This window comes from Stegodyphus dumicola, chromosome 2 (assembly GCF_044657685.1).
Source record: "Stegodyphus dumicola isolate Sdum_Otavi_A_Nest chromosome 2, ASM4465768v1".
Classification (NCBI taxonomy): Eukaryota; Metazoa; Arthropoda; class Arachnida; order Araneae; family Eresidae; genus Stegodyphus; species Stegodyphus dumicola.
Genome location: NC_140769.1, coordinates 80,051,207 through 80,195,385, shown reverse-complemented (window position 1 = coordinate 80,195,385; position 144,179 = coordinate 80,051,207). Strand labels below are relative to the sequence as shown.

Below are 144,179 nucleotides of genomic sequence, written 5' to 3'. Positions count from 1 at the left end.
AGTACCAGACTTTTTTGAATTAAGGAATCCTACTACACTGGAAAAGTTATTTGAGCTAGCAATCCAGTTTGAAAGTCGAAGAACGGCGGACATTGAAAAAAGACGCCAATATCAACAACGAAACCAATTTGGTGAGCCAAGACCACAGCAAAGTCAAGCACACGGCTACGGAAGCAAAGCGAATCAGTGGGCAAGGAAACCCGAGCATCCAAAAACAGCCGGCGAACGTCGACAGTTCAATAGCAATCCAGGAAAAAAGTTTGAAGGCCAGTGGAAAAAGAAATAAAGCATGGAAAGGAAAAAACAAGATTTAAACTAAAACGGATTTCTGCTGACGGGAGGGTGCGGAAATCCGAAGGCCAAGAAAACCCCTATTCTTTCAAGTTAAATACAGTAATGGTGAAAAATTTGACTCTTCCGAATATTGAAGTGTTGGTGAATAACATCCCAGCCACCGTACTCCTGGATACAGGCGCGCAGTGTTCTTGTGTGGCAGAAGAATTTTTTTAGGAAGTATTTTCGGAAATACCGCATATATAATTCGGATAATACGACAGTGTTAGCTGCGCAGGGAGAAAGATGTAAGTGCATAGGTAAATTACCGATATACGTTCGTATCAAGGACGAACAAGTAAAAATTATGTTTTTTATAGTAAAGAATCTGCAAGCACATATCATCTTAGGAATAGGTTTTCTTTCAGAGGCAGAAGCAACGCTGGATTTTAATGAAGCGTCCCTTAAGCTGACGATGAAACCAGTTCGAGAAGAAAAATCGGAACCGCCAATGTTAAAGCTTGATCACCTGCCTAAGGAAGAGCAACAAAGAATCCGACAAGTGGTAAGTGAATTTGCTTCGTTATTTAGTGATATTCCAGGATTTACTCAAGTTACTAACCATAGTATTGACACCGGAGATTCAATGCCAGTTCGCCACAAAGCATACCGGTATGATAAGAATAAAGAAAAAATTATAGAATGGCACATTAGCGATATGCTACGTAAAAAGATCATAACGCCCATCTCAAGTAGTTATGCTAGCCCGGTGGTTTAATGTAAGAAAAACAATGACTACCCATTAACACATCCAAAAAGGTGGCGTTTCGCGATTGACTATCGTAAATTAAACTCCATAACTAAATATCCGGTATATCCGTTACCTATTATTGAAGAAATTCTAAGGAACATAACGTCTGTCAAATATATGACGACTTTAGACTTAACGACTGGTTATTTTCAAATAGGGGTTAGACCGGAGGACGTGCCTAAGACTGCTTTTATAACCAAGTCTGGCACTTATGCATTCCTGCGTATGCCGTTTGGCCTTTCAGGGGCACCGGCAACATTTCAGCGATGTATGGACATTGTGTTAAGGCCTGTTCTTGGAAAGTCCACATTTATCTATTTAGACGATATCATTATTACTAGTGATAATCTGGACCAACATGTACAGGGTTTAAGACAGGTGTTTTCTTCATTAAATGAGGCCGGTCTAAAAGTTAATGTCGAAAAGTGCAAATTTGCAGCCCCTGAATTAAAATACTTAGGTTACAAAATATCTCAGAAAGGAATCGAGACAGACGAATCAAAAATAATCGCTGTGCAAAAGTATCCGCCGCCAAACACGGCGAAGAAGCTCTCTTCTTTCTAGGACTTTGTTCATATTATAGGTCCTTAATAAAAGATTTTGCAGCTATTGCTGAACCATTGTTAAAATTAAAAAGGAAAAAGGCAAGATTCTCGTGGACGGCCGAAGCCAATAGTGCTTTCGAAAAATTAAAGCAAGCATTAACACAAGCCCCTGTGTTGAAATTTCCTGAAAAGGATGAGAATATGGAAATTTCAGCGGATGCTTCGGATTATGCAGTAGGAGCAGTACTTTCGCAAAATCAGCAGCCCGTGGCATTTTTTAGTCGAACTTTAAATCAAACACAAAGAAATTATTCCGCGACTGAGAGAGAGGCACTTGCAGTTCTGTTAGCAGTGCAAAAGTTCCGAGTCTATTTTGGAAGAGCGCCAATAACAGTGTATTCTGATCATGCGGCGGTAACTAGATTGTACTCAGGGAAAAACTTATCCCCAAGGTTAATAAGATGGGCACTCAAGCTACAAGAATATAATCTTGTAATCAAGCATACCCCCGGAAAGGAAAATATCGTAGCAGATGCCCTATACAGAATAAAAATAGATGAAGAAGGTAATACTGTAAAGGTGGCAATGCTCACAGCATGTACAATAAATTCCCGAGAAACTGTAATAACCGAACTGGGTAAGGATCCTGAGTTTGGAAACATTTATGAGTATTTAAAGGATCCTGAAAATTTTAGCCACCAAGATATTGTGGCGATAAGAAATAGGGCGGCCCATTACGAACTATTAGATGGTCTATTATTTTATACAAAAACTACAAATTCCAACAACGAATTTCGACCTGTTATCCCAGCTAGTCTTAGATTAAATATCCTGCAGGAGTTGAAGGTATTCAAGGGTGACCGAACTGGAGGGAAAAGAAAGCTTCTAGAGGAAGGGACTGAAGAGCGAGCCCGCACAAGAAGGAGGATAAATCAAACTAGAATCTTCGCTACCTTCCAGGACTTTGCTGAGAAAAGAATGTCCGAATATCACAAAGATAAGTAAAATTTTATGTTACTTTGCAAACTTAAGTTAATCTTTCATTCTTACTGCAAGTGGCAGATTTCAGCACGTTTTACTTCATGTGAGGTCTACCTTTATCGCCAAAAAGGCGAGAAATGAGTTGTTACCTATTTTGGTATTATGTTTTTCAATTACTCGCGAGTAAATCTAAAGTTGATGTATAATAGGATTGTGTAAATACTTGAATATTGTAAAAGTTATTGTATAAATTTTATTTAAAAGATTCTGGCAAGAAAGAAGTTTTGGTCTGAAAGACTTTTGAAATGTAGTATTTCAATGTAGAAGAATTGGCACTTGCTTGGAAAAGAATAGAAGTTAACAATGTACTACTAACGTATGTTTTAAAATGCGTAAAATTAACGGCATGTTAATATGTTCTTATATACAATGTGAACTGTTATTTTAAATGTTAAGAAATACTGTGATATGGTAAAAGTGAATGTAATGCCAAAAATTTTAAACTTATTCGTGTGACTGAAAAAAAAAAAAAAAAAAAAAAAAGAGAAAAGTATTGTGAATATGTGTTAAAGGTTGAATGAATGTAGTTAGGCTCTCTGACGCTACACTTCAGAGTTAGCCACTTTCAGAATAGTACCTCAGTGTTTAGAGATGAAGATAGGGTGTGTTACGAGGTCTTGTTATGTTGAATTTTAACACGTTAGTGTTTTGATTGTAGGAGGCAGTGTTGAACACGTATACATAAACACATTCGTGTTTGGTGTTTTCTTTTACAACACATGTCAGAGAGCACGGGGAGAGATAATTAAAATAAAGTCATGAATGAAATAAGAATGTTAAGAGAAATATAAATATTCATGTTACTTGCCATTTCATTGTGTAACATTTCATTAAACTAGTTTTCCTTCCAGATCTCTGGAAGGAACCAGATTTGAACTAAAAGCTCCTGTTTAGATGCAGTACAGATGAAAAGTGGTTGTCCATGGAGCTGATAATGTAAAAACAATTTTTTTTTTTTAAATTTCTAGTTTCTAGTGAGAAATATTTGTAAAAGATTGGCCTCGCGTTAGATTCTAGAGCTAAAAGTTTTCAACAAGGTCGTTTTAGACCTCAGTTTCAAACTAATTAACTCCGGCGGGAAGTATGTAAGGATCTTAAGTTTTACTAACGTTTATTTTTATTTTAAATCTTTACTATCACTTCTTATTTTCTACTTCCGGCCAGAATTAAAAGCTTTAACTTATTTATGTAAATTTGTCTGGCGAACGCCAAGTACTTAAGTTGTGGCTTTTTGCCAAGCAAGAGAGAGGAAGGAGTTAGTCGAAGCAGGCCGCTTGCCTTAGCAGTTTTACTCGGTTGCTGGTTGCCTTCCAGGCCAGAGGTTTAATCCTCTTGATAATTTTAAACGTATTGTAGTGTTAACAGTTCTCTGTACTACATACGGCTTCCTGTTAATATACGGCCAATCTTCCACATAGGCCCTTGTTTATTATTCCAAATTTAAGTTAGAGTTTAGTTAATATTTTTATATTCTTACGTTCAGACCACAAGTAGTTGGTTTCTGTATTCCGAAGTACGGAAATTATTGTAAAGAGTGAAAAATAAAGGGTTTCGTATACCCTTCCTGTGTATCTTGTCTACTTCCCACATTTATTGGACATAGCTTTAGTAAACTCCCTGTTCCGAGTCAGGTTCTGGAATGTTCCCCAAGCAAGTAAGGCGGAACATTGAACCTGATAAAGTGTTGTGAAAGAGAAGTAAGTGTGTTCTTCAAATTATATAGATGGCGCTTATGTAGGTAAAGTTGAGTGTCAGGCTGCTTTCTTTGTTATAGTAAAAAAAAATTTTGTAAACATTAATATTAAAAATTAAATTAAATTAAATTAAAAATCCTAAAGGTAGTAATATCAATTATTTAGGGAGTTAAGTAACTGAGCCAATCAAGAGATGTAAGTTTGCTTGAAGAAAATTAAAGTGAAGTGGTATGTGAAAAAAATGTAAACTGTTTGTAATTTGAAATGTGTGTTCTGTTGAAAAATTGTGAAAATTGTTAAAAAAATTAAGTTAAGTGAAAGATATTTTGTGTGAAAATTGCAAAAAATTAAAGTAATTAAGAAAAACTGAAATGTTTTAATTTTAAATTTTTAAAGTAAAATTTCCCAATTTTTTTTTGAAATGAAGTCCTTACATACATATATATATATATATATATAAAATTACAAAACAATTTTTTGAAAACATAGTATAATCATTTTAAAATTTATCAAATTATTTTTTTCATTTATAGGATTATTTGAAATTTATTACTTATGAATTTATCAACTTATATATATACTATTAGGACTTGTGTTCCTCTTTACTTGCTTTGGAAACATGAACTGTTCTGACTCGGAACAGGGAGCTTACTGAAGCTATGTTCAATAAATTGTGAAGTAGACAATACACACAGGAAGGGTGTACGAAACCCTTTATTTTTCTATCTTTACAGCGATTTCCGGAACTTCGGAATACAGAGACCAACCACTTGTGGTCTGAACGTAAGAATATAAAAATACTAACTGAAAACTCTAACTAAAACTAACTTTGGATTAATATACAAGTGCCTAACTTCAAGATTGGCCGTTATTTAACAAAAATCCGTATGTAGTACAGAGAGCTGCTAAAACTACGATACGTTTAAAATTATCAAGAGGATTAAACCTCTGGTCTTGAAGGCAACCAGCAAACGAGTAAAACTACTATGGCCAGCGGCCTGCTTCTAATAACTCCTTCCTCTCTCTTGCTTGGCAAAAAGCCACAACTTAAGTACTTGGCGTTAGCAAGACAAATTTGCATAAATAAGTTAAAGCTTTTAATTCTGGCCGGAAGTAGAAAATAAGAAGTGATAGTAAAGATTTAAAATAAAATAAACGTTAGTAAAACTTAGGATCCTTACAGTACATGCAATTGTAATGAAACTAAACTTCGTGACAACAAAGGTTATACGTAGAAGAAAGCAGCTCCATCAGTCCTTTCCCATCAACAATATACTTATGATACTTTCTACAACTTGCAATAACAATAATGAAAATTTCAGTGTATATGCAATGTATACAAATGTGAAAGGGAAATATACATATATATAAGTATAAAAGATACATGATATTAATCTGAAATAATGTTATATAATTAATATGTTATTAAATTTTGTAACCCGCTGGAAACCACACGTGTCTATTAGAGTGTGTAGTTTGTTTTCTGAAAATCTTTGTCCAGCCAATCTTATTGTTTTTCAGTTTCTTAGTGTGTAGTCAGATTTTCACTGGGCAATTTTTGTGCACTATTCGACTTCTTTTGATGATGAGAGTTCATCTCAATTAATAGCAAATATGCTGGTTTTTAATCTGTCAGTATTATCAGTCATATATAGCTCAATCATATATAGTCAATAAGGATCAGTCATATATAGTCAATATAATAGATCAATCATATATAGTCAACAATCAGTTACATTAAAATATCCCTACTTTTGTTGTCGCATCAAAATATTGATCGTGTCTTTTCACAACTGAAAAAGATCCATCATAAAGAGGTTCTAATGTTTTTCGAACTCTATTAACGCGTGTGAAGCGATGCGTACAATTATGTAAGGACAAAAACTTTTTTAGAAGGATATCGGTGAGTTTCTAGTGGTTTAGACATTTTCCTTCGTTTCTGTAATTCATTAGCAAACGTCTCGGTATCCAAGATAATTTTTAGTTTCACAAAACATTCTCCTGGTAACCTGATAGATTGTCTGTAAACCATTTGTGCAATGATGTCATTTGTATCACCCCGCAAAGGCGACTGTAGTCCAAATAAAACAACTCTTGATAAGGTTCTTCATTTAATAGAATTGTGTACTCTGATTCTTTCTGATTCTCTGATTCTGAGTGTTTAAAGTCCGATGGGTCCTTTCAATTTTCCCATTGCATTATGGGTGATATGCCGTTGTTGCACATACTTTAAATCCACGAATAACACCAAAGTTTTAAAAATGTTCGGTTCGAAACTGATTATACCTTGATCATTACTTTACGCTACGGCATTCTAAAACACAAAATCCAGTAATAAAGTTCTGGAGCTATAATTTCAGCCGACACATTTGGTAAAGGAATAACTTCTATCCAATATATGAATCGATCAATTTAGGTGAGGCAGTAAGTTTTTCCTTCAGAAGTAGGAAAGGAGCCTATGATATCAGCATGAATAATACTGAATCTATCATCTGCTTCTTTATAAGTGGCAATTTGTGTACACGTATGTCTGTAAATTTTGTTCTTTTGATAATAGATACAAGAATTTGTGAGCTGGGTGATATCCTTTCAAATGTTTAGCCAAATAAATGGGGAAGCCATTTGTTTACTTGTAGACTTCCCACCAGAGTGAGGTAAGCTGTGATTGCTTTGAAATATGTGCTTCCGAAAATCTTGAGGCATAAATGGACGTATTTTTGTTGTTGAAATATCATACCAAAGTAGTTTAAAATGTAAAGATGGTTTCGAACGTAGCTCGTTAAGATCTTTATTATCTATTTGTGGTCGGCAATTTCATCAAAATCTATTTCAGAGATCGATTGTATCCTGAATAACGAATCTGCAACGATATTTTCTTTTACGCCAATGTGGTGAATAACTGTTGGAAACTCTGATATATATTGTTAATGACGGAACTGTCTAGGTGAGGCTTTCTCGGTTTTTTTTATGAAAAGAAAACATGGAAGGTTGTAGTCAGTGTACATTGTAAATTGTCTTCCTTATAAAATACACCTGATTGTGTCACCGAGAGATATGTGCTTAACATTTCTCTATCGTAAGTACTATATCCTTTTTGAGCATTAGTTAACTTTTTTAAAAAGAATTCTAAGGGTTTTTAGCTGCCTACTTCCAACTGTTGCAATTTACGGATCGAATAGTGTAGTCCAAAACATCACGGAAGAGCTATAATAGTGAGTCAGGATTCGGAAAACTCAACAATGTAGCATTTGCCAGATCTCTTTTGCATCTATTTAAAATTTTCTTTTGCTTTTTCAATCCATGGCATTTTACTCTTACATTTTTTTCATGGCACCTTTTAAAGACTCATGGAGTATTGCATGATTTTTGGCAATGTCCTTCATATATCGCCTACAGAAATTAATTAGACCAAGAAAAATAAAAATACGTAAATGGTTTCCAGTAAACTATAATTCATGATGGCATTTACTTTTTCAGGAAGAGGTTTCGAGGTCTTTCGGAGTAATCACATAGCCTAGAAATTCTAGTTAATTCACTCCCATAACCGACATTCGAGGAATTATACGAAGATCCTATTGTTCTGATTAAATGAAAACTACTTTTAGATGCTCTGAATATTTGTCTTCCTTTGGAGAAGCTACTAAAATCCTTTTTGAGCATTAGTTGACTTTGTTTCCTTTTTGAGTATTACTTTAGTTAAATGTCGTTTAAATATACGAAAACAAAGTCCAGTCCGAAAACCACTTCATTGATGAATCGTCGAAACGCTGATGAGGCATTCCTTAACCAGAAACTCATTCCGCTAAACTCGTATAACCCAAATGACGTTATTATTGCCACTTTCTTTTTGTCCTCTCCGCACTGGAATCTGAAAGTAAGCTTTAAAAGCCCAATTTTTGAAAATATATTTTTTTTCCATGTATGGTGAAAATTCTCTGTCCTTGGAATAGGATAACGAACGAGAATCGTTTGTGCGTTTAAACTCCTGTAACCTTCGCACGATTGCACGTTTTGAAAACTAAACGAAGTGAACTAACCCATGGAGACTTTAAAGATATAATTATGTCGTTTTCTAACATAAATTTGAATTCCTGTTTGATCAATTTTAATACATTTGCATTTAATTGTCGAGCTTTTGAAAAAATAGGAGGAACTTTAGTAGTTGTATAGTTCTTTACGTTATGTTGTGAGTTGCAAATTAACAGGCATGGTTTTGTTAAATTCAGGTTTTGTAATAACAAATTTGCAAATCAAGATTATCATAATAAATTAACAAATTTGCAAAATCAAGATTATCATAATTCAACTAAAATACTAGAAATATTACAAGAAACCTGTCTTTTTTTTTTTTTTTTTCAGAATTAAATTTTTAATTACCTTTCTACAACCTTAAAATTTTCTAATATATACATTTCTTTAAATATTAAATACACAGTACTTTAAATAGCAATTAAATAAAATAGATACAACATGAGTAGCATTAAGATTACATTTTCAGGAAGAAAAATGCAATCACACAATATTAATACTCTTAGCACTCTCATGAGAATCATGAGATACTTGTTTACCATTGTATCATTCACCAAGAAGTGCTTTGTGCGCAAACATTTCCGGAAGAAATTTGTAAAGTTATGGAATTAGTGATTACCATTATCAACTCCATTTTAGCTAAAGCTCTTAACCATCGCCAATTCAAAGAATTTTTATTTAAAATGGAGAGCGTGTACGCTGATCTTCTGTTTTATAACAAGGTACGTTGGTTATCAAGACGGAACGTTTTAAAAAGTTTCGCGTCCCTTTTTCCGGAAATTAAAGCGTTTCACCTTGAGTAGGGCGTTTACTATCCAGAACTAACAGACCATCAGTGGATCCAAAATTTTTATTTCATGGTAGACGATACATCTCATCTAAATCAGCTTAATCGTAAACTACAAAGGAAAGGAAACTTAATTTTTTCGATGTTATAAGAAGTAATAACATTCAAAAACAAATTATCCATTTTTGCACAGGATTTTGAATGGGAAACATTGTTTCACTTTCCGAGCCTGCTGAGGCATCGCCAAAAAAATAATTCCTCTATTGATAAACACTATTTTAAAACAATAATTTTAAATATGAGGGAAGCATTTCTCAACAGGTTTCAGGAATTTAAAAACAGCAGAGCAACTTTAGCATTTATCAAAACTTCTTTTACTTAGCAGTAAGCGATAACCGAGTTGAAATTTTCTCCTTTTAAAATTGACATTGGTAGCTTTGAAATATAATCGCTGGATATAAAAAACAAGGAGATATAGCGCTCTAAATTCGAACGTCTTTGTGTTGAATTGGAAATATTGGAGAAGAAAAAATGTGATCTTAGTTCACAACACAAGTGGTCTGCTTTGAATGACCAGGAGAAGGAAGACATGATCATTTTCAACGCTTGGAATAGGATTCCTGACTCTTACGATCACCTGAAAAAGCTCGCGTTTGCTGTTCTTTCCCTTTTCGGTTCTACATATATATGCGAACAATTTTTTTCAAGCATGAGCATTATCAAGAGTAAACTGAGAAATCGTCTTATTGATGAGAACTTGGAATCATGCCTAAAATTAAAAACAACAACATACAAACCTGACTTACTCAAACTTTCCAAGGAGATGCAAGCACATTGTTCGCATTAATAAATATTTAATAAGTATTAAATTTAGTTTTATTTAGTGTAATAAAAGTTTACTAAACAAATAGATTTGGCTCCCAATTTTTTTTTAAATTGTTGTAATGTTCATATTTGGCTTTTTGGCTAATAAGTTTGCCGACCACTGTACTAGAAGACCTGTAAAATGAGTTTTTGAAGGAATAATTATAGGATGCTTTTCATGAAAACTTAAAGTTGATTTTTGTAGTCTTCCTCCTACTAACAAAACTCTTTCCTCACTTAGAAAAGGATTTAGTTGATAAATGTTTGAGTTTTGTGAAATCAACTGTCCAGACTTTAAACTATTAATTTCATCAGAAAAATGTTCATATTGAACTTCTTTTATCAAATATAATTCTGTGGTAAAAAGTTCTTCTGCTATCAAGGGCCCGGTTTTCTTGTCAGTTTTATTTTTCAGATTGTGAATAAACCTAAATATCCATGTAGTCACTCTAATAGCTTTAATTAATTTACTATAATTTTCAAGATTCAACAGAGAATTAGATTTTTCTGCAATAGACGGTAGTATTGTCGTATCATTCATACACTTTTTCCGCTGTAATTCAGCATCAGAAAACTCCGTTGTCACGATAAATTTACTAGGCCAAGCACTCACTGATTCAACTAACCAGACTGGCCCAGACTGCCATGATCTTGAAGACAACAAATATTCGGCTGAACATCCTTGAGATAAAATGTCCGCTGGATTGGATTTCCCATTACAATGTCTCGAGTTATTTGGGCAAGTTAATGATTGTATTTCAGATACTCGATTTTTACAAACATTTTCCATCGTTCAGGAGCACTATGAATGCAGTGAACCACTATCATACTGTCAGTCCACAGCTAAATATTTTCTTCATGAATTGAAAACAGCTCTTTTAAATTTTTAGCAAGTCTTGCCGATGTTAATACTCCTAGCAACTCTAACTTTGGAAGTGTGAGTTTTTGTTTTATTGGTGCAATTCTAGATTTTTCGATAATGAATGCTACCTGTCCTTCTTCAACTGATATAAAATATGCAACTGAGCCATACGCTTTAATAGATGCATCACAAAATAAATGAAGTTCGATATCTTTATTTTGATTCAATTTGCCTCGGAAATATTCTGTGAAATTTCAAATTTCTTTAACTTTTCAATTTCACCGCTCCACTCGGACCACAACTGCCTACATTCAGTTGGAACTTCGTCGTCAAATTCTAAACCCAACTGCCAAAGGTTTTGCATTATCAATTTTGCATGTAATACAAATGGCGCCAAGAAACCTACTGGATCGAAAATAGTAGCATTCACCTTTAATATATTTCTTTTTGTGGTTTTTCTACAACTATTTAATGTTTCGCACAAGTTGTCTATGTTCAAGGAAATTGCATCTTTACTCGTACACCAGTTAAGCCCTAATACTTTTAAAGAACTATTTAGTTCATTTTCTGATTTAATTATTCCACAATCATCCCAAAGTTTTTTTTAGTTTCTCGGAATTTGCATTAAACTGACGCAAATTCATTCCGGCATCTTTAAGCACGCAATAGGCTCCAATACTTAACTTAAAAGCCTGTTGCACAGAATCTGCACCATAGAAAACATCCTCTACGTAGATCGAACAGTTTAACATCTCAAAAATATCTGGATTTTCTAACTCTATTTTCTTTCTATGTTTTTTATGGTGCACGCCAGAATGAAAGGGTTACATGACACACCGAAAGGAACGCGAGTCATTCTATAATGTTTCAAATTGTAATTATTATCAAAGTATAAAAACCGTAATACATCTCTATCAATTTCAGAGATTCCAATCTGGAGAAAGGCCTTTTCAATTTCTGCTGAGAACGCATGTTTGTATTGTCTGAACCGCAATATCAAGTCCAAAACAGAAGGATTCATATTTGTTCCAGGCATCAAACAACTGTTTAGAGATACCCCATTACGCTTCGAAGATGCGTCAAAGTTTACGGAACTTTAGTTTTTGATACATTTTTTCTTACAACTGGAGAATGTGGCATGTAATACATTTTACTACTATCACAACTTTCAATTTCGCACTCTTCAATTATTTCATTTTTTAACTGTTCGTTTATTATACTATCATAATTCGCCCTAAGCCATTCATCACCTTTTAGTTTATTAACCAAAGATACCAGACGTCGCTTGGCATTTTCTAAATTATTACCCAAGTTTGCATGATGTGATTTCCATAACAAACGAGCTACATATCTACCATTAGTAAAATGTAATTCTTTTTCAAATTTCTCAATGACTGATTTATCATCAGGATTCTCGTTCTCCTCTAAACTCAAATGGTCCAGAGTCCAAAACCTTCGCAAACAGTCATTAACTGAATTATTACCTTCCTTCAAGCAGTGAGAAGTACCAGTTGTAAAAATACAGGCACTAGACTGATCACCTTCTAAAGATCCAACTAAGGACCAACCAAATATAGAAGACACCACAAATAATTTATTAGTTACTCTTTTCTTTTCACCTGTTTGCACTTCCCAACATGAATCAGATCCTAACAATATTTTTATTTCAGCTGCTTCACCATTATCGGCTAATTTTAGATTTTGTGATTTTAATATTTCTAAAATTTTTGGAGGGAATTTTTATGATCGCTTCAGAAATTGTATCTGTAACAAGAGCTTCAATAGTGATTGAGTCATTAGGGAAATGCATACTTTTCAGGGTAATTTGAACAACATTATATTCTATTAGTCTACCTTGGCTATACCCAAATGAATAAATATATAACCTTTCTTTCCTTAAAGTCCTTAATTTTAGTTCTTTAGCCAAATCAGATCTAATAAATGACCTCTGTGATCCACCATCAATTAAGATTTTTACTATTTGGCTTCTAGTATTATCTGTATCTGAAACGTAAACAGTGCAAGTTTGTAAATATACACCTTTATCAGCAGTTTCGGAAACAGTCTTAGAGTTAAACGACAGGGATGCAACTACATTCTGCTTAGAATCTGATACTGTAACTACTTTCTGTTTAACATCTGAAACTGCTTCCACTTCAGGAAGAATATTTTTACAAAATAGCTTATTATGATTTAAACCATTACACAACTCACAAGGTTGAAGTTTCATTTTACATCTGGGAGATACAAGACCTCTCTTAAAACATCTGTAACAACGTCCATGGCATTTTAATATAGCTCTTTTTTGCTCATTAGTTTTCTCACATTTTCCTACATCATGTGTATTTTGATTACAATAGAAACAATACGGCTTACTCACTGTAGCTAACGCCGAAGCAGTAGGAACGCTTGCCCCTTTTAAGTAATTATTTTTATTCTGCTTAACACCGTAATTTGTGTCTCTTTTCTTTGAGTTTATTATTAAATTAGAAGCTTCCCAACTCTCAACTTCCAATCTATAGAGTTTCTTTTTCTATTAAACTCCAGATTCATATCGACTGGCAAAAGCTTTAAAATAACAGATCCTAAAAGGGTTCCGTAAGCTTCCGACACAATACCTAATGAATTTAAGCTTCTTATATTGATTTCAAAGGAATCGTATAGTGTTCTTAGTGCTTTCACATTGGACGAACTTCTAACCGGTTCAAGATTCAAGAGTTTATTCATGTGCGAAGAAGATATTACCAAATCTGTTCGTCCAAATCTTTCTTTAATTAAACTTATAGAAGCGTCATAATTTTCATTAGATAGTCCAAACGCGGATACTGCACTTAAAGCAGGTCCTGCGAGTAAGGATTTAAGATAGGTAAACTTCTCGACCTTTGTTAACTCATTATTATTACCAATAGCATTTTCAAAGGAATTATAAAATTCCAAAAATAAACTAGGATCACCATAATAATTAGGAATTGAAATTTTAGGTAACCGAATGTTAGTTTTGTTTTCGACCTTTACGGCAGCAGTATGGTTACCAGGCGATTCACTTTCAATGCTCACTGTCTGATAATTTAAATTAAGTTTCTTTTTAGCCCTAAAAATACATAAACTCATTTTTTATCATACTCTAACACAGTATTACATTCTTTCTCAATTTCAGACTCATCCCCTTTAAAACAATCCAATATTTTTTCATTAATTTCTTTCAACGCAGACCGTTTAGAAGTAAAAACACATTTTCTTCCACCATATTCTTATCCCAAATGTCTTTTTCAATTTCAGGTTCTACAACATTTATTATTTTAGAAATAGCTTGTCTCATGATTTTTCTAGTAGCTTTCAATTTAATAATATCGTCTGCCATAATAACAACAAAAGTAATTTTATTCTCTTACCTGGTGCAGGCTTCAAATGGTTAATTCCTAATTTAGTAACTCACTTTCCTGGTGAAGCACATTCACAAGTATTCTGAACGTTAATCCTGCCACGTTCAGTGCAAAGGAATAAATTTTCACTAACACCAAAAACACCGCATTCTAAATTAAAAAAAAATCGTTCGTGCGCAACTGTTGGAGGCCAAAAATATAAAATATTATATTAACTGTCAAGAATTTCAAGATATCCTGGTTCAAAAAACAGTAATTCAAATCACACATAACATCAAGGTAAATGAACATTACGAATCAGATTTCTAAAACTGCCAAGTTTATTCATGTCTAACGCACATTCAACTGGCGGTGCCAGATCCAAGAACAAGAAGTATAACATCATGAAAAGTTTGCGCCCTCTTTGACGATTAAAATATATTTCCACGTAAAATTTCTTACAAGCACTGCTGTCCACAAGAAAGCGTAAACCAGTTGTTTTATAGATTACAGATATCGCTATTTACAACAATCTTTAATTCATCTGCAATAGAACCTCCTTCGCAACTACTGCTGACTGGATTTTTCTAATGCCTGCCAGTTACATGGGCTTTCACATTTATTAGGTTAACATTTGTCGCCTTCGCGATGCATGTTGCTGAACTAAAAATCCTCTGAAGACAGGTGTGTAATATATGCATCAGTCCCAAATACCTTTAGTAGCCGAGTGATGCACTGGTACATCGCCCTTTGCATTGATGTTCAGACGGGTGGGGCATATATGCACTTTCAAACATATATGTTCTTTTAGAATTTTTTTAAATTACTAGATGACGCTCTGTGTCCGCTACCGTTAGCTTGTTTGAATATGTACATTGTTGACCTTTTGCCCGTCCGTGACGTTATTGACCTTTTGTCAGTACTTTCTGATTCTGGTGATTTGCTTAGATGTACGAGCAGATGATGTGAAACCCAGCTGACGTACAGTTGGCTTCAAGTGATATAAAAATTGAATAGTTTCTAATGCTTCAAATTTGTTTTCCTTCTAGGGGAAGATTGGGAGTGGAACTGCGGTTTTAAAATTTCCGCTTTGTATTTTCTTTTTATAGCAGACGTAAAGTTTTTTGCAACGGGTAAGAGTATTAAACTAGTAGTGCGATGTCTAAATGTAAGAAGAGTATATTCGAGTTATGAAGCCCATGAGTGTCCATCCGAACCCCTGAGTGACTATTCTGACACCTAAAATTTTACATGTAAATGAGAACAGCGATTTTGATACTGAAATTTTCTCACAGACTGAACTTGAAGATTGTCTTGCTTTAACGTTACAATCCAGCTACTTCGTCATGAACTCGATGTATTAAATAATTGTAGCCTTATGAATTTATTAGAATTGAAGAAGTAAATTTAATTCAAAGTTATGTGAATGAAATTGATTTTTTTTCACCATATTTTTTCAGTAATCTAATGAACATAATACTAGTTCAAGAAGCTAATAATTTCCATGAACAAAGGAAGAGTCAAAATCCATCTTCATCTAAATTCAACATATTCCTGTAGGTGTGCCTAAAATGACGGGATTCCTAGGTTTAATTATTCTGCTGGAATTACATTAAAAAGTTCGACCTGAAAATGTGTTTCATAACTAATGAAATGATAGCGATTATATTATCATACACTGTCTCCCTTCTGAATCATTTATACTATAATATTTAATAATATATGTAGCATGTAGTTGTATTTACGAACTATAGGAACAATCCTATTAATGATTTAAGGACATTTAATAATTTAAGGACCAAAACACGCAAATATAATTAACAATAAGGTAACACATAAAAGAAATAAGAAGAAAAAAAGGTCTGTCCATGGTATCATATAAACGGAATAACATCATATTACGCTGAATCATATCATAAAAAGAATTAAGAGTTCTTTTGGTTTTTCAAACTTTATCTTCATTCCCGTCTGGCATCTCGCTTGCCGAAATGGTCACGTGATCTTCCTTGCGAGCGCTTTGCCATTATTGCTTATAAAAAGAAGCATATCCCCATATATATTTTTTTATTTTTTACGCATGTTTAGATACAGATTTGTTAGATATAGATATAGATTTTACACATTTCATCAAGATGAGTCAAGTATTTTAATATGCATTTAGATTTTAATTAAAAGTTTTTTCAGAATCTCTTGATATTCTGTGCTTATGATTATATTACTGTTAGATACTATTACAGATAAAATGAGAATAATTGATAAAAAGTGTTTTTAGTGAATTTTTTTTTAAACACACCGTTTTACAAGATCGTACTCCTGCAACAACACACCGAAAGTTAGTTGTGCTAAGCGTAAGAGGATGAGCTGCATATAAGATACACCCGTCGTGAGGGGTTAAAATGATAGTATCACTATGATCCATTGGAATTATATTTCTTCCTCGAACGACTACAGCTGTTGGTTTAATTAAAGTCAGAATATCGATATAGAAGTCTAGAGTCTCTATAAACATTTAATTACAAAATATGTTTTCTAAGTTAGAGATTTTATCAAGCACAGTGTTCATTACAGAATTGTCTGCACCACGAGGATAAATATCTGTCGTTAAGTTCATTTCAAACATTTCGTCCACCATTATCAATAAGTAATCCAAGTTTTCGTTACTCAAAATCAACATACTTTTAACGAGTTCTGGCAATTTGCCAAGTTACGAGATTCGCAAAACTTTATGAGTCATATTTGTTGCAAGAAGTTATTTAATTTTAGACCATAATTGGCTTCGTTTCGTATAGCCAAGAAAAATTCCTGTAAGCAATTTTATGATACATTTTTCTTCGCTTTCTTCAAAAGTATTCAAACAACTTTCTTTAGCAGCTACATATTTATCATTCCGTTCACTTTGGATTATATCTCATGTATTCTTTGCTACTTTTGGTTCCAGTTATTCTAAAAGATAGTTAAAATTTAATCTGATCCTGGGTAGTATTAGCAATTGAGAACTGTGCTCAATTTGGAAGAACCAAACGTCCAGTTTTTCTTCTCAAAAAGGTAGAATTTTAACGCTTACCTTGTCTGCTGTTAATTCGGCCAGCATTCGGAACAGAACTGTCAGTGTTCATAATTTCGATGGTTAGAAGAAATTATTCAGCCGGGTCACCAGATTATTTTAGACGCTACACACAGTCAATACATGGGATAATTCAGCAAATTAAATGATAATTCCAAAATGGGTTAGGCATTAATTCACAATAATAAAATAAACGTTTAGAAGTACAAACATAAACGCAATAGCTTCTTATTTTTTTTAATATTCTTTTTGCCATTTCAGAGAAACTAAACTTCGCGACAACAAAGATACTTAAAAAGAGCTTCTACATACTGTCTATCCCCTTAGCTTCTGTATATGGTGCATTTCTGTATGTGGTGCTTCTGTATATGGTGCATTTAGCTTCTGTATATGGTGTTTTATACGTAAAAAGAGCTTCTACATACTGTCTATGCCCTTAGCTTTTGTATAAGGTGAATTTCTGGTTATTTTGACACACCGTATGCCCTTTTCTACCTTCCATTTTGCACATGATCTCTAATATACTGTATGAGTTTATTTTCAGGATTACACAGAAAGGAATATTATTATAGTCATCATATTCGTAGTCAACTTGCGAGCACTTCGCGCATGTTAAAATGTCACGGCATGAGGTTTTCAAAAGCCCAGATCTCTGATATTTAAAACACCGCATTGGAATGTGCACATATGGTATTACATGGCAAGGCATATAGCCAGCTTTGATGGCTTTTGGCATATATGAATTGCTGAAGGCAAGATTATATGTTTTGTATTGATAAATTCCCCCATCTCATTTTGTTTTTATTTATATAGCAAGGCAGACACGTTGAGTTTTTAATTCTTCAACTATTTCTTTCTCTATTACTTAAAGAAGATGAATATCCGATATTACTTCTTCGAGAAAAAACTTAAGTATTGTGAATAGAGATGCTTATTTTCGTTATTTCAAAAATTGTAACCTTCAATAGCGAGATGGACTACTGAGCGTTTATTGTTTCAATTAAGGGGTTGCCACTGAGCAGTTTCTTAATGTTTTTTGATTCTCTGATAGCAGATCGTTGCATACTCGGATTGGACTTTCTACAGAAATACAGTTTTTCCTTGGACTTTAAAAATAGCGAACTGCATCCTACCTCTGACGACACAGCCCTATTCATAATTAATGACAAAGCGAGTGAAATCTATCCACAAAATCATAGCTCAAGACGATATCACAATGCACGCAAGAACAGAAATTTTACTTCCTGGATCCATAGCCGAAAATAGAAATTTCCGCTACGGCATCATAGAATACCCCAAGAACTGTAACAGCCCGAAAGGAGTGCTAGTAGCTTCAGCACTTGTCGACTTATCGAGGACCGTTATCACGGTGAGAGTTGCCAATGTAACTGAGAAGGCGAGAGTTACTAAGAAAAGTGAAGTGGTTCCAGCATGCACTCCAGTGACCAGCGTTAAACGAAACAATAACGCTTCAGAATTCGTGTCTTCAGAGAACATTAAATCTGAGTTATTGCAGAATGCACAAATAAGCGATGAAGACAGGAATGCTGCCGAACATGTCATTCAAGAATTTCAAGATGTTTTCTACAGCTCGCCTTCTTACTTGGGTTGAACCAGTTTGACACAACATAGAATGTATACCGGCGATCATTCCCCCAATCAAGTAAATTCCAAGATGTCTACCGATTGCGAAACAGGAAGAGGTACGAATACTTTCAAAAGACATGCAAGAAAGCTATGTCATCAAGCCTTCATAAAGTCCATGGGCATCTCCCATCGTCCTCGTCAAGAAGAAAGACAGTTGAACTCGATTTTGTGTTGACTATCGCCGGTTCAACGAGGTTACGAAAACAGGCAGATACCCTCTTCCTAGAATTGATGACATTCTGGGCACTCTTTTTGGAAGCAAGTGGTTTTCGACACTTGATTTAAAACGTAAATATTGGCAGGTAGAGATACATACTGATGACTGAGAAAAGACGTCATTTACTACCGGACAAGGACTACAGGTGCATTACAAATTCCAAACGGCAGTTCAAGGGGATGCCATTTGGACTTTGTAATTCACCGGCGACATTCAAACGCCTCATGGAGACGGTTTTGAAAGATATTTCCTACGAAGCCTGTCTGATATACCAGGATGACATCATCATCGTCGGGAAGAGTCTTGAACAACATCTAGATAATCTAAGAAATATGCTTCAGAAACTGAAAGAAGCCGATTAATTAAATTATTCAGACAGGAAGTGACTTACCTCGGACATGTCATTTCTGCTGAAGATGTGTATACGGATCCTGAAAAAGTGTCATCAGTTGTGGACACTTTTTGTGTCATCAGTTGTGGACAGAAGGCTGGAAATGTCCATCATCTGAGAAGTTTCCTAGGGTTTCCTAGGAAGCACCTGCTATAGGAGATTTGTGAAGGACTTTTCTTACGTCGCAAGATCCATTCACAAACTCACAGAAAGCAAACAAATGTTCTTGTGGACAAAAGAATGTGAGGAGGCATTTAACAACTTGGAGGATGCTTTAACATCGGTTCTAATCCTGACGTATCCTCAGCTCGACATGGATGCGAGCAATGATATTATCGGTGCTATTTTGTCCTAAGAAATAAACGACCAAGAACGTGTGAATACCTTCTGCAACAAGTGCCTATCAAAACAGGAGAGGAATTACCGTTTCACCAGGAAAGAGTTGCTCGCCATAGTCAAAACCGTAGAACATTTCCATCATTATCTCTACAGCTAAAATTCCTACTCCTCACGGATTATGCTTCGTAGACCTGGTTTTCAAATTTTAAGAATCCCAAAGGTCAAACTGTCAACTGGATACAGAAATTCCAGGAATATGACATTACTATCCTATCCGTCATCGGAAGGGATTATCACCCGGAAACATCGATGCCCTGTCTAGAAGACCTTGCCCAGAAAACTGCTGACATTGTTCCCGGGTCGAAGTGAAATACGAACTACTTAATCCAGTAGTACGGAAAAGTACATCAAGACCCATGGAGTGATAAGTCAGGAAAGACGGCCACCTTAAAACCATAATTTATTTAATAGAGTCTTCAAACAGATAAACCTACCTGACCTTCATCTGCCTTGTGAGCTTTTGTTTGGTCGCCCTCCGGATGCGCCTTCTATACATCCAAGATCTCCAGGCCCGGTTTGAAGTGATGCAAAAATTTACGAAAATTTTACAAAGAAGAGCGAGTCAGCTTAGCGACGGAGAGGATGAAGACCCGATACGACACCAAAGCTACGGTCATCGATTCAACGAAGGAGACAAGAATCGGTTATGGAATCCAACTCGACGGAAACTCGTACTCTGTAAGAAACTACAGTCACCTTGGGATAGGCTGAACGACGTCGTGGTTCGGATCCGTAACTTATCGAACTCTAAGCCTAAAATCCTTTACTACGACGTGTTAGCTCCTTACTATGGTCATAGTGTAGAGTCATTAGGATTTTTTTAGAGGCAAAAGATGGAAAATAGCAAACGCCTTCGCCGGGAATCGAACCACGGACCTCTGAAATACCGGCCCAGCGTGCAGAACCACTACACCACGAAGGACGCTAGGAAAGTGGGAGAAATACCTTATAATAGTACGTAGTGTATCTAATGTAAATAATATAAGACCATCGTCCTTTTTTTTTTTTAACTTTGCATTTGTTTAACTTTGTATTTGATTTGTTTTAAGTTACTTATTGCAATTATTGTTTATGTTGTTTGTAATGTAACGTTTATTTTTGCATTTTTGCCTTAGTTGTAAGTTTGGCTTCCCGTCCAGGAGTTGTACTACCCAGGACATGCAGTCCTTGGGAAGGGGGCAGTGTTAGGAATTTTGTATTTAGTTTGCTATTTTTAGTAGAATTATTATTAAGATTCTTTTATATCACCGAACAATGCAGGCCGAGACTTATTTTAAGAGAAAGCTACGCCAAAAAACTAAAAATACAGGAGCACGCGCATTTAATATTTAATAAATAGATATCTCGTAATTCTACTCTTTTGCTTTCCAGAAACCTCGAGAAAACAGAAATTACCAGAACCTTTTCGTGCCTGATTAAAAATAGCTTTAGAAAGTCCGAGAGAAGCATCTGAGTTCAGTCCTTTAGATAACTTTTGTTTGTTGATCGCGGTGAGATCAGCTTAGATTTCTTTGCGTTTTGGATTGTGTTCTATTTAACGTTTTAGCAGTTTAAAACATACCTCTTGATTATATTGCGTGATACAGATGTAGTACTAATATCTTTGAGGAAAAATCCAGCGTTTTGTTATATTTCTTATGATAAGAATAAATTTTATTAACTTTTTAATCTGACTTGTGCATTCAATCTATTACGAACCCGTACGTGCCCAACAATATCCTACATTTTATTTGCCTATTTGGTCGAGATGTGTGGCATTCATGGTTGTCCTTCAGTTTGCAGTTATTTGGAGACAGCTAGGACATGGCATCCACTAATAGGACTAATAGCTAGGACATGGCATTCACTAATAGGACATTTACTTGCTTTTTTAACGTCACATAACATCCAGTGTCATTCCTTCACATGTTCACCCAATTTTTGCACCATTACTGGCTATTGTACACCACTATCCAAGTTGCAAACACGGTTAGAAACGGATATTTTGCTATCATTTTCCCTATTCTCGTTTGCTTTTGCAACAGATAAATCATTTGTAAGAATATTATAGAAACAGGTATAAAATTATTGGTCTAGTATTCATTACTGAAAGGGTCCACCAGCTGCCGCGTCGTTAAGACCTCTGAATTAATGCAAACTAATAATTATCGTCCATAGATTGCGTAAGCGTTAACGCTTCATTTTTTTCCAGAAGAAAGCTAATATCATATCTAACTATGCAAGAATTCTCCCTGTAAATTTGTAATTAATCGGAAAAAATATATTGTTTGTGATAATGTTCAATTTATAGGAACGATGGTCTATGAAAAGAAGAAAGAAGACATAAAACTTAGGATTTTATCCTTTTGGAATTCTAGGAATTAAATAATTTAGAAATGATTTGTTTTAAAATAAAGAAATCACTTTAACAGTAGGAAATTTAGTTTAACAGTAGAATTCTTTTGATAAAGAACTTAGTTTTAACGATAGGGGCGTAATTATTAACCATCCTTTATTTCCTGTCATAAAAAACCTATTAAGAATTCATTACCAAAAGGGGAAGTTTCCCTCTTCTTAGAAAAGATGGGCGTCATTTATACCATTCTCTCTTATTAGAGTGTGACTTTTACATCAGGAAGCTTATTTTCGCTCTCGTCATGATGTTTATAGCAGAACAGTTAACAGCTGCATATCAAACACAGTTTTTAGCAAAGCGAATTATATTTTCCTTTATATTTGTAGTTGTGGTATTGCTTCTTATTCTAGAGTTAAATTCTTTACAAGATATTTTACTGGTTGTATTTCAGATTTGTATCAGTTACTTAATTTTCGAAATAGTTTCATATATATTATTATCTAGTCGATTATGTGGAAGAATTAATCCATTCAGGAAGGCGGTGCTAATTACAGGTAATTTACAAAAGTAATTCTACATGAAGTATAAATATATGTCTTACGACGTTATATTTCATATATGTTTTTTGTTCTTGTAAAGTAGAAACGGTAATAATGTGTATATCATGTAGAAATATATTTAAAGTCATTTACTTTGCAAATCGAGTTCAGAAGGCTTATAGAATAAATTATGCTGTATAAATACAGGGTGTTTATAAAGTCCCGGACCCATTTTGATGTTTAATAACTCATAAAATAATAAAGATATAAACAAACTTATGGCATTTATTGATGCAATAACTTATATATTTTACTTTTCAGGTTTGAATGTCTTTACTTTTGTAAATATCGTCTGCGCGTGTGGTTAATTTCAGATAATTTTATTTTCCAGTCTAAATATCTGTACTTTGCTAAATATCGTCTGTCTTAATTTCTGAAGCGCATAATGTTCTCCGACGAAGCATCCTTTCATCGTTCTGGCATTGTTAATCGTTATAATGTGCGCATATGGGGATCTGAAAACCCGCATGAATACCGTGAGGCACAAAGGGATTCCCCAGAGGTTAATGTGTGGTGTGGACTAATGCATGACCGAGTCATTGGGCCTTTCTTTTTTACAGAAAAGACGGCCTTTTCAGTCGTATACTTAGACATGTTGGAAAACTTTGTATTTCCACAACTAGAAGAGCTTCAGCCACATGACGTTTTAGAACAAGATGGTGCACCACCTCATTGGGGTACCATCGTTCGTAGTTCTTTGAATGACAATTTTACAGGAAGATGGATTGGGCGAGGAGGCCTAATTCCTTGGCCACCCAGATCACCTGATATAACGCCGCTGGACTTTTTCGTTTAGGGATTTGTAAAGGACAACATTTACAGGAGGTGAGTGTCGGACATTGATGACCTAAAAGCCAGAATTACAACCGCAACAGCCTCTATGGATGCCGACATGCCTTGCCGGTACCTGGCGTGAAATTGAATATCGACTTGATATTCTCCGTGCGACGAAGGGGGGCACACGTGGAAGTTCATTGACAAGGGTCATGAAACTTTTTGAGTCTATCTAACCATTTATGTTATTAATTTTAATCCGTCTTAATTATTAATTAATCTTAATTATGAGTTATTAAACATCAAAATGGGTCCGGGACTTTATGAACACCCTGTATTTTAAAATATGTCTTGACCAGTTATTTCACGATTCAAGTGTATTAAATTCAAATAATCTTTGTTGGAAAATAACCTTAAGTGGTTAGAGGTATGAAAATGTATACATTGTTACTTAGTGGCAGGCTACCCGCTCCCCTCCTCCCCGAAAAAAAAAACAACCTCCTTTGGGAGTATTTGATTGTATGCAGCCCACCGGCCACTAGATGGCCCTAACTACTTAAAAATGTTCTGTATTAGAAACAAAACGCGCATGTTAACCGATTGTGCATAAAGTCTATAAATTAAAATTTAAAGTATGATTATTACTCAACAATTTTCTGAACGTTTTAACAGTGCATCCTTTTCTGATATGTTATGTTGCCATCTGAAATCTTCAGATTGTGATTTCTTTATTCTTTCTGTCCCCCCTTTTCCCGTTTTTCTTCTTTTTTCCCTTTTTTGTACTGCAACAAAACTTATAATGTACATAATATTGTCGCGTTTCTATGAGTTCGGGGATTTGGAGTGATTGATGACAACATTTGATGACGAATAAAAACACAATTTATTTAGCCAGTATTACTCAGGACAGTTCCAAAATCACGTTTACAGTTGTCGAAAAACTACGAAAAATACGCTGAAACTATCAGCAACACAGCTATTAGGTTATAACGGGGAAGACAGCTCCACGGCAAAGCACTACACTTCAGCTCCCCACCCGGTTCAGTCGTTCTCGGAACTCAACGTACTCTTGAGACTCTCCAGGCTGCAACTCGCGATACGCACACGAGACACCTCGATACTAGAATGCTACTCTGCATAAAGGCAGGGTTTATATAGCTTTTGGCCTGCTTTCGAGAACATCCTAAGCCAAACCAATAAGAATTCGTTCCAGAATGTTCTCCATCCGTTTACTGCATATCGTCAATTTTGTCACCAAATGGGCGATTTCGGGACAAATTTGGCAAACTAAACCTGTTTTGCTGGGAAACTATCTTAATATTTCAAATCTCAAAACAAAATGAGATTTTATTTTTAACGTGCCTTTACTTAAAAGGATAATTAAAACACGAATAATTAATTTGTTTGCCGTGCTTAAAAATATGAAAACCTTTTTCATTTTAGGATGTGACAGTGGATTTGGTTTCAGTATTGCAAAACGATTAAATAAAGCTGGTTTCCAAGTTTTTGCCGCCTGTTTGTCCCCATTGCAAGGTGGTGGAAAGGAACTGAATGATTTACCGAATTTGCATTGCTTAAAGATGGATGTCACTGAGCTAGATGACATAAATCTAGCTTATGAGTTCGTATTGGAGCATTTGGACCAAAATGGTAAGGCATTATTTCTGAAATTAAAGCTGAATGTATTAAGTACACGGTGATATTTATTAATGGAAATAAACGCAGGTAGTGTCTGTTTAAAATTCCTATGCAGGTTTTGAGACAGTTATTTTATGTTGTGGCGAAACGAATCATTTAATCAATCTGCAACACAATGCTGCCCGTAATCTATATTGACGGCCTTCCTAGTCAATCGTCATCAGGTATATGTACCTGTACAACCGCGTTCGAATATTCGCTTGTACAAACGTGTCCAAATTGTTGGGACAATTTGATTGTGGCTGCACGTGCCCCACCCTAACTCCACAACGAATTTCAGTACAATTAATTGTTTTTGCCTTCAGAAATCATAATATTTCTCGTATTTCAGCTTCAAGTTAAGCTCCCAGTTTAATGCGTTATTTTGTACTTTCGCTATGGTGCATATTATACCAATACTACAATGAAATTATTTCCTTAAGAAAGCGTAGTCATGAATTTTTTTTTTTTTTTTTGTTTTTTTGTTTTTTGTGCCTTCGCCTAACTTTTGTGAAATTTTACCACGTGATGGTTAGAGTTGTAACTTACATTAAAATACTTGTAGTAATGAACAAATCCTTACTTATTCCATGATAAAATGAACTTCCAATGCAGTTTGCAGTCTGATAGGTAACCGAGTACTTAACGCGAGTTCACTATGCTTAAAAAAATTTTAATATTTTCTTGATTCTTATATTGTCCTTTTAACTAAAAATCATTATAGAAATCATGTAATGTTGTATATTTCTAAGAACTGTGGGCTGTTATCAACAATGCTGGTATAGGAAATGCATCACCTATTGAAATCGTGACAATGTCAAGCATTGAAGAAGTTGTCAATGTTAATCTTCTGGGCATGATACGAGTAACCAAAACATTTTTGCCTCTTCTCCGGAAATCAAACGGCCGAGTCATCAACATAGCAAGTATAGCAGGTGATGTATTTTATTATATGAATTCATATATGTTTTATATAGTTACTTTTATATATATAATGTATATATAACGCACTTTTAATACATTCAAAACTAATTAAAGAAAAATTCTTTTAGCCGTTTTAAGTCCCGAGTCTTCATATTAAATTAAAATTTAAAAAATGCAATCCGAAAACTTCAAATTACAGTCTAACAACTGGAAGTTCTGTTTAATAAATTCTAATAATTCTGCGTAAAAAAGCTTGAAAATCCTAAGATTTACCTTTCTACAAATTTTTAAACATACTTTTTATTGTAAATTATTGTTTCCTCCATTTTAAACATTATCACATTGAATACTTTATTACAACTTCTATTAAAATATTCTGTTATAATCATTTTAAGGTAATCTACTACAGTTTTAAGTGTTATAAACGAAAATGAATGCTTAAAAATGCGAATTAAAATCAAGGTAGATAAAATGTTAGATTTTCTGATAAATGATGATGATGATAATAATAATAATAATAATAATAATAATAATAATAATAATAAATTGTACGAGCATCTTAAAGTTTTACGAAAAGTATTATTTACATTTTTTAATACAAAACGAGGAAAAACGATTCTCAGCTTGCATAGATAAAGAAGTTAGTTCTTTATCTTGCCCAGCATCAGAATATCACACTGAGCAATCAATAGAAATTAAAATACTCGAAGAAAAAACATAACATTAAATAAATGCTGCCAGCTAATAAAAATAAAACTTTACTAATCTCCTTAAAACTGAAATTTCTCTCAAAAAGAATTTCAGTTTTAAATTGCAGAGTTTGCTTCTGCATTTTGATTTTTAAAGTGATATGGTATAAACAGAAAAATATTAGTATATTAAATATAACTGGCATTAGGTAAAGACATTAGGAATTTTTTTGAAAGCAGGAGAGATGAAAAATGAGCAATGCGTTCACCGGGACTCGAACCACGGGCCTCTCGAATACGCGCCGAGAGTGCTGACCCCTACACTGCGAAGGCATGCTAAGAAGGCGGGAGAAATTCCTTATATACTCCCCCTTTTAAAGGTCGCCAGATCCTGGGGGCGGTGAATTATCATTCCCCACCCGTTTTAGTTCGGCAGCCACTGTAGAGTCATTAAGTTTTTTTTTTTTTTGTTTTGTTTTTTTTTTTCAAGCAGGAGACTTGAAAAATGAGAAATGTCCTCGCCGAACCACGGACTTTTCGTTTTAGCGCCGAGCGTGCTGACTACTGCACTACAAAGGCATACTAAGAAGGCTGGGGAAATACCTTATATAATTAAGAAAAATAAACTATGCTCATAAGGACACACAATTTTTTAAATAAAAAAATAATTTAAATGCAATCTTGAATTTTCAAAACTATACATGTGGCTAACTAAAACAAGTTAATAAAAATAAATTTTGTGAAATTGAGCTTTAGCTTAAAAGTTAAGAAATGAATTAGTGCAAGAAAAGGAAATGTTGAAATTAATTTGATGTAACAATTCTGAATCATTTTTAATCCACAGTCATCAGTGGGTAGAAGTTTGAAATTATTCCAATTGTTCACATCATGAAATTTGAATGCGTTTCAGTTCTTGTTGATAGTCAAAAGCCACCTTGAAATGAATTATAATTAAAGGTGTTTTTAAAAATAAAAAATATTTCCCCTATGCATGTCGAAGATCACTAAATACAAAAGTCAAGACACAAAATAAATTTACGTAACAAATTAAGTAAAGCAGAGTGCAACAAGGATCGTAATTGAAAATAGGCAATTAGAATGCCAAGCAATAATAATGTTGGAAAAACACTGAAAACAAAATAAAAATGAAAGGATACAGTTATTTATACATCTATAATTTCAAATATTTCACGTCTTAAATACAAATGTAAAATATTTACAAAAGTACTATATAGAGCAAGCCTAAAATTTAAAATTTTCAATCATTTTGCTAGTATATGTTTAAGAAAAAAATCTGATGTGTACACCACATGACTTCCTTGTACGGAATATTAAATTATACGCATTTTTTCTAGCATTTCATTTAACTTATTAGATTGAATTAAACCTACTTCGCCGACAGCGCATAAACCACAATAGAATAAATGCATTCTTTAAAATTCACTTTGTTTACCATAGCGACACTCTGGCGCTAGGTTTACTTAAGAGTATTATATTTCGTTCATATTATAACTCAGAATGCACAAAATTTATATCATTTAAAGAATTATCTAATCGTTGCCACATGTTCTATTCAAATACTATAACAAAGCTAGAACGATGTATAAAAGAAATTAAGCAAACAAAACGAAAAAGAAACAGTTTTTCACAGACGATTGAGTATTTCTCATTCCATTAATTCAGTTTTCACTTCGCGACAAGGCAAAAATACATAAAAACTCAAAATATCTGTATTAAAAATTACGAAGTAAATCTTATTAATGTTTATTTCCTCGAAAAAATTCCAGAAAGGATTAAGCATGATTTAATTCGCAATAATAAATGAAGGTGTTATATTTTGCGAAGCTTAGTGTCTCTAGATTGGCAACAAATCTACAATTCTGCTGTTTCAAATGTAAACAAATATGTCCGCCATGTTATTTAAAACTTAACCGCACTTAAACAGCTTTTAAATTGTTGATAATTGTACAAATATTGCTTCCAGAATTACGAAAGGCATAAAAACTTTAACCGGAAGATAAAACAACATAATTCAATCAGTTTTAAAGCAAAAAATGTACAATTTACAAACATATAAGAGTAAAGAAACTGAGATCACTGAGCCGGGTAACAGAGTGGATATATTTATAAATATATTTATATACGTTTTGCGAGGCCAATTGAAACCAAAATACGAGATGCACATCTGCATGTTATAGTAGTCTTATATACAAAATTTCAACGTTCTGAGGCTACTCGTTTTTGAGTTATGCGAGATACGTACGTACGCACGAACGTACGTACGTACGTACATACGTTCGTACAGACGCCACGAAAAATTCTCTTCAGAATTCATATTAAAGCAGTTTTTTAGTTTTTTTGGAGGAAAAGAGTCTTTTATTCTGTCCTTTCGTATAGATATCACGCAAAAACATCGTTAAATTGCATTCGAAAGCGGTCAAAGTGGATATTTTCGTTGAAATATGCTGCCTGAAGCTTTTCGCGATTACAATACTTCCGTTTTACTTCGTACAAGGAAGTAAAAATGTTGTAGCCTATAAAATATTTCTCCCACTTTCCTAGCGTGCCTTCGTGGTGTAGTGGTTCTGCACGCTGGGCCGGTATTACAGAGGTCCGCGGTTCAATTCCCGGCGAAGGCGGTTGCTATTTTTCATCTTTCCTGCTTCCAAAAATATACCTAATATCTCTACAAGCCTACGAGGCAGGTTTAAATCAAGATAGTCAATTTGATCTTAATTAAAGTTTATTTTATTTAGTTTGAAGCACTCCAGAACTAGAGACTGAAATTATACCAGAGTAAATATTTACATCAGTTACATGATAACAAATCCATAAATTCAAAATTTACGCATCCTCTGTTCTTTCGGTTTCAAATAGGGTGTTGATAAATAACTTCCAGTTTATAACTGGTAGTTAATGCCAAGCTTTTTAAAATAGAAGTTAATGAAATTTCTAGCAATTTATTATTATTCAGTGTGTGAGTAAGGATTAATATTTCTTCTTATAACTCTGAAACTTGTGTTTAAATATTTTTAATTCTGATAATTTGATTAATAGTGGTATTATGTACTATATTTTTATTTTTTGAAACCCTGGGCTGTCATTTGATTAATTTATTAGTGCAAAAATTAAAAAGGCTTCTTTTAACAAATAATTTAATTTGCTTATAATCAAGCAGGTTTAAATCGAGATAGTCAATTTGCTCTTAATTAAAGTTTATTTTATTTGAGGCACTCCAGGGTAAATTTTGTTAATTTCAATAATCCCAAAACTTTTGCCGTCACCGTAGCGGTCCGTTATGAGCAAAATGTTGTAATGTGGAATCAACTACTGTTTATAAAAAGATAAACAAGTGAAGGTTGCAAATTTGCTTAGAATAGTTGTTCCCCGTGGGAATACCACTAATTTGTAGGATTAATAAGGAACAAACTCAAAGTATAAAGCAGCTCTAAACCTAATACATTTGTGAGTTGATAATTACAACAATTGTTGGTAATATTGTAAAATAAAAATAAAACATTTAAATCCCTCCAATTTTCAACCCAATACAAATGATTAGAAATAATATCAAGAAGCACAGTGACTAATTGCATGAGAAGGTGCAAAAACAGTGTATACCAAAAAATAAAACAGTAAAAGAAAAAGGTTTTTTGCATCTTGCGTCACATCGTCGTTAGAGAGTTGTATGAAAATTTAATTAATTTGTAAGAAGATACTATCTTGAAACTTGATGTAGTTCTGAAACAGCATACAGAGAAGAAAATTTAATGGCACTTTAATGTCACTTTCAGTCCATTTAATGTCACTAAAAACAGTAAGCATAATAGGGAATGTTTTAGGCAGACTCAGGAGACAGTAGTATATTTCTGTATTTGGAAGTGAATTATAGAGATTTTCAAAATCATAGAGGTGGATGTTATGAATATTATTTCTTTTATGTGTGTTAAATATAAATTGGTTATTATTAGTAATCCAGCAGTAATCATGTTCCTGATTAGCCTTTGTAAAAATATGTTGACAAATTTTCGTAAACTGTTGAGTAAACACATAATCGATTCCTTTTTACACGGATTTTTATTCTATTAGCAATAAATCGAAATTTCAATGGAGCTTTTGCGAAACTTGAGAGGTGCATATGGGTTGTAGAACCTGCTGTGGTCTATAATGATTCAAAATTGTTACTTAAAAAGCTTCTTATGAATGCTTGAAGCTTGTTTAGAATGGAAATTTTATTGAACCTTTTTTTTTTATATGTAATGGGTTGATTGGGTTCATGTTCAATAAGTGTGTTGTAAAATGGTTTTTCAAATTATGCTAAATTATTGCTAGTTTTGTCAGTTTTAGTAAAGATGAATTTCTTTTTGAGCTCATTAGTTGGGTATCTTAAACTGAGCTAGTAAATTTGGCTTAAGGATCTGTGGATTTTATTAATAGTCTTTTCTGTTTGTTTTGAAACAGCATACTTCCACTCCAAAAACGTTTTACTTGAAAGACTGAATCTGAAGCTGGTTTCGAGATTAAATTTGTCTATGCTGTTAGTAAGGCAAGCTAATTTTGTAAAACTGCAAACTAGTCTAAATTTTGTATCTAGCTCCATATGTTACCTTAGAGTTAGCTATGAAGTGATTTCAAGATTACCTGTGAGGATGTGCTGGTGGTGTTTATCAACAGACTTGAAGAAATGCTGTTTATTGGCAGAAACAAATAGCATTAAGGTGGTTTGTAAGAAGATGACTTAAATTTTTTTGGTATTTGAAACAGTCCTATGTTTTCGAGTTAATGACTGCGAAAATTATTGTGTTTTTATTTCTGAATATAGGCAGAAAACAAAATCCAATGATTCTTACTGGAAGATGTCTGCGTATTTTTTTAACATGGTCAAATTTAGTGACTCATTATTATATAGAAAAATGCTGAAAAGTGTGCTGCTACGCAAAATATAGCTTCAAAAATCTAGCGCAATTAAAAAAAATAGGCTTATATTAATAATAAATATTTGCCAAATACTATACTTGTTTTTTTTTTTAATATTATGTTTGTTTTAACTATTATACTTGTTTCTTTCCTACTGTTAGAATCAAGACTAAAATAGTGAGGGCACCGCCACTACATTCAAGCTCGCAGCAAATTTTCATTTGGGAGGACATTTTGTTTCTCAGCATTATATTGCTTACTCTTTTTACTCCTGAAAACGAATTAACATTTATAAAATCACGATGACTGAATTCATTTATTAAAATTTTATCTTACAGCAGAAAATGTTATTCTAGTTTGATTAAATTCAATAATGTAGCAGACTTAAAGGTTTCGTTAAGGTTATGTACTTTCACGTAATTAATTGTCGGTCGCGAGTTTGGGCAGCCGAATAAGCTTTTCTATGGTATATACTGTTAAGCAGTTTACGACAGAATGCCGGTTTGAAATCTACAACCAGCTGTGGGTTCTGAAAACAGTCGCGACGCATTAAGTCCAAATGGTCTCTGAGCTAATGAGTGAATGCATTCATCGAAAGGAAATTTCTCATACGCAAAGTCTAGTTCCCCGCTAAATATTATTCGAATAACACTCTCAATAAATAATATTAGTAAATATTTTAGTTAGAGTTATTTATTACCTAAAATGATTTGTGACAACATAGAAAGATCATTCAATATTTTTTCGGGGAACGCCAGAAATATATTTAAAGTTGGCTAGTGACAGAAAAAATCAATTTTGAACCATTCAACATAAAACCTTGAATGCTTAACTAATATTTACTTTGAGATAATTTAAAAAAAAACTTGATCATCGAAAAAGAAGCGTCCAAATTATACTTGTATTTTTTGAATAATCTCACTACATATTGCATCAGCACTTTATTGAATTCATTGTGATTAAGCGTAATTGAAAATGATTTAAAACTGTTTTCACATATTAGGAGTAATATATTATTTTCTATATAGATTCATAAAAGTATATTTTTGCCTATTCTTTTCTAAATTTTGCTTCTTTAATAATTCTTAACGTATGTTGACGCTACATGTTGAATATTTTGCGCATCATATATCAGTACATCAGTTACTTCTACGTTGTATGGAGAATGGCATAATTGAAAATTAACAAAAGTAATTTATTAATAATAAGTAATTTTTAAGATAAATAGTAAATTTTGAGAATATTTCGCAACAGAGGATTTCCTTTTACATTAAAAAAAAAACTTGCTAGATATGAAGCATTATTTTTTATTTATTTCCAAGCAAGCAGTCAAACATAATTGAAAATTAACAAAAGTGTCGAAAGATAAATAGTAAATTTTGAGAATATTTCGCAACAGAGGATTTCCTCTTATATTAACAAAAAAAAAAAAAAAAAAAAAAAAAAAAGCTAGATATGAAGCATTATCTTGTATTCATTTCCAAGCCAAACAGTGAAGCTTTGCCAGTGGTGCCAGGGCCGTTACTAGAGGTCAAGATCTCGATTTAAGCTGATAATATACTTATTTTGATACTTTATATGCTCTACATACGCAGTCCTTTTTTTTTCCTCTTTCGTATCTACAGTGATATAAAGCGATTTAAATTCAGAAATGGGTTGTTCAAGATTTCGGCAGGTATTAAAAACATTTAGACATGGAGAGCAATTAAACATGGGAAACAATCTCAAAATTCCAATAAAAATCAGGAAAGAGTTAGGAGACTTAAATTCATGAATTTATTTGAACGGCACACCCAGAAAATCCTTTAAAACTTGTGGAATTTCTCGCACAATCAAAGTAATTTCGCTTAAGAATTCAAACAACGGCTTATAAATTCCCTTTTCAGATATTTTGTCTGCTCTACAGTGTCAGTTCTTTGACTGTTAAATAGTCAAATAATAATAAATGTCAAAGCAGTTGAAAGGTAACCATATTTACCTAAATTTCATTGATCTTTTCAACTATTTCATTTTCAAGTGCATTAATTTTATTATTATATAAAGTTCTAAACTTCTACGGCAGCGATTCTCAACCTGTGCTACGCGTATCAATGGTGATGCGCAACATCTATTTTTATATTGCGCCATTATCTTGCGCCAAAGAAGCAAAGTACCATCCAAAGATACAAAGTACTTTTAACTATTAAATTCCAAAATTAAATACCCCAACATCCTGCTTAAGTTTTTTTTTTTTTTCAACACTCGTAAGTGTATGCGATCAGAGCTTTGTTCAAGGTCAATAGCCGCTCATAGACTTTTAACAAAACACCGTTAACCGTTTTTGTTTTCACAAATATTCTTTCAGCCATAGACATAAAAAATTTGCCATAAATGATGCTTTTAAAAGCAGTAATAAAAATGAATTTTGTATTGAACAGGAAATAAAAATAAGTTCCTATCAAAATATAATAGTATCTGACTAATTCTTTTAGAGTTGATCGATTTATTAGCATGCCTACACTTTATGTCGCCACCATTTCTGTACTCATAACTTTTCTATTTTCAATTAGAATCATTTTTCACATCGATTTTCTGCCTCTCACAGCACGTATGTTGTCTTCTTGTTGCTTGCATACCTTACTTTTCTAAACGCTTTGAGAATATCTTCGTTTGTTTTTGAAGAAATCGTAATGTATTGTGCATTTAAATATTTGTGAAAAAGGAATAAAACAAATCTAGCTTTTCAAAATGAAAAAATGGCTAGGATTGACTAAGCGGAAAAGTGATGATTCACAGGTGATGTGTCCAGGACAATTTATTAGCATTAAGAATATTGAAAAGAAAAGAAAAATTGTTTAGAGAAAATTTTTAAAATTTTTCTTTGTGATTCAAAATTTGAATTGCAAAATTGTTTATTTTGTGAATTATGGTTAGCATATTTAGTTGATATTTTTCGAATGTTAAATGAATTAAATTTAAGATTACAAGGACAAAGTGTTAATTTGTTTACCGTTAGAGATAAAATAACTTGAGCTCATAATCAGAGTATTGGATAATAATATTTTAAGCTTTTCACCATTTTTAGAAAGTTTATAACTGAAAATAATTTGAAAATAAAAGAAGAACTAGTATCCGACATTAAAAATCATTGTTTTTCATTGATAAATTATTTCAACATGCATTTTCCCGAGGATTATGAAAAAGAAAATTGAATTAGAAATCCATTTCGTTCAAATTTACCTGAAATTTTATCTTGTGAAGAAAAGGAACGATTGATAGAAATTTCCTGCGCAAAAATAACACACCTGCTCGAACTGTTTGAAACTGTCTTTTTATTAACTAAACATATTTACTTTTTAAAGATTTACTTCAAAGAAAAATAATATTCTTATAAATTATCGATCTACAAAAAACTCGCATTATTCTATAACAGATGATAGTGAATTTATTTATTATTTATTTAACTTTATGTATTTATTTAGTTGTAATTTATTTTATTTAAAAGTAAAGATATATCATAAACATTATTTAATGTTAATTGTTCATTATTGCCCAATATTTTCGTTTTTAACCATAATATAAAAGCTGTTCCGTCATTTACTTGCTACACTAAGCATCTGGAAACAACTCAACATTATCAGCCAAATAAAAAGATAAATTAAAAGTCTTGTTCAATAACTGCAATTTTTAAAATTTATGGAAAAAATTCGATATTTATAAATTTCTATTTCCGTTCTTCAAATAGTTAATGAGGCAACTAGAAAGAAAAAGGCGGAAGGTTTGGAGAGTTGGTGAGTCTGTAAGCCGTTATTTACATGAAACGATAATTAAACATTTGATTTTCTTTGTCAAGATATGAGCTGCCAAACGTGCGACAATAATTTAGTTGGATTATGCCGAAGCATGCGAGAGTCTATCCACGTAAGGGAAGGTATGTCTTCGTCGAGAAGTTAGAGAAACTGGTTTGTATTCATGGTAACACATGGCCGAAACAATGAGAACTCTGTGCAGCCAGCCCGTTTGCCAGGATCTGACACATTGTAGGGCCCCAGAGAATTTTTCAGCCTAGAAAAGTATAACAGGTTTTCATGGAAAAGAGGTAAGATTTTAATAGCAATAATAAGGGAAATAAAACAAATAAGTCAACTTTAACATGCTTTTGTAAGATGATGTTGTACCATCAATAATATCCCCAAAGCCATAATTTTCAACCTCTTTTTTGATAATTCATTTTGAAAGTCTGTTCAATCACTCTGCATATAACATTGAGAGAAATAAATTTGACGCACTTTATACTACTAAAAGAATGTTCTATATTTGTTATTGACAAGATAAAAAAAATTCTTAGTTCATCTTGTAGGGTTTATATTTATTTTAACTAACATTTATTTTAAGTTTAAGCTATCTTTCCTGTCAAGCCTTTACTTTCCCCTGGAATTGCCAATGCCAGAGTATGTAAATTTTAGTAGAACGCGCAGAGTATTCAAATTTTTAGCAGAAGTAATTTGAGTTAAATAGAAGGGAAACAAGTTTGTAGGTGTGCTTTCTTGATTCACGAGCGTGGAGGTTGCTAAGTAGAAATTTAAGAACCGCGCGTTTTGGCCTGTGTGCCTACTTCGGCAGTTAGTTGAATCTTTCAACTTCTTATTCAGAAAGTTTGCTGAAATCTCAGCGGTTAAGTTAGTCACGTTTATAGAGCCTCGAACGTAGTGACTTCGTTATTTATTTCATCCTGTTATTTATTTTTAGTTGTACTTTTCTATTTTTATTTAACCGCCGGGTCGGCGTAGTTTGTGAGCGTCAATAAGTGGAATAAAAAGGGAAAAAAGTGGAATAAAATAACTTCTTAAGAGTTTGTGTAATTTCCAGTTCATAGCAGTCACTACTACTGTTGCGGACAAGTTGGGGCCACGCAACACCACAATCTAATTTTTTTTTAAGTTTTATTTATATATGTATTTTCTACGATTTTAAATATTTGTGTGAAAAATGGTTTCTCGAATCAACAAATCCATAGCTTTCAACTTGCCTTCAATAAATAAATAAAATGAAAATAAATAAATGAATAAATAATTTTAAAAATGAGCATATCTTTAAAATTTCTGATACACAGTATCGGTTGCTGGAGATACTAAAAAAAATTATTTTTCCGTACAACTGTTGTCATTGCTCGCTTTGTTGAGTTGTTAAAAATATGTTAAAGTCTGTCAATAATGTTCATATAGATGTACTGTAAATTTGAGCTATGTAATGATTTTTTTTTTTTTTTCTTTCTGTAGGAAGGCTCGTAATGCCAGGTTTTGTACCTTATTCTGTGAGTAAACACGCTCTTATAGCTTTCAGTGATGGGCTGAGGCTAGAAGTGCAGAAATTTGGAGTTTCAGTTGTTACCATCGAACCATGGGCTTACAGGTGTTTTTTTATATTTTTATTGTATATATTTTAACACATTAATATTACCATAATGAAATAATTGTCGCGTCTAGCATGATTTGAAAAATACTGTTATTGTGAAATGGTAGAGTTTTATTTCATAACAAAATAAATAAACAAATAAGTAAATAAATGCAAGCTCTTAAAACAGAAGAAATAACTTCTCTTCTTACTTTTCCTCAAAGCTTAAGAATAACCAGAACATGAACAGGTTTGTGAGCAATTTAAAAGAGATTAAATCACAAAAACTCATAAATCTATTAACTCTGGTGTCCAAATAGCTGCTTGTCTAACCTGTCTTTCGCCTCAAGAAGGTGACGTCAAATGAAGTCTGTAGCTATCGTTGAAAAGGTAGATAACCAGAGGCTGAAACTGGAGTATGCAAGGCATGGTGTCGCATAGGAGCTCGAAGCTTTAAGGGCACCTTGCGAATTCTACTGAACTAGATATATAAATTTAAATTAGAAAGAAGATAGGAAGTAATTTTATATTTTTTTTTTTCATAAAAACATGTACATTGACGCATATGAAACAAGAGAAAAATGTCAACTGAAACTAAACTGGTATACAAAACGAAAGATTCTGCATAATCCGTCTGAGATGAGCGTTTTCAAATTATTAGTGATGTCATTAGTGACAGACTGGCTATCAAGTCTTTTGTCAGAGCCGCGTTTAAAATTTGTTCAGGTGAGTGTATGAGACGATTTATAAAAATAAAGAGTAATATGTAATGAAACATTCATGTAATATTTGTTGTCATAATTTTTAAAAGCACATATGAAAATACTAGTTCAAGTCTTTCTTGCCCTCCCCAGACAAAACAGAAACCTCATGGGGCTATTGTAATGTGGTGCAAAACTTGAATTAAGCTATACAGAATTATAATCCGAAAGCCTGAATACCGAAATAATCAAAAGCGGTTCGGTTACCAATAACATAACCCTATCGGAGTAGCACGCCCCCTTATGAATAATCCTGAACCTCTCTTCTCATCTTGGGATATAATTCCACACATATATTTTACTTTGTCAATAATGCAAAACTGTTGAAGAGCGCCTCCTCAAAACCAAGGAATTCTACGTGAAAATCATTCTAAAGCAGGTATAAGTCGGTACTGAGTAAGTCATAAGGAAATGCTTAACTTCGCAACGTTCGCGTGTAAATTTAGGAAATGTTTTCATTAACCTAATTTCTCACTTATGTTTAGCTTTGCCATCAGTGGTGTGAATTCATCAGTGGTGTGAATCGAGGAATTCTGAGTGTAAATCATTCTGGATTCTAAAATATTTTCTAACTCGGTAATGTAATCTAGTAAGTGTACATGTCGTTAAGAAAAGCTTCTAACTTTGTGAATTTCGCAAGTAAAAATATGTAACTTTTTATTTAATTAATTAAATTGAATACTTATCAGTGGGAAATTTTGATGCATGGAGACCATATAAAAAGTTATATCCCGTTAATTCCAAAATTCATTAAAAAGAAGTTTTCTTCATAAAATTATTTACTTCTTTTTGAAAAACATTGCAATGGATAAATACTTCTGATATCAATAAATAAAGAAATAAGATTTTCTCCCATCTGGATGGTGGTTAGCGACGCTGACTGCCCTACCGATGGCCCTGGGTTCCAATCCCAAAGAAGGCACGAATGTTTGTAAATGTATAGTTTCTGTGCAGCATGCGGGCACTCCAAATACGCGGTGAGTCGAAGATCCTCTCGAGAGGTTAATAGTAGGGAAAGAGAGGTGGAAGACCCTCGGACCTGTCCTCCAGGGTCGCTCTCCATCAAAATTGGGGGCGGAACTGAACAAAGTCGTTCTGTCACCTGTATGGTGCTCAAGGCTCTTTGTCAACAACAGGTGCAATCTTGCACTCCTTGCCACGATGAATTTCGTGGCCTTGTTCTGCTGCTACTGTCAGACAAATGAGATAAGTCACAACAACAACAGAAATAAGTTAGAGTAGAATTTTTTGAAAGCATTGTATTATTATGTAAACAAATTAAATTTTTCTTCATTCCAAAGAGAGTAAGGAAATTGTCCAATGATTGAAAATTGGTACTTAATTTGCTTTCAGTGCTGTCAATTTCCAAAAGAAAATTTCTTGGGAATCTTTTTTTATTTTTATGTTACATACAAAGACAACAGCATCGACAGAGTCAAAGGTCCTGGATCTCGATCCAAGAAAGAACTAGAAATTTTCAGCTATTTTACTATTCAACCATTTATTGCTCCATAACTATCGGTCTGTAAATTAAATGGATTGATGCTCCATAACTACGTACGTCTGTAAATTAAATGATTGAGGCTCCATAATTACGTAGGAGTAAAAAATGTTTAATTTTTAATTTCCTGTATGCTTAATTTTGCTCAAAATTTTAGTGTGTCAGGGTGTTTTTAATCATGGTTCCCGATTTTCCTTTTTATTACCTCTAATATTAATTTATTATAAGAAAATTAGGAGAGATTGAAAGAAGAATAAGGATCGAATGAAACTAAAAAAGAGAGTAGACAGAGGGAAACATTTTAGCATACATACCTTTTATACAAGCTACGCATTCAAACAGTTCTCTTGAATAGAATATTCGCCACGGTAAATATGCTTAAAGTTTAGACAGCATATTATATATTTCATAAAAAGTTCGTATTTGTATTTTTTAAACTATTGGGAAATTCCTACTTATCAGCTAGGTAAGGTTATGATGCATTATTACCATAGTCTCTTTTTGCGTGGGTACCATAGTACGCTTTTGCTTTTTGCGTACCATAGTCTGTTGTCCTGTGCTTCGGTTTGCAGCTTAACTATTTACACTAGAATCTCACTTAACCAGCAGCAATCACTTAACCTCACCAATTCCAGATAAGAAATTTTTCAGATAAATGAATATAAATATATCCTAAAACTTACCTGTTCATAATTTGTAATGATAATTGAAATATTTGCGCTATACGATGTCCTTTGGTTGTGTTTTTTGATTTATCAGCCACAATTAAGTAATAGCATTCAACATCGATTATTTAAAATTAAAATACGATTTTATATATCCGAAAAACAAAGTTAAACATTTTAAAATTACCCATATATCTTAGCACATGAAAGTTACGAATTACGTATTGTGATGACATACAACTTCGAAATTCTGCCTACTTACAAGATTGCCGCCGGATTTCTAATCACTGTATATGCGGTGAACCGTACTCACATAGATTAAGACTGTTCGGCCGATCTTATGGAAGACTGTAATCTGTTAATTGTAAACTAATTGTTTTGTCAGTTTCCTTCTACGTAATGTTCTTGCTTTGCATGTAGTCGTTAACTTCGTCTATCCTTTCCTCCTCCTCATCTTTCTTCTTTATCATAACATGTTCAATTATTTAGTTGTCGTCTCGAGGAAGTGTGATAGGAACAAAATTGCCTACATCCATCCGAGCTTGCACCTCCTCTCCATTAACACTAACCTTCTCCGAACATGTAATTAAATCCAAAAACCTCAGACGCAGGGGCCGGACGTGCTTTGAAACCAAGACAATCTTCGTGACTTGACTCATTTTCAGCAGTGCATCTAGTGCATAATCACAGGCTACAGTTTATGTCAACAGCGAAGTAATGTTCTTTACATCTTTCTAGGCAATCCAGAAAGAAAACGTGGCGTCTTTCAATATGAATTGTTTTTGAAAATCATTGACAATCTTTAAAGTTCACATATTGTGAGGACGGTGGGAAAAGTGGTCATATTGTGGAGTAACGTGGGCATGCCAGACGGCCTTCCATAAGAAAGTGTTGCCAGAATAACATCCCTTTATACAGTTTTTTGTCTCATCATGTTCAGGAACGAACATTCTTCTCAAACGTAGACAATTTTTATAATTCTTGTACCCAGTACATAGAGCTGTGAAGAACTAGTTTTTATAAAGTTGTAAGGTTTATCCTAAGGTTTTTAACAGTTATCTTTAGGTAAAGCTACTTTCCAATTTCAGCTTACAAACTCTCTTCCAGAGTGTGTTTTTAGAATCATGGTAAATGCAAATGAAGGAAGAGCAGTGCTTAAGTCGAAGTTCCACTGACTTTGTTAGAGAGCCAGAGATTCTGACTAGCACACGTTTGCCTTTTGGCTACACTCTGTCTAAGCTATTACTTCGCTCAGCCGTATTTCAGGTCCTTGATAGCTTCGCCGTTTAGTGAGCATTTAGGGGCCAATTCCTATAGAATTTTGATAGCTTGCGCTATATCTTTTTAGTTAAACATTAATTGAGTTTGATTTTCTTAGTACTCTAGAGTTCAAGCCCAAGTGGAGGCTTTTCTGTATGTCCTGAGAAAAGGGCCATCTGTCAATCTTATTTTAAGCAATAAAGGGTAATTAATCTTCCCCGAGTTTATGTTTCTGTTTTCTGAGCTAAAGCGATTATTCACTTACCAGTTCTCAAGGTCCCACGTACATAGCTGTAAAGCCAAGGTCTAAACCCTAAAAAGTTATTAAGTTTCAGTGGATATATTTACGAATCGAAATTACATGGTCCGATTTAGAAGAGACTGCATAAGGTTTTAATAAAACTATAAAAGATTCCATAAATACTGATGACTTATTTTGATGCACTTACATTGTTCAACCAGGTAATTTGGTTGGTTGTGGTTAAATTTCTGGAAAAAGTACTGGATACTATCGAAGATAAGTGGAAAGCAATTTTTACGGTGTTTCAAAAGACTGATATTTTATGTTGTAATATTTCAAAAATGGTTGAGTTGTCGATGTCTTTGCCTGGGACCTCTGCCTCAGTTAAAAGTGTTTTTTTCAGTTATAGGAAACATTTGGCCTGCAGAGAGGGGTAGATGTTCAGTATCTACTGTTAAACTTCTGCTAAAAGTTCAAGTTAATTCAGAACTTTTTTGTTGTGAATTTTATGATGTAATTAAAACAAACAAACCATTTCTGAAAAAGGGACACATCTAGTGGAAAAGACAACTGAATTAACTAAAGTTTCGTGCTTCAGGAAACTCTTAAATCTTTTAAGAAATTTCAAATATATGTCCTGGGTTATAAAAAAAAAATATGGTAAGCCTAATCAGTTCGCTCTTATGGAGTCCTTAAGTCACAAAATTTTCTATGCTTGGATGTTTCAGACGTGGAAAACAATGCTTGTCATCATATGAAACACTCATGATTTGAGTGTGTGTATTTTTGAATCAATATGCGATATAATCATAACATTTTTAGCAGTTTTTATAGTAAATGCTCTGTTAGATACCATTTCTGAAATTAAAATTTTTATTTTTAGCATAGTTTGAAAACCCTTTCTTCAAAAACTGATAAATCTCTTGCTCTAAACTTGCTTCGATTTTTACCTTTTATAAACATACACAGCCGCCCACAAGACGGAATTTCAGAGGTTTTCATGATTAAGGAAGTGCTGCCATCTGAATTCCGTTGAATGAAATTCCAGATATTGGTCAATGCAGACATTACTTCCCTGTATAATTGCATTTATTGACCTGTATAATTGCATTTATAGAAAAGAAATCATTATTTAAAATCTTAGTAATTTTAGTGCTAATCTTTGTAATTTTAATGCAGATTTATATCATTGTACACTTGCATTTTTAATAAAGTTAGAAAGCATTCATTTAAGCAGCATTAGACATGACCTAATTTGAGGACATTAGAGTTCAGCTCATGGGCTTTTATGACCGCTGTGATTGACTTTTTGAGGGAAATTATTGAAAAACTAGACAATCACTCTATGAAACATAGAGTTTGCATGGAATTAAAAGAAATGGAATGCCCAGGTAAAAAAAACCGTCCAGGTGAAAATACTATTAGTGTTACTGACATTAATGTCATTTATAAATCAGTCAGTAAAAAATTCCGTTCTATAAAATCTAAAACTAAAAATGGCGTTGTATGACATTTACGTTTATCAAAACGTTGTTCTTATCCCTAAAGTTGATTCTGATCAAAAATGCTTACACTGATGGAGTTGTAAGATTCCATCAAGACTCACACTACTATATCTTCGAAGATTTTGTACCTTCTAACCTCTAGCATTAAAACCACAGTTAAATCAACTAACATTCTTCCAGTTCATTAGAAAAAGCCTCTAATTTCACCTTTATTTCCAGACTTTAGATTTTTCTCCTTTCCTAATTTAAAAGATTTGTCATTTTATTGTGCTTTTCGGTTTCTGTTTTAAAGCTCTTCATTAATATCGTTATCCAAATATTCATCCTTCGTTTCTTCACCGACGAGCTGAGCAAGTATTTTAGTCTTGAGTTTAACGTAGAAACACCCATTATATACACTGGAAATACATTATATCACTAGAAAAGCAAATTTAAAAATATCAGCTGTGAGAAATATACCACACTGTTGAAACACTTTGCATTTCACTATCTTGTCAGTAGATGGCTGCACCAGTCCAATACATTGTATTCCGGTGGATGTGCGGTGACGGATGGCGTACGGATGGAGTTCAACAATGTTCAACTTCTATCCGTATGTCTGCGGATGCGTTGAGGTCACGTGGTAAAAAAGGAGCAATCAGGTGCAGTCACCAAAAATTAATGGCGGCAGAAGTAGCGATGAACGGTCGCCGCTTTTTCAGATGGCCCAGACTTTCCTTTTACTAGCGATAGGCAGACCTATGTCATCGATAATGGAATGGCCGTTGTTTATCGATTGCGAAGGTTTTGATGTTTGGATTCGTGTATGAACTTTGTCAGAAGGAAAATGAATATCGCGAAACATAAAATTTTATTAATTTTATTGCCTAAGATCTAGTTGATGTTTCGAGATCCTGTCCAAGTTAAAAAAAAAAATGTTTATAGACGTTCATATTCATTAATTTTGTTGCATAACCTGTAATAGAGTTCTGTAACTGATTTTTATTTGGTTTCATTGTCAGCTATTGCATGTTTTTTTTTTTTTTTTTTTTTTTTTTTTTTTAATACCTGATGCATTACAAAACCTTCCATACTATATTAAACATTAAACAGGGTATACTGTGTTAGATTTGAAAATTTTTGTTGTTTCTTCAGAAACTCAACAATTGCCTCAATGATTACTGTATTTTTCATCCTGTCTTATTGTATAATTGCAATCTGTTGATTTAAAATATAATAATTTAACAGTCAGTGTGTAAAGAAAATTCATTCTTTTAAGTATGTTCATTCTTCAAAATAATCTTATAATTAAACACAACCAATTCAAAAAAATATTCTATTTTAAGTTAATAGTTCACCATAAAATTACATGCGTTGAAATATCAGGAAGTTATAATAATGAAGACATTGACAGTTTCGGAAAACAGAAAAGTTTTCTGAAGTTTATTTATTTCTTTAGTGATGTATAAGTCAATGCTACTTAGCTTGTATAATATTACATTACAGTCTATTTTGACTGCACCAGTAGACTAGCAGATAAGATAGCTGAACACTGGATGTTTGATCCAGGTACAAATACTGGTGAATGGGATAGCTGCATGGGAAATTCCTGTTTCTCCTCATGTATTATGTGAATACAAGTCGATTTCTCATAGAAATACCTCCTCAAAGGCATCCCTTTACCTAAGGGACATAGCTCTTACTCTACGTTACCTTGCTTTGTGTAAATTAGCATAGCCATCAACACCTTAATAATTTTAATACAAAATGACAAAAAAAAAATTTTTTTTTGCTACCATATTACCACAACAAATTTCGCAGTATGCACCAAACTGTGTCAACCATGTGTATGATCATATAAGAATTCTTCCGTTTTTAATAAGCAGCATCACCATTTTTGTATGTTTTTTTTTTCCTTTTTTTGTGTGTATTTGTCTAAGTTACAATGATTTTTTATAACTCATTTTTATTTTAATAACAAATTATTTATAAACAAATCATACTCTTTTAAATGTGAAATTAATTTTAAAATATGCACTTGTGGAATTTGTCTGCAATGGATGAAATAGTAGTATGAATAAAATTCTGAAAAAATAAATCTGTATCAAATTATAAAGTTGCAGAAGAATGGAATTTGCTATGTTAGTTGAATTTAAATTACCCAGAATCTTTCTCCCTTCGCTGTTGCTGTACCACCAAAAGAAAACCAATTATGAACAGCATCCTGACAACAAAAACTTGCTTGTAACAAGATTTATTGATTGATTGGTACAGACTTTAATGGCATATTTGTTACCAAATGAATCTAAAGCAAACCAGTATGAAGGGTAATTTGACAGGTTAACTTGTTTTCAAATTAGCAACTCTGTAAAAGGGATCATCTAGCTGTACTGACACTGCATGTTTTTTCTCATATCTAGTTATTTGGTTGTAACAGGCAATTAAGATAAAAACACTTTTAACACTGCTTAATTTTTATGTATGGTAGCCCAGTTACATGACTACAACATTTTCCCACTACTTTTTTTACACTGTAAACTTGGTTTACAAAGTTATTTACCAAGATTTTGGGATGTTGTATAGAAATATCATATGGAACAACTACAGTCAAATGTATTGTTTCAGAAGAGAGTATATCCTCTTACTGAATCTTTTCCTGCACTTATTGTTTGTTTTAATATTTCCAGTATAGTGGAATGACCATCATGAAAACGTAGCGTCGTGTGGCTCTTTCTATATAATTCCATTCAGATATTCACACTTTTATTTTTGTAAGTTAATGCAGAAGACAATACATATTTACATCTATTTCTGATACTTCCAATGTTAAGGAATAATCATGTTACATAGAAGATGCTAAGAAAATAAACAGGGAGTTTAACATTATTCACGGAACAAAGGAGCTAAGGTTTATTGCACTTTTAACAATATGTTAAAACTCATACAAGCATTTATTTCTTTTATTATAGATGTAAATCAATGACCAGTTCCTAAAGTATTGAAAGATAAAAGTCAAGGAAAATATTCTCAGTTCATAGTGCCAAAGTATTTTGTTAATAATGATAAAATTCAATTAAAAAAGATTACTCATGTTATTATGTAAAATTGATGCTAAAATTCTATATTAGAAACAAGTATCGATTGATTGTGTTAGGTAGAATTAAAGAATAAACAGTCGGGCGGAAATTTATTAAATGCATAAAACATAACAAAAGCCAGCGCTGTATTTATTCATCCTTTTAAAAAATTATGGCTTTTCTATCCAACTGTCTTCAAATATGTGAAATCAGAAAAAACTCTAAAATTGTAATTTTTTCCAGAGAAGCATTTCCATCCTCAGAAAAATAAATGTTAAAAAAGAATTGAAATACAAAATTTGTGGATTTTATGCAGAAAGGGAAAAGAAAATCATTATTTCATTATAATTTTAATCATAAAAAAACAGATTTGCTTAATATTATTTTTTGTAACAATAACAATAGAATAAAAAATATTTCTTTAAGTATGTCTAGTGATATTAAAAATAGTTTTAAATTTTGATTTTGACTTGCAGATGCTCCAGAGAAGCTGCATGAGATCTAAAATTTCTCTGAAACATAGTTTGAAAACCTTCAAACTACTTGCAAACTTTAAATTATGTGAAAAAAAGAAATGTAGATGTAAACAGCAGTGATTAAAAAGTTTTAATCACCAAAATATTTTCATTCCATCAGATTGTTTATTTTGAAGAAGAGACTGTAGAGACATTAGGATTTTTTTTTGGAAGCTGAGAGACATGAAAAACGAGCAATGCCCTCCCCGCGACTCGAACCATGGACCTCTCGAATATATGGGGAGTATGCTGATCATGTAGACATGCTACGAAGGCAAGAGAAATACCTTATAACACAATCCGATAATAAGATCACAAATAGAAGATAAGAATTTTTTTCTTCTGGAAAATTAAAAAAAAATATTCATATTGTATATATACAAGCCTATACCATAAATTGTACCATATATAAAATTCTTGGATTATCTAATGGAAAAAAAGTAATAAATGTAACTATTTCAATAAATGAATGGATAAAAAATGGCTTTAAACAACCAATAGAGAAATTAATGCCAACAAAAACATTATTATTGAAACAAATGTAAATAAACACAAATTGCTTAATGTATTTAATTTGAATATCTGTTCTGGAACGAAAGGTGTAAACAGCCTTAATGTGCTTAATAACTCAGATTTGTAATGCATATATTTTTATTTCCAATGGTAAACAAAAATATTGTAACGTCGTGGATGCTTCAGTGAAAACGGAATCAACACTGGTATTGGTGATGCATCACTTTAATTACAGAACATACCACATATACAACATTTAATTAATACATTTAGAAAACTTGAGTACATATCCGAGTTGGTGACACGATCAGAGACGTTAACGAAGATAGCACTCGTCATCACTGGACAAATTTAGTCTCCACACCTCAGCTCGCTGGCGGAGCTTCCCAAACTCCTTCTCACAGGCGTCTCAACAGAAGTCTCATCTCTTTACGCATGCGTATTCCTCAGTTAGGTCGTTGCCATTCACAGTTCTTTAAAATAGGTGTTAAAAATTAATTATAGTCCTCGTAGTGTGAGGGAGATCGCTAACGAAGTTCTCTCTAGTCGAGAGCATCATAGGTCTTTCTAGTTGAGTTCAGGAGCGTTCTTTACAATATATATATATATATATATATGTAAACATTATCAAGTACACATACACAAAAATATATCACACGCTTAATAACAAACAGAGAATAAGGAAGCCTATTTAGTACCTTCTAGTAACAGCCACAGAGATCCTGTACAAAGAGAGCTTTGCATTTCGCAGGTGGTGGAGGTTGTATCTTGGACCTTTATTACAAAGGATGATCACAGAATTTTCAAATAGAAAGGTTTCGCTGAATAATGACCGGGTAAAAGATAAGTTATTATGATGGAATTAGCCTTTGGGTATCGGTTTTTTCTACGGAAGTGGTTGTCTTAGGAAGAGGCTAATTGATGCCAATGTTATTTATGTTGTTAAATTACCACTTTTGTCGTCCTGGTACTGTTCTCTGTCTATACATTTTGAATCTGAAATAAGGCATTCAGCACGGCATGCACACTGGGTGTAAGGAAAGAGAAGCAACAGAAGAAACTGGAGAGTTTGGTTAAATGCTAAAAACCAAATCCTTAATACCACTATTGACAGAGAGAGACCAAAATGCAAATAAGAAGCAAATTTCCTTAAAAACTAACAATGAAGAGGGATTAAAATTAGACTCAATGGTTAAAACCATGGGATTTTTATTGATATAAAACATCAAATGTCAAATGAAGTGGTGTCTCCCCCCCCCAGTATAATTTTTCGATGTGTAGAAATGGTAAACATGAATTTTTTTAACTAGCAATCGTAGGCAATGCAGAATTTATGAATTTCTTTTCTTTGAACATAATTTTGTGTTTTTCAGTACAAAATTTACGACACGCATCTCTGCTGTTTGGAGGAAACTTAAAATAGAACTCTGTAAACATAATTAAAAAAAATACAGATCACTAAAATAAATAAAAATTTATATTCTTTTCTTGTGTTCTAACATATGTAATTATGGTTATTACTTCAGTAGATTCTAATATTTATTTTATAATCATGCATTATACTACTTAGGCAACAACACAGACATATATAAATTTTCACTATTTTTTACTGTCATTACATGCACAATTGCTGTTTTTTTATTAACAAGAGAACTGAACAAAGCATATCAATACTTTTGTATCAGCAATATGAGTAAGTTTTTGTTTATTAAGACTTTTAAAGTTCTCACGATGAATTAATTCGAATAATGGAAATAATTGACTGTAGCATAGTATTGCGTAGTAGCATAGTAGCATAGTATTCGTATTGCGTCCACTCTCGTATACAGCAAGAAAAAAAAATTAAATATAAATAGCGGCCCTTATCAATTCCGCAAGATTTTCCACATACAACCTTACCACAATTCCGCATAAAACGTAAACAAAGTATCGAGACTTCGTAATCGATTACAAAGCGCAAAGTTATCAGCTATTCGTCATCGATGGGGAAAGGAAAGTCTGGGCCATCCGAAAAAGCGGCGACCGCGATGAACGCTCATTTAGGGAAAAATTGTTGCTAAAAAATAGATCCAATATGGACTGGCGCTGCGATCACGAAAGCTGGAGGCAGTGTCTAAACATAGCTCCGAAATTTTTAAATAAGTGTTTCAAGAAATCTTTTCAACTCTCTTAAAAAAAGTGTAATGCATCTTTCCTATGCAATGTCTCATCCATCAAATTGAAAAAGGAAACATCGCTTCTTCGAAACTTCAAATTGTTTGCTTCGCTTGTTCGCTGTTTACTATCAACACGAGAAATCCAAAAGAAACCCTGGCACGGAATATCCAGATAAGTAACATTATGTTCTCTATACAATATCTTATTACTAAAGTGCCATTAAATTTCTTTATTTATTATTTTCATAAGATTCTAGCATTATACAATAGTTAGTAATAGTAGCAAGTGATGTGGTTCTTTTCTTCGTAACTATCCCATAGAGACGCCACATTCCTTATCAGTAGTCCGTTCTTATCAGCAATTCATACCCTCGGAGGCCCCTCCTTTCTTGCTTAGGAATTTCTTGAGAGGCAAAAAATGGGGAATCTCTTGACCATCGATGAGTATAGATTGTGATTTTTGTAACTAAGATCCTCGACTTTTTTCTTCAGGTCTCATACTTAGAATTATGAGCAAATATAAATACAGTGTGACGGAATTTGTTAAACTTGTACTATAATAAATTACAACGGTTAACTTAATAATAAATTAATTTTATATTTAACTAATATTTAAGAAAGACATACTGTGTAATTTATTTTTGCTGAAATGCTCTCACACTGTGTATGGATTTATGAATGTATCAATTACTGTTTTTCTGAAATATACATGAATTTTTTGGGAACGGTAATAGTTAATGTTATTTTAGTTAAAATATTATGTACATCTCTGTGATGATATATGTCTTTTCTTCTTAGGTCCCAAGATAAGGGCATACACATTACCATGTAGGAATTCATTTATTTACTAATTTTTGCAAACGAACTCCTTTTAACTACACTCATGGACATAATCGTATTTTAGAATATTTTCTACTTCTTTTCCTTTTCTTTTTATAGGCCCTTCCCCCCCCCGTCTATTATTTTTGAGCCATTTATTTTAAATTTTATTTTGTCCCATCTTTTCTTTCTGGCCTTTTGAACACGTACAAAATGTACGAAGTTCCTTTTTACTCTCCTCAAATACGAAATTGCCCCCCTTTCTATATACCTTTCCTTGGCACCTATGCTTGATTTTTTGCCCATTGGTGCAGAAAGACTTAGCGGGTGCAAAACAAGACATCTGTCTACTTTGTCTGTCTGTCTGTCTGTTGCTAAAAAATACGGATAAAGTTCGGAGAACAGCCTTGGTTGCGCTAACGTGGCTTCTTTAAGGATATGGGCGACATTTCATTATGCCAACGGAAGTAAATATCATGTGGGGAATAGCTGCTAAGGAGAAAAGGAAAATACACGGGGAAAAACGGGATTAAGATGTGTTTATATTTGTTTGGTATCTGATTGCTAATTTTGTTCTGTTATGTTGCTAAATTACCATTAAAAGGCGAATAATGTGCGTCTATTGCTAAAACGCAGGGCAATTACTTTTCGATCTGATTTTATATATGTATTAATAAATTCCTGTTCATATGATCTACATATGTATCAGATAACTAGCTGCTTTTGACACTTATTTCTGGATGTGTATTATTTTATAACTTTTTCTGCTTTGAAAACCCAAGTATTGAAACATTATGTGTATGCTTGTGAAAATATTATTTCAGATATTCTCGTATAACTAACTATACTATAATCTCATATTATTCAGTTCTCATATAACTACGATAGAAATATGCTTCTATTATTTACTTTAAAAATGCAGTATTTAATAGCCTTCCACATAGTAGCCATTCTAGAATTAGTTCTGTAATGTTATATAATGTTAATTGTCTTATGCATTATTTTGTCTAAATATTATTTTCATAAAGAATATATAATGAATGTAGAGAATACGAGTTCAATATATTTTAAAGACAGAGATAATAAACAAAAAAGAAAAGGGAGACTACACATGCAGCCAGATAAAACTGACCATTTTCTAAAGAAAGTTAATAAACTCAAAATGATGTGAAAGTATAGCCCATGCCACAAAATTCGCTTAAGTATTATTTCTGACTGGTAAAGCAGAAAATATATATCTGAGTGCATTTTTTATATCTAAAATACAATCTGTTATTAGTTGCTGATGAAAAAGTAAGAAAACAATTTTTATGGATAGAAATTTATGTAGCTGAGTATTGAAAGTCTGATACTTCATCGATACTGAAATAGCAATTTATATATTGTATTTTCATACAATATATAAATCGCTATTTCAGTGGGAAAAATGTTGTTTTTTAAAAACTTCAAAAATCTGAATAATTTTCAGGACATATTCTTAAAACAAATTAAGAATATACTGTTTCTTAGAAATTTTTTTTTATAATTATATGCCATATACTTTATGTACAGATCAAGCATGGCCAAACTGAGACTCGTAATTCATAATTTACTCACGTAATAAGCAACTCACGTTGTTTTGCTTTTGAAACATAATTGTCATTTGAAACAGAATTTGTGTGTCTTTTTAATAATTATTAATATAATTTTTTGAAATCACATTGTGTGTGTAATAACTTCAAACTATGCCTTATTTGCTAATCTCTGATAAGTAAAAACAAAAGTCAAACAGTGCCATATATATAATTACCATGTTGATATTACTCTTGAAATGTGTAGTGGTCATCAGCATAGCAGAAAAGATAATTTTTTTTTATCCTGGTAGCACCTGCATTCATAATGTACCTCAAATCGTAATGAATGCCCTATAAATATCTGTACTGTGATTTGCATTAGGAAATTCAAAACATATCTAATAATGCAAATTTCCAACGAATTAGTTGTTATGTGATGCACTAGTGAGGTTTGATCCCTATATTGATCCTGAAGTGGGCTGAAGGCCCACGCAATAGCAAAAAACTATACTTTTCTATAACCCCAATAGTTTGACAGCTTACAGTCTCATTCCCCTCTTTTTTTCCCATGCTTTTTACCATTACCATGAGGAGATTGTATAGATTAAGAGTCAAGTAAAAATCCATAGTTCTCTATTTTCAAATTACTGCTTTATTTTTACATTATTGTAAACAGCAGTATGTCGCTTCTTTTATTTTCAGTTTACTGCTATTAAAATCTGTTTTTAATTATAACTGAAAAAGAAAAATTGAAAATCTGAAGGAAAAGCTTTATTTATTAGCTATAAAAACTAAAGTGCAGAAAAGTTTACAATCCGTACATCCAAGGATATGCTTCCTCAGATACTGAGCAAAAGCAGTAACAGTTATTTTGGTACTGTTCTATTATCAAGGGACTGGATTCAGAAATGTATGATGCTTATATGTGTATTTATGCACACATATATTTGTACTTATGCATACAATGAACACATACATGCATACATAAACGCATACATTTCTGAACTCAATCCCGATAACAGAACAATACCGCTCTTTCTTTATTCGTGTAAGTAAGCATTATTGTTGAAATAAGAAACCCTTGGCAGTTTACTTAAAATAGCATTTCTTTTTTATTGAAAAGCTTTGCTAATTTTGAAACATGATAAACACCTAATTGTGTTTCTTGAATATTTCTGAATTATAACATGCAGTTCTTACTGACATGAAGTCTGATGACTTTGAAACAGAATTAGCTAATACAGGAATATAACTGCCTAAGCAAATATTCTTAAATCTTTGTGAAACTTGTCCAGTCTTTATGAACCAACATGTGCAAAAGATCATTAAACACCAACAGGTGGTTTCTGGAGTTGGTTGGATAGTATGATTTTTACTGTTTTCAACTCTTCTTAATTTTTAGTATCTACTCAACATTTTGTGAACTTAAAAGTTCTGTGCAATAAAACATTTGTGAATTTATTTTTCTTTTTAGTCAGCCTGGAAAAGTTGAAACTTGGAAAATGATAATGCAGTGCACAGGTTTTGAGAACATAAATGTTACAGTAGCATGACTAATCTGAGAATACAAAGGAAGTACAGTACTTTATGGCCTTCCCTTTCACAAAAAACACAAAAATACTTCCTACGTACACATTTTAGATGAATATTTATGATGGTAATCTGTTTTTAAATGAAGATTAAAAGGATATTACTTTGATTCACCAATTATAAAAGTATCTGAAAGGCATGGCTTTAATTATAATAAATACTATAACATAGATGTATTAAAAATAATAAAACAACCTATTCTGCCCCAAGCATCTCTTTCGCCATTGCTAGAAAATCCTTCCTCCCTCTCCAACTCTTGAAAAATGCATATACATTTATTTAGATTCAGACTATGTTTCAACTTGTTTTATAAATTAAACAACAAAAGTGTAGAAAATGTTGATAAGTGCCAAAACTTGAACAAAAGTAGATTTTGATATTCATGAACTAAAACTAAATACTTAACATATAAATAAAAGGCTGACCATGTTCTTCCCCCTGAAGCCCCCTTGGTTGAAAATCCCTGTTGTAGAAGATATATAAAGATAGGAGAGGAAAGAAAATTTTTTAAAAAGTAACATATTTTCCAAATCAAGTTGAATGTTTACCTCACAAAAGCATTTAAGGGATGGCTGCTATGAAATATATACCTGGCTAAAGGGTTTTTTCTAAGGATTATTAATATGTATGTATGTTAATTTTTTTCACCACTGGGAAGTGAATATTTTATCAAGTCAAGTATATTTTGAAAAATATTTTAGCTAATGGAGATCAGTTTCATAAAATATTTAGAAAGTTTCAATTAGACATTAGCAGTTGTTGCCTGTTATATACAGTGATGAAATTATATTACTGGATATTCAGTAATGATTATTAACTTGTTTAATTATGAGTACACATTCAGTTTATGTGACACCATAAATACTAGATCAAAGTATCACTAATAACACTAGTACAGTAAATTTTAACCTCTCTTGAAATAAAAAATCTATATTTGTAACATGTAATACATTGTAGCATTTAATGGTGTTAAGATTAACCAGAAGTTACAGATATGTGACAGTTTAATGCAATTAAATTGTTTATCAATTCAACAATGAAGTCTATAAATAAAATATAAAATTAAAAAACTTTTTTTTTTTCAACTGTGAAAGAAATAATTTTGTCTAATGAATCTTCCTTTGGTATTTATATATTAAAACCATCTTAAAAATTAATTTTGAATTGTTTAAGAAATAATGTTATTTTGCTTTTCATAATTTATTATATAAAAGTTTAAATGAATAAGATGGCAGTTCTTTTTATATTTTATATCTCTCTGATTAAATAGTCATCAATTAAAATTTTAAAAATTGCTTATGTAAGTAGAATATTTTAACAAAAATGGTCAGTCGAAAAAGGGACATTGATATAGTTTTGATTAGTCTTTATTCAAAAATATCACTGCCCTGAAGAGTACGAGATAAAAATACAAATTCTGATAAAAAGCTGAAATACAAATTTTGACATTTCATACCTACTTCTTGTAGTTTTTCTAAGTAGCCCACCAGCGACCAAGTGAATAAGAAAGCTGAATATTGTTAGTTTGACTCGTGTTCAAATCCCAATGAGCAGGCTGACTGCATGAGTGTTTGGATGGCTTTTCATATGAAATATAAATACAAACCAGTTTCCTGTAGAAAGTCCTCCACAAAGATATATGTCTCCTTGAGCAGATATTTTCATGTGTTTTGCTTTAATAAATTAATCTGACCTAACCCTGATTATCAGTATACCCCTATAGAGACTGAAATGTCAAGCATACCTGAATTCTGTAGATGTTTGTGTCTTCCATACTATAAACAAACATCCACCAGTGGCGAAATCCCTAAATATGGATGCTTCAAATCCATGTAAATGGGCTGGCTGCATAAGAGTTTTTGTGGTTTTGGACATTTTTAACGTAATACAAGCCAGCTCACCTTAAGAAAGTTCTCCACAAAAGTACACCCCGTTCTGCAAATAACCCTCATGTGCTGTGCAATTTAAATAATCTAACCTAATTTAGTAAAACAAATCTGTTAACAACAGTTTTGCCATATAACTGTGGCTCAAGTCTATGGTATTAATAAGGAATTATCACCTTTTTTTTTTTTTTTTTTTTTTTTTTTTTTAAGAATTAAAACTATTCTGCCTCTTTTAACTACTGTCTGTATGTGTGTCATGCCTTCAGACATAACATGAACATTTTGATTTTGTATCCTATCACATGCAGAACAACAAAGTTCTTTAATATTATCAAAATACATTAAAAATCTTGTGCCATTACCAAACTAAATTTAATGGCAGTTTTCACACAAATTGAAAATTTTTTGTGATTACCAGGTAGATTCTTTAAACAATCTCTGAAAACAATACGTTGTCACTTGTGAAATGTGGTGTTGCATAGTTTACTGCTATATGAATTTTTTTTTTTCGGAATTTTGTATAATCTTTGCTTTATTTTCTCATATAACAGCATTATTGCTATGTATTAAACAATTTTTATCACTTGCATATTGAAATCTTGCTTTCATGTTTGAAATCATACACACTGGAAAGGAATGGAACATAGGGAACACACTGAGATGGCATAAAATCCATAAATGTGATTAACAACTGTATCTGTAATATATACAGCCTACCATGGAATCTGGTGGATAAGACTGCTGAACATTGATAGTTAGACAACCTCCAAATTATGGTGAACAAATTCACTCCGTGGATGCTTCCGTAGTTTTCCCTATATAGAACATGAACAGAGGCAGTTCTTCATAGAAAGTTATCCATGAAGGCATCTTTTTTCCTTCATAGCCCAGCAGGTCAGACAGCTGAGCACTGATAGTTCAGTCCAAGTTCAATTCCCAGGGAACAGATTGGCTGCATGCATGTTTTCATAGTTTCTCCCTTGCATAACATGAGTACAAGACAGTTTCTGTCAGAAAGCCCTCCTTAAACAGCATTATTCCATCAAGGAATATACACTAGCATACTTTTCCATAACTTAATAAATCCAAATCTCTTTAGGCAGACAGTTTGTGTCCGAAATCTGAACTAAGACTTTAATACAGTCGAAAGTCGTTAATTCGGACACCCATAATTCGGAATGATCTATAATCCGGACCTCAAAGCTAAAAACTTTCTGCACATGCGCCGCGTTGACACATGCGCATAGGCGTTTACGCGTGCGCGTAAGACCTCTTACGACTGCGCATTTGCGTGTGCGCAAGCGCAGAATACGTTTTCGCGTGCGCGTTTTATGTATAACAGACGGTGTAAGCTAAAATTATCTATTTCAGTTAATGTTGATGATTGCATTGTTCCTTAATTTTCGAATTGGATCCGGCTTATTATTTTTTGCAGTCTGTAAGAGCAATACTATAAAAGTAAACTTGAACTTTCGATTATGTCAAATAGAATTTTTGATTCTGGAGCTCCCAAAGGATCGTACAAAACGAAAGTATGTTTCGATGTCCATTAAACAAAAAGTGGAATTGCTGCAAAAAATGGATAAAGACATGAAGAATGTGACAGAGAGGTTAGTGTAAACGAAAAAATTTCGATTGACAAGTTAGTCAGAATTCTCGGCATGTAACGGGACTTGACAGCATGTAACGGGACTTGAACAGCGGAACTTTGTAAGTGAACAAAAAATTATGTCTGTTTATAGAATTAAAGAGAAAGTATTATCACATAAAACGAAGCAACTTAAACAACTTACATTGAAAGAAATGTTTAATAAAGTAAACAAATAAATATTAAGCATTTTTTTGTAAATTTTCATACCCTTTAGATCATAATTGTTCTTTATTTCATAAATTACGGTTTCATATTTTTAATTTTAAAATTTCTGCATGCCATCTTACGCGATTTAAACTGATGATCTATAATCCGGAATCGCCGAAGTCCCGACGAGTCCGGATTAACGAATTTTGACTGTATCTAAAGTCTTTTTCCGCATATATATTTAAAAAATACCTCAGAAAATAGAATATTAATTTTTTAATGTTTCTTGTATATTGTTAAGTGTATATCTAGAGATTGATAGATAAAAACTATGTAAATCAAGATTCTAATTTAAATATGTTTTGCCCTTAACTCATCATTTTAATTTAGGTATTTTCAGTTTCTGTACTAAAAATAGCAACTGCTTATAATAAACCTCTCTGGACCGCGTCATTCCTCTATTAATCCATGTCAAGTGACTTCCTACATGCACATTTCTAGTAATCTCTGTCTAGTCTGTCTATATAAGGCTGGTGATGTTTTGTAATTCGAAACTTAACCAGCCAATATTATTTTAGAGCGCTATTTATCAATCAGTCAAACAACGTCGAAACTAATTAACTCTGAATTAAGATTTTGTACTGACTACAAAAAAACTATATAAATCATTTTGGATTCTCCCCCCCCCCACTGTACATTTATTTATGTTGCTTATAATTTTTAGCTTTGAAAACTTTCTGTACTAACAGCATTTATAAGAATTTTCGGGAATACAGGAGAGGTTGTAAATAAATTTAGGTATATCTCACTATGTTTCCATTAATAATCATTTTTAATATTATTTGAGGACTATTAAGTTTAAAAACACTTTAATTTTATGGAACTAAATCTTTTCACATATTTTATCATATAGAAGTTTCATTCATAACATCTCAACTGGAAAAGGCAGTTGTAGGTTAAGCACCCGTCCCTTCCCGAAAGTACATTGTGTATTGCTGAGTCTTGTTAACTAGTAAACTGCACCTCAGTTTTTAATGGAAGATGGCCTTGCGGGTGTTCCGAGGGTCTCCCAACTTTTATTCCTCTACTATCAGCTTCTCGAGAGAATTTCGGCTGGCCTTGTATTTTGAATGCTCGCTTGCTTCACGCATGAAGAAAGCATGGATGATTGTAAATTCATAATAGCTTCTCATTATAAGCTGACAAACATCCATGCACATGGTGGCTTATAATGTGAAGATATAAGTTTACCAATAGCTACGCCTTCTTCGGGGATTCGAACCCAGACCCTTCACTACGGCATTCAGCGTCATTAATCATTATACTGCATGGGCAGCCCTATACATACCAACAGCATAGAAACACCAAATTAATACATAACCAAGTGTTTGGATTTTATTCCTTAAAATACACTATAGGTCGAACTAGGGATCTGGTAACCTTTTTGCAAGCACGCACTGTGCACTTAACAGAACTGGACCTGAATATGAGATAGATTCTGATATAAAGATGCAAATATCGACGGTTCAAAAAATTAGATTGTAGTACAGATTCATAAGAAGATAACAAATACGGTGCTGTTCATTAAAATTTCTATACCAGGAAGCAAAGCAAATAACAGAATCATATTTATCGTTTATATTGTATTTATTAATATAATGAGAGGAAGATATGATTAAATTAACAAGTGGTTTGGCGTTCATAACATACGTAATTTAGTACACAAAGCTGACACATCTGGCAGCCAGTAACATCTGTAATCCGGTTGAACATCTAATTGAACTAAGCTGATACAGGTACTTCATTCCATGCAGCTTTAGTTCTATTTTCTGCCGAGTGATGGCATGGCAATCTCCCGGCAACCCATAATAAGATGTTCTCAATGAGTGAGAGGCCTGGAGAATGTGCTAATCAGGGCAACACTCGGAAACATTCTGTCTCAAAGAACTTCAGGGCAGCATAAGTTCGTGCATCATCTTGTTGAAAGATGGCGTCAAGCAGGCCTTGAAGACAGGGCACGGGCATTAAGACATCACAAATGTAACGACATTTACCCACATTACAGCTTATGGGAACAAGAGGTGACCAGGGTGAAGGTGGAATGGCACCTCATGCCAACACGCCAGGTACTGAGCCCGTATGACTTTCAGAATGCAAGCTGGCAACGTTCATTCTCCTCTATGCCTCCACACACGGATGTGTTCGTTCTCATGCTGTACGCAGAATAGGTTTCGTTTGAATCACGATATGGTACACTCCTGTGCCCAGTGTCATCTATGACATCCATTGTAGGTGCACTTGTCTCTGTTGTAGCGTCATGGCAAGCAGCAACAGTGGTCACTGTCTGTGGTGTTGCAGACGTATTTATTAATGTAATAAGAGGAAGATATGATTAATTTAACAAGTGGTATGGGGTTAATATCATGCGCAATTCAGTACATAAAGCTAACACCTCTGCAGCAGCAACATTTGTAATCCGGCTGAGCATCTAAACGAACTAAGCTCGAATGGCAAACACAGGTACTTCATGCCATGCAGCTTCAATTCTATTTTCTGGCCAGTGATGGCATGGCAATATGCCGGCAACCCATGATGAGATGAGTGAGAGATCTAGAGAATGTGCTGAACAGGACAACGCTCGAACACATTTTGTCTCAAGGAACTTCAGGACAGCACAGGCAACATAAGGTCGTGTATCATCTTGTTGAAAGATTGCGTCACGCAGGCCTTGAAGACAGGGCACAGCCATGGGCATCAAATGTAAAGACGTTTGCCCACATTACCGGTTATGGGAACAAGACGTAACCAGGATGAAGGCGGAATGGCACTTCATACCAGCACGACAGGTGCTGGGGGTCATGTGAGTTTCACGAATGCAAGTTGGCAACGTCATTCTCCTCTGTGCCTCCGCACACGAATGCGTTCGTATCATGCTGTATGCAGAATAAGTTTCGTCTGAATCACGACATGGTGCACTCCTGTGCCCAGTGTCGTCGATGACGTCCACTGTAGGTGCACCTGTTTCTGTTGTAGCGTCATGGGAAGTAGCAACAGTGGTCACCGTGCTGACTGTCCGTGGTGCTGCAGACGTTATCTCACTGCCCGCAACTTTCTCTCAGGTTTTAATGCCCCAAGGCCGCTGAGATTTTGCACGGCGTTCAATATGACCCATTGATCTCATATTCTCCTTACAGTCATGGGATCCCGACAAACACGGGCAGCAATGCCGCGGTAGAATGAATCGTAGTCCAAAGAGTCCACGATCTTGCCGTGATCGAATTCCAACGCATACTAGTAAGAGTTTCTTCTTTTTATAGGGGGCGTAATATAATCTTAAACCGAGCAACTAACGCTTAAATACGATTTCTTGAATGAAAAACCCGTTGTTCAATTTTTTCCCCATTTATATGCAATGCAGATGGTATTACTCATACATGCTTTGCGCGCATGCGCTGGAATGCTAATTGTTCTTATATCCAGGATGCAGTACTTGGGGTTCATGCAAATTTTGTCGCATTCATGAAGTTGCAATTTTAATAGGCAATAGCGTAATGTTATCAGCTGACAAATAAGTACTGTTGCAAATAAATTGAAATCTATCGTACGTACATACAGATATATATACAGCCTATAACATAGAAATCGACTCATTGAGAAGTTATCCAAATAGGTAGAAATTGCGTATGGCTATACCTTACGACGAATTATGGAAATGATTAACATTTAGTGTTGAATGATTGACAAGCTATGGAGCTCCAGCGGAGTATCCAGATGAAATGGATAGCTGTGTCAACACCTCTACACTCCACTGCTCTGCAAAACTAAGCTATGAACGGATGGTACATAAAACGGAAGATATTCCACTGATAATGCATAACTTCCATGTGAGTATGGATCCGTCGATCTAGGTGGACTGTACCAACGTCTCATAGAAGGGATCGTCAAAAGTATGAGCAAATGTCACTATTTAAGGATAAAGGAATGAGGGTGGCAGCAGGATAGCTAGATATTTGGATCCGAGCGATGCGACCATTCTATGATGTTGACAGGAATGGGTGAACCATGGTTGTAGAGAGCGTCAAGAATGTAACGGTCGAGCAAAAGCGACGGCAGAACGTCGCAAAAGCGACGGCTGCATGGGTGTTTTCATGGTTTTCCCTACCTGTACCATGTATATGAGCTAGTTTCCCTGAGAAAGTCCTCCATGAAGGCATTCTCCCCTTAGAAAGAGAACCCTAGTTTGCTTTGCAATAATCAACTAAACCAAATCAATTATGACTCACAGTTCAAAATACCTCTAATATATTAAAAATATACCAAGTTTATGAATGAATTTAGTTACATAATGTGAATGTGCCTAATTTCTTATTAACAGTTTCAGATATAACCTTAAAATTTATGATATACTGAGATTTATAATAGCCTGAGATATCTCAATATTTACTTTTGTAAAAATTAAGTATTTAATTAAGTATTAAATAAGTAAGTTTAATTAATAAACTGATCACTAAAATTTTGAAATTATGTAATAAATACAATTTTTTAAAATAATAAATGATAATTAAGTAATAATTAAGTAAGTAATAAATGAAGGTCCCATTTTGGCAAACGTGCTCTGAAATGAAAATATATTTGAAAGCATGAGATTGTGTATGCAAAATAAAGTGCAACTCATTAGACAATGGTCTTGTATTTATCTTTTTCTATCATCGGCTGCTCTAGGAAACTTTTGCTTCAGCAGAATTCAAATGCCTACATGCCAGAAATAATATGACATTCACGCCTTCTCTGAGATTTGATACATGAAACTGAACTAGGTTGAGGTGACAAATTCTGTTTGAGTATTAGGATTATCCGGGTTACTTGTAGAAGGCTGACTGCTATCTTGGAGTTCAGATGAATCAAGATGACAACTTTTTTTTACTAGTTACATATTTAGTAGCATTTTTTTGGAAGTTTTCTTCTGGCAATCTTAGAAAACCTTTAGGAATACCTTCAGATTTTCTTCATTACTACCAGAAAAAGTATCTGGTTTCCTTTTAAGATACAAGATTTCATTACTTTGTGTACTTAATTTATCTATTGTCAAGAAGTGTAGCCTGCTATAGAAATAAAAACTCATTCCTTTCATTGCATAACATTAAGAGTTCTCCCCCCTTTTTTTTGTTAAATATTTTTGGCAGTTTTCAAAGTTGAATTTATGCAAAGATCAATCTATGGAGTAGATCTGTCGAGCCATACATAGTATCCCTTGATTAATGATTCCATACTTTGATCCAATTCTTGTACTACCACTTTGATAGTTTCACTATGTGTATAATTCAGTAGTATTCTTCAATAAATGAAGTATTCACGCACAGGCTCATTCCAATCAATCTTTCCAAATGGAACAACATCACTTGCTGGCCTTCTAAGGCTGAAACCTGAATGTATTATACTATATACAAGGTACGTCTTATGGATGTGTACAATTATGATTTTTATGAAGGGTACACTTTTAAACTGAATACTTTGCATAATAAGCATTGAGCAAGTTTTTAATTACACAAGTATTATTGGGGGCACATGTATGAATACAAGTCATTTGCAAAATGACACCACAATAGTCTCAATATCACAGCTTAAAAACAGAAAATAAGTCCACAACTGTTCCAAAGAAAAATTTAAAAATACAATGCAAAAATTTATTCCATCATAACAAAAATGTGCCCACCAGTGCTTGAGCAGTAAAGTTGTTCAAAGCTGGTAGTTTGACATGACTGCAATTCTAGGTAAACAGATTGGCTTTGCATGTGTAATGATGATATAGGTGAGTGTCTTTTAGAAAGTCCTCTATGAAAGCATGCTTCTGCTTATGCAAATAGCTCTCACATACTTTGCCATAAACAAATCATGCAGACCAAGCAAAATCAAATTAAAATAAAAATGAAAATCACAATAAAATAAGTCAAACTATTACTAAATAAGTAAATTAAAAAGTATGTAATTTGAGTTTAGCTGTAATTCTGTAAAATGTCCAATGGATTATATGTTTTTTTCAAGAAGGGGGCAATTAGCTAATCTAGAATCAATATTAGTGTTAAACATATTAGTTGAACATGAGTAACAGATTTTACATGTTTCATTATTTTCATGCCTTACAGATTTTCTATGCCTCATTATTTACATAGCTTACAGGTGTTAAATGCCTCATTTTGTTTTTATTTGGTAAAAAGTGGGATAATAAATTTCAATGCAAAACATTTTGATAGGTAGTTATGTATATGACTTATGATATGAACTCTATATTCAACTATCATATAAATACTATTCCTAATATACATAAAATTTAATTTTTATTTGCCTTTATAGTCAACCCTCTAAGGTATAATATAGCATGGCTTAAGTAATAATTTTCACAATACAATGTATTGTGGAATGTGAAACATGAATACAAAAACATATTAAGTCCAAAGATCATAAAGAATAAAAGGCTATTTTAATCATAGATATTTACAAGAAATAATGCTTGATATTTATCAGAATTGTTCAGATGAACTGTTACTAACTGCAATACATGCATCACAATGGCAAAGAAGTGATTGGCATATATTTTGAAAGCTATTCAGCAAGTCTCTGCTGCAGTGATGCTGATTGGCTGACAAGGTCTGCAGTAGAATCAATCTCTGTTTCGTAAACAAGATCCATTGTCATTGTAATGCATGAAGTTTGCATTATCTGTTTGTACAGTTCATTTATAATAATTCTCAAATATCTTGCTATAATCATAAACAATTACCAAGAACTTCAGTTTACTTAATTAAATTAAATAAATCATGAAGGAAATAGTACTAGAAAATTTTCACTCTCACATTCTGTAAGTTGAAGATGATTTATATTTATGACAATTAAAATCAAAAATGAAACAAACTATTTTTAGTTTATTCTTATAGCATTTAAATCCACTTATATGAACTGCATACAGCATTATTTTGGGACATCAGGAAATATTAATTTATTAAAATTTATTGAAACTTCTCAGTTCATAATGCATTATATATATATAGAATACTATAAAGATGAGGAAATGTTTAATGCAAATTACTCTTTCCACTACATAATGCATGCAACTAAATATGTGTTTAAATACTACAAATAAATTTACAAATCCTTCCAGCAGGTTTAATGAAATTTTTATATTTATACTGCAGTTAAAAAATGAAATAAATACAATTGCATTTTGTCGAATTTTGAACAATTAAGACTTGAGAACATTACAATGTCTAACAGCACACAAATTTATCGCATACATATTTCTAAAAAGTTATTATTATTTCTAATTCGTATAATAAATACTAAAAATATTAAATGTGCTATAAACTAAATATCAGACTGAGGCTACAAATGTCCCAGAACAAATATACCGCAAATATGTTTAGTCTGAGAACTTAGGTCTGTTTAAGCCAGATATTTCTAGCAACTGTGAAGTAAAACTGCCACTTTATAGGCAAATTTAAAGTTCCTCGGAATTCAGATTACTGTACGTAACTATGAATATGATATGAAAGCACACATTGACTGTTTTATTGCACTAGGATATGAAAGCACACATTGCAAGAAAGAAAGTACAAGAAAATGTTTATAGATTACTTGCAATCAATGCACATAAAATAAATACTAAAAAGCTATAGAATAAACCATGAACATCGATGAGTATAGGGAAGCATAAAGAAGCAAATGAAAACAGAAAATAAAGCATTAAATAAATGAAAACAGAAAATAAAGCATTAAATAAATATTTACAGGTGCAAGACACTTATTTTTAAATATATTATCAATATTTTATTCAATTATGTGCTATTTCTTAATACTCTTTGCTTGATAAGTAAATATAATATTTCCCGAATACGTATCCCGATCTGCTGCTACGGATAATCCCTTAGCAGGGAAAAAGTATCACGCAGGGAAAAGTATCTCCTAGAAGAAGTACGTCATCGGATAACAACCATAATATGGTCTACCATAATAAGCTGTTTCTCCCCGTTTTGGCGTTAAGGCTGTTCTCCGAACCTTATCCGAACTTAGCATTTCAGTGGCCTAGTGATAGCTCAGAAATTGGTAAAAAAATCAATTTAAATTATGAAAGAAAAGTGTAATAATTATTTGTCATTGCCAATAACTGTAATAATGTGTATTCAATTTTTTAAATTAAGTGTGTGAATTTTCAGAACATTTTTTTTGCTGTGTTATTGTTTTTAAATTTTCATATGTAACTGTAACATTGACTAAAGAGTTTTGTTGACCATGGTTGTTCGTTCACCATGGAGAGGCGCTGCGATCACCGAGGCAAGCGACTGCACCTTCGCAAAGCTCCGTAAAAAAGTGAAAAAAAAATTCCTTTCCCTTTGGTGATTATGAATTAAATTACTTTAAAATAGTTTTTTTTTCCTACAAAACCTATATCCTTCCAAAAAAAATTCGCTCCGATGTTGACGAGAATAAAACAGCGGACAATGTGAGGATTTACTACGCCTGGATTACTACGCGGGATGGTTTATTCCTCACTGCCTTAAATAAATTCTTAGAACTATGAGCTTATATAAATAACAGTGTGCCTCATTGTGTTATACAAGCATTAATTAACTAGTAATAAATTATGATAGTAAAATAATTAATCTTGTAATAAATTATGATAATTAAATTAATAAATACTATGTTTAATTTGTGCTTTTAATACATATACTCAGTAATTAACACACACACACGTATATATATATATATATATATATATATATTGGTGTGTGCGGTCGTGGTCTTGTATTGTATATGGTTCTATGTTGTTTGTCTGCCGCTGTTTTTTGAAAAATGTATGAAAATGTTGGGAACGAAAATAGCATAAGTTACTTTAGTTAAATTAATATATACTTTTGTTTGATGACTTTTGTGTATATCTCAGGATGCATGCAAACATAATACTTTGTATTCCATGCTAAATACCTTGATACGAAGCATTTTAACACCGTCAACATTTTTTTTTTCCCAGTAACACATCTATTCACCACTACCATACACACTCACAACACATGCACCTGTGAGACACTATTTATTGCAAATGAAGACAGATTCTTCTCCTTTTAACTACACTCATGGACACAATCGTATGTTAGGATGTTTTCTACTTTTTTTCCTTTTCTTTCTATAGGCCCTTTTATTTTTTTTCCTCTATTATTTTTGAGCCATTTATTTTAAATTTTATTTTGTCCCATCTTTTCTTCCTGGCCTTTTGAACTCGTACAAAATGTACGAAGTTCCTTTTTACTCTCCTCACATACGAAATTTCCCCCCTTTCTATATACCTTTCCTTCGCACCTATGCTTGATTTTTCGCCCATCGGTGCAGAAAGACTTAGCGGGTGCAAAAGAAGACATCTGTCTACTTTGTCAGTCTGTCTGTCTGTTCGTTCACCATGTGTTGGTGTTGGATGTGCTGAAGGTGGAAGTCTGTAGTATTTGTCTGTATAAGTTTTAGTGCTGTTCGTGATTATGAATAAAAGTTTCCAATCAGTTTAATTTGCAATGAGTTGAACTAATATCTGGTGACCCGTGTTTTATTAGGAATGCTAATGTTTTAGTTTGACTTAAAATTGCAAACATGCCATTGGATAGTGAATCTGCATCTACTTCAAAACTTGAAACTAGTAAAGTGAGTATTAAGATACCTCCAGTTTGGGTAGAGAAGCATGAAATGTGGTTTTTCACCGTAGAGGCACAGTTTAAAATCAGTGGAATTACTTCCGAAGACACAAGATTTAATTACCTGGTTGCACAACTTAACCCAAATTTATAGAAAACATTTGGGACATCATTCGAGACGACACGCCAAACAAATATTCAGTCGCTAAAGAAAGACTTCTGAGCACTTTTAAAGAAAGTGAAAACAAACGCATCAAGCGATTGCTAACTGGACTAGAATTAGGAGACCTAAAGCCCAGCCAACTACTCCGATAAATGCGCGCCCTTGAAGATGCTGATGATGTGTCTGATAAAGTTCTGAGGACTTTATAAATGGAGAAACTGCCAGACCAAGTAAAAAACATTTTAATCGTTAGTGATGAAGGTACTGATAAGTTGCCCACAATGGCCAACAAAATTCTTGAGATGAATCCCCGGATGGAGCTTGCGAGTGTGGTCCAAGAAGCTGGCCCATATGATATGTTGCTAAAAAAATTTCTTCACTTGAGCAACAAATTGCGACTCTGAGTGTTCAACACACGAGAGACAGACGACGAAGTCGAAGCCATCAAAGAAATATGAGTCGCAGCAGATCCCGCAAGCGTTTTGACCCAGATGGAAAATACAGTTTTTTCCATTTCAAATTTGGGGAAAAATGCTAACCTGATAAATGCAAACCTCCCTGCAGTTGGAAGCAGCCGGAAAACTGCAACTAGCAGTAGAATCAGCGGCAAGCCCTGCTGCTACTGGAAACATTAATTGCCGCAAAGTTCGCCTTTTTATCAAAGACAGAAAAACAGGAATCAAATTTCTTATTGACAGCGGAGCAGATATCAGCTTGATTCCAGCTGATACGAAATCTAAAAGTACCTGGAGTTGAACTAATAACACATTTTATGAAATAACGAAAGGGAACATTTTTTAATAAAGCAGTATAACATGAAGCTAAAAAATCTAATATTTTTAAAATTTATTTCCCATATGATAATACGTCACAATATTCTTATCAAAATAACTCCTATCAGCAAACAGCTTCAAGATAAAACTATTAATATTATATAAACTTGCTTTAGAGTTCACTGAAGGGAAATAAATATTTCTACTAGAATATTAAAATTGCCAAAAAATTTAGTGCAGATGCAGACAGAGAACTTAAGTTTAAATCTACGGTTAAAATAATAGGAAGGTAGAACATATGTAAGTCTCAGGATGAACATTATGACGAATCACTTCAGACACCAGAAGAAAAATTCAACATTATATGTTTTATACGTTTTTTGTATTGCATGGACAACCTTAAATGATTTCTTTGAACTACTAAAATTACACAATGGTCATTTTAGTATCATATATAATTTATCAGAAAGTGATAAAGAAGATCTACGGAAAAAACGTAACACTTTGGAAAAAAAAATCTAAAGATATGTGCTTTCAAAAATATTTACAAAGATGTATAATTAATTGCAGAATTTTAAAAGAATTAAAAAAAAAATTCTTTTAACATTCTGCAATTAATTATATCTGGCGATTTATCTTTTCTAATTTGCTTGTTTCGGTAAGAATATTATTAACTTTGCCTGTTGGTGTTGTAAACGGTGAAAGATCATTTTCCAAACTAAAATTTATTAAGCCTTAGTTACCCACGAGCATGTCGCAAGAAAGGTTTAAATTTTGATGTGAAAATTATGTATGTACCGAATTATTGAAAAGAAATAATTTCTGCATTCATTCATCTAAAATGCAGAATAATAGAAATTAAGATTTGAAAAAAAAAATATTTATTGTTTTATTAATTATTTTTTTTAATTTATGATTTTTATATATAAATATTTAATTAATTTTTAAAGTATAAATTGTTGCGTGCGTATGGGTTCGTAATAAATTGAATGCACAAGTCCATTCAAAAGTGAATGAAATTTATTATTATCCCAAGAAATGAAATAAAATTCTGAAATTTCCTCAGATATATTCTTACAATATCGCAATATCACACAGTTGTTATATTTTAATCTACTAAAACGTTTTACAGTACACAATTCAGAGAAAGCTAATGCGATCTCACCGCGAATTCGCTACAATCAACAACAAGAAGTAAGTAAACAACTGAATTGAGATGTTTTCCTCCAGCTTTTATAATCTTTTTAATCGTGCACGAGAATATTCTGGTATTTTCTCAATTTTTCTGGATAGCAAAAGAGTACAATTACCAGATATGCTATTTATTAAAATGTTAAATACTCGTGTTCCTGTATTTTAATTTTTAAGGTGTAGCTTTCGCTTCAAATAAGTATCATGCTGCGTTGCATGGGAATATAAAACAATTTTAATTACAAATTCTACTAAAAATAGCTAAATAAATACAAAAACTGTAACAAAATTTTTAAGTAAATTATAATACAATTTTTTAAAATATGGTTCTGTTGCTACTGATAAAAACTAAAATTGAGTAAAGCTGAACTTGAAGGGCTTTCCTTTTTTTAGTTCATTGGTGAGCCTTGAACACCCTAGAGCCACCCCTGTGAATACGATGAAATTTATCTTATAAAAGCTTCCGCAAAAACATTTCCACCTTAATGCAGGCGGCTTTCATGTACTTTGCCGCAACTCAAATAATTCAGTCAACCATTGATTCTTATGCAATAAGGGTCTGTGAATTAAATGAACTGAGCAAGAAATCCATAAAAGAGTTAAATTTTAATTTGCTATACATTTAATTTCGCTCAAGCTCGTCACTGCTATGCATTGTAGTTTAAGTGTTTGAGAAAATGGAGGATGTTCGAGGAAGTAATATGAAATAAAAATAACAGAATGCAAATTTTAACAAATTAAGATTTATTATTATTTATGGTGAATTTTACGTCAGTTTTATAAATTCCATTAGTCAACCAGAACATTACCTTAATTATCAAGATTTTAGAGCTGATAGAAAAATGTTAATTAGGAATTTGGAGAAATCGAGAGAGAGAGAGAGAGAGGAAAAACTTAAGCATTTACACTTTTTATGAAAATTAAGCAATTTAGTTTATAGAATTTTCAGTATAAATATATATTTTAAGGCTAGAAAAAACATTTTTAATATTATCAGAAGAGCTCATATTTATTTATTTATTTATAGTAAATTTTTTAATAATTCATTATTTGGGAGCTAAATAAATTAGCACGATTTCTCTCTCTCTCTTTTTTTTTTTTACCTATTGTGTTGTCTATCTACTAATCTGTAAGTTAACCAGGCATTTGTTCTTCCTTAAAAATACTGAATAATAATAATTAGGATAAAGAGCCATAGATTGGATTCAAATTTCATACCAAATGCAGAACAAAATTTTATATAAAATGTCTGTTAATCAAGGACTTCTTATTTTAAATTCTATATTTTGTACGTTTCCTCTAAATTTTGTATTTTACATGGCATATTTCTTATATGTCCTCAATAGAAGGAAAATCTCTCAAAAATTGGATCCAAAAAAGCAGCAAAACTGAATTAAAACTTAACTGATGCCAGCAGGGCTGGGTTAAGACTTTCAGAGCACTAAGCACTGCAGAAGCCCACGTATCCACCTTAAACATGAGAAAACTTCTAAGCAGCCAATCCGTTCGCCAGGAGGTAAAGTCTGACTAAGAAACGTAGCTGAAAATTCTTAATTGCATCTTTTGTTTGATTTCGTCGAAGAGAAAGATTTGAATACATCAGTGTATATTTTCGTATGAAACCAGTTTTTATAAAGCAAGGGTTTTCAAATATTTCTCTTATACTAGTCAGACATTGAAAGCAGGCTGAATATCAGTTTCGAGTTTTATTACAAAATATGGAAAGAGGAAAAATTTGTACTAACATGTTTATTGTATAAGAAAGAGTGATCGAAAAATATTTCCTCAAATATTATAGTTATAAAATCCCAGTTATAATCCATATATAACTCCCAATTATAAATCATATAAAAATGTAGAAAAGATTGCAGAAACAACTTCTGCACTGTGACTAAGAGGACTGAGTAGCAAAATGTAATACTTTATATATCCTGCGCCGAGTAAAACGCCCAGTTAATAAAACTTTCAATCTCTTTTGATCAAGTAAATAAAAAAATTCCACACATTTTCTGCAAAATTCGCGAAATTAGAATACTTCTTTACGATTTACATACTTATAGTCTGTTACTTTGGAATAGGCATTTCTTTCCATCTCAAACCTTGACTCTTAACCACGGCTGCGTCAGCTGCGGAAGAAAAGGTCAAATCCTCTAATTTGTCAAAATCCCCTAATCTCTCCGTGCAATGATGACGAAGCGATACAATCATAAATGAGGGCATGGCTGCTATGACCTTGAATTGCTTATTTTTAAGTAACAGATTGTTGCGGATTACTGTAACTGCAAAAGACAAAATAAATAATTCTTTGATTTTAAAAAGATCTTTTAACTTTTTTGACCACTGTTGACAAAATAAAGCACATGTGTGAAATCAAATATTTTCCAAGAATGGAATATATTTCCAAGAGTATTTGGAAGAAAAACATTTCCAAGATCGGAATCGCGTAGTAAATGACTCGAAATTTGGGGAAAGCATAATTAATTCAATAGTTAAAACAGCACTTTATTTCTTGATGACTAATCTATTAAGACATATCTTCTTGATTCATGTAACACTAGGAGTGCTAAGGATGAATCACAAGCGATGAAGTGTAAATCCTTTGAAGAGGGATATAGGCAATAAGATAGTAATTTTTTTTATATTTTGTATCTTGCACCTACACCGTACATGTACAGCTAAATGTACATGTACATCAACTAAATAGAACGCCGGGATTACAAAATCTTTTTATGCAACTTAATAAACACATATGACCAAAAATGTGGTTCTAAAATAATACAAATACGTATAGTAAGCACTATGAATACGAATAATAGTACATTAAAATATTGAAGCAATACGAAAAATACGAAATTTCATGCCCATTTCAATACGTTTCGATATGTGTGCACCATTAATTGGGTGACAAACATCAATACGACGTTCAGTCTCTTTCCATTTGTTGTGAAGCATCTGTGGAGTTAACAGTTTCAACTGCGGCTATGATTCGACGTTTTAGGTGGCTGGTATCAGTAATGTTTTCAAAGTATGCAATGTTCTTAATGTATACTCAGATGAAGAAGTCTAGAGGCATAAGATCTGGGCTTCGTGCAGGCCACGAAATTGAGTCATCTTGTCCAATCCATGAGCTTGGGAACCTCTCATTTAAGGCTTCACGCACAGGAAAAGGAGAAATGACAATGAGCTCTTGTCCTGCACAAAAACGATGCTATTCGTAGTTATAGCTACCAGATACTCAATTTATGGAAAGACACAAATTTCCAGCATATCCTGATAAATGTTTCTGATTATACTTGTCTCTGTGAAGAAGAAAGGCTCAACACGATCGGATAGCACGCCACACCAAAATGCGACAATTATGACGAATGACACAGCCATTGATATGAAATATCGAATTAACTATGAAAAGAAAGCTTTCATCATCACAAATGTAGAAAATTCAGCTCGGTTAGTTTTGTCCTCAAGCTTAATCTCGTGCCTTAAGCTGTAGCTTGCAGGCACGAAGTCGTAAACTCTGATGAAGTATATTCTGAATGGTAAATTTTGGAACACTCAACGCTAAACTTTGGTGAACAATAGACCTTTTAGGACTTTTAACACAGGACTGCATTATGAGTTCGTCAGTTCCTTCGGCAGTGCGTGGTCGTCCTTGAGATGCAACCTTTGCTACGGCAATGGCCAGATTCTATGAAATTTTTCATTCATCAATTCAAAGCTTTATCCTCTGGAGTCTTTTTTTCGGAGATGTAGCGCATGGCATTTACTTTGTATTGCTACAATTGATTTAAATTATGCATACCACAACACATACTGCGCTTTTTTTACTCAGTCCACATTTCTCGGTACGAATTTAGACTGGAGGAATAACTAACTGAAGAGAGAAACCGCTTCTGCGATACTAGTAACGCCATCTATACTAGGACTAGCAATGCCATCTATACTAGTGACCGGAGGAAAAACTTATATTCTTTCTCAACATTTCAACACACGAATTATTCCCTTACGTTTCAAAGTACGCAATGTTCTTAATGTATACCCAGATGAAGAAGTCTAGAGGCATAAGATCTGGGCTTCGTGCAGGCCACGAAATTAAGTCATCTTGTCCACTGTGTTGTTATTTTAATAAGGTTTCAAAATCCTGGCATTCTTTTTCGATGACCCTGCATATATATATATATAATATATTCCAGAGGCTACACTTTTGATTTTGATGCAATAGGAAGAAAAGCAGGGAGTAGTATCTTAGCGAGAACAGAGGTAGAAGCAAAGTGCCTTCTACCTCTGCTTTTCGGATGCTCAGGATCAAATCTCATTTCAGAATGAGTTAATTTCGATTTCATGGCATTTGATTGGATAAGTAATGATGCTAGAAAATTATTACGGGCTGTTTTACTTTTAGTTCCATTTACGTCACCAGCATTATGTGAAAGTCGTATGATATGGATTAGTCTCGAAATGGTGTAGTTCGAAAAAAGTAATTGCTATTTTTAGAATAACGAGGAGAATCACCCAAATTAAAATTAAGCAATGCTAGTTTAAATTATAATTTATGTTTACATGTCATATATATATATATATATATATATATATATATATAATATGTGTGTGTGTGTGTGTGTGTGTGTGATATTTTAATGCGTAGCAGGAACCCCAACACTTTTAATTTCCGGTACTCGTAGTGGGTGACGGTGAAGGCATACTCAGCTAACAAAACTGAGCTTAAAGTATCACAAATCTTTATTTTCACGCATATCAAATCATTTCTTTGTAGACAATATAATTTTCAATCATAGTTGAACACAATAATTTTTATATATACATGTGTTAAAAAAGGAAGACATCATCTTAGATAAGCAAACAAAGCAGCGCAGCGGTTTTGCATGGCAGAAGCAGTTAAGAAGAAGTAGTGAAGTAATTGCTCAAGTAGTATTTATACTAAGGAAAGTGCATATGTACAGTTAATTTTAGGTTGCGATTGGTTAATTTTAGGTTTTAGGGCCCTTTTACAAGCAGCTTTATGTAACTTAGAAAGATCTCGACTTTGGGAGAAGAGATGAACTTAGGAGGAGAACATAAAATCTAGAATAGTCAATTTTGAGTTCGCCAATCATTTCTTGGCGCAGCCATCGTATTTTATTATATCTTACACACATATATATGTATATATATATATAGAGAGAGAGAGAGAGAGAGAGAGCTCTGTGGATTTGGACCTCTATGCGTCTGCATACCTTGCATTTACGCCACTATTTTTGCACTGAATTGTCTATTTCATTCTTTTTAGTTTTTTTCTAAACACATTAAGTAATTCAAAGAAGGAAAAGATGAAATTTTATTTCTCAAGTTTATAAGGTTAGCTCTCGCTTTTAAAAGGTGCAGACATTGATGCAGAATGTGTAAAAATTAACTTTAGGAAAATTTTTAAAGTTAATGATAAGATAAAATATTAAGCCAAGTAAGCTTCAGATTTACTTAGGACCAGAGATTAAAAATTATGTTTTTAATACATGCTTTTAAAAAATCTTTGATACGTAGATGTCGGAACTATGCCTACGTATTTTTATACATAATGCAAGGTACTTGACAATTTAAAAATAAATAAATAAATAAACACTCCACACGCATACCATATATACGTTTTCATATTCATAACTCATTCATTATTATGTTTCAAATCATATCCTGATAAATCACAAAAAACATTGAAATAGTGTAAAATGTAACTAATAAAATGTATCGCACTAATGTTTCAAGCGTTTGTAAGAATTTAATGTTTCTTGATTTTAACGATTAGATTCATGAATTATTTTTTAAAAATAATTATTCCTTAATTCATGCTCCATAGAATGGCTATTTTTGAAGTAGAATAGTTATGTTTGAAATAATAATCAAATTGCCGCAGAATGGCAATGTTTGAAAGTTTTTCTTGATCAAGTGCTTTTTTTTATTATTTTTTATTATTGATCTTACATAATTTATTATTATTTTTAATTTGCTGAAGCTTATTTTGTCACTAGCTGTAGTAACTGATAACGTGAAAGTTATTTTAATGCTACTTCCATACTCGAATAGATTAAACTAAATTATATTCGGAACTTAATTTTTAAAGTAGTAGAACTTGTTAATTATTTTCATAGTTTTTGTATTTGTATTTAAACCTTTATATTGGGCTAAACATTATTTACTTTTTATTTTTTTTTGCAGTGTGAAATTCCATGCAGATAATATGTATAACAATTTAAAATTGAACTGCTTAAAAATGCTATTACAATACAAAGTTGGAGATCTGGACTCTTAGGGACTTCGACAATTCCGGATTTGGGATTTTTCTGGATATTCAGCAACTTTAATTTAGCAAGATGATATATAGGAATTATAAAATTAAAAATACGAAATAGTGAATTAAAACCTATTCTCCCCCCCCCCAAAAAGTCAATATTTATTTATTTGCTTTGTTCAAGATTTCTTTTAATATGAGTTGTTTAATTTGCTTTGGATTTTTCTGATGCTAAGACTTTCTATTTAGTTCTATAGATGGACACAATTTCTTGGTTCAGTCACAAAGATCTATTGTTCAAATCCTGTAATTGCCGTGCCGAGAATTCCCACTTAATTGTCAGTCGAGTTTTTTTAATTTTGTTTTGTTTTGTTCTCAATTACTTTTCTGTTTGTCTGTCAGTTTTTTTAATATCGGTAGTGATATTTTCTGGATTTAGAACCATACTACAGATTTAGCCGTCAGTTAGTTGATTGATATTTGGAACCCTGCCATCGCATGGAAAAACCTTCTCTTATATCATACTCATTTATTATAACTTCTCCGCACGTTCCGTTAACTCGACTAAATTTCAATAGACTGATCTAATACTAATTAGTTAATAGTAATTCGTTACATCGACTCTTAATGAATTATAATGGTAAAATACATGACGTTAACTTATTTTTATCATTTTAATCTTAAATCATCGTAAATGGAAATTATTTATGAGATCCCTACTGAATTGCGTTAATTTTCCAAAAAAGCAACCATGTAAATTTCTGATGATAATATAGCATGAAATAAGAAACCAAATTTTTAAAATCTACAAATTCTGAAGGAAATCGTGATTCGCAGGAAGGAAATTGAAAATTAACTTTTAGTTCTTTTTCCAAAATAAAGCGCAAGAAGGTCTTTTTTCCTTTTAATAGTGATATTGTCTGTGCAATTTAAATAAATAATTAAGATATTAGATGATTATATTGTTGGGGAGATAAGCAGAAGAATACTGCTTAGACAAATTCTTTCCTTACCATAAGGAAAATAATTAAACCATAACAGGAATAGCAAAGTTATTTAGCTGAAGGCAATCAATACTTCTGCTTATCGCTCATTTTTCATTGTTAAATCATTGTTTTCCTGGAAACAGCGTTCTTAAAGCATAATGTTATAAACACTAATTGTATACTAATTATTCTTATTTGAAGAACATTAGAAAACGGTCCTTCTCTTTTCAGATATCTCGTATACACTTTGTTCACAAAAGTTCGTGACCGGCTTTTTATTTTCGCAACCGTTTGTTTTAGACATATGTTTCCAGGAAAAAAGGTTTGAAATGACACAACTAATTATATTTTAACAGTTTTGAATTAAAAAAAATCAAGTTATATTTCTTAATTTTATTAAATTTGCTTATGTATATTTAAAAATTTGATGTGGACACCATAGAACTTCCTTGTGCGGTCTATTTAAATGATATGCATTTTTTGCTGCACTTCACATTAAACTTATTTCGTCGAATTAATCTAATTAACCGATCCCTCAAGGACCTTTGCACTGGGCGGGAAAATTTAGCGAAGGAAAAACTTTTAGAATTCAGAGAAGCAAAGAACAACAAAATTAAACGATGGCAAAATTTTTAGAATTCAGAAAAGGCGCATCGAGACGCAAAATTTAGGGCCGGCAAGATTTTTGGAATTTAAGAAGACGCTTGGCAGCAGAATTTACGACATGTAGTAATTGAACTGGACAGTAAAATATTTAACATATGTGGGAATTTATTTATTCGGGACTCAGAAGCATGTGCGGGAAAGAGGTGTTAGTAAAATGAATAACGGATATAATTAGGCTTAACTTCGTTAGCGTGCGACAGAAGCAAACAAAATTTAGCGGAACATGTCTTTGTCGCCTACTTTATGATACATCACCAATAGCGTATACAGCTGACGCTAACTGAGCTCAATGATGATAACTCTAGGACACGGATAGGCAAACGTTTTCGGTTCGAAATCGAAAAAAAAATGTCTGACGGACTAAGATAAATTTTTCTAAAATTTAAAAAACAATATACAAGTATTACAATTTAAATATTTTTACGAATTTGGTATTTAAAAAGCTAATGTTAGTTTAATTATAAATTAAATGGTTTTATTTCTCGCGCAGTGCAGCGCGTGACGAATATTAAAAGAAAGTTAAGCCGGAAAATTGAAAATACAAGAGCGCGTGCATTAAATAAATAAATATCTCTTTTTGATTTCGAGAAAGTACTGGAAAATTCTAGCGCGTGATTTTAAAATCTTATAAAAGGAGGAAAACATCTCAGTTTGTAGTAGTTGCTTAGTTTGTTGTTGTTTAGAAAACTGCTCTTGTTGATTGTAGCGAATTCGCAGATTAGCGTTTTTTAGCTGTTTTGAATTGCGTTCTGTTGGATATTTGAGTAGTTAAAAGATAACTACTGTGAAATATTGTAATACTGCATGATAATTTGAGAAAATTTAAGCATTTTTGTTGTGATAATAATAAATTTTTGTTCATTTTTCATCGGACTTGTGCATTCATTTCATAACGAACCCGTACGCACGCAACAATTTTTGGTGTCAGAAGTGGGATTTGAATGCCAATAACAAGAGCGATGGAAGAGCAATTAAGGCATTTAATATCAGCCTTTGCCTCATTTAAAGAAGAAATGAAATTGGGCCAGGAATCCGTTAAGGAAGAAATGAAATTGGGCCAGGAATCCGTTAAGGACGAAATGAAAGCCGTTCAAGCTGGTCAAGAAGAAATGAAAACAGAAATTACCTGCATAATAGAAAATAAATTTGAAGCTATGGAAGGCAGAATTGACACAGTTGAAAATAAAGTTGGACAAATTGAAGAAAAAGTTTCTTCTGTAAAAGATCAAATTGAAGAAAGAGTTTCTTCGGTGACAGAAGAAATAGAAGAAAGAGTTTCTTCTGTAAAAGAACATATAGAAGGAAGAGTTTGTGCCGTCCAACACCAAATCGAACAACAAATTGATGATAGGGTTTCTGCAGTAGCCAAAGAAGTGGATATTTTAAAGAAATTCGTAGCGACGGCAGGGAACAATAGTGATGGTTTTAAATTTTTACCCATGCCTGCTCGTCCCTCTCTGAAGTTATCCACTTATGACGGGAAGACCTCCTGGCAAGTGTATAAAACACAATTTTCTATAGTGGCGGATGCGAATGGATGGGATTCCCAAACTAAGGCCTGTCATCTCGCCGCTTCGCTGAGAGCAGACGCAGCGGATATCCTGCAGACGCTTCCTGAAAACCAAAGACTTGACTTCGAAGCTCTATCCGGCGCATTGGAGCTGCGCTTTGGCGAGAAATGTTTAAAAGACTACAGCAGGCTTCAATTAAAATCCCGTCAACAGAAGCCCACCGAATCACACCAGGAACTCGCCACGGATGTTGAAAGGCTGTCCCACCTCGCCTTTACGGAGTGCCCGAGAGAAACGAGGGAAATCCTGTCGCTGCAATATTTCGTCGATGGCATCCAGGACCCTGAAATACAGAAAGCACTGCGAATGGCGGATGTTAAAGATTTGAAAAGCGCTTTAGTGTACGCCATGAAATTCGAGGCAGCCCAGCAAGCCACTCGTCGAGACCGCCACCCAGTCAGAGCTGCTCAAGTCCAGGAGCCAGGGAATAAAGTCACCGCTCGTCTAGACGATTTAACTAGACAACTGAACGCCTTGAGACGGAATATTGGTGAGAAGAAACCGTCCGTTAAGTGCTGGAACTGCGGTGCTGAAGGACACATACGACGAAACTGCAGAATACCCCAGGGTATGGATGTTAAGACCGCTCCTAACAAACAGCAGGGAAACTAATTAGTGGCCATCTCGTGGGGCGGAGGTTGCCAGATAATGAAAAGCCCCAGTTTAAAGCGTTTCAGATTTCTGCAGTGAAGGGCGGCAGTAATGGACTTTTTATAATAGGACATATTAATGGAGTTCCTTGCAATATGACGATAGATACAGGAGCTAACGTTACCATCATCCGAAAAGATTTGGCTCAACAACTGGGAAACAAACTTATCTGGACGCCGCCCTGCGTTACCCTCCAGACTGTGTCCGGTGAGAAGATCGACATCGATGGAAAAATAAACGTTAACATCACGTTTGGAAGTGCCGCTTACCATCACACGGCATATGTAGCAGAGATCACTGATTCTTGCATACTCGGATTGGACTTTCTAAGGAAATACAATTTTTCCTTGGACTTTAAAAATAACGAATTGCGTTCAACATCTGAGTACATAGCCCTATTCGGAATTAATGATGGAGTGAAATCTATCCACAAAATTATAGCTCAAGATGATATCACAATTCCCGCAAGAACCGAGTTGTTACTTCCTGGATCCATAGCCGAAAATAGAAATTTCCGCTACGGCATCATAGAATATCCCGATAACTGTAATAGCCCAAAAGGAGTACTAGTAGCCTCAACACTCGTCGACCTATCCAGAACGGTTATCCCGGTGAGAGTCGCCAATGTAACTGAGAAGGCGAGAGTTATTAAGAAAGGTGAAGTGGTTGCAACATGTACTCCAGTAACCACCGTTGATAGAAAGAGTAACATCCAAGAATCCGTGTCTTCAGAAAGCATTACATCAGAGTTACTTCAGAATGCGCAATTAAACGATGAAGAGAAGAATGCTGCCGATCGCGTTATTAAAGATCTTCAAGTTGTTTTTTCCCGCTCGTCTTCTGACGTGGGTCGAACTAGTTTGACACAACATAGAATAGATACCGGCGATCCTCCCCCGATCAAGCAACATCCAAGGCGTCTGCCGTTTCCTAAACAGGAAGAGGTGCGAACACTGTGAAAAGATATGGAAGAAGGCGATGTCATCGAGCCTTCAACAAGTCCATGGGCATCTCCCATCGTTCTCGTCAGAAAGAAAGACGGCTCAACAAGATTTTGCGTTGACTATCGCCGGTTGAATGAGGTTACGAAGAAAGACAGTTACCCTCTTCCTAGAACTGACGACATTCTAGACAGTCTTTCTGGAAGCAAGTGGTTCTCAACGCTTGATTTAAAGAGTGGGTATTGGCAGGTAGAAATACACCCTCATGACCGAGAAAAGACGGCATTTACTACGGGACAAGGGCTTTGGCAATTCAAGGTGATGCCGTTTGGACTGTGTAATGCGCCGGCAACATTCGAACGCCTCATGGAGACTGTTTTGAAAGGACTTTCCTATAAAGCCTGTCTGATATACCTGGACGATATCATCATCGTCGGAAAGAGTTTTGAAGAGCATCTAGAAAATCTTAGAAAGGTGCTTCAGAAACTGAAAGAAGCCAATCTAAAGCTGAGTCCCGCTAAATGCAAATTGTTCCGAAAGGAAGTGACTTACCTGGGACATGTCATCTCTGCAGAAGGTGTGCGCACGGATCCTGAAAATGTATCAGCGGTTAAATCCTGGAAACGTTCCGAAAATGTCCATCAGCTGAGAAGCTTCCTAGGGCTTTGCACCTACTATAGGAGATTCGTGAAGGACTTTTCTTCCATCGCAAGACCCCTTCACAAGCTGACAGAGAGCAACCAAAAGTTCTTGTGGACAAAAGAATGCGACGATGCATTTAACAACTTAAAGGAGGCTTTAACATCTGCTCCAATCCTGACGTATCCTCAGCACGACCGACCATTTATTCTCGACACCGACGCGAGCAATGAAAGTGTCGGTGCTGATTTGTCCCAAGAAATAGACGGCCAAGAACGTGTAGTGGCGTACTGGAGCAAGTGCCTGTCTAAACCGGAGAGGAATTATTGTGTCACCAGGAAAGAGTTGCTCGCCATAGTCAAAGCTGTAGAACAGTTCCATCACTATCTATACGGCAGAAAATTCCTGCTCCGCACCGATCATGCATCATTGACCTGGCTTTTAAATTTCAAGAATCCTGAGGGTCAAATAGCCAGGTGGATACAGAGACTCCAAGAATAGGACATCACTATCCGTCATCGTAAGGGATCATCACACGGAAGCGCCGACGCCCTGTCTAGAAGACCTTGCCAAGAAAACTGTCGATATTGTTCCAGGGTGGAAGCGAAATACGAGCTGCTGACTCCGGTCGCAAGACAAATTACAACATCAACATCGGCTGATCGAGAACCGTAGAGTGATGATGAAGTCAGGAAAGACCAGCTGGAAGACCGCGACATTAAACCCATAATTGATCTAATGGAGTCGTCAAACAGAAAACCTACCTGGCAGGACATTTCTATCTGTAGTCCTACAACCAAACAATATTGGGCACTCTGGGATTCACTTCACATTCGAAACGGCGTCTTATACCGGAAATTCGAATCGGATGATGGAAGACGTTCCGATGGCAGCTGATACTTCCAAGATCCCGCATTCCTGATGTCCTTAAAGAACTACATAACAGCCCTACGGGAGGTCACTTTGGAATAATGAAGACCTTGCAGAGAGTTCGTGAGCGCTTTTACTGGAATAATGCAAAGGATGACGTGCAAAAGTGGTGCCGATCTTGCGATGCCTGTGCAGGTCGGAAAGGACCTAAGAGACGCAGCCGAGGCAAGCTGCAACGTTACAACGTAGGGGCGCCTTTTGAACGAATCGCCTTTGACATCCTGGGACCTCTGCCACGAACTGCTGATGGCAACAAATACATACTCGTTGTCGTTGATTACTTCCCCAAGTGGCCTGAAGCTTATCCTATTCCTGATCAAGAGGCTGTCAGAGTAGCTGAGGTAATGATACAGCACTGGATTTCCAGGTTCGGAGTGCCTCTTCAGTTACATTCCGATCAGGTAAGGAATTTTACCTCGGTAGTAATCAAAGAACTATGCAAACTACTCGGCATTGACAAGACCCAAACGACGCCATTACATCCCCAGTCGGACGGCATGGTAGAGAGGTTCAATCGAACCATCCTTAATAACCTCTCATTAGTGGTTTCCAGAAACCAGCAGGACTGGGACAAGAAATTATCGCTGTGTTTACTGGCTTACCGCAGTGCTGTCCACGAGACTACCGGCTATTCTCCATCACAAATGCTATTCGGTCGTGACCTTCGTCAGTAGCATGAAAATGACAGTTCTGCGACAAGAGGGTCAGAGGGTCAGGGGGCGTGGTCAATGACGTCACACAGAGGGCGGGGCCAAAGGCAACGTCATCACACTAGGAGGCGTGGTTTCGAGTGGAGTTGAGTTGTTGGTAGACTGCTGATTGAGTTGTAGACCTCCTGCTTTTCATTTAAACTTAGTTTTTTTATATTGGCAACGGGAAATATTTTCTGCATCTTAATTTTGATGATATAGCGATGCTGCCCCCTATTAATGAAAAAGTGAATTCTATGTTTTAGATATATATTTTTTAAGTCTGGTGTTAAAATTATTCAATGCGCGACTCTGAAAACAATGTAAAAGAAACAAATATAAAAAAGACTTTCCTTTAATGATAGTTCATCATGTCATGAAAATGAAACTACAAGATAATTTGTTTTTATTACTCAATTTTATTCTGATACTTTTATCCTTTCTAGTTTTCCATGAAACTTTAACTTATTTCTTAGGTTTTCTGTTCATAATAACATATTCATTTACTGTCATATTTTTTTAATACTTAACGTTTCTAATTTGTAATATTTTATTTAATTTCCACCTACTATTTTTTTTTCCCACCTTTCATAAATTTCAGCATACCCTGATTTTTAACTTATATGTTATATTTCACAAACGTTCCCGCACGTGCTGTTTATTTGTTACATTACTTAATTTTAGATGCAATTTCACACTTTTTTTAACGTTATAATGTTCAATATATTCTGAATTTTAACTTCATTTACTTTTTTTAAACCATTCTAGTATTCTATACACACTTTAACTTAGTGGTATGAAATTGTATTTAAAAAGAAACGTTTATTTTTCATGATCTTAGTTCTTTGACTAAATTTCCTACAGAATTTCTAATTTCTTTCACATGTTCAACAATATTTTCCTTATATTACCGAATATTTTTTTTTTAAAAACTTAAGTCTATAACTGTTAATTGCTTTTTTTACGTTCACGATTTCCCTTCTGTGTTTATATTTCTTAATTCTAGTTTAACTTATTTATTATAATGTTTTTATTTCTGTCTCATCACTCGTAATTCCAACATTTTATCCCTTTTTATTCATTTTAACGATATGGATTGTTTTCATTTACTCCATATTCAAATATTTCCTTACAATTTTTATAATACTTGTTTTATTCCTCGATCATAATAGATCATCTACAGGTTTTACTCAGAAATTTCCATTCACAACTTTACAGTTTAATACCATTTATATCTAAATGTATTTCTTTCTCATATAGTTTTATGGTCTTAAAAGTTTCTAACATCATATTTAGTTTTAAATCCCGATTACCTTTAAGTGTGTTGATAATTTTCATTTCTAATTTTACAACCACGTTCAGTGTTTCATCCACACATACCAAAATATTTCTTACATTTTCTGATATTTAGTCTATGTCATATTTCAGTACTTCAAATGAATTTACACTGCTCACACTATTATTTTTTCATATTTTAGAGACACTAACTATACTAATTTTACTATTTTTCCTGCGCTAATTGCATCTATGTCAGCACTCATGATAAACTAGCAATTGTTTTGCATCACATGCATAAAGAAATTCTTAAAACCAACTTTTTCAATATCGTACTCAAATTACTGTTTTCCAGATAGGAATTACCAGTATTCTTTGGTTTTACTCTGTTACATCTTTTTAAATTTTAACATCTTACTTTTAATTCTAACATACATCTTTTAAACAGTTTTTTCTTTTAATGATAGCCTTACCTTATTTGTTCAAATTAATTCTTTCATTCACCTTCTTTACTACATTTCAGTACCTTCATAATTCACTATGCAAACGCAATGTCTTTCACTGGCATTCTGTTTAATAATACCACAAGTTTCCTTAATTGACAAAAAGCGAATTATTTCTCATTTCAAAATAGAACTACTATATTTTTGCACAAACATTTCCTTTATCCATTCAAGCCACCCCTTAACCTGTAACTGACGTAGCGATAGGAAAGGAGACTCTTATCATATGCTCTTTCGACATTTGAGGTTTCTAGAACTTCTTTGACAGGTATATCAATACCATCAGAAAATATACTTAACACTTTTACCCAGTTTAAAGGCAACATACTGTTATAAGAATGGTTTTAGTTAAATTTATAACACAAATAAACGCATTTTGAGCTAAATAGGCATAAACATTTAGATTCAGAATATTTCTTTTTAATCCGATGTAAGACTTGAATTTCATTCATGATACGGATTGTCTCTTGATTTTCTTTTTGTTTACCTTACACTAATAGAAAATTTTTATTTTACAAGTTCAGCTTTTAATGAAATAGAAATAAAAACTACGATACACCTGCTGTTTTTAAGAAAAGGAACTTTGATATATTTCTGGAAATGTAAATGCTTTTAGAGTTTTCTTTCAATAACGTTGATTTTCATTACTTTACTAACTTCAATAATTCTCTTATTAGCTAATATGAATGAAAGAAGATTGTCAAAAATGTGACACAGTATAATTCTTACGAACATATGTACCTTTACTAGCATACAGATATTACCGATTGAAATGAAGAAAGATACAGATATTTTACTCCAATCTACACTAAATTAAAAAAAAAAAATATTTAAACTTTCATACATTCCAAAGAATAAACGAAAACTCAATAGATATTGTCATGTTTGTATATATGAGATAAAAGTTTTATGAATGGTATTTAAAGTAATGCTTAGAACTTCATAAAAGCGAACATTCACTATGTTAATACACATATCATCAGTTATTTACATTAATCAATGTAATATTAATCATTACATGTACTATATGCATATATATTTAAAGTTTAATTGTCTTACAATTGAATAATTAACTATTGAGAGAAAGAGGTTCATATCTTACACTATTTAATTCACATGGAACAAATTTTTCCATCAACCACATTGAACCAAGTTTATTAAATTCGCCAAAGCTCTTTTATTTCTGCATTTTCACACTCACGACACATTTTAAATGTAACTGTTGATTACCATTTCAAACACCGATATCATAACTCAGTGTAACTACATCATAACTCACTTTTTCCCTACTAACTACAATTTTATATATTCAAGAAGTACATCTAAGACATGATCATTTTCTATGTTCTAGCAAATCGATTCAATTGCGAACATACTATTAAGACTTGCGATTTTAGAAGACTTGCATGTATTAACGATGTCAACGTTTCTTCGTTTTTATAAGATTCACATCAAATCATGTCGCATTCGAATGTGGTGTAAGAGATCACTTTTTCTTTTAAACACTTGTAAACAATGGATGCAATTTATAAGAAGAGAAGTATCCTGCTGTTTCAAAAAATCATCATCAGCATATTTCTGTTTCTTTTGACACCGGCAAAATTAAAAAAAAAAAAAAAAAGGTTCGTGAGATTTTCTTCAAATTCTGTTTTACTTGAAAAAATGTCCGAACATTCAATACGATGTAAAGATTCATATTGTTTTAAATTCTTATGCTCACTAAATATTTTTTATCACGATTTACTCTTAAAAGTAACTTTATAAGTTTTCATATCCTTTTTACATGAAAAGAACTTGTGATTATTCACTACAAAATTCTAAGACGAGAAGCTTCGCGACTTTTCAAACTACAAACTTAAATTTCTTAGGACATACACTACATCTGATGTTTCTTTCATGAGATTTCAAATATCTCTTCAGATTACTCGTATTCAAGAAACCTTACAAATATATGAAATAAGTTCAGCGAATAATCGCTTCATAAACTCTTAAATTTTCAACACGAGTGAATCACTTGAAGCATATACTGCACTGTAAACATACAATACTTAAAAAAATTGTTATAAAAAATAAAAATACATTCATTTCACCAAGAAGCTTTTCTATTTAAATACATTTATCTATTTCCAAAGAACAAGTTTCTGTATTATACATAAAATATACTTAGGATTTTCTTTCATTAGTTAATATCAAATTAACAACAATATCCATTTACTGATATTTGATATACATGTTTGCTTTAAAATTAAAACTAAAATTTCAATATATTTCTATTAAAAAAAACATAAGGGAAAAAATACTCATAACATCAACCAAAGACAGAAATTTAAATAGAATAGCTGTACTTATATTAGTGCATTTTTATAATCTTCATAACATTTCGATTCAAAAAACCTATTACAAAATAAATGAAACATTTTTTTCTGCATTAAAGAATCTCTTATATTTTTAAAATTAATACATAAAAATATATCTTCCCCAATATATTTAATTCTATCCTCAACACTTATTATAATGCAATCATGTCTTGTTTGTGAAGGATGATTTACAATACATCCTTCGCATTTAAATAGTTTTTTAATCACTGAATTTAATTCAGTTTTGATAGAGTTTATGAGTTCTTTAAAAAGTTCATCATCATCACTTACCATATCCGAACAATTGTTTTTACATTTGATTTGCAACGGTAAAATAATTTCAAAAATACTTTTATATAAAGTATTAGATACATCAGGAATAATTTCTTTCAATTTTTTTAAAATATCACAGTTTACTTTTGGTATGTAGGTTTTAGTTTAAAAGAATTTTCATCTTGTTTAAAAACTTGTTGAAAAATACACTCACCTTCTTTGTTGAAAACTACCAACTCATTATTGCAAATGATGCTGGCAGTCGTATAGACAAGATTAAATTCATATATTTTTGAGGAAAATTCTTGCCATGTTGCAGGATTTATAACAACACCGCGTGTAGTAGGATATAATATTTTATTTTGTTCCACACATTCACGTAGATGAATGTTCATTCTGTTTTCAAACTGATTTATGGACACAAAATATCCCCAACCAAGAGTCCACTGTGCAATCAATTTCGAACTTTCTTTTTTCTGTTCTCGATTATTCGGCATGAAGATATTTTCAGGAACAGACTTCATATAGTGGGCAAACCAGTCATCCTCTGGAAGTTCATCCTCATTATCTTCCAAGCGTCGTTTTTTAATTTTCGAAATTTTTATGTTTCGGAATGTGATACTATTTCTAGGATCTTTAACGTCAGGTTGAGAGGGTATTCCATGCATCCAAAATTGATTCGTTGGGGGTTTCATTACAAGGAGAGTTCCATGAGTTAAGTCCACGCTTCGAGATGTGAAATTTCGCCTGGTAAATACCATTTGACGTTTTGCACCTAAACTGATGATAGGTATATCACTTTGAGGTTCGAGACAAGTTTCATTGTCTTTATGCGTTGAAATTTTCGCCACTCCGTCAGGATAATAGTTCAATAAAGCAAAATTATATTTTTTGCCAGTTATCGTTTCAACATAATCTTTTACATTTAGAAGAGTTTGAGTCCATGGTTCTGCACAAAAGCTTGTTCCAGAGAATTCGTAACTAAGTCCTTCATCACCAAAACCGAGTACTTTTCTTCGTGGAACATACTGAGTCCCATTAATTTCAAAATTAATATTTTTAAAATCATAATTTGATAGTTCATCTAGCAAAATATCAGCTTCATTTCGTGAATAAAATTCTTCGTATAATTCTACATTTAACTCTGTATCACATATATTCCTCATATTCGCTTCTGAATCTAACGACAATTCTGAATGATATAGAAATACGTGGCATTCTTAAATAGCAAAAATTATTTAAAACATACATTAACGAAATGATTTCATCAACACTTATCGTAATACATTCTTGTCATGTCTTGTTTGTGAAGCCAGTCTTTCCGGCGTTATATGTGTAAAAATAATCATGATAGGATAGTGGGAAAGAGTTATAGTGTCCTAATGTTGTTATTCTGAACCTCGATATTACATATATGCATAAGGAGAATCTTAAAAGCATCATCCACTTATCATGATAGAGTAATGGAAAATTTCTAAAACTCTGATAATCATCCGCGAAAGAATGTATTATCTTAAGGTTATTGTTGCTATTCCAAATTTGACAGTACATACAGAAGTGAAGGAAGATCCTTGATAAGCGCTGTAGACTTCACGTTATCATGATAACGTGCAGCACTTATCAAGGGTCTTCCTTCACTTCTGTATGTATTGTCAAACTTGGAATAGCACTAACAACCTTAAGATAATACATTCTTTCGCGTATGATTATCAGAGTTTTAGAAATTTTCCATTACTCTATCATGATAAGTGGATGATGCTTTTAAGATTCTCCTTATGCATATATGTAATATCGAGGTTCAGAATAACAACATTAGGACACTATAACTCTTTCCCACTATCCTATCATGATTATTTTTACACATATGACGCCGGAAAGACTGGCTTCACAAACAAGACATGACAAGAATGTATTACGATAAGTGTTGATGAAATCATTTCGTTAATGTATGTTTTAAATAATTTTTGCTATTTAAGAATGCCACGTATTTCTATATCATTCAGAATTGTCGTTAGATTCAGAAGCGAATATGAGGAATATATGTGATACAGAGTTAAATGTGGAATTATACGAAGAATTTTATTCACGAAATGAAGCTGATATTTTGCTAGATGAACTATCAAATTATGATTTTAAAAATATTAATTTTGAAATTAATGGGACTCAGTATGTTCCACGAAGAAAAGTACTCGGTTTTGGTGATGAAGGACTTAGTTACGAATTCTCTGGAACAAGCTTTTGTGCAGAACCATGGACTCAAACTCTTCTAAATGTAAAAGATTATGTTGAAACGATAACTGGCAAAAAATATAATTTTGCTTTATTGAACTATTATCCTGACGGAGTGGCGAAAATTTCAACGCATAAAGACAATGAAACTTGTCTCGAACCTCAAAGTGATATACCTATCATCAGTTTAGGTGCAAAACGTCAAATGGTATTTACCAGGCGAAATTTCCCATCTCGAAGCGTGGACTTAACTCATGGAACTCTCCTTGTAATGAAACCCCCAACGAATCAATTTTGGATGCATGGAATACCCTCTCAACCTGACGTTAAAGATCCTAGAAATAGTATCACATTCCGAAACATAAAAATTTCGAAAATTAAAAAACGACGCTTGGAAGATAATGAGGATGAACTTCCAGAGGATGACTGGTTTGCCCACTATATGAAGTCTGTTCCTGAAAATATCTTCATGCCGAATAATCGAGAACAGAAAAAAGAAAGTTCGAAATTGATTGCACAGTGGACTCTTGGTTGGGGATATTTTGTGTCCATAAATCAGTTTGAAAACAGAATGAACATTCATCTACGTGAATGTGTGGAACAAAATAAAATATTATACCCTACTACACGCGGTGTTGTTATAAATCCTGCAACATGGCAAGAATTTTCCTCAAAAATATATGAATTTAATCTTGTCTATACGACTGCCAGCATCATTTGCAATAATGAGTTGGTAGTTTTCAACAAAGAAGGTGAGTGTATTTTTCAACAAGTTTTTAAACAAGATGAAAATTCTTTTAAACTAAAACCTACATACCAAAAGTAAACTGTGATATTTTAAAAAAATTGAAAGAAATTATTCCTGATGTATCTAATACTTTATATAAAAGTATTTTTGAAATTATTTTACCGTTGCAAATCAAATGTAAAAACAATTGTTCGGATATGGTAAGTGATGATGATGAACTTTTTAAAGAACTCATAAACTCTATCAAAACTGAATTAAATTCAGTGATTAAAAAACTATTTAAATGCGAAGGATGTATTGTAAATCATCCTTCACAAACAAGACATGATTGCATTATAATAAGTGTTGAGGATAGAATTAAATATATTGGGGAAGATATATTTTTATGTATTAATTTTAAAAATATAAGAGATTCTTTAATGCAGAAAAAAATGTTTCATTTATTTTGTAATAGGTTTTTTGAATCGAAATGTTATGAAGATTATAAAAATGCACTAATATAAGTACAGCTATTCTATTTAAATTTCTGTCTTTGGTTGATGTTATGAGTATTTTTTCCCTTATGTTTTTTTTAATAGAAATATATTGAAATTTTAGTTTTAATTTTAAAGCAAACATGTATATCAAATATCAGTAAATGGATATTGTTGTTAATTTGATATTAACTAATGAAAGAAAATCCTAAGTATATTTTATGTATAATACAGAAACTTGTTCTTTGGAAATAGATAAATGTATTTAAATAGAAAAGCTTCTTGGTGAAATGAATGTATTTTTATTTTTTATAACAATTTTTTTAAGTATTGTATGTTTACAGTGCAGTATATGCTTCAAGTGATTCACTCGTGTTGAAAATTTAAGAGTTTATGAAGCGATTATTCGCTGAACTTATTTCATATATTTGTAAGGTTTCTTGAATACGAGTAATCTGAAGAGATATTTGAAATCTCATGAAAGAAACATCAGATGTAGTGTATGTCCTAAGAAATTTAAGTTTGTAGTTTGAAAAGTCGCGAAGCTTCTCGTCTTAGAATTTTGTAGTGAATAATCACAAGTTCTTTTCATGTAAAAAGGATATGAAAACTTATAAAGTTACTTTTAAGAGTAAATCGTGATAAAAAATATTTAGTGAGCATAAGAATTTAAAACAATATGAATCTTTACATCGTATTGAATGTTCGGACATTTTTTCAAGTAAAACAGAATTTGAAGAAAATCTCACGAACCTTTTTTTTTTTTTTTTTAATTTTGCCGGTGTCAAAAGAAACAGAAATATGCTGATGATGATTTTTTGAAACAGCAGGATACTTCTCTTCTTATAAATTGCATCCATTGTTTACAAGTGTTTAAAAGAAAAAGTGATCTCTTACACCACATTCGAATGCGACATGATTTGATGTGAATCTTATAAAAACGAAGAAACGTTGACATCGTTAATACATGCAAGTCTTCTAAAATCGCAAGTCTTAATAGTATGTTCGCAATTGAATCGATTTGCTAGAACATAGAAAATGATCATGTCTTAGATGTACTTCTTGAATATATAAAATTGTAGTTAGTAGGGAAAAAGTGAGTTATGATGTAGTTACACTGAGTTATGATATCGGTGTTTGAAATGGTAATCAACAGTTACATTTAAAATGTGTCGTGAGTGTGAAAATGCAGAAATAAAAGAGCTTTGGCGAATTTAATAAACTTGGTTCAATGTGGTTGATGGAAAAATTTGTTCCATGTGAATTAAATAGTGTAAGATATGAACCTCTTTCTCTCAATAGTTAATTATTCAATTGTAAGACAATTAAACTTTAAATATATATGCATATAGTACATGTAATGATTAATATTACATTGATTAATGTAAATAACTGATGATATGTGTATTAACATAGTGAATGTTCGCTTTTATGAAGTTCTAAGCATTACTTTAAATACCATTCATAAAACTTTTATCTCATATATACAAACATGACAATATCTATTGAGTTTTCGTTTATTCTTTGGAATGTATGAAAGTTTAAATATTTTTTTTTTTTTAATTTAGTGTAGATTGGAGTAAAATATCTGTATCTTTCTTCATTTCAATCGGTAATATCTGTATGCTAGTAAAGGTACATATGTTCGTAAGAATTATACTGTGTCACATTTTTGACAATCTTCTTTCATTCATATTAGCTAATAAGAGAATTATTGAAGTTAGTAAAGTAATGAAAATCAACGTTATTGAAAGAAAACTCTAAAAGCATTTACATTTCCAGAAATATATCAAAGTTCCTTTTCTTAAAAACAGCAGGTGTATCGTAGTTTTTATTTCTATTTCATTAAAAGCTGAACTTGTAAAATAAAAATTTTCTATTAGTGTAAGGTAAACAAAAAGAAAATCAAGAGACAATCCGTATCATGAATGAAATTCAAGTCTTACATCGGATTAAAAAGAAATATTCTGAATCTAAATGTTTATGCCTATTTAGCTCAAAATGCGTTTATTTGTGTTATAAATTTAACTAAAACCATTCTTATAACAGTATGTTGCCTTTAAACTGGGTAAAAGTGTTAAGTATATTTTCTGATGGTATTGATATACCTGTCAAAGAAGTTCTAGAAACCTCAAATGTCGAAAGAGCATATGATAAGAGTCTCCTTTCCTATCGCTACGTCAGTTACAGGTTAAGGGGTGGCTTGAATGGATAAAGGAAATGTTTGTGCAAAAATATAGTAGTTCTATTTTGAAATGAGAAATAATTCGCTTTTTGTCAATTAAGGAAACTTGTGGTATTATTAAACAGAATGCCAGTGAAAGACATTGCGTTTGCATAGTGAATTATGAAGGTACTGAAATGTAGTAAAGAAGGTGAATGAAAGAATTAATTTGAACAAATAAGGTAAGGCTATCATTAAAAGAAAAAACTGTTTAAAAGATGTATGTTAGAATTAAAAGTAAGATGTTAAAATTTAAAAAGATGTAACAGAGTAAAACCAAAGAATACTGGTAATTCCTATCTGGAAAACAGTAATTTGAGTACGATATTGAAAAAGTTGGTTTTAAGAATTTCTTTATGCATGTGATGCAAAACAATTGCTAGTTTATCATGAGTGCTGACATAGATGCAATTAGCGCAGGAAAAATAGTAAAATTAGTATAGTTAGTGTCTCTAAAATATGAAAAAATAATAGTGTGAGCAGTGTAAATTCATTTGAAGTACTGAAATATGACATAGACTAAATATCAGAAAATGTAAGAAATATTTTGGTATGTGTGGATGAAACACTGAACGTGGTTGTAAAATTAGAAATGAAAATTATCAACACACTTAAAGGTAATCGGGATTTAAAACTAAATATGATGTTAGAAACTTTTAAGACCATAAAACTATATGAGAAAGAAATACATTTAGATATAAATGGTATTAAACTGTAAAGTTGTGAATGGAAATTTCTGAGTAAAACCTGTAGATGATCTATTATGATCGAGGAATAAAACAAGTATTATAAAAATTGTAAGGAAATATTTGAATATGGAGTAAATGAAAACAATCCATATCGTTAAAATGAATAAAAAGGGATAAAATGTTGGAATTACGAGTGATGAGACAGAAATAAAAACATTATAATAAATAAGTTAAACTAGAATTAAGAAATATAAACACAGAAGGGAAATCGTGAACGTAAAAAAAGCAATTAACAGTTATAGACTTAAGTTTTTAAAAAAAAATATTCGGTAATATAAGGAAAATATTGTTGAACATGTGAAAGAAATTAGAAATTCTGTAGGAAATTTAGTCAAAGAACTAAGATCATGAAAAATAAACGTTTCTTTTTAAATACAATTTCATACCACTAAGTTAAAGTGTGTATAGAATACTAGAATGGTTTAAAAAAAGTAAATGAAGTTAAAATTCAGAATATATTGAACATTATAACGTTAAAAAAAGTGTGAAATTGCATCTAAAATTAAGTAATGTAACAAATAAACAGCACGTGCGGGAACGTTTGTGAAATATAACATATAAGTTAAAAATCAGGGTATGCTGAAATTTATGAAAGGTGGGAAAAAAATAGTATGTGGAAATTAAATAAAATATTACAAATTAGAAACGTTAAGTATTAAAAAAATATGACAGTAAATGAATATGTTATTATGAACAGAAAACCTAAGAAATAAGTTAAAGTTTCATGGAAAACTAGAAAGGATAAAAGTATCAGAATAAAATTGAGTAATAAAAACAAATTATCTTGTAGTTTCATTTTCATGACATGATGAACTATCATTAAAGGAAAGTCTTTTTTATATTTGTTTCTTTTACATTGTTTTCAGAGTCGCGCATTGAATAATTTTAACACCAGACTTAAAAAATATATATCTAAAACATATAATTCACTTTTTCATTAATAGAGGGCAGCATCGCTATATCATCAAAATTAAGATGCAGAAAATATTTCCCGTTGCCAATATAAAAAAACTAAGTTTAAATGAAAAGCAGGAGGTCTACAACTCAATCAGCAGTCTACCAACAACTCAACTCCACTCGAAACCACGCCTCCTAGTGTGATGACGTTGCCTTTGGCCCCGCCCTCTGTGTGACATCATTGACCACGCCCCCTGACCCTCTGACCCTCCTGTCGCAGAACTGTCATTTTCATGCTACTTTCGTCTGCCTTGTGATCTATTAATTGGCCGCCCTCCAGATGCTCTTTCATCGTCTGAGGAATATATTCAAGATCTCCAGGCCCGGTTTGAAGTGATGCACAAATTTGCACGAGAGCGAGTCAACTTAGCGACGGAGAAAAAGAAGACTCGATACGACACAAGAGCTACTAAACATCAATTCCACGAAGGAGACAAGGTGTGGTTGTGGAATCCGACTCGACGGAAAGGACTTTGTCCGAAATTACAGTCACCTTGGGATGGCCCGTACACAGTTCTAAACAGGCTGAATGACGTCGTGGTTCGGATTCGTAAGTCTTCGAACTCTAAACCTAAAGTCGTTCATTACGACAGGTTAGCTCATTACTATGGCCATAGTACGTAATGTAAATAATTGTAAATAGTATCAGACCATGGTCCTTTTTGTTTTTAAATGTGTATTTGATTTGATTTGTATTTAGTATTTGATTTGCATTTAGTATTTGATTTGTATTTAGTATTTGTTTTGTATTTAGTATTTGATAGTATTTGATTTGTTTAAGTTAGTTATTGCATTTATTGTTCATGTTGTTTGATATTGTAATGTAATGTTTATGCCACAGTTGTAAGTTTAGCTTCCTGTCCAGGGATTGTACTGCCCGGGACGTGCAGTCCTTGGGAAGAGGGCAGTGTTACGAATTTGGTATTTAAAAAGCTAATGTTAGTTTAATTATAAATTAAATGGTTTTATTTCTCGCGCAGTGCAGCGCGTGACGAATATTAAAAGAAAGCTAAGCCGGAAAATTGAAAATACAAGAGCGCGTGCATTAAATAAATAAATATCTCTTTTTGATTTCAAGAAAGTACTGGGAAATTCTAGCGCGTGATTTTAAAATCTTATAAAAGGAGGAAAACATCTCAGTTTGTAGTAGTTGCTTAGTTTGTTGTTGTTTAGAAAACTGCTCTTGTTGATTGTAGCGAATTCGCGGATTAGCGTTCTTTAGCTGTTTTGAATTGCGTTCTATTGGATATTTGAGTAGTTAAAAGATAACTACTGTGAAATATTGTAATACTGCATGATAATTTGAGAAAATTTAAGCATTTTTGTTGTGATAATAATAAATTTTTGTTCATTTTTCATCGAACTTGTGCATTCATTTCATAACGAACCCGTACGCACGCAACAATATGTTAATGAGATGAATAAAATTGCAATTTCATTTTTAAAGTTCCTTATATTGAGGTTCCAAGTGATATGTATTGATTTTAAGGAACGAGGCTAAATGCTCATCTGTCAGTCTTCTTCTGAAATAATTCTTTATAAGGTTGATAGTTGAAAACACTTGTTCTTATATATAAGATGAAGCAAACATAGCACTGATTTTCTGGGCGTGAGATATTAAATTTTGGAAACTTACTTTCGATAATGATTTGTAAAAGTGTAACTTTGGCATATATTTAAAAACTGCTGCTTGAGATGATTGCTAGATTGCAACTCAGTTAATTGAAGCTGCATATCTGATCTCAATGCTTCACAATTTACGTTGAAAGGCATGGTAAAAATATCCAATTCTGCTTGAATGGCACTGAAATCTTGAAATCTACGTTCGAACTCAAAAGGCAGTTTTTTTCAAGCCATCTTCATAATTCTTAAGCTGAAGATATTAAATTAAAATTAATTAAGATTAAAAGTAAGCCCACGAGATCGAATAGTATTCATAAGCTTCACGACTCCATCAAGCACGGGTTTCATATTCAATAGTGTAGAGAAAGGATTTTTTGGAAGCGGGCAAGATGCGAAAAATTAGCAACCGCCTTCGCCGGGAATCGAACCACGGACCTCTGGAATACCGGCCCAGCGTGCAGAACTACTACACCACGAAGGCACGCCAGGAAAGTGGGAGAAATACTTTATAACATATTTACACGGAACACCTTGATGTGCGTACACAATGTAAAAAAACAACATTGTTCCCAGGATAGTTTTGATTAAAGAGTCCAAGAAATCCAGATTTTTTCCCCTGTCATATTTGGTGCTCTATCGGTCGTCATATTACATACATTTGTTATAGGCACTTTGAAAATTAAAAGCCCTTCCTGAAATTCCAGAAAAATATCCCATCCCTTTATAGTTCCCTTTAAAGAAAGGGCATGCACGCCAGTCCCTCGGTAATTTCTCATCGACACCTCTTATAAATAATACTAATGGAGCAGCATCATTTATATCAGTGCTTTCATCAATAGCTACGGAGCAAAATTTAAACTGGCCAATCTTTGACTCTAATTGGGATGTCAAATTTTTATCGATGTCTTTGATTCACCGTTTTTTGAGATAAGATTACAGTCTTAAAATTGTTTTCCTTGTCTGGACATAAAACATCACAAACTTAGATTGTTTAACGAACTCCCCGTCATTGAGAGCTTTATTATTTTTAGCAAAATTGTGCGCTACAATGTACCTTGTATGTGTAGCTTGCTTCTTGGATAATGCTTACCTTCTTGAAAAAATTTTGTCGGCCTGATAATTTTTTAGAAAAACTTTCTGCATTTTGTTCTTTCATATTCGGACATTGCTTCGTAATTGGAATTCTTATGCTTAGATGTGAAATGATGGGAAATGTTATATTCTTTGAAGAATGCTACAGCCTCATTGCAGATGAGACACACTGGTTTATCTTTTAACAACTGTAAAAAAATATTTCCAGGTCCATTCATCATTAAAAGCACGGCACTCAGAATCAACTTTACGTTTTTTAGTAGCCATTATGGGGTTGAAATATTTTACGAATAACTCAAACAACGCTATACTTTTAATAATTTCACCACTATTCACAATGTCCGCAATCAATAATATTAGAACTCACGCCAAAAGAAAAGCCGCTGGCTGGAGCTTAAAATGCGCAGTCTACCACATGTAAGGCCTAATTCACCTATATTGGATTCCCATATGTCTGCTCCCCGAGAAAGAGATAACGCTTGTTGGCGCCAATCTACAGATATAACTAATAAAGAACTTCCTCTTTTAACACTTTACCTATTGAAAGCTGTCTGTGCTTGCCATTTCCGTCACTTTATATTTTGTAGAGCAAAAATAGAGAAAGTAGAAAGATCGTCAGTCCTTTGGAAAAAAAGGGAGGAAAAAAATAATATTTAAACAAAGTAGAAAAGGAGATGGATACATAATACATAAATATATATTTCTTTTAATTTGTCTCAGACCGGCAAATCAAAATTCTATCCGCGGGCTGGATAGAACCTTCCGGCGGGCCGTATCTTGCCCATCCCTGCTCTAGGATGACAGGAATTTGAAGATGTCCAAATATCGAAAAAAAAAAGGGCAAATTTTGAGATTAGAATTTATTATTACGCTAGATATACACAGTGCGTTTGCAAAGCTTAATTTTAAGGTAATGCAAAATTGAAAGTTAAAGAAAACAAACGTTCTTATTTCTTAACCTTCAATGTAGAATCCTTATAAGTCTACACAACGCTTGGCACATTCATGCATTATTATTCCTTGCACTGGATTTTTTCGATTAATTAATGTGTTATAGTTAATGAATTTTCTTCAGTTAGCAATTCAGAAATTCTGTGCAACTATTTGAGAATCTGCATCTTTTAATTTTAAAATAAAAGCCATGGGGACCCAAAACCAGTATCATTGAGAAGCAAAGATTTCTACATAACACTGTTAGCCACTCACCCACCAGTAGGCCAAACGTTGATTGTAGAGAAACTACTTGTAGAGTTAAATTAAAAATACAAATGTTAATAAAAGAACTATCAGAAAAAAAATTGAAAATTATTAGAATATTTTGCTTTTTGAAAATTTCCTCTCATAATATATTGCCTATTATGAGAACAGAACAGGCCCGCCTTGATTCTATTACCAAATTCTCAATCTAGCATTTACAGATTATGTAAACTCTCAGTCAATTATGTTAAAGTTCTGATAAGCAAGATATTTTGGTGGTGCAATATGTTATCAATACTGATGAACACTGAACTCAATTTTATCTATATACTGTCTAGACAACTCTTTTATCTTATCTCATTCAATACAACAGCAATGTTTCCTCCCTAAATTTAGAAACCTTCAAGAGGTTTCTATTTAACTTTTTGGGAAAAGAAAGCCTGGAATTTCCGCATCTTAAATATTGAATTACTCAGATGGAAATACGTAAAAGAAAAACAACACATTCTAGAATTAAGTAGAATTAATTCTCCAACCTTAAATTTATATTGAATTTACAAAGTAGCTTTGTGCATTTCAAATGAAACTGAAAAAGTATTCTCTCTTTTAATTTAGGTATTTGCTCTTTTTAGTCTAAAAATAGTAGCATATAATATTTGCTATGCTAAATTTTCTGAAAACTGAAATTTTGTTTGTTTATAATACAAAAAGGCTGCCGGTTACAGGCATATACAGGTTAACTGATCAATATTAACGGAATTCTATTGCGTTATTTTTATTTCAGAAGAAAAATAAATTATTTATAGTGTGTTTTTAAAAATTAAAATGGAGAAGGTGAGGACTATTTTAAATTTAAAGCTAGAATTTTGGTTTATACATTTTTGATTTTACATAAATATGAATGACAAAAATATCTAAACCAAAATTCCCCATTTATTTATTATTCCTCTTTCTAGCATAAAAATAATGATTATTTTTAATAAATCTCTCTAAACTGTGTCATTTCAAAACTGATGCATGTCACAAGCTTCTTGCATAATGCTATCGACGTATATATTTACATAAAGCTTCAACCAATAATAATTTAAAAGCGTAATTAATGAGCCAATCGAAATAAAATTAAACCAAAGCTAAACACTGTGAAACAAGATTTCTTCTTGAACACGACACATTCGCTCTCTGCTTCTCTTGCTAGACAAATCTGTGCTACTCCTTTTGACCACAGCATCTTCAAAATTCTAAAAAAGCTCTTCAAAAACGAGAGCGTTTACTGCGCCACTTTATCTGAGCTGGCTTTAAAATGTTTGTCAATAAGAATGAGGAAATACTGAATTCGGCCATGACTGCAATTACATCTTTATGCAACTCTATGTGCAATACATAATGTCTATACAAAAAGAATACTTGTCAGAGCAATTAAGTTTGTTTGTTTTTTAAAGAGTGTTAGCGCGTCAATATGCTCTAAATGCATTCTGAAAATCAAGCCTAAAGTAGAAATCTGCCTAACTATATACTGTGAATTGAAAGATAATACTTTTTATAACTGAATAAAGCATTTCTCCAAAACATACACCTTTTCTGATACTTCACATGAACAAAAATTTCTGATAATCAATGAGACGAATGCAGTTTTAATTCAAATACACGTTTTTATAATATTTCTTATGAACAAAAAATGATAATATGCATGGCATACGTACCTATTTTATATTCATATGCTAAATATATCTATTTTATTTTATTTTTGTCTGAAAGGACGAGGTTGTCAGAAGCATCGTCACTTTCGAAACACCAAGAGAAGCAATGGAGCAGAACACCCGACAGCCTAAAAGATGCATATGATTACAGTTACCTCACGTCAACGAAGCAGAACACAGAGGATTTGTTCTCATGGGTAATAAATTCGAACATCAATGACATCATTGATGTAATGGAAGACGCAGTCAGCCATAAATATCCTCCATACTTCTACAGACCGGGAAAATGGTATTTGAACGCTCTTCTGAATCTTCTGAATACACTACCGAAGCCTGTCTCCGATTACATATTGTATCAATTTGTCTTCAAGAGTTATGCTCCAAAGAGAGGATAATAATTTAATATGATAATAAAATAGAATATCTGTATACTTTTTTATAATGATGTTTTATTAGTTTCCAATCATTTCATTCCCAAGCAAAAAATAATCAATTTCGATAAAATGCTACGTTTCCAACTATTCAGTAAAGTGCAAATTTCAAAATCAAAAGTAAGTCTTCTTGAACTGAGGCATAATAATAAAATAATAAAGTGTGGTTTCAACAATTAGCACAACAATTTAGCATATTAATATTTATATAGTATTAATGTGTTTAAATTTGTTTGTTTTTTTTTTTTTTTTTTTTAGCTTCCAATCATTTGTTGAGCTCATAAGGTATAATCAGACTAGATATAATGCTTAAGTTTCTAACTACAGCATAATCTCGAGCCAGGACTATCCAAAACCTAGGTTATCCAAACCGAATAAATATGAATAATGAAAATTTTGCTAGATTAGAATCAAGAGCAGTTTTGAATATCGAAAGACACAGCTAGAACTTCGTTTAGTTGGGTTTTCAAGTCTAAATACAGGCTAGCAAAAGAACACACGTACATATATGTAATTATTATTGTAAACAGAAAAATAAGATGTACAATCACAGTGAATTAAGATTGGCTACACGACTGTCTCATTCATTATCTAAGCTGTTAATCGGCTGCACACAGCAAAGCCGAACTTAGAATATCATCATAATTTAAGGAAAGTGGCTAGAACCAATTATGCAACTACAAAGTTGCTATGTCAAGCACGGGACATAAACTTAGAACTAACTCTCCTACTACGAGCTCCTAACACCACTGCTTAAGTAACCGTTTTCAACTCACTTAGATTTGCATATGCGTCATTAAATTTACATTCTGGCAGGAAACTGAAATCAGAAGGAAAAAGGAAAGTTTCTTTAAACTAAAAATAATTGGCTGGAATAAAATAAGGTCTTTATATATGAATTTAAATATCATGATTTGACAGTTTTTAAACATCAAAACTTTTATAAGTAATCCTGCATGATCTCGCAGTTTAAAGCATCGTAATAACTGAGCTTAGTTTGAAATTTATGCATTAGTTTGCATTATATACTAATACGATTAAATGTGAATGGATGTTTTATCAGTTTTTATTTATTTTTAGGTAAGTGTAAAGCACTTTTTGTTAAAACGCTTCACAAGATCATTTTTTTATAACTTTAATTATTCGAATTTTTAATTATCAGAGCTGCACTCGGTTTTAGTTAGTTCGGATAATCTAGGTTGTACTGTATTAGAGACAGCTGAATACAAAGATTACTTACAACGCTTTCTACACTGAGGCTATAATAATGAACTATTAAGCAGTTAAATGTTTGACGCAAAAATTCGCATAACAACGTGAAATACGAAATTTTGACGTCATATATTTGGCACTATAAGATTAAAAATTCATGCGTTAAAACCCATCGATCTAGTACAAAGTTTCTTAAACTGCGGTCGCGACCTCAATTGGAGTCGCGGGACCTGCAGTAGGGGGCGCCAAAAATTTTAACAATTTTGGTATTTATTTAACTTATTATAATAATTTTACAATTACCAACTATTTTTACATAATGTATCTCAAAATAGGTACAGATAAGGCAATATGGACAAAGAAAAAACGAAAATGTTTCGGAGCATTTTTTTATAATAGATCATTTTGCTTTAAAAACTAAAGGGGTTAATGACGTAAACTGGAATAGTATATTACTTTACAAGTGAAGAAACGGACAGTTTCACCCACTCGTGTGTCGGAATTGCGCAATGCTTATGGGAGTCCCACAAAATGTTCCTAAACATTATGCTGTCCTCACACCAAAAATTTTAAGAAACCCTGATCTCATATTTAAGTTCCAAAAGGAGAAATTGGAATTATATTTTAAAATATTGTTAACTTTCTTTTATCAAAATTTTTTAGTTTAAAAAGTTTCAATCTTTAATTTTCTTTAAAAAAATTTAATTCATTCTTTATTTCCCTTCTTTGACTTTCTGAGATAAAAATCTACTAATGTTTAAAATATTAAAAGAATTTTGTGGAATAAGAAAAGGAATTTACATATTCAATTTGACCTATGAGCGTTGTACTAACTTGAGAAAAATACACACGTTCTTTGACTCCCATACATTCAAGCGTGACGAAAGGGTTGGCTGCTTGGATTTTCTGCAAGTGTAACATTAATGGAAGTTAACTTTCAAAAAGAAGTATTTCATAAAGGCACCTTAGCCTTTCCTTAATACTCTTATAGTCTGGGGGCTGCATTTTCAATTCTAGCTGCAGGTCTGTTACTAGGTAACATTTTGTTATTAAAGGCCTAACTTATCACATTTAAACATCTGTATATCCGTTAGGCTTTCAGTTTGAATTAATTCTTGAAATATTTTCTTGAATGCTTCCATTTCTTCAATAGTGTATTGTGCTAGCAAGCCGGCATCTACCTTCAGACGATCGCTTCAAGAATCGTCATTGTATCGTCCAAGCCTTTGGTGGCAGTTGTTGGACCGGTTTTTTTTCCTCTTCGCTACTGGGAGTTCAAGGGTGAAGGACGGGCTTCGGCCTGTCTCTTCACCTACAGCCGTGTCTTGAGGCACGTTTAACTTTCCTGAAAAGTCCGATAACTGTAATTTTTTTTATTGAATATCTTCATTCTATATGCAGCTGCTGAAAATTCATCTTGGGTGGAATGAAGATTTAAAACAAGAATTTTAACGATCTCATTGTGCAATTTGAGACTCATCCATTGTCTATCGCCACGTGGTGACTGCTTCAAATTATTTCACTGGTAGAAGCTTCAAAATCAAAGGAAATTTCAAGATAAGTATATTCCGGGTCTACATATTTCTTCGATTCCAGATATTTCGTGATCTATAGAAAGTGATGCAAATGGATAGTGCTCTGTAGTATATTGATAAACGAATGGACGCTCTGTATTTATAGTAGGACTATAGTTGTGATCTGATATTTAATTTTCTTGTTTATTTGTGTGAGCTCAGCAATAAAATTTTTGATAGGAAAGATAAATAGTAGATGAATAACTTGTATTTTCTTATTCAACTATCACGAAGTCTGGGGTAAGTACTTTATTTTGCTATCCTCTGTGGGTCACATATTTTATCCCTGTCATTCGGAATATTGCGGAAACAACGTGATGTACTCTTAATCATTGTTATAACTTCATCGCTGATAAAATTGATATTCAAAATTTTGGTTATTACTTATACACCTGAATAATTATATTAAATATTTCTCATAGCTTACAGAAATTAACACATTTTTCATTACATAGGAGATTAAAGTATATAAGTATTTTTACTACATACAAATATTCTCACTACATATAGCTCTCCTCTTCATAATAATATTTTCACCACATATGGTGCCATAATAATTTTTACTACATATTCCTCTTCTAATTATTTTTTACTACATATACTACTATATTTTACTACATGTATGATAGTGTTTTCACTACAAATATTTAATTAAGTGATTCGGCAACGTTTATTTCATCGAGCCAACTGACACGTGCTGTGAAATTTGAGTCTGTTCACTTAAATCATTACGAAAATGCAAACCGTTTTCGTAAAATAAACCTTGCAATAGTCACACCTGAACTGCGTAAACCAAACACACAAAGCTTATTTCACTTTTTCTCACAATCACTTTTTTCATAGTTTTTCTTTCTTTTAATGTACACTTTGCAAGTCTCCGGTCCCTTCCGAACCGCACACGCACCACTTTTGCAGGTTATCCTTTGCATTACTCCAGCAGAAGCGGTCATAAACTCTCTGCAAGGTTTTTATTATTCCGAAGATTATTTATTATTCCGAAGTGGCCTCCTGTAGATCTGTTATATAGTTCTTTAGGGACATACCGAATCCGGAATCCTAGAAGCATCAGCTACTCTCGGAAAGTCTTTCCATCATCCTATTCGAATTCCCGATACAAGACGCTATTTCTAATATGGAGTGAGACACAGAGAGCCCAATATTGTTTTGTTATAAGACTATAGATCGAAATTTCCTCCCAGGTACGTTTTATGTTTGAAGACTCAATTAATTGAAGTATGGGTTTAATGTCGCCATCTTCCACCTGGTCTTTCCTGACTTCTTTGTCACTCCATATTTCTTGATCAGCTGATGTTGATGTTGCAATTTGTCGTGCGACAGTTCGTATTTCGCTTCGACAGGAAAGAATATCGGCAGCTTTCTGAGCAGGGTCTTCTAGACAGAGCGTCGGCATTCCCAGGTGAGGATCCCTTCTGATTTCGCAGTGTATATCCTTTAATTTCTTCCCCAAAACCAGAGGCTAGATTTTGAAGCTCTACTCGGCACGTTGGAGCTCCGCTTCGGGAAGAAGTGCTTAAAAGACCATAACAGGCTTCAGTTATAATCTCACCAACAGGAAGCGCAAGAATCACTCGAGGAGCTCGCCACGGATGTTGAAAGGTTGTCTCATCTCGCTTTTTCGGACTGAGTAACAAAAACAAGGGAAATACTGTCTCTGTAGTACTTCATCGATGGCATCCATGATCCTGAGATACAGAAAGCTCTGAGAATGGCGAATGTTAGCGGTTTCAAAAGCGCTTTAAAGTAGGCCATAAAATTCAAGGCAGCCAAGCAAGCAACTTGCAGAAACCGCCAATCAGTCAGAGCTGCTCAAGTTCAAGAGCCAGTGGATCAAAAAACTGCTCGTCTAGCCATTTCAACCAAGCAAGTCAATACCTTGACATGGCAGAGAAGAGGCAACAAACCGACTCTAAAATGTTGGAATTGTGGTACTGAAGGCCACGTACGAAGGAACTGCAGAACACTGTAAATAAGACGGACAATTTAACCAGACAAATTAGTACCTTGAGACGGAATAGAAGTGACAAGAAACAAACCCTAAAGCTCTGGAACTGCGGAAAGCCACGTACGAAAGAACTGCAGAACATTACACCTGGGCCACGAACCTGGGCCACAACGCAGGATTCTCCGGCAACGACGCAGGTAACAAATTAATCGCTATATCGCAGAGTGGTAGTTGAAGGATAATGGGAAGCCCCATTTCAAAGGACTTCAGGTTTCTCTGGTGAGTGACGGCAGGCGGGCGACGCGTAGAAGACCCGGTGTTTGATCTAAGGGTGCAGGTGCCGAGGGATGGAGGTTCGCCTCGTCTCCCTCAGTTCAGCATCGGCCTCCTCATGGGGCCCGCTGGGAACTATGCTGGCTTCGGCTGGTATAGGATAACGGTGCTGGACAACCAGCTTTGTGGTCCAACTGGGCGGTACCTCCGGAGCCGACCATTATTGGGAGGAGACCCGGTTGTTTCTTCCAGACCACTGGCTAAACATGTGTCTAAATAGCTACGGCCTGCAGAGTAAATAATCAGACTTCACAGTGACTAGAGCCCTAGTTCATACTAAGGCAGGTTCGGCTTGGCAGGGGCCATACTGGTACTGTCGTGTCTATTTCTCTGTTTGTGGTGAAGCTAGAGGGCAGATCACCGACCTAATCAACGGTTGTTTGGCCTCCATAGTCCCAGTGGCGGGGACTGACAGAGTGGACAAGTGATCTTCAATGCCAAAGGAGTGGTGCCTTGAGGCAAATATGTCTTCGTAATTTTATTTGTCTAGCGTTTCAATTGGCAACTTGTCCAAGGCTTTGTATAAAGCCGGGCTGCGACTGTGGGGTCTGCATTGCCGTTGAAGGGGTCTCTGAGGCATGGATAATTTAACCCCGTTTGGGAGACCCATGGTCATTCCTCAGGTCGGGTCGGGGTTCCTTGCTTTACGCTCTGTGAGTGACGGCAATAATGGACTCTTCATCATGGGACATATCAATGGAGTTCCTTGAAATAGGTGATCGATACCGGAGCGAATGTTACCATCATTCGGAAAGATTTAGCTCAACAGTTTAAAGATGAACTCATTTGTGCGCCATTTTGTGTGAATGCGTCTGGTGAAAAAAATCGACATAGATGAGAAGTTAAACGTAAATATCACGTTTGTAAGTGCAGCCTACTGTCAAACCGCATATGTGGCAGATCCCTTTATACTAGGATTGTACTTTCTAAGGAAATGTAATTTTTTCCTTGGACTGCATTCAGCCTCTGAGAACATCGCTATCCACCATCAGAAGGGATCCTCACCCAGAAAGGCCGACGCTCTGTCTAGAAGACCCTGCTCAGAAAGCTGCCGATATTCTTCCAGGGTGGAAGCGAAATACGAGCTGCTTAATCGGATCGCACAACAAATTGCAACATCGACATCGACTGATCGAGACACATGGAGTGACAAAGAAGTCAGGAAAGACGAGCTGGAAGATGGTGACATTAAACACACAGCTGAATTAACGAAGTCTTCAAACAGAAAACCTACCTGGGAGGAAATTTCGATATATGGTCTTAGAACAAAACAATAATGGGCTCTGTGTGACTCACCCCCTATTAGAAATAGCGTCTTGTACCGGGAATTCGAATCGGATGATGGGAAGACTTTCCGATGGCAGCTGATGCTTCCAGGATCCCGGATTCGGGACGTCCTTAAAGAACAACATAACAGACATACAGGAAGCCACTTCGGAATAATGAAGACTTTGCAGAGTGTTTATAAGCGCTTCTTCTGGAGTAATGCAAAGGATGAGGCTAAACGTGGGGCGATACGTGTGCGGTTCGGAAGAGACCGGGCAACGCGGCGGAGGCAAGCTGCAACGTGATAGCGTAGGAGCGCCTTTTGAACGTATCGCCTTTGACATCTTGTTACATCTGCCATGAACTGCTGATGGCAACAAATACATCCTCTTTGTCATTGATTACTTCACCACGTGGCCTGAAGCATAACCTACCCTTGATCAAGAGGCTCTCACAGTAGCAGCGGTAATGATACAACTCTGGATTTCCAGGTTCGGAGTGCCTCTTCAGTTACATTCCGATCAGGGAAGGAATTTTACCTCGGCTGTAATCAAAGAACTCTGCAAGCTACTCGCCATTGAGAAAATCCAAACGGCGCATTTACATTCCCAGTCAGACGGCATGGTAGAGAGGTTTAATTGAACTATCCTTAATAACCTCTCACTGGTTTCAGTTCTTCAATGCCTAATTTATCATGAAGGTTTTGATTTCGAACGTACCAGCGCGAGTTGGTGATCTGTCTTAGGACACAATTTTGTGCTTGCTGTGACGTTTTCCTATATGATTTACATGAATATGCCCAAACCGGAGCAGGCATAACATAGTATGGGAAGCAGTAAAGTTTTATAAATAAGCAACTTGTTATCTATTGAAAGTTCACTATTCCTAGAAATTAAGGGGTGAAGTGTAGCTTTACTAATTCGAAACCTTCTAAGGATAGATGTTATGTGTGGGTACCATGAGAGAGTTTTACTGAGTATCACCCCAAGATAAAGGATTTGCTTGACCCATGGGATATCTTCGCTGATGAGTTCCACAAGCCGATAAAGTTGGTTGACCGTCGAATGTCTGCTTCGGAATTTAAATTGGTGAGGTACGATTATATTATTTTGTTCCAGATGTTGGTTGATCTTGTTGAATACTACCGCCTCCATAATTTTGCTAAGTGAACACAATAGGCTTATCGGACGGTAGGATTCTGGTGAACTTGCCGGCTTCTTGGATTTCAGAAGCGGCGTAATTTGAGCCAATTTCCAATTTTCCTGGAAGTGCTGCCATCTGAGTAAGAGCTTGATAATCTTTGTGAAGTTAAGTAAGATTTTGACTGGGAATCTTTTTATCATCCTGTTGCTAATAGCATCGTACCCAGGGCTCTTGTTATTTTTCAGCTTCTTTACACACGAGCAGACCTCCGACGGTATGACTAAGATCGTGTTGTCTGTGTGTGAGCTTGTCGTATAGTTGTTATGAAAGTCAATAATTAATTGCTCTGTTGTGGGATCATAAATGTTGTTTATGCGAAACTGAGATTCTAGATGCTATGCTAAAAGTTCTGCTTTCTCAGTTCCTGTGTAATGGATCCTTTGAGGGCCTTTAAGGGGCGGAATGTTGTTGTGGTATATTTTGTACCTTTTGACAGCTAACCATATAGAGTTATTATCTACAGAGAGGGACTCCAGGTAGTTAGCCAAGCGGAGTTGTGTATAATAATTAGTGCGAGACTCGATTGCGTCACATAGTCTATTGAAGATGATTTTGTCCTGCCTGGATCTGGTTCTCTGAAATTGCCTCCTGGCATCATTGCGTTTCTTGATAAGTTGGTTAAGTTCCTTGGATCTGAAGAATTTAGGCTGTTTAACTTCTCTCTGAGCATTTTTGAAAGCATTTTGCACTGAACAGGTAAACTCCTTGATTAAACTATCAATGTCATTGCCTGAGTTGTATCGCTGGGATAGTGTTTATGTTGGATGTTGTTTAGAGCTTTGGAATAATATTGCCAATCAGTTTTAAAGGCTCTTTTGACTGGTGTAGTATAACTACTGATATCCAGTACTAAACGGACCGGATTATGGTCGGAAGATAATTCGTCGAATACAGAAACATCCAGCGGAACACTAGCGTTTCTGAGGAGGAAGAAGTCTAAGATACCGGTGGATCTAGTAGTATACCGTGTCGGGGTAGTTGGAGCTGCTATTTGGAAAGGGACCCTGTGGGCCAAATTGAATAACATTGTCAGTTGTGTTAGAATTATAGCAGTTCCACACGCGGTGCATAGCGTTCAGATCTCCTCCTACGATTATGTGTGTGCCAAGTGTGAGTAATGTGTTGAGATCAGCGTCAACACCTGTGCGGAGTTTTGATGGTGGTATGTAAGTGAAGACAAACGTATAAGTTGTGTTTGTTGTGATAGAAATAGCTGTAGCTTCAATGGCTGAAAGCTGTGGAATTGTTATTTGATAGTGAGGAATGCAGCGTTTAACAAGGAGAGCTGTGCTACCTCCTCTCCTCCTGTCAGCAGTTATATCTCTGTTGGATCTGTATACACAGTAATTTGCAACATAAATTGGGTTTGAAGTCAGTGTTCCTCTGGGAAGAATAGATCTGAGCTGTGCTCATTTATAAAACCTCGCAAATCATTAATCTTACGAGATAAATCGTTTGCGTTCCATGTAATGATGTTGATACAATTGTTTACAATACTATACATTAAGCATCACATTTAGAACCAAAAATATTTTGGAATATTTCAAACAAAATAAACATCTTATCAATAATGTGCTCTGCAGCTTGAAGCTCAGGCATCTTATTTGTAATTTTCTTATAATATTGGCAAATGAAAAACCTTTAAAAACGTCCACAAGTTCCTTAATAAATTTAAACATATCAGTAAAAACCTTCTGACCTACTTCAGTAGGTTTTTCCCTGCTGTTACTACTACTACTTCTAACAGTTGCATTTTAAACACTATAATCCGACAATTTATTGTTTACAGTAGCAGACTTCCCACTAATTGCATTAAACGCCTGGTATTACATTGTTTCTAGTGACATTATTTCTTTCATTTGACACATTAACTTTGCTTATTTCATTACTTTGTGCTATTTTGACGTTCCAAAGTAGGAAACTTTGGACAATCACGGTAATTGGCCAGGTGCCCTGTTGTTTACAGTTACAGCACATGACATTATCTATACGTTTGGCATTACAATTTGCAGTTTCGTGCGACTAAGCGCACTTGACACATACAGGCTTTAGTTCACAGTTATCTGATGAATGGTGGGAATGTTGTCAGTTATGACACTGCATAACACTTTCGACAGAATCGTAAGGGGTAAAATAAACATAAAAATACATGAAATAAGTTAAATTATGAATTTCCTCCACCCCTGGTACGTTCTCCAACTGTACTTGAAATAGCGGCCTCAGAACCTTTGTTTTTAAGTCATGCATTTGCGAAACTTTGCGTACCTTATAACCAAGAGCAACTATTCCTTCATGTATTTCGTCCTTGAAGACAATCTAGGGAAGTCCCCTGAAGAGAACTTTAATGGGTTTATCGACTTTACTGATTATCAATTAGTGATCAATCTTTTTATCTCCCAGGTACCTTGTAATTACACCCTATGGTCACTTTCAGTTTTCGGGAAAAATTGCAAGAATTCGCCATTAATTTTGGCTGCAAATTCTAGTCTTAAGTCGTTTTTTAATTTCTTAACAAAATCAGAAAAATTTTCTGCCGGTTTTACCATAATAGGTTTAACTTTTGGGGGCTCAATTTCAGATCTCAGGCTCACCCTGATCCATATTGTCATTACTATTATCATTTGTATTCAAGCCACTGAATGTATTGCTAACTGGGATTTCCACATTATATTTAATCAATTTAGCTGGCCTGGCCGCATTTTTCAGCAAAACAAAGCCATCAGAATCAGGTAATTTCAGTAGCTGACTTCTTATTCTTTTTAGATGGCCGCTTGGGCTTAGCATTAATAATATACACATTATCATTAGCATTATATTCAGAATTGCTAACAGAATTGCCTCAGAAAAAATTTCTACATTAACATCAACATTCTTACAAGCATTAGATTTAACATTTTTAAGTTTACCAGCCATAACGTTTTGAGTAATATCAGTAATACTTAAATTAACACAGTCAGGATTATATGCACCAAAAAACTCACACTTACCATTATATATATCCTTAATAGTTTCTCGGCAAATTCGCGTTCCCTGGTATACAAGTTCCGAAGAAATTGAATATGTTGTTCAGCACCTTCAGAGTTGCTCATTGTTTCCAAGCCCATATATATTTTGAGGTGATGGTGATGCAACGTAATCCTATTTTTTAACTTTTCAATGTTCTGTAATACACATAAGTAATCTTCTAATATTAAAGTTCCCGCATTTATTAACGCACCCCAATTATTTCCTAGATATTTATCTCCGAAACGATGCATTTCATCCGTTAACTCTAACACGTGATTCCTAACCACAGATGTATCCATTTTAGCCGTAGGGAGTTCGTTCCCCACCATAACACATGATCACTGATCCTTGGCAAAATATTACTACTTACTGCACACAAATTTTTAATTATTATAGACTCATTCCATATTCTAAAACCCAGCACCATATTTGGTTACTATCGTACGCTATCTTATAATCTGTCATTTTAGAATAGGCAGTACATGGCGATTTTCCCTGTTTACAAACCCTAGCAATGATTGTATGGAAGAAAGACGAATACTCTAATTTTCTAAAATTTCCTAATCCTCTTTTTGAGGTGATAGTGATGCAAGATTCATTACGAACTATTCAAATTAATACTTTATAAAGTCTTTAGGATTTTTGAAGTAGGAAGCACGAAAAATGAGCAGTGCCTTCGTCGGAACTCGAACCTGGACCTCTCGAATACGCGCCGAGTGTGCTACCGTTGCACCACGAAGACATGCAGAAAGGAGGGAGAAAATACCTTATGTACTCCCCCTTTTTAAAGGATTAGAGGAGCCAATCGCCAAAACCAATGGTGAAAAATCATCATCCATCACCTTTTAGTTCCGCGTCACTGTAGAATAATTAGGTTATTTTTAGGCAGGGATGGGAGAAATGTGCATTGCCCTCGCCGGAACTCTAACCTGGACCTCTCGAATATGCCCCAAAAGTGCTACTGTTACATCTCGAAGGCATACAAAAAGGAGGAGGAAAATATCTTATAACTTCAAACTAGGAAACAACGCTGCGAAAGCAATATGTATTATATAAAAAGAGGGAAATAAATAAAAAAAGCTTTTATTTAATAAAATCGATTCATTAATTATTTTGTGAGCTTAAAACAGAAGCTTATTTTATAAACACATCTTTATACCTCATTTTATTTTAATTTTTTTCAGTCTCAATGGCACATAATCCATCAAATTATTTAGTTGAAAAATTGTTTTTCTAAATTCAATAATTCCTCTTCTACTCCTAACAATTACGTTATATCAAATAGCTTAAATATTCCGGTGATTTTTGCTAAACAAATCCAGAATGAAGTTAAAGCTCTCATATGAACCTTATCTAAAAGAATTTTCCCCTTTATGCAATGGTGCAAACAGTAACATTCTGAGAATTTGATTTGTTCATTAAACGGCGTTATGCACCAAAAACCGTTTCAACACTTAAATTGTATTAACACTTAAATTGTATTAAAAGTATATTGTTTTAGCATTTTGTATTATATCCAGAATGAGTGTTGGCATACATGATTTAAGCACACACTCATCCATCCTCCACTGTAAAATCTGAATTTCGTAACTTATCAGAAAAACGTTTGTCGTATTTGTTTTCTATCGCTGTGTCATTATCCGCCAAATGGAATTTTCGCTTCAAGCAAACTTAGAACGAAAAAGTGTTTAGTTTTAACGTGAATATAGATCTAATGCGTTGATATGCTTAGTATAGTGATGAAATTTATGCTAATTTTCTTTCTCGTTACATCGTCGTAAAGTACATGGATTTTCCACCTTCATCAAAGCACAGACGAAACTATTGTTCAATTCTTTCAGGCATACACACGTGTTGCATCCACCTTCTTGCTGTTGAAATGTTAAAATCGGACTTCAAGTTTTTGCTTCCTAATGTAAAAGATTGTATCCAGACGTACAATGTGTCGGCCATATTAGCTTTTTTTCTTGTTTTACTAGCTCCTTCATCGATAAGGTGGTGTTTATTTTATATTGGAGGAGTTTTTTTCTTAAGCTGTTTGATAGCGAATTTTATTGAGGACTGGAAGCCAAGGAAACACTTGAGTCCAAATGGAAAAGCAGTGTTTATTACAGGTAAGCAATTGGCAAGTGACAGAATCAGTAATGAATATTTCGCACTATGTTTGTAGAGACATTAGGATTTTTTTTTTTTGGGGGGGAAGCAGGCAAAATGAAAAATTAGCATCGCTTTCGCCAGGAATCGACCCCGCGGACATCTGGAATACGCGCCCAGCGGGCAGACCACAAAACCAGAAAGGCATGTCAAGGAGGCGGGAAAAATACCTTATATACTCCCCCTTTTAAAGGGCGACTGGGGTTTTAGGGGACCCAAACGCGAAATCCTGTGTGTGGAGAATCATCATACAACTACCTTTTAGTTCAAGTGCCACTGTAGAGACATTAAGTATTTTTTTGGATGAAAAATATGCAACGCCTTCGCTAGGAATCGAACCACGAACCTCTCGAATACGCGCCTTGTGGGCAGACTACCACACTACGAAGGCGTGCAAAGAAGGCGGGATAAATGTTTCTAACTTTAATGCATTGTAAAATCGTTTTCTGCATTGTAAAACTAAATGTGCACTACAAAATTAATTAATTTAACTGTAAAATTAAAGATCTCGGAGTTTTAAATTTAAAGCAGAGGAGAAATGTCCATGCACCGTGGTAAAAAAAAAAAAAAAAAAAAAAAAAAAAAAAAGGGAGTAGAAAATTTATTTTCCTTTTTACTTTGTCTTTCGACAAAATTCAGTTTGCAATGACTTAGGACACACTATATTGGCTTTTTTTATATCATTGCTCTAACATACCTATTTTCACAAAACAACGGACTTTTTCTGATAAGGCGTGCAGTTTTTTTTTCTTATTTCGAATTTACACCATAAATTACGTAAAAGTAATAAATATATGTTTTTAAAATCGTATGGGTAGTTTTACATTTATTTAAATTTCAAACTGAAGCTTCGTTTTCAACCCAGCGCTGAAGTGACTTGACTTCACGAATTTGTAAAAGTTGTTACGAGTGCGAGTTTTCAAAAACTTAAGAAATTTTTAAAAGAAGAAGAAAAGAAAGAAAGAAAAACAAAGGAAAGAAAAAAGAAAGATCTCAAAATGTTCATATTTTAACGGTCACCCAAGAAGGTTTGTTAAGGTCTTTTGTCATCCTCTCACTGAGCTCGCAGTTTACGAGTCTGTTGCTCTCACTCATGCTAATCCTTTCTTCTTATCTCTTTAGTTTTGTTATTTAGCATAATTTTATTCTCATATACGCTATACGCAATTTAGCAGCAAAATTACAAAAAATTTAAAAGTAGCATATGTTTAAAATTCCCTACGCAGTATTACGTTTTGGTACATGCTTTTCTACTTATTCAGTCTTTTCTCATATTATCATATCAATTTTCTTCATAAGATGATTTGCAAAATTGTTTTTGTGGTTTTATTGTTAACATTTTGTGCGTTAAATTTATTAATTAAATATCATAAATTCCTTAAAGTTTTGCAAAATATGAAATATAAAATTCGAAATTAAAAATTCAGCCTTTCAGCAGCACATCTGCGGGGGGAGGACTACGTTATTCAAAATCTGTTGTACTTTGATACTGTCTTTTCATAATGCGAGAAACATACATACAGGCAAATTCTTCATTATTTAATTTCTTTAAAATTAATACAAGGGGATAACATTTGGTTTCAACAATTTGAAAAGTGATACAGCTGTTTATAGTGAGCGACGCTAAATCTCGTTTCGAGACCAATAGAGATTAACGCCCTTTTGGACTAAAAAGAAAAGAAAATAGCTTACTTGAATTCTCTTCAAATTTTAATAATTTTACTTGCCAGGAAATTAGTAATCCAGTCATAAAGATGGTACAAAACGAATGTTTTCTTTATACAGAATCACAACATCATCAAATATCCCTATTGCCTCAGAACAGCTGCCCGTGTATGTTCTGGTCACTAATTATGAAAAAAAAAAAAAAAAAAAACCAGGAAAACATTATACCTATTCCACTACAGAAAACCTCCGATAGTGAATACAAAAACCAAAATATATTGAATATGATGTCTATCTTATAAGATCCGGTTATTGCTATCTACAGAAAAACAACTGGGGCGGGAATAATCACTTCTTAAATAGGAAGTTGAATGTCATGACTGATATTCAAGGCTTCTTTTCCATGGATCTACCTGATTGCATATATGACAACATATTTTGTGATGATGAAGGATATCGTAGAAAAGGCAAATTCACATCTGTTGTGATTGACGAATCATTGCTAAATTATTAACAAATTTTACTTATTTTATTTTAAAACTGACGTAAGTTGCTAAGAATAAATCTTTGTGCGGTTAAAAGGTTTCTGCAAAATGTAAGCTTACTAATGGCTGTTTATAATAAATAGATAAGTTTGCTGCACAATAGTAGTTCGAGCTGTTTACACTAGATTTGAAGCTGTTTGAATACGGCAAAGAACACGAGGGCTGCCTGTCTAAAGGAAGGGATGCCTTCATGGAGGGCGTTCCATGGGATTATAGCTCGTGTTCAGGTTACACAAGGCGAAAACCAAAGAAACCTACCATGCAACCAACCCGTTCGCCTCGCATCGAACTCCTAACATTCAGCGGTCTTAATCACTCGGCTATTGGTATGACCTGCTCCTGATGCGAATACAAGCCAGTTTTCCTCAGAAAGTCCTCGACGAAGGCTCTTTTACCTGTAATCAGAAAAATGACACGTGCTTTAATTTAATCACCTGAGAAATTGTAAAAGTGCTGATTTTATTTTCGGATCTACAAAAACTAATAATACTTCAAAAATTAAGCCTCTTATGAAGTAAAAGTGTTTACTATAGCAGTTACATTTACATGTACTTTTAACGTAAATTTTCAAATAAAGCACTAAAAATTTTTATTTGATGCTGGAAATCTGCTAACTGAAATCATAATCAAATTGGACTAAATTGGAAGAAATTAAGTAATTATCTTCTCTGAAGTGTATCAGCTGAAAAGTTAAAATTATTAAAATGCCCAGTTTGGGCATAGCCTTTTATGCCGCATGAAAAGTAGGTATTCTGGTGGGCATTTAGAATAAGAGAATCCATTATCATATATTCGGGTGTAATACCATAATTTAGTCCTCATTTTAAATTATTTTTTTTTCCTAAGCTTTGCATTTTCTATTGCGGTAAACTTTGTATCATTTTATAATATTTTAACTATATATATATATATATATACATGTAAGATACAAAATATGAAAGCAAACTTCTAAATTTAATTAACTATAAACTGTCTTATTTTTATTTCATTTGGGAACTTCATCTCTCTGTCTTAAAAATGGCGCTATAAATTTAAACTGCGTCATTCAAATTAATCATGCGATTTTGCTAACCCTTAATGCAGATATCTCTTGCCCAATCAAAATAATTGCAAACCAAAACCTTTTTTGACTCCCACCCTACTTCCTCTGAAATATTGCGACACACTCTCTCTCTCTCCTTTCGCTTAAGCTTTCATCCTGTTAAGACGCTTTGCTGCGATCATCTTTGTGCTGCTATGATACTTCTAGCTGTATAGTATCAAAATTACGAATGTTCTAGAAGTGGGCACGATTGGAGTGCCAAGTGAATTGTGGCCACAAAATGTGAATTTCAATAAATATGACATGCAATTCGGCCTGACTGTTTATTCTTCATATTAAAATGGATGGACGCTCTAAGCATCACGTATCTACGCCATTAGTATTTCTGTGGTTCTACATCTCACTGTTCTTACATTCAGTGCTTCAAATATGTTGTGCTATCATTACATATATATGTATATATGATATTGTAATCTTGGTCGATGATGAAAACAATTCACTTTCTAGTCATGGCCGAAAGGACTTCTGCGTAGATGAATTTGAAATTGCGGCATAGTGGAATGAGTGGATGGAATTTTGGAAGAAGTACGACCCAGCTTGATAGTTAAACATTATTTATTTTTAGATGACGATTTTCTTAGCACATATCTTCATAACTGGTAGAAGAACATGGCTGCTAAACGCCTCCCATAATTTAAGATATGCCATCACATTTAAGATAACGGAAATTATCTAGCGACACTTTGTCAGCAGTAAGACGAAATACGCAATTAGTAGCTATTTCTATTCGAAATTTTGCTTTAATCTGATTGGACAAGGAATTATGCGCAATGCAGATGATTGCAGAATTAATTTCCAGATAAGACGCGTTTTGAAACTAAAAAGAGGAATTAAGAGCTAATTTAAAGTTTAATCTTAAGTTATATAACTTTTCTTATGACAAAACTAATTGACATAATATTCCTTTCATCAACCTACTTTTAGCAACTAAATTACTCTAAATTTTACAAAAATACATTCACCTCTTTATAAAATTTTAAGAACGTCTGTTGCAGGTTGTGATACTGGATTTGGGAACGCACTAGCTCGTAGATTAGACAGATTGGGGTTGCATGTATTTGCTGGATGTTTGTTTCCAAAAGGGGAAGGTGATGAAGATTTAAAGCAAAACACTTCAAATAGACTGCACATCGTTCCACATGACGTGACGTCCGACGACAGCGTTCAAGAAGCCAAAGATTACATCAAGAGACAACTGGGAGATAACAGTAAGTAGTTACAGAATTTTTTAGTTTCGTTTCCATAATTAAATTTCATCCAGAAGCTACTATCCGTAAATTCGTGGAAATAGAATCGCAAATAGAAAACATTTCTTTTTTTCAATAAAAATAACCAAAGGAAAAAAATCTTAAAAACGTTAGCCGATGTTATAGCTTCCATAGTAAAAATAATAACAATTAATATAATTGAAATCGTATTTTGAGTAAAAAGGCAGATTAAAAACCTTTGAAGAAATGGTGTAAAATACGTTTGATAAGGAAAACCTTATCAAACTGATCTACACGCACACGAACATACGTTTTAGTATCGCTTATCAAAAGGGGGAAAAACATATTATATTTCTGTAACAGCTTGTTTAAACCTATCAGTAGCATCATGGCTAAAAGACTACTTGTGAATAATATCCGTGAGGGAAACTAGGATTGAAACATATATATTTCTGTAATATTTTATTTAAACGAATCAATTAAGAATTAACAATTAACATCAATTAACTCCGTTCTTTTATTTCACAATTTTCTGAATCAAGTCACATTGTAAATATATAGATTCTTACGCCCTCTGAAATAAATATAGTTTGAGACATCCTCTTTAAATATACGTAAACTCATATGCTTATATATATACGCGGCACATATATAAACACGTCACTCATATATAATACCGGTGTGGTTATATATCAACGGTCCGAAATGAAGCTGCTTCCATATTCTTTTGCAAACAGTGTTTGGAGGTCACCTGAGCTGTAACAAAATTTTAAATTTCTTAAAAGCCTGATTCAATTCAAATTATACATGTCCTGTAAAACTTTATGGTGCTATTATTAAAATAATGAATGTTTCTCAAACACAAGAGGTCACCTGTGCATTAATAAAACTTTTAATTTCTCCAACGCAGGATTAAATTGGAAAAGCAAAAAAAAATTTTATAGTTTTGAAAACATTTATAATACAGTTGTATTATTTTAAGTTTTGCTAACAATTAAGCTTAAATTAAATACTATTCTATTTTTCTTTTGGACCACTTCACATACATTTACCCAGACCAGACCCTCCGGGGGGTCGACGTTGAGCGCTCTGTGCAGGACTGGCTAGGATCTGTATCTAGGGAGTCTCGGCCACGAGGGTATATATTCACTCGTCATGGGCCGGGAGGTGTATGTCCTCATCCACCAGGGTATTGGTAGCCAAATAGCATTTGTTCCATTGAGCGTCCAGTCACTGATTCCTTGGTATTCCATGTAAAACCTAAGGATAGGGCATCCCGCGTAGCGCTGGCAGGCAGCCAACTAACGGCCAGTCATTGCTTCTAGTTCCCCACCCCATCGTGGTCTCTGACCTCTGGGACGGTGGTTCTGATACGATTAGTTTAGCGGTGGGTTTGTTAGAGGGAGCCTAAAATAATTAGTGTCCCGGGGATGTGGTACCCTGGGCCCAGCTGGAGTGTAAGACCATCTTCGGGTGGCTATTGCTGGTTCGCCAGTTCCTGTAATGTCATTCAGTTAACGAGGCAGGTACGTATTCTGTTACCGTTACCCAGACAAGAAGGTTTTACAAATAAAAAGCTTGGGCAATAAAACTTAAAGCAGAAAATATCTACAACTCATACTTTATCGAGCGAAAAACCGTCTTGCAGTTGGTGCTCAATCCGGGTATTTGAGTTCAAAAGAAAATGCATTGGTGGTATTAGTGGGAGGTAAAAAACTGTTTCTAAAACTAAAGAAAGGAACTAATAGTAGATCAAAATAAGTAGTTTAATTGTAGTTACTAAATAACTACACCGTTAAGCCTTAACAGTATTACAAAAGCGCGAGCAAGCCAGTTAACTCCGAATGACAACGCAAACAAGGGTTGCCAAAAACTTAATAAACTCAATTATACATTCTTACTATTATTCTTTTTCTTTCTTTTTAGCCAAATGGCTTTTATTGGTCTCGAAACGCGATTTTGCTTGATGCACGCATATTCACAAAGCATACAGACCATTTCTTCTATGGTCTGCTCTCATTTAATGAAACATCTGCTTGGCGGTCATATTTGGAATGGCGAGTTATCGCCTTGTTGGCTTGGTAATCAACGCCAAGCATACCTTGTGGGCTTTCAGTGAAGTGAGGAGAAACAGCGATATATATTTCGATAAACATTCAGTAAACATTCGATAAAGTTTTATTTTATGAATGAAAGCTAAGTGGAGGTTATGTGGAATATATTTTAAATAACCCACTGGTCTTATTAATAGTTTATTTGTATTTGGTTAAAGAATGCATTTAAACTGTTAAAAGTACGATAATTGTTTGGTGGAAAGTGTTCAGGTGGAAAGGCATATGTACGTTTTCGTTATTTCTGTTGGAAAGAGTCGGTTGTGTAAATTTAAACAGTGCATTAATTGATACAAACAAAAGGAATATTAAAAAAATAAACCAAATGAAAACATACAATGAACATTTAAGGGCGTTGAATATCTTTTCTTTTTACTTAAATTATGAGTAAGCATAATTAGAATTATATTTTATTCTGTTATGCGCTGTTTCAATTGTAACGCTTTTCGGGATATTGGATCTTGGATCGTAATCTTGCCACTGGTACCTACTACAAAAGAGTACAAACCAGTAAATAAAAATGAGCATTAACAAAAGTAGAGAAAATAAAGGTGTTAAATTTTTAATACCGTACGCGAAGGCGAAAAGGTTAATAATGACAAAGTCATTCAACAAAGTGAGGATAAAAATAAAAATAAGCTCGTGCAGAGTTTGTAAAAGTCACGAGCGGGTATACAGTAGAACCCACGAAATAGAAATCTGTGAATTTCATCCGTACTCCGTACCATTGAGCTACGGCTTTTGCGTTGCTATGCAAGCTTTTCGGTACACCACGCTCATATACAAATAGCAAGGGCGATTAAGCAAAAGCCGCCAAGCACAAGATTCTCTAACCCTACGTTTCTTGTTTTAACCAATAGGAGCAAGCAGTAGAAGAAACGGTCTGTAGGCATTCAGAAAAATTTGTTGCCATTCAGAAAAATTTAAGATATTATTCTTTTATATTTACTCTATCTGCTACTGATAAACAAACTAAACAATTTGAAATCAACAAATTCGCTTTTTAAGAATATTATTTTTTTCCTTTATAATCTGATTGATTTAAATAAAAATGCATTTAATTCATGATGTATCTAATTAAAACCATTACATATTTTTATAGAATTACTTACATATTTTTTCACTTTTTAGCAGACAGAGACATATAATGCTGCCATGGTAGTCTAATTGCATACTCACCTAATATACCATAAAATACTTCCTAATACTCCTTGTGCGATCTCTATTGATAATTTATGCTGATAAACCATCTTAAATCTTAAGAGTCCTTTTGGGCGAGCGATAAAATCTGAACTGTTTCAGAATTTAATTTCTTGATTTTTCTTCTACCTCTTCCCCCCCCCTACATACTTTAACGGAAGGCAAAGTCCTGTTGTCCTAGGCTGGTAAGAGGGATATTAGACAGGAATACTAGTTATCTTATGTTAAGGAATTTGATTGTAACCTTTGTGCACGTCAAAGCTCTAAATAAATACTCAATCTTATAGTTCGCTTCCTTTTTAGATGTTATACAATAAGAATAGTCAAATAAAATCTCGAATATTAATCTGTGTAAGTCTTATTTTAATCAGGGCGATAACTCGCTGATATTTAACGAAGTAAATCCCTTGAAGCGCCGTTAGGGTGAGAACATTATTCAGATTAAATGCTAGAGTTAAATATTGAGTCGCAATGTTAAGGTATGAGTCGAAATGTTTCATGACTAAAAGCATTTGATGCATGATATCGAAAATCAAAATGCTGCCAATGAAGAAGTGATAAATCGGTCTATGCTAAACTTATCTCCTATTTTCAAGAGTTTTAAAATATCGGTAAAAAGACGCTGACGTCTGTAAAAATTATAATAATTTAGAGTACAGCAAAGAACACATAGGCTGCCAGTCTGAGGGAAGGGATGCCTTCACGAAGGATTCTTATTCACCTAGTGGCCCTAACCGGTTTCCCCATACATTGCTTTGAAGCACTGGCAATTCTTTTGTAGTGACCAAAACATTGGGTCATTTACCATTGAACTTAATGGATTTTGACACGATCTGTTGTAAATATTTTGTAATATGCATATAAATTCATATATTTTCTTTTCTATAATATTTCAGAGTTCTATTTTAATATCGAAATACTTTAAATAGTTCTTGACTTTCTTTGAATATTTCTGAAAGGGAATAAAAAAAGGATTTTTTAAAATATTATTTAAAACTTGTAACTGAGTTATTATAAAATGTTTTTTACCATTAATTTTAACAATACATATTCTGAAAAGAATACGTTTTTTAAACATCATTTCATTCTGAACGGAATTAAATGCTGTACTTTTCACAGAACAGTTTGCTCAGAACGGTTTAATTTGAATAAAATATTTTCACAAGTTTTCATTAATTACATTAGAAAAAAAGTTTAAGGTAATTCGATTTTATTCGGTTAAGGATTACAAAAATTAAGATCAACGCTTATTGTATTATGAATTATTTCTTCTTTATTTATAGAGCTCCTTCCTAAAATACTTTCTCAAATATGACATGATTTTTTGAGCTTGTGAGGCATCTTTTAAATCGAAAAATCTAAGGCAATTTATAATTAATGTTCTATTCTGTCCATTTCAAATTAGAGCACATTTTATTTTAATACCGAAATACTTTAAATAGTTCTTGACTTTCTTTGAATATTTCTGAAAGGGAATAAAAAAAGGATTTTTTTAAATATTATTTAAAACTTGTAACTGAGTTATTATAAAATGTTTTTTACCATTAATTTTAACAATACATATTCTGAAACTCTTCTTTATTACTTCCTTAAGTACACATCTCATAGAATTTGCTTTACAATACCTTTTAACAGATTGCTTTCCAGTACGAACAATTCTTGCTGAAATAGCTTTATAATGTATCTGTTAACAGGATTTCAGTTTACGTTTACAATTCAATGTTAATGCTATTATATATTTAGATAATATTTATAATCGTTATAAATTTAGATATATTTAATAATTAGATTTCTTCACAGTAACTTTCACTGTTTATGAATGAATAAACCCTTCATTTCAAATACATTTATAAATAATTTAATAAATATTTATGTATTTTGTTAAGGGCAGATACATGCTTTTTGCAAGCATATGCATAAATTCACATACATATTTCACATTTTTCATTTACGGCATGTGCAAATCTTTAATTTCTGTGCATTCACTTTATTTTTCCAGTAAAGTAATTTACAATAATTTAGCATATACCCAAAATGTTTTGATAAGAAATATGTATACAGCAGTTGATGGATAAATTAAGTATCCTTTACTTTTATAACAAATAAACGATTTGCAACAAATAGCAGATTGCTGCCCATATAATGCATTTACACAAGAAGCACATTTTTGCAGAAATTCTCTGGATCATATAACCAGATATGTAATAAACCATTTGTTATGCACATAAACTTAAAGCATTTGTATGCAACATGCAATCGTGTTCTTCAATATTAATATCTATAGGTGACGAATTATCATTTAAAAAATACATGTCACAATAATATGTGGATGACAAAAAAATTATTTTATTTAAAATATTTTGGCGTTTGGAACAGAAAATAAGAGTAGAGAATACTGTATCAAGGGTATCGAAAGACGTATACAATTTTAATTGTACCGTAAAGTATTTTTCATTCTTTAAGCGTAACATTTTCGCTAAAATCTATATTTTTGTGGCTCAACAGCTTATAATTTTATAAAACAAATTCATAATCAAAATCGCTTTTGTTAGTTATCGAAAAATAACCAAGATGTGATTTTTGCGTAAATGTCACTAAACTATACAAATTGCTGGTATCCATCACACAATGAAAATGTTTCTTTTATGCGAAAAATGTCCCGTTTTTTGATTTGCATATGGACCTGTCGTGTGTTAAAATACTATGGAAGCGCTGTCAGTGGAGCTTCTGAATGTAACCAAAAAACGCCCCATCTGGAGACCGAAGCTTCGGAGCAGTGCTTCACTGTTAGTGCCTAGCTGGCCACTCCTTCCTTTCTTACCTCCATGACTTCACCTCTCGGCTTTTTGTGGGCCTAGATTCTGGAAGGAGAAAAACAAGAACAATGATATCTACAGGATTTTTCAGATCAAGATGTTTGATGTAGTGACTTATGAGAAGTCAGTATATAAGGTATTTCTCCCGCCTTCTTGGCATGCCTTCGTTGTGTGGTGGTCTGCACTCTGGGCGCATATTCCAGAGGTCCGCGGTTCGATTCCCAGATAAGACGGCTGCTCATTTTTCATTTTCCTGCTTCCAAATTACCTAATGTCTCTACACTGGCGCCCGAACTAAAAGGGTGGTGGATGATGGTTCTCCACACCCAGGATTTGCGGTTGTGTCCCCTAAAAACCACAGTCGCCCTTTAAAAGGGGGAAGTATATAAGGTATTTCTCTCGCCTTCTAGGTGTGGTGGTCTGCACCTTGGGCGCGTATTCTATAGGTCCGCGGTTCGATTCCCGGCGATAGCGGTTGTTTATGTTTCATCTTTCCTGCTTCCAAATTACCTAATGTCTGTAAAAGTATAGCAAAGATGAAGTTTCCAGCATGCGGTAATACTGGAATGCGAAGACAGTATGTTAGAGGGCGCATGCGGATAAATAAACTATGCTAATTAAATGGCAACTCAGAAATCAACAGAGGTAAAAAAAACATTAAAATGTCCCGAAAAAGGTAATAAGATAAATTTAGTTTATTCATTTTCATAATAATCTATGTAAATTTTGTTATTATTTCAGTTTAATACAGTAATTAATAAAGATAATAGGAAAATTAGTGTATATTAAAGACTATCAAGCATTTTAATTCCGCAGAGCATTTTTTGTTTTCAGTATTGTTAGACATTGCGGAGAGTCATATCATTTGAATTTAGAGCACTAAATAAAATTTAACGGTGTTTTATATTTATTGCCCAAACTATCAGTTGTGCTATAAACTTCTTAGAAAGTTCATAGCAAATGATTCTGCGTTTCCAAATTAAATCAGTTTAATGTTCGAGTAGCCCTTTCTACCAGTAAGCCTTCTATTCTGTGATGATTCGAATAAACATGAGAACCTCGCTACGGTAAGAAGTCAATAAGTGTGACAATGGAGAGATTAAAAAGTATCTAACATTAAAATTGCATATACATTTTAAGATTTGGCGATAAAATCAATCGAAGATTAAGCGGAACTAAGTAATAAATTCGTAATATTAAGAACAGATTAAAAGAAGGTGGATTAATTAGTTTATTGTTTTACTGAGGGTAATTATGCATTTTCAGAATGATTTTAAAAAACTAAAAAAAAAGCAAATATTTTGGATTAAAATATTCTGACAAGAGCTTTTTATTTGAAATGATAAATACAGTCTGCTACTTTTAAATTTATTCTTCTTTCGAATTATCGAATGTAAACAAGCTGTGGGTTGAAGGATATGTTTTTTGCGCTTTCCAACGAGAAATATTCCTATTCGATAATTCAAAAACTCTCTGAAATTTATGTCATTAAAATTTATATGTGAAAATTAAAGAATATTATTAACAGGAAAGTGAAAAAGCGTAATTAACTTTTCTGCATGGAAGGAAGATACTAAATGAGTACCCGAAAAAGGTACGTATTTTTTATTTCTAAAGTTTCTAACATTAAATGATTGATAAAAATACAAATACCGTCAGTGCACAAATCAGTTGGAAATTCTTTAAATACATCTGCAGCAACAATAAATAAAGTAATAATTTAAGATTTGCAATTTAAAAAGTTAAAAAACATAATGTTCACCAGTTGAGGCATGTGGCGTAATGCAGAACAGTTTCTAAAAGATAAGCAGGAGATTATTGGAAATAATTTGTGACCTTTGATGATGTCTGGCTTTACTTAAATAACTGCAACAGAAAAAAAAGAGGTCTATTTACTATCGCCAAACGATGAGAAAAAGTATGCAAACCTGATTTCGTCAAGGAAAAGAAAGTTTGAGTAGGGGCCTTAGGATTGTCCCAGAATTCACCTACAATGTAAAATTAAAAGTAAATAGGAACAAAGAGTGGTGAAAATGTTAAAATAAGCTTAACGTATTATATAAAGAAAATTTTTCGTCCTGTGCTTAGAAAAAGAATTCCACTTCTTCATCTCAAGAACATTCAAAGAGTGAAACTTCATCAAGATAAAGCAAAAGTCACACTTCGAAAGGTACCACTGCATTCCTTGAAACAAAATGAAGATTGATGGAGATATTGTCAATATACATTTCCAAAGCAATCCTACAAAGCCAACACCTCCTTAAGACAACACCTTCTGTAAGGAGGTGTTGGCAAAGCCCCCTGAAGTTATTTCATGGTGACGGAGGCGAACAGGTGAACTATGGACAATATGTGAACTTTGGACAATAGGTGAACTTTGAACAATAGGTAACTTTGGACAATAGGTGAACTATGGATTATTGTGCGTTCGGTCTCTTGATTAGAGGTCCTTCTAAACGCAAATCCATCACTATCAATGAACTCTGAAAAGTCGTGGAACAAACTGGGCATGGTGTTGTAATCCAGCTGCTTTGGAAGTTCGGTCTGCTGGACGGCTCTTGAGTTCAAGCAAAGGCAGAGAAGAAGCAATTCGAGTACAACCCCATCCCTGAAAATTTTATGAAAAACCGTTTTGTCACTTAAATCACGATGCATACCTGTAGTCTAGACAAAAGGCTATCAGATCGAGCATTAAAAAAATAAACATTGATTAAACGGCCTCAAAATATTTTTAAATAAATGTGTATAAACACCCTCTCTGTTTATCAGCATAACTCTGCTCAAAACCGAGCAGTAAAATTCAGAAAATAAATAAACTCATGAAATTAATCAAAAATTTCACTATGAACAATGCTTCAGTGGAAAACTCTGATGGAAGATCGATCAGCTGAATGAGACCATTCCACACACAGTTTTCTTCGATATAAGGTACTGTCAAGCTAAATGTATCACCTCACGTACATTTATAGAAAATCATTGTGATGCACTTATATATAAGCAGTTCTTGTTTTAAACTGAAGGATTTACTTATTTTTTCTCTGAACAAAAAAATGATATATTTTTTTAGCTCAGCGTATGTAAAGATAATAAAATTTCTAAATTTGGAAATTGTTTGAACTTCAAAATTTATATTCTTATATATATGTAACTAATCTGCATCTTGGTGGGAGACGACGGAAATAGAACTGGTAGTAGAGGCAAAATAATAAAACAATGGGCTAAGAAAATCTACAACTTCACCAAATGTGAAGTTCTATCAAGTTCTCCGAATAGTTTTAAATGCATTAAGAAAATAATCATCAGTCATAATAACTAAAAGGAATTTAGTATTTTACCATGAAGTTTAAAAGAAATGATAGTCTTACGAAACAATTAATTAAGTGGATTTCCACAAATTTAAGTAAGGTAAACATCTTCTGCCAGAGAATGGGAAACTGTTGAAAAAAAGCTATCAGTGATGTAACACTTGTCAATAAAAACCACACTTTTGAAACATTTTTTACTATTTTATTATAAGGCCCAGAACATCAGGTGTCTGAAAAGAAAATGAATGAACATGGTTTTGTTAATTTACTTCAGACTGACTTCTAGTACATAAATCACATGTTTTTTGACGCAAAATAAAATGAGACCATATTTGTTTATTATATTCCATTTTCTTCATTATTTCTCTCTGAAATATATATTTTTGCGCCAGATGTAATAAATTTGAGTTACTATTATCGCATATACTGTCAATAAAAATGTATTGGTTTTCTCATTACCTTTATTCTGTTTCTAAGAATCTCATTTTTGTTTCATGTAACGAAGTCTTGTGGACCATTGTTAACAATGCGGGCATCAGTGCTGGTGGAGAAGTGATTTGGACCAGTATGAATACTGTAAAAAAGATATTTGATGTGAATACTTTTGGTGTCGTCCGCGTGACAAAGGCTTTTCTACCGATGTTGTGCAAATCTCAAGGAAGAGTGATAACAACCACAAGCTTCGTTGGTGAGACATTTTTAATTTCCAAATAACAGTTGCCTTGTATGTGATTTCTATTAACCTTTTAACGTCTAATTATAAGCATTTCTAGGGATAATTACTGTTATTCCACTGAAGAAATTTAAAATGTTAAATTTACAAGGGCGAGTCAAATGAAAGTGAGCCAATGCGAATATATGACAAACAGAGTACTTTATTTAAAGGTAGTCTCCATGAACATTGAGACATTTATCCCAGTGACAAATGAGCCGCGTGATCCCCGTCTTATGAAACTCCTTGGGCTGTCGATTCAAAAAGTCTGTAACCGACTCCTTCATGACGTCGTCCGACAGGAATCTGGTACCCTTGAGATATTTTTTCAGTTTCTTGAAAATGTGAAAGTCGCATGGCGACAAATCTGGGCTGTATGGAGGATGTTGCAGCGTGTCCCACTTGAACTTTGCCAGTTGTGTCTTAACCACATCAGCGACGTGGGGACGAGCATTGTCCTGTAGCAAGATCACACCATTCGTCAATCTTCCAGGTCGTTTGTTCTTGATTGCGACACGCAGCCGATCCGGCGCTGCACAATATCGCGAACTATTGATAGTCTCTCCACGTTTAACAAATTCAATCAGTAATTAATCAGTAATGCTTATCCTCCGTTCTTGTCTAATCAGCTCATCAACCTGTGCAATTGTGTCGGGGGTGATTGCAAGGTGGCTTTGGCCCGGTCTTGGATCGTCTTTGCAACTTTCACGTCCTTCTCTGAACCGTTTGCTCCAACGCTTCGCAGTGGCCAATGCGATGCAATGTTCACCGTACACATACGGCGACTAATTTCATGTTGGGAAACACCTTCAGCTGTCAAAAACCTGACCACACCACGCTGTTCCTCTTTTGGAGCGTCCATTATGTCATGCTACCGTCTTCAACACAGTGTAAGAGCACCTTAAAGAACTTTAACCTCACACTTTCGCGCCACTTTCGTAAATGAAGGCTGTCTCTGTGCTACGCGCATTCGCCGCAGATGATGGACCGAACCATTCTTGCTGAGGAGGGGTTGGCTCACTTTCATTTGACTCGCCCTTATAAAATTTTTTTTCCTGCTTTTATTTCCAATGAAATAAATTATTTTGGACAGGAAAATATTTGACCAGCATTTCAAGACTTCAATAAATTTTTATTTCTTTTGAAGTTTAATGAACAATTTAAAATGACATCTAATGGTTTTTCTTTGCATATTGTAAGATTTATCTCTTCATTTCCACATACACTAACTTAGATCCTACAGTGAACCTGGCGAATTCTCGCACAAGCGTGAATTAAATACCAGCACAGAAGAAGGGTACAAAATAACCCTTTAATAAACCAAACTAAATTAATAGAAAGTACGGACTTCGTGCATTACAAAACACCATTCACTTGCGGCAGTAACTAAACGTAGATTATAATACAAATCAAACCTGAAAAATAAACGAGTGCAAGACCGCACTTCAAAATTACTCTAAGAGATGGACTCTCAGAAATCTATCCGGCGTGATACTAAACTGATAAGGCCAAGAGGCTTACGAGCATGACCGCGAAATAACAACGAAATGTGCGCTTGGCTAGCGAAACACGCTCTGAATAAACTGAGAATAATCACACGTTTAAATAGCACTTGACATTAAATTTACATCCTGGCGAGAGAATGTGAGGGGGAGTTTGAGAAGTTGAGAACAGGAAAACTTAAAATAAATTTTTTGTGCAAAATAAGAAAAACCCTACAATATCAGCTTAAATTATAGGCCGTAATTCAAAGTGGTTATTATTAAAGTAACCCTACTCGAATCTAGAACACAACTGTATCTATTATCGACATATTTTGTTGGAAATTGGTACTATGCGAAATATGGACCACTAAAAAAAGAAAACTGCTATAAAAATAAGAGATCAAATTTCAACGACTAGTTGAAAAACGGTGCATAAAGAACAGAAAATAAAAATTTGAAATATAAAACTGTATTACACATTAGGACAAGGACAGTGTGCATACCATTACATCAATCGTATTGTTCAAAGTGCAATAGTAACAGGAAGATTTTGAGCAACTGCAGTAACTTCTGGAGGAACAGGCGTGTTCTTCTTGTTTTGAATTAAGATAGAGTCTGTATGTTTCCTCCTTAAGCACGATCTGTCGGAAATCTCTTCAACCCAATCACAGGAATTCAAGTCCGAAGAACGAGGATGTCGGGCATCCCGAAATCATTCGAAATTAACCAACCATCTGCGTAATGAACACAAAGTAGTTGCTGCACTTGTCGGCCAATATGATGAAATGTTGTGTTCTCTTCCATGAAGATAGTATAGTTTCTAAATAGTCTTGTTCTTTTAAGAAAGGAATGACTTGCTGATACAGTAATTATAGACATATAGACATATAGAGTAATACAGCCATATAGACGAATAGTAATTCAGTGTCTAGCGCCAACTACCAACACCACAGAATAACTGTGAATTATCGTAAGGAGTATCCAACATTCCTAGTAATATAGCAAGAATCAACCATTTAATCAATTTGCATTATGCCAACCAAACGAATTATGTCTATTGTCTGTACGCAATATGTAAATAAGGACCATCTGTACCTGTTTATAAATGTATCTTAAGTACCATCACCATGTAGTTATGTTTTATGTATGTAATATGTATAATGCACCCAATGATTCTATACTCAATGTAATTATGCGCCTTGTATTTGTATATATATGTTCTAGTATAAATGTTACTGTATTGATCATTAACTGTATTAATCATTGCTGCATTATTGTATTAATATTATTTAGCATCATCAAATTAAAAGCACCAATTGAACCTTATTACGTACATTCAAGACTACGAGACTAAAGTACTATGTGCATTAAGATTGTGAGCCCAATGATTACTATGTGCCTAATACTATGTATATATATCCTCGTATGTATGAGAATGTAACCATGCATCCAAATATAACATCACGCAACATGACACTATACCGCATAGTGTTAATCTAAAGTCTTAATTCTAAAAAATCCATTGCATTAACTAACTTCTATAGCATTATTATTATATATATTATATATATATTTGTTTATATATTATGTATCGCCTGTATATGTACCATGTATATAATGCTTATAAATCCAATGATTACTGCGTGCCTAATAATTGTGTATACGTGCTTTAGTATGTATATAACTGAATCCATGGCTTCGCGCATATCATCCTGTAGTATGGCACTGTACCACACAGCGTCAAACTAGGATCTTACACTAAAACTAACAGCACCAATGAATTGTTCCAGCATTGTACTAAGTATCTTATGTATTATGTACGTATATGCATAGTGCATCTAATAATTATGTATCTTATGTTAATTATGCACCTAAATATTTGTATATTTTTATATATATAGTATTAACAAGTAGAAATGTTACTGTATTCATGCGCCAGTATTTAACACTGTGTAACATGAAGCCGTTTCGCATAGTGTTAAATTAGAATCTTACTATAAAATTACTATAAAATTAACTGCATTTATCACTTTATACAGCAATGTATTATGAACCATCTGTTTATATATGTATATGTATACCATGTACCTAATGTCTGAGAATCTAGTGATTATTATGTGCCTAAAAGTTGTGTATATGTATATTAGTATATAAATTAGTTTATCCACCCAATCGCCTACAGCATCATGTAACATGTAAAAATAACAGCACCAATTACTTGCCCTAGCATTGTATTAAGAAACTAATATATGAATATGTATATGTATTATGCGCCTTATGTATATGTACCCAATGACAATTATACACCTTATAATTGCGTATAAATGCATTATTTTTAAAATACTGTAAAATTAATTACATCAATTATCCTCAACGCACTCTACAATGTACCATCTGTTCATGTATATAAATGTGTCATGTACCTATTGATTATGAAATCGAATGATATAAGCATTGTAAATAGGTATAGCATTGTAAATAGGAAAACAGTACAGCATTGTAAATAGGAAGCTATACCCATGCACCCGCATACATTTCTACGTAACGTGACACAGTAAGGCAAAATATCAACCTAGTGTCCTATTATGAAATTAATAAGCACCTATTACTAGTTATAACATTATTTTATCGATCTAGAGTTTATGTAAGTATATGAAGTAAGTACCAAATGTTTATGTCACCAATGACTATTGTGTACCAAATATAAGCGTATATATGCTTTTGTCTATAGATAATTGTGTATGTCCTTGTTTATATGTAATTGTACCCATGTATCTACTAGTGTTATCATATATCTTGGCACTGTATAGTTAATATACATCTATTACGCACTGAATAATCATGTACCTAATGTGTCTGTACAAAAAATGTCTGTATATATGTACATGAATTTATGTTCTGTATATATGATAATGTAACTATGCATCTGCACATTTTATCCTGTAACACGGCACCGTATCGCAAAGATATAACTAGAGCCTCACTCTAAAATTAATTGCACCAATTATCAGTTCAGCATTAAGTACCTATTGTTAATGCATGTTAAAGTAGCACTTACCTAACGCTTGGGTATTCACTAATTACTGTGTACCTAATACACGTGTTTTAATATCTTTGTACATTGGTTAATGTACTTAGAAACAGTACAAATAATTCATTAGCAAGACACTGTACGACACAGTACTAATCTAGGGTTTAACTTTTAATTCACTGTACTAATTACTTATTCCAGCATAACATTGCGCACCTAATATTTCAGTATGTGCATGTCTTCTGTAATCCAATGACAATGCTTCAAAGGATCATAGTGTACTCAATATATGAGTACACAAGTTATGTATATATGCTACCGTATCCATGCTTTTGCATACACCTTGTAACATGGCAATGTATTATCCAGTGTCTAACATTAATTAGCTTTAACGCCACTGTATTAAGTACCAAATATGTATTTATATTTATGTATTAGTATATTAGCACAGTGAACACGTATGTTTATCTAGATAAAGGTGGACGTGGAGCTATACCGATTAACCGTATTGGTAGAGGGGTGGTGTCCACGTCCTCCGTCGCATGTCGCATGATACAGTAATTTACAGTAAAGAGCAATCGCGATGGTACAAGTTTTAGAATCTAATGAGTATTTCACCTCGAAACAAAGTAGCCAAGAATAATGTCATCGCTAATACCACATCACACATAATACAGGACACACGTAATCAGAACATAGCAGCTTTCAAAGTGGGATTCGCATATACCATATGCGACAGTTCTGTGTATTCACTTGAAAAGGGGTAATATGGGCCACAAGATGTTCTACAGAGATGCATTGTCGATGGCTACCCACGCCAAAAATTCATAAATAATGTCAAGGCAATGTTGTGGATATCTAAGATGCAACTTACGTACCATGCGGATCATGTATAGATACCGCTCTAAACTGTATTTCAGAGTTTTTCGTATTGTAGAGCAAGGGATAGATAAATCACGCGACACCACTTAAGGGCTTGTATCAGGAACACCACGCTCTGTCAACCACAGCTAAAGCTACTTCTTCCACAGTTCCGTCTGAAATTTGTTTCCATCCACTTTCTAGCCACACATCCAGCTGCCCAGTCTCTTCAAGTTTAGTAATCATGATTTCAAAATCATTTTTCGACATCTTTTGCAAGCTTTTCATTTGTCGGTATTCCAGCAGAGCAGCTAAACTTTTATTGCAGCTCTGATAAAACAATTCATCCAGTACTGCTTTGTGTTTCTTCTGTAATGGCATGGTGAAGAAAGATTACAGCACTGACTGTTTACATTTTAACCCTAATTTGTATAACGTCCTTTCTACATTGCATGAAAATTTGCCATCTAGAGGTTGAAATTTGAACATCTAGAGGTCTTAGTAAGATCACTCAATACCTGATGTAGCAGAATTACAACAACTATATGGAATTTTCATAATGTTTCACATTACCACAACAATAGCCCTATGTTATAAGGATAATCAAAACGAACAAAAACATAATTAAGAAATTACGTGATGTTATAGAATTCAGTAAACAATTAATAGTTTTTCTAGGATTTATTTCAAAGTGCACTTTATGAAAGAATAAAACCAAGTTTCATAAAAAGCGGTTAAAATTAGCAAATTAGAATTATGAAAGTTAAATACCGCGTTTCTGCAAACCATATATATATGTATGTTTTACGGTTTTCTTGTATTAAATAGCAATGAATTACATTTTACAATAGTTAAATATAATTCGTTCTGAAAGAAAGAGTAAATGAATATTTTATGAAATAAAGCAATTAAAATTTCCATGTTGGCATTACATTAAGATTTTGTGTTTCAATTCTCATTTTGCAATTCCCATTTCCTTTCTTGTTTCCATCTTTCAACAATAATTGCTAATTTGCAGATATTACAGACACCACGCCCAAACCAAAGATCACTTTAACTGTGTTTTCAAGGAAAAGTCGTTTAAAATTTTTGATGCTGTAAAAATTGAGTAACATAATAATTATTTTTGTGTCCATCTTAGAATATTCGTATCGCTTTACCTTAGCGTAATGCAAAACATATTTGGCTTTCCTTCAATGGCTTTTCTGTATTTCGCTGAAGAATAACAGAAATTTATTATTGTCATTATTATTATTATTATTATTACTGCTAATGGTAATCGTCGTCATTATTATTGTTTTCAACTAATAAAGATTTCATATATGTGGGACCCTTTTAATTCTAATGAATAATTATTAATGCCATTATCATCGACATCATCTAGAAGTTTATAAACTTTCTGATGATTTCTTCCTTGCTGGATGTGTATATTTTTGCATTCTGAGGGGTGTATATTTTTGCACTGATTTCCTACAACGTGCACTGTACTTTTAAACGACATCAAGACAAAAAAGAAACACGCCTTAAATAAATCATAAAAATGAAGCAGTCTATGCTAAAACTCTATGCTAGTTAAAGTCTATGCTAGTTAGGCGTCTATGCTAAAACTCTACGCCAAACAAAAACTGTTGCTTCACTTTTATGACTTAAATGGTTTATTTTAAATTAAGGAAACGGAAATCATTAACGTTAAGGGACCGGTGATACCTAAATTGAATGTCAACAAAAAATATTCTTTACTGAGAGGTTTCTAGAGAATTTATACATTGAAGAATACGTGAACCCACTTTTTCCATTGCGAAAACAGAGAAATTGTTGCAAAAAGTCTGTTTCATGACCATCTTTAAAAGTTAATCTGCTTAATCTTATTAACATTATTAAGCTGACATTACAAAAATACAATAGCTGAGAGGCGAGAAATCTTGAAATATTTACTGTAATCTCCCGTAGGATTCACCTCTGAGTCCGTGTTTTAATATGAATTACCCTTTTGTTAGGAAATTTTTGTAACGATAGCTTGTTTCTTAGTTAATTCTTCCAAATATTTTTATCAACGTTTATTTAAAATAACATACTATTTCCATTTACACCGTCCAGTGCTCAAAACATTACCATAGCAAATTAGATTTAACTCGCATCAAAATTAGCTGTGTGAATATTTATAGCAGCAATAGTCAAATTATATAAAATGCAATTAATATTATTATGATTATTATTCCATTTTCAACAAAAATAACTAAGAAACAGTTTTTGTTTCATTTCCTGCATTTCTGTTGAAGATAACATGAATTAAAGTTTTAATATCTTTACCGCCACTGATGCGTTTCTTGATTTAGATTTAAAAGTAGCATGAATACATGCAAAAATTATTATAGCTGTGTTCTTGTGTTTCTTCCATTCTACTACAATAAATTATCATTAATTATTTCATATTTATTATTTAAATTTTTTCATCTGCTTCTATTTAACTTTTTATTTCTTTTTCAACTTAGCTAAGTGTTCTACTCCTGGCCTTGTCGCTTATAGTTCAAGTAAGCAAGCAGCTCAGAGCTTTTGTGATGGTCTAAGGTTAGAAATGTATCGGTTTGGAGTAAAAGTGATCACCATTGAGCCATCGGCACATAAGTAAGTAAGATATTTCTGAAAGAATAGAAAAAATTATTCTTGCGCATAATGATCATCATTTGAGTGAACCATCAATATCAAAATAGTGGCACTTTTGCATCTCTTAACTTGAATCCGAAATTTAGAAGTATGAATAAAAAAATATATAATGAGCAAATAATTTGAAGCCTTAAATGTGAAAAACATTTAAGTTATGTTTCTACCGCACTACGTAAGAAGCGTTATCCAAACAATGGAATTATCCAGAATATAGAGATGAACCGCCGATCTCTTTTTATGCACCGATGTGTGACTTTAAATCCCTGACTCTCAAAAGGAGTTCACATTGAGAGATGGCATATTTACTTTGGCTTGGCTCTTGAATTAAAAAAAAATGTAAAGAATATTATGGCGCTAGTGGTGTAAATTGTAACCTATAACCATTTTTATAGATGAGTTGAGTGATGAAGATTCTCTTGGCTTTAAAACAAGTTCGACGCCCATGTCCGGCATCTTGGGTTTAGTTACATGTTCAGAGCAAATTAGTATTAGTAAAAATGTTCCAAGTAGCACATGACGTAGCAAAGACATTGCAAACTGGTCCAAGAGGTTGCAAAGTGGTCGTGGTAACTTTTACGATGTCTTTACAAAGCAGCGAAGACGCAAAATATTTGCCGTCGCATCTTGGCAGTTTGTCGACGTCGCTGAAACGTCGTGATTTGACTGCTTTTAGACGTAGTCGTTTTAGCACTTTTTTCCATAGTACATCAGCGTTACTTTTAGAATGAAAACAGACTAAATCTGCCCCTTCAAGAATCTGAAGTCCGCATAAGATCCATTTTGCAATGTTTCATTACTTTATTTCATCTAAATATATTCATCTAATGAAATATAAATTTAATATAAATACTTTTGAATTTTTAAATTTATTTAGTACTAAAAATGCGTGCTAAATTATTGTTTAAAATTTTGTTAGAATAATTAATACTTAAAATATTGTTTTATAAATATTATACCCAAAATATTTAAAAATGAAAATAATCTATAAAGTAAGTTATTAAGTTATGCATGTATTTTAAAAAATCATATTTCCGAAATGAATGCAAATCACATGTTAGCAATTATTTCACTACTGAAAAATGACTTTATTTATTAATTTTGAAGTAAGGAAGAATTTGTTTGAATTAATATGCTGACATCACATGAAGCATTTTACCATACAGTGCAAAAAGTACAATTTTCACGAAGATATGATTGTGCGTGAAGATATATTTACGGATAAAAATGGGATGATTTTAAGAATTTCGAGAAAACGTCTAATATTAAAAGACGAAGCATATTCATGCATATTTAACGGCTTTTCAATGTATATGACAGAAAACTCCCCGACAGTCAGGAGAAGCAGAACGGAAAAATTAATGGAAAAAGAGAAAGAAATATTAACACTTTTCATGGAAAACGACAAAATTAATGGATTTGATAAATTACTAATAAATGCTGACATCAAAATAAGAAAAACTGTGAACAAAAATACAAAGCAAAAACTCAATTTTTGTCTTCTCCTATCGTATTCTGTTTCCAAGGACAAGCAAAAAGGGGCTGTAAATGACATATTTAAAAAAATGTATGTCCTAAAATACGATATTCATTACCTATAAAAATTCTGATGAACTATTTGCTATGTTTTTATGCTTTTGTCCTTCGTGCATTCAAAAATGCTTAGTGTAATCTTAGTATACAGTACACTCAGGATTTGGCAACATTGGCGTTACAAATCTTTTAGCGAGCCCGATAAACATTTTTTTGTAAATATAATATTGTGAATATTGTTTTCAATTCTATTCAGTTGAAATAATTCTTCTAGACCATTTAAAAAAGATTCCATTAAATTATTCGAAACGGATGACATTCCATGTGTATTATTTACTGGATGCTTATATAAACGAACATCTGAGCTCGAGGTTGCGCGCTTTGGCTAGCTGCCAAATTCGAACAAATTGTTAACTGAGCAATGCTTTCAGACTCCATCTTATTTTCGTTTCTTCGCGGTTTTCTAATTCGCCGTCGGAATTAGAATCCTGTACTTGTAATTTCTAATAGCAGATCGAAATAAGTTATCATAATGTCACCAAATCCCATGTGTACCGTATACTAGGATTAAGCCGAATGCTTAGAAATAGGTAAAGAAATGAATGCTGAGCTATGTAATGAGTAGAGTGAATTTCTGTGGAGTGACTGATTTTCACTGTGGAGTGAATTTCAGAATGTTTTAAATTTTTTTGAAAATTTGACAAATAATAATTCTTGAAAATGATTTTGAGGCAGCTGTTAAATACTGGAGAGCTTCAATACAGAAAGAGGACAATGTACTGGAATACAATAATGGTCGGCTTATTTTGGAGCAAATGAAACTGTTCGAAAAATCTGACAAAGAAAAAAGGTACAGCAGTTATCTGATGGCATTTGCATACACTTTATATATGAAATCTACGTCATGTTATGAAGCAGTTCTTTCAAGTAATTTGATAAAGCTGCCATCTGTTAGTCTTGACTTCATGTTTGAAACTGAATCAAGCAATGACTGATATAAATAATATAGCTTATATTAAAAATAAATGTAGTGCACTGTCAATCAAAGTGCGGTTTTACTGAAAATGCATTCAGTGCAGAAGCAACAAAAATTCAAACTGTTATTGTATGTTCATTATTTTCAAAATACAAAGAAATTTTTCGACTGGTACCAGTACTTAATACATCTGCTGAAGATTTATTTAACAAAACAAGTTTTGTTGTTTGTTTGATATCATGTGTGTGTTTGATATCGGACATTATTTGAAATTTCAGTGTATGATCTGCAAAGAAAAATCGTTAAGCTTGGATAACTTATTGACTGTAGGGGAAGATTATCATAAGCTTCCATTATCCCAAACAACAGAAACCAAAGACAGTGCCAATATTTAAGTATGGTAAAGAAAAATTGTTAATCTTGGAAAACTTATTGACTGAAGGGGAAGAGTATCATAAGCTTCCATTATCCCAAACAACAGAAACCAAAGATAAGTGCAAATATTTACGTATGGTAATTAGAGGTGGTCTTAAACAACCTTCCTTATTAGTTTTTAATATTATAATCCATTGTCATTTAGACTACTTATATCCAAAAATATGAAACACATTTTCAAAAATGTGACAGTCAGCATTGAGGCGTTACTTCACTTTCTAAAATGCATATAATTAACAACGGACTACTTGGTAATGAAATTTACCAGTCTTGCAGTTGTGAATTCTTTAATGTTATTATCAAAATGCTAACTACATTTGGAAATATTTGTTTAAACAATTATACAAAAGTTTTAGCAGATAGTAAGTTTTCTGCTTCAAATGAATAAAATCTATAAAAAAAAAAAAGGCATTAAGTATTTTTATTATCTTAATTGTAAAATGCAGTTTTATTATTTTTCACATAGTATTTGTAACTCCAAATACTGCATAGTTTGTACCATTTAAAAATCAGTTATATGCTGTTTGTTATGATTACAATAAAGATGATCACTTATACATCCACATATGATCGAAAAAATAGTATTAAGGAAACATTAGCATAGTGAAATATTGTAATCCATAATTATGTGAGTTTTAATTGTGTAATATTAAAAAAACACTAAATAACATTTTAATGATTGCTAATTGCAGTTTTATTACTTTTCGTTTGGTATCGATTCTTTTAAACACTGCGTAATTCGCGTTTTTTTTTAAATACTGCCGTCATGTATGTTTGTTAGATCATCTCAATAAATGAATGTCGGAAATAAGGTTTTATTTCTTTATTAAATTTAAGTATATTGTATTTTCTTCGCTTACTTTTTATGTGCTTGTTATAACAAAGAAATTCATAATAAATAGAAACAAAAAGTTTCATCGTGTGCTATTTAACGAAGAGCTTATTATCGTATACTATATTATTTAAATGATTTCTGTACAGTATCCAAAGGAAAGTTATTGATTATAAAAAGTGGCTGAAATAATTATTGTAATCTATCACTACCTTAAAATGTAGAAACTAAAAATAGCTAAATACATTTTCATACGATCGAAAGAAATGATGTTAAGAAATATAAGCATTACTAGTAAATACTGCAATCCATAATTATTACACTTTTAATTGCTTACTATTTAAAAACACAAACAATTTTTCATTAATTGGAAATTTTAGTTCTGTTACCTTCCTTCTGCTGTTTATACTTTCAAGCACTGCTAGTTCATGTTTTTTCTTAAATAGTGCTGTCATGTGTGTTGTTTGTTATGTTATTATTTCATTTTAAATATGAATATGGGAAATTTTGGGGGGTTATTAAATTTAGATATATTTTTGTATAAAATATTATTGATCACATTTATTAACTACTTTATGCAGTCTTTCATTTCATATCTTGGAGACATAGAAGTTAATGTTTATATTTTTTACTATGAAACGCGAATAAATTTATACTTGAGTTCAGGTAAAATATTGATTATGTTATCTTAAGAACCACTTCCTAATTTATCATGATAGGGGAAATTTTCAATTAGTATTACACACACTTAGTATTTACGTTTACAAAGCTGTCTCTGAAATTTTAAAAAAAAGGAATGTGATAATAGTGTTTATAATCAGAAGCGCTCTTTTTTAACCCACATATATAGATTTTAGTTTTATTTACTGCTTGAGTTTTATTTACTTAAAACCTACTATTATTGTTATATATTTATAATAACCACTTTCATAATTACTCTCACATACTAAAGGATTAAGAAAAGAAATGATGAAATCTTAAACTTAGAACTTAGAATTAGCTTAACTTAGAATTTAAGTTATTTAAAAAACACAGTTTAAAGTACTGAAAATAAATAAGCCTATTATTAATTATGTATATTTAGTTTAAAGAGAAAAAATTGTATTAACTTCTGGTTTTCAGGAAATGATAAAATATTTAAACTTTAGAAAAATACAAGGAATACAAAATTTTAAAATAGAAGAAAAATGTATTCATTATTAAGCTTATTTTTCTGCATAAATCAATATGTAACAAAAGGACATAATAACGACATTTTCACAACTATTTCAAAAGGAGGAATTCATCGAATGTTTAGGCGTCGTTAAGATGTCGTGATACGATGCTTTCACAACCAAAATATAACCTGAGAAAGACGCAATAACAACAATTGCAACATGACCCGCGACGAATTTGCAACGTCATTACGACGTTGCCGTGCTACTTGAGTATGCTTTGGTTTGGTTTCATTGATTACAGCAAAGCACACCAGGGCTATCTGCCTGTCCTCCGTGAAGGACTTTCTAATTTTCGCGTGGCGAATTTTGGCAATTTTTGCAAATTTCTGAGGAAACTGGCTCATATACACGTTATACTTGGACAAAACCACTAAAACCCCCATGTATGCAGTTTGTTCGTGTGGGAATCAAACTCAGGTCAGAACTACCAGTCTTCAGCTATTTTGCCGCTCGGCCTCTGTTAGGCGTGAATCTTGATGCGACGGTAATCAATTGCTATTGTCTGCTATTAAATTTCTTATAAAAGTTGTCAGGATTCAGTGTTCTGTGCATACTTTTGGCAAACATGATGGTGACAGTATCAATGTCCTGAACTCGAACAGTGAGCTGAATGCAGCTATGTTCTTGTGAGTGCTAGAAGAATGATAACATAAGAAGGGTGTAAAAGACCCTTTTATTTAACTTAATATTTACAGCAACTCCCAGCTCGGGAGTGATAACAGAAAAATAATGACCGCGCTTGGGTCTAAACTGAACAATAAAGCAATTTAAAGTGAAACTTCAGTAGACATTTAAATAGTCGCTGTCACAGAGCTTAAACGCGAGATTGGCCTATGTATGGTGCGTAGCAAGCCTTAGCTAAGTACTAACGCACTTAAATCACTTCAATCAATATTAGAGTAATAGCGCTAAGGCGTAAGAATTTAAAATACTAACTATTCTGGCGAACGTCTACCGAGCCGACCTGGTGTGAGACTAAAAGCTCTCTCACACTTGAGAAGTTTCTCACTAACCTTTAAATACAAAACTTGGCTCCAAAACAAATTAGCATAAAGCTGAACCGTGCGCTCATTCTGAAGGGAAGTTGAAATAAGAGTTTACAGGAAAGGGTAACTTAAAATAAAAAGAAATTTGGTTAGTTTAACTTAAAACCTTACAAAGTACTCTGGTGTCGTTCTCGTTACTAATGAATAAAATGTTTTTCCTCAGCCAGTTATATCTGTTATTTGTTCATAAATAGCTTTATAATAAACAAAAATATTTAAAATTAATAACCACAAATAAAGTAATTTTAAGTATTTTAATTCCTTTGTTTAATAGTCGAATCATTAAAGTAACAGCGGATAATGTCTATAAAGTTTGTTTTACAATAAAGTAGATGACAGTCATTCGTCTAAGAATCGTTAATAATTATACTGTAATGTCGGTAATGGTAATTTTAAACGATATACTTCGATGTAATAAAAGTTCTTTTTTCTTTTTTTCTTTTTTCAGGACTAATTTTGTGAATAAAGAAATGATTTTTGATTACTTAAATAAAGAATGGGAAGAAACTGCTCTTGAAGTGAAAGAAGTCGTGCCTGATGACACTTTGGAGTTTGAAAAGCGTGTTGTAATGAATATTACAAAATTTTCCACAACATATGACCTGAAAAGGAGCATCGATCAGTTTGAAGAAACAGTAATAGCAGTGAATCCGAAATACTTTTATAATCCTGGAACTCTGCATTCTCGTATTGCTTTATGGTTCTTGAATATAATTCCTAAGCCATTTGCCGAACTTTTCCTCGCAATAGTATTAATGAGATGAACTCTATATGTGTTGGTACTTTCTAAAAATGGATTACATTATGTTATTATTCTAACAGTGGATTATATGATGTATAGGGTGCGGCAGCGTTCATAGTAGGATATTAAAAGCACACCATAAGCCAGTAACTGTAATTTATTTATTACCTCTTTAAGTCAATTAATAGTTAAAGGTATGCCATTTACTAATGTGTAAGTCATTGTCCATTCGTGGATTACTTTTTGAATATGATGCCCCCTCTGCACAACACATTCATCATTGGAAACTTGCCATAACTAATTCGGCGTAACGTATTCCCTGGGACATAGCCGACGGCAGTTCGGATGCGATCCTTCAAGTCAGGAATGGTAGCACAACGTGTTCGGAAAACTTCTTGCTTCAGGTGCCCCCAAAGTCAGCAGAGATCAGGTGAGCGAGGCGGCTAGGAAATGTCACCAAAACAGGAAATTACTCTACCTGGAAATGTCTGTCGCAATGGTCCGCCCATCTGTAACATTCCCATAACGTCCCAAGTTGAAATGTTGCCGAAATAGACGCTGGGTAGCAATAACTAAGCAGTTATTTTTTAAATAACTTTCAACAGCAAAGGCACGATGCTGTGCACTCCAACCATCCATATCACTATCACACTCGAAATGGCAGCTCATTAGTAAACGAATGCGGCATGAGCTGGCGCGCATTCATGCAGTACGTCGTTGTGTCAAATTACGCTATGATCGCTGCGGCACCCTATATAATAACGGAATAATTATGCATAATAATGAATTACATTATGTTGTAATAATGGATTATATTACGTACTAATGTGTTAGTACTTTCTAATAATGGATTACATAGCATTTGTTAGCTCATGTTCTTATAAGATGTACGCGAAAATTAATCACGTTCAGTTTAATAAAGAAATCCCAGAGATGTCTAATTTTATCAAATTACTACTTATTCAAATTGAAATAGAGATAAACTTATCATACTCCAAAAGTAAAGGGCACCAATGATAGAATAATGAAACTCTAGTAGTTCGCCACGAGTTCAACTTCGAATAAACGAGTTGGCTGCGTGAATATTCTCTTGTTTTTACACATGCGTAACATGAATTTTCTATTACATATACTCTAAAAAGGGCATCATTTTTTTCAGGCATATAGCTGTCAAATGCTTTGCCATAGCCAATTTAATGCAGTTAAAGGCAAAATCTTTAGAAAATACATTCACAATGGACTACCATAAGTAGAAATAATATTTATCTTGCGCTTTATTACTTGAGGTGCATTATTGAACCTCTATGAGATGCCACGCATAAGCACAGAATTCAAATATCCGCATTTCTATCAAATAGTTCTCACGTGCTTTTAATATTGTTACGGAATGCCCAGCCGCGGTAAAATAGCTTCCCCGCAAGGCGGATTTAGGGTTTCCAGAAAATGGCAAGGGAAGGCAGGTTTGCCAGATTTGGCTCAAAATCGTCCATTTGACGACATTTGGCATCAAAATTGGCGATATACCATAGACGGAAGGAGAACATTCTAGAACGACTTCTTCCCAGTTTGGCCCAGAATGTTCTCGAAAGCAGCCCAAAAGCAACATGAACCCTAAATATACACGGAGTAGCAGCCTACTCTACACGGAGTAGTAGCCTACTCCTACACGGAGTAGTAGGAGTAGCATCGCGAGACTGTCAAGTTGATCGTCAAATGTATCGCAAGTTGGTGCATCGAGAGTGTGCATCGTTGAAGCTATCAAGTGTATCCTCGAGTGCATTGCCAGTTGTACTGTGAAGAGTCGGGAGAGTACGCTGAGTTCCGAGATCGACCGAACCGAGCCGGGAACCGTACTCTAGGTGCTTTGCTGTAAAGCTGTCTTCACCGTTAGCCTGAAGCCTGTGTTGTTGATTGTTTCAT

General features: G+C 33.4%; 2 protein-coding genes across 2 annotated transcripts; both read left to right on the top strand.

Annotated features, from left to right (window-relative positions):
* Positions 1-22,624: 22,624 nt before the first annotated feature.
* On the top strand, positions 22,625-100,080 carry LOC118180452 (short-chain dehydrogenase/reductase family 9C member 7-like). Its single transcript, XM_085810309.1, has 5 exons — positions 22,625-22,875; positions 25,138-25,344; positions 26,124-26,306; positions 37,157-37,289; positions 99,694-100,080. The coding sequence occupies exons 1-5, from the start codon at positions 22,626-22,628 to the stop codon at positions 100,028-100,030; spliced, it is 1,110 nt and encodes a 369-aa protein (XP_085666435.1). The 5' UTR covers position 22,625; the 3' UTR covers positions 100,031-100,080.
* A 16,967-nt stretch (positions 100,081-117,047) lies between these two features.
* Positions 117,048-143,192, top strand: LOC118204522 (retinol dehydrogenase 7-like; the record flags this gene model as incomplete). The annotated part of the gene is made up of 4 exons (XM_085810177.1): positions 117,048-117,297; positions 127,235-127,417; positions 135,310-135,442; positions 141,966-143,192. Coding segments are annotated over 4 exons (882 nt in total), but the record flags the coding sequence as incomplete, so codon positions are not given.
* Positions 143,193-144,179: the final 987 nt, after the last annotated feature.

Excerpts from the sequence above, each read along its gene's own strand:
- LOC118180452 (XM_085810309.1), top strand. The coding sequence starts at position 22,626 with ATGTTTATAGCAGAACAGTTAACAGCTGCATATCAAACACAGTTTTTA. Across the intron at positions 22,876-25,137 it reads GAAGGCGGTGCTAATTACAG|GATGTGACAGTGGATTTGGT; the intron begins GTAATTTACAAA and ends TTTTCATTTTAG. Across the intron at positions 25,345-26,123 it reads GGAGCATTTGGACCAAAATG|AACTGTGGGCTGTTATCAAC; the intron begins GTAAGGCATTAT and ends TATATTTCTAAG.